The sequence below is a fragment of the Crinia signifera genome, chromosome 1 (assembly GCF_055691185.1).
Source record: "Crinia signifera chromosome 1, ASM5569118v1, whole genome shotgun sequence".
Classification (NCBI taxonomy): domain Eukaryota; kingdom Metazoa; phylum Chordata; class Amphibia; order Anura; family Myobatrachidae; genus Crinia; species Crinia signifera.
Genome location: NC_139217.1, coordinates 336,745,116 through 336,866,388, shown reverse-complemented (window position 1 = coordinate 336,866,388; position 121,273 = coordinate 336,745,116). Strand labels below are relative to the sequence as shown.

General features: G+C 44.3%; 2 protein-coding genes across 2 annotated transcripts; one reads left to right on the top strand and one right to left on the bottom strand.

Annotated features, from left to right (window-relative positions):
• Positions 1 to 22,330: 22,330 nt before the first annotated feature.
• TPCN1 (two pore segment channel 1) lies at positions 22,331 to 82,686 on the bottom strand. Its single transcript, XM_083145562.1, has 28 exons — positions 82,527 to 82,686; positions 67,696 to 67,982; positions 63,992 to 64,101; positions 51,632 to 51,808; positions 48,274 to 48,387; positions 47,705 to 47,835; positions 45,598 to 45,686; positions 44,829 to 44,863; positions 44,654 to 44,712; positions 44,471 to 44,570; positions 42,990 to 43,106; positions 42,038 to 42,162; positions 41,453 to 41,501; positions 41,299 to 41,362; positions 39,599 to 39,643; positions 37,162 to 37,218; positions 36,281 to 36,334; positions 35,543 to 35,615; positions 35,223 to 35,330; positions 34,726 to 34,797; positions 34,484 to 34,573; positions 32,657 to 32,772; positions 26,935 to 26,981; positions 26,629 to 26,697; positions 26,316 to 26,400; positions 24,423 to 24,550; positions 23,855 to 23,935; positions 22,331 to 23,717 (listed from the first exon to the last, which is right to left on the bottom strand). Exons 2-28 carry the CDS (start codon positions 67,799 to 67,801, stop codon positions 23,619 to 23,621), a joined length of 2,400 nt encoding a protein of 799 aa, XP_083001688.1. The 5' UTR covers positions 67,802 to 67,982; positions 82,527 to 82,686; the 3' UTR covers positions 22,331 to 23,618.
• Positions 82,687 to 82,759: 73 nt separating this feature from the next.
• Positions 82,760 to 99,345, top strand: DRC10 (dynein regulatory complex subunit 10). Its single transcript, XM_083145569.1, has 5 exons — positions 82,760 to 82,909; positions 84,727 to 85,562; positions 86,020 to 86,253; positions 97,585 to 97,656; positions 98,947 to 99,345. Exons 2-5 carry the CDS (start codon positions 84,822 to 84,824, stop codon positions 99,241 to 99,243), a joined length of 1,344 nt encoding a protein of 447 aa, XP_083001695.1. The 5' UTR covers positions 82,760 to 82,909; positions 84,727 to 84,821; the 3' UTR covers positions 99,244 to 99,345.
• Positions 99,346 to 121,273: the final 21,928 nt, after the last annotated feature.

Genomic DNA, 121,273 nt, shown 5'->3' with positions numbered 1-121,273 from the left:
GTCAATTACTATAAAATGGACATGTTACTTCTTAATTGTATATGCTTATCTGAAGTAGTCCCAAATAATCACTGTGCTGTTTGTCCTGCACACAGAAAATCTCTGGGTAATTAACGGCACATACAGAGGATTTCAGCTACACCTCCAATATCAGAACTGATACCAATATCAGCTCCAGAATCCAGACCTGTGGCCACAACACTAGTGTTGGAATTTCACCTCACTGGAGATCCTGACACCAGAATCTGGACAGCCGTCATCCCAATTCTAAGCATGCCTCGAGGGTTAGGCCAAGGGGAAAATGAAAGCCTACTAGTCTTAGGTACCGGGGGAGGAATTAGGGTTTGTCGGGAGGGGGGGGGGGGGATGGGTTTAGGGTTAGACTGCGGGTAGGGAGTGTTAGGTACTAAAAAGGGAGTGTTAAGCCCCGTACACACGGGGGGGATATATTGCTCAGCCATATATTGCTGAGCAGCGGATTTTAATGTTATAATTATAATATTTTATTTATGGCTCTGACATAGTGGCCCTTATTAGATTAGTTAGATTTGTGTATTTTGTTTCTGTGCAGGGTAAATACTGATACATACTGAACAATTGATACATAGGGTGAGATTTAATAGGATGAGAGATTCAGAAAGATTTGTTGAGAAATCTTCAGTTTTTTTAAAACGGCAATCATTTACACTGCAAAACCAGTTTGATTTTGAAGTGTAAATGATTGCCGCTTTAAAAAATTTGAGATTTCTTACAAAATGGGGGAAATTTACTAAAGGAAATTTGTAAAAAAAATAGGTGTATTTGTATCCAGAAATACACTTATTTTTGACATTTACTATCCCGAAAATACGGCAATTCGTATTCGTATTGATGTACTATCAATACGAATACGAATTGCCGTATTTTCGGGATAGTAAGGGGGAAATTTACTAATATGAATTCGTAAAAAATAGGTGTATTCGTAGGCAGAAATACACCTATTTTTTACACATTTGTATTTTCGGGATTTACTATCCCAAAAATACAGCAATTCGTATTCCTAAAGATGGGACATTCGTATTTATATTTACAAATACGAATGTCTACACCATCGATAGAATACGACAGAAATCACCATTCAAAAGAATGGTGGTTCCTGATTTACTAAGCAGCCGTATTGATAATACGGCTGCTAATTGGCGTGAAACAGCCACGAAAATACTGCAGGAAAATACACCTTGATTGTCCTGTCGTATTTGCTTTAAGCCTGCACGGATCAGTCAGATCCGTGCAGGCTTTAGTGTAAAAATAGAAAAATAAATATAAAAAGAAAACAGCGTGGGGTCCCCCCCACAGCTGTAACCAGCACCAGGCTGAAAGAGCCAGGGCCGGTAATTAAAAATTCAGGGAACCACCCAAAAAATAGGGGTTCCCTGATTTTTAACAACCAGCCCCAGGCTCCAGGTCCGGTTCCCAAAATACAGGGGACAAAATGACTAGGGGTCCCCCGTATTTTAAGAACCAGCCCCAGGCCAAACCAACCAGCAGGGTAATGTCACAGCCGGTGGACACTTATTATATAAGGTCCCGCGGCCAAAACATTAACACTACCGACCAGTCAGCCTGGCCAGGGGCCCTGGGGGAGTGGGGACCCCCCCAATAAAGGTGCCCCCCCTCCAGGACTTACCTGACCAGGCTGAAGCCTGGTGCTGTCCCCGTTGGCCCTGTGCGGTGGCCACCGGGCTGATTCTGTGTAAAAGAATAGATGAAAAACTATTGTTTAAAACTGTGGAACTATGAGTCCCAGCAAGCCTCCCCCGCAAGCTGGGACTTGGAGAACCACAAGTCCCAGCCTGCGGGGCATTAAAGGGCCCGCTGGCACTTGTAGTTCCACAGTAATAAAAATAGTACAATAAATACACACTGACACAATGAAAATAAAACTTTAATACATCCATTACACACATACTGATACTTACCTATCTTGAGCCCGTAGGTAGCCCTCTGTCCTGGTGTCTGGTGTTGTCCTCCAGGTCCATATCGGCGGTCCGTGTCATCCTCCAGGTCCATGGCGGTGTCCGGGTCCGAAGTAATCCATGGTGGAGCTGTGGAAGGAAATCCTACTCACCTGGTCCTGTGGTGAAGATGTCTTCTCTTGGTCCGCACTCTCCGCATCGGATTGAGGAGAGATGCAGAGATATTTCATACTCAGCGCCTCTTCTCAGAATGATTCTATTGGCCGCCTGGCGGCCAATCAGGAGCAAAGAAAGTCGGCTCCTGATTGGCCGCTAGGCGGCCAATAGAAATCATCCTGAGAAGAGGCGCAGAGTATGAAATATCTCTGCATCTCTCCTCAGTCCGAAGCGGAGAGTGCGGGGAGCGCCGGCAGCTTGAAGATTACCTGGATTATGGCGGACCAAGAGAAGACATCTTCACCACAGGACCAGGTGAGTAGGATTTCCTTCCACAGCTCCACCATGGACCCGGACACCGCCATGGACCTGGAGGACGACACGGACCGCCGACATGGACCTCGAGGATGACACAGGACACCGGACACCAGGACAGAGGGCAGTGGACAGGACAGTGTGTATTTATTGTACTATTTTTATTACTGTGGAACTGCAAGTGCCAGCGGGCCCTTTAATGCCCCGCAGGCAGGTTCTCCAAGTCCCAGCTTGCGGGGGAGGCTTGCTGGGACTCATAGTTCCACAGTTTGAAACAATAGTTTTTCATCTATTCTTTTACACAGAATCAGCCCGGTGGCCACCGCACAGGGCCACCGGGGACAGCACCAGGCTTCAGCCTGGTCAGGTAAGTCCTGGAGGGGGGGGACCCCTTTATTGGGGGGAGGGTCCCCACTCCCCCAGGGCCCCTGGCCAGGCTTACTGGTCGGTAGGGAGAATGTTTTGGCCGCGGGACCTTATATAATAAGTGTCCCTCGGCTGTGACATTACCCTGCTGGCTGGCTTGGCCTGGGGCTGGTTCTTAAAATATGGGGGACCCCTGGTCATTTTGTCCCCCATATTTTGGGAACCAGCCCCGGACCTGGAGCCTGGGGCTGGTTTTAAAAAATCAGCGAAGCCCTATTTGTCGGGTTTCCTGATTTTTTATTACCGGCCCGGCTCTTTCAGCCTGGTGCTGGTTACGGCTGTGGGGGGGACCTCACGCTGTTTTTTTATTTATTTATTTTTTCTATTTTTTTTTACACCTTGCAGCCTGCACGCATCTGACTGATCCGTGCAGGCTGCCTGAAAAATTTGTATTAGCGGCCGTATATATGGCCAGCTAATACGAATTAGTACGACATCGGAGGGTTACAAAGCAGTCGTATTTGACTGCTTTGTAAAGTCCCCTCCGGAACACGACTGTGCATACGGCTGAAACAGTCGTATGCAGTCGTAGGGAAAATACTAATACGAAAAACGAGGTTTTTCATATTAGTAAATTTCCCCCTAAATGTCAAAAATAAGTGTATTTCTGGATACAAATACACCTATTTTTTTACAAATTTCCTTTAGTAAATTTCCCCCAATATCTCACCTTCTGAATCTCTCATCCTATTAAATGTCACCCATAGTATATGGTGGTGGAACTTTTATAAAAACTCCACTTCCACATCCCCAGGGTCTTTATGTTACTAATAGCCATCCGCGAGGCAGTAGCGTTATTTGCTGCATGCACCAATGTTTTTTTGCATCTTGCCCAAAATCAGAACTGCACATCTTGAACACTGATGCTGACTCTCTGATCTTTACATTAGCAATCCTGCATACGTTGATGCTCTGGAATCTGGATGAAGCCACTAGCTCTCCCAGTCGAAAGGCCCTGTATTATAAGAAGGAACAAGACACCAGGAAAAGGGCCACATTGAGGGAGCTGCTAGCGATCCTGCTAATCATCCCATTTAAGAGCACAAACATTTTTGTTGGACCTTCTTACATCTTCCTTTGGTTTCTCCACCATTCCTTCAGTGCAGAGGGCTATGAACATAAGGGAGTTGAGTATAGCACTGTGGGGGTGATTCAGACCTGATTGAACAGCTCGAATTCACAGGCCAGGTGATTATCGATTGTGCATGTGTATGGATCGTAGCGTACATGCACAAGGCCATCCTGTGACAAAATCCTGCTAATTCTTTGATTGCTTGCCGTATGCAAGTTGATTGACAGGAAGCTGGCGTTTGTGGGTCTGTGATATTTTAATATGTGTCAGTGAGTAATGAGTGCACCTGTGTACTTGCCAGGAGACCTGGAAAATGTGCACTTTTGGGGGTCCTTGAGGACTGAGAAACACTGTTCTAGACGATAATAGATAGAATGTGATTGGTTGCTATGGACAACATCCCATCTTTAATAGAACTTCAACCCGGTACATGCGGTGAGATATTGGCTAATGGACAATTTTGACTAAGCAATTTTGGCTAGATGTACTGGATATTTTGACTAAGCAATTTAAATGATAGTCTAGGATCTAGTCAAAGTTGTCTATTCAGAATCTTCTGTCACAATCTAACCGTGTGTACACCCTTTTCGTTCATCTTAATAAACTAACCCCTAAAGCTGGATACACACCTACATATTTATTTGTCCAATCTATCTGGTGGAAACAAAAACCTTAAGAAATGTATGGGGGCAAATGACAATCAAAAATTTGCTCCCAACTGCAGGAAAACAAACAGACAAACTGCAGAACATGTTTTAAAAAATGTTTCAAATTCTGCCGCTGCCTCTGCCCCCCACTAGCACTCCTTCTCAGTGCTAAACTGCTCAGACGGACTCCGCCAGCGGTCCCTCCGGCCCCCTCTCCCTAAACCCAATGCCACGAAAGTGCTCCCACCATCGCGGATTGCATTCGAGGGATTGCATGTGGTTAAAAACCACATGCAATTGCTCCAGCAATTCGATAGATATTATGTGCAGCACATACTACCTATCGTCACGACATTCGATGGCGGGCACGCGCATCGCGTCACCTAGTCCCTAAAATGTGCATACAATCGTTCAATTTATCGAACAGATGTGGTCAAATTGAATGATTGTATGCAAAAACTCATATGAGTATGGGCTATATAAGAGTTTTAAATCTTATCGTCAATGCCGCCAATTATCAGCTTTAGTTTAGTTTGCAAAATACTGCTTAGAGGTGCTAACAAAGTCAAATTTAAATTGCAGTGTAAAAAAAAGATGTTTTCTAGCATTTTAGGCTACATGGAAAAGCAGCCAGTATTTACCCTACATGCAAACAGATTGATGCATTTTGCACACAATCTTCCAGGTGCAAACATATGCTGGGTGCACACCAGAATGATTTGGCCTCAATTCCCTGAATTTTGATGCAATCTCCAGTGATTGTAGATAAATTGAGCATTTTTAGATCCGATGCGCGTCTCCGGTGGTCATTTGGTCATTTTGGAGATCCGACCTGTTGCAGTCAGGATTTGTAAAAGATCCATTCAACTGGATACAGATCGTGATGAGATAGTATGCAGATCGCTTGCTCCAACAGATCGTGCGACCATCGTACAATCATGATCATTCTGGTGTGTACCTAGCATTACTCCTTCGTTTTGCTCTGAAATAGGTCAGAGGCTTTTGGATGAGGGATAGATCAACTAGTCAGGTGAAAGTATCTTACCATCAATGGGCATGCCCCTTAGTCTATCATACTACTGAGCTATCTGATGAATACAATGAAACGTAATGCTATATTTGCCATAATTATTTCTTATCTATGTGTTGCTCTTCCATTAATATGTTGATGAGTAAATGTACACCAGGAGGTGGGAAATACATGCTGTTGTCTGTGAGCACTGTATCATACGCACAGCTTCAGACTACACATTACGTTATGAACTTGTGCCATCTGGGAAGCTCTCCAGGAGATCTGTACTGATTCAGCAACTATATCTAATTATACGTACTGTATAATGCACTCGGTGTGCAGTGTATGGAGCTGATGCCTCTGTCTCGTATTCATATCCATGCAGGGTTGTTAGTGAAGCGCCTGCTCGGCGTGCAGTGCTTTCTATGTATATGTCTTTTACACATGTAAGTCCCACTGTACTGTCACCGAGGCCAGCCCTGCTTGCTTTGGCAGCCTGCTGTTCCCAAGCTGCTTCTGAACTTCTGACCCCTTTTGCAACTCTCATTACTAAAAGCAGCAGGATTGAAATCCCCCCCCCCCCCCTTCTTTCCTACCCGACCTACTTTCCATGTCCCGCCCTACAATGCCGACACCTCTCAGCTTCCAACAGTGGCGCTTCCCGAGAGTAAAACGCCTTGCTGCTGTAGGGTTTAGCAATGCTACTCACAGCCATTCACAGCCCTGAACAGATTAATCTCATCTGCAGGGGAGTTGAGCTGTTTCTTTGCAGCCACTGTCAGGTTTATGGAAGTCAGGCTACCTGACAGTTTAGCATTTATTATTAATGTTCCACCATAACAGATAGGGCCAGATGTACTAAGCCTTGAAAAGTGATAAAGTAGAGAGTGAACTGCCGACCAAACAGCTCCTAATTGTTATTTTTTTAAAACACAGCCTGTAGCATGGCAGTTAGGAGCCGATTGGCTTGTTGTTTATCACAGTCCTTAAAGTGACTGCCAGATGGCTGTGCCAATGTAACTTACTGATGGAACCATTACTGCACCAGCTGGGCAGCCTAAAGTCAAAGGGCTGTATTCAACACCCTAGTGGCTGTCGGGCCAGCCACTCGGGTGTGGTGGGAGAATAAAATAGTGTGCCAAACGTATCGAGGCACCGTGCCCAAAGCATGGCGAGCGTAGAGAGCCATGCGTGGGGACGCGGTGCACTTTAACCTGTGTCCATGTCGACTGTGTCAACATTCGGGTCAAAAAACTGTGAAAAACCCCATGTCCACCTTTTGACTGTCAACCTAGACCATGTCGCCCTAAGGACCTGTCGACCTTGTCCCATATTGACCTAGACCCCTTTCAAACGTATTTATTAGCAGTTTCTTATATAGCGCACACAGATTCTGCAGCGCTTTACAGATTTTGACCATTCACATCAGTTCCTGCCCCAGTGGAGCTTACATTCTATATTCCCTACCACATGTACACGCACACACAGACATTCTAGGGTTAATTTGTTGGGAGCCAATTAACCTACCAGTATATTTTTGTATTGTGGGAGGAAACCGGAGTACCCGGAGGAAACCCACGCAAGTACGGGGAGAATATACAAACTCCACAAGTTATGGCCATGGTGGGGATAGAACCCATGACCTCAGTGCTGTGAGGCAGTAATGCTAACCATTACACCATCCGTCCTGCCCTGCAGTATGTCACTCTAGTGGTCACGACCTAATGACTGTCAACCATCTTTAGGTCAACCAACCAATCCATACCCTAATGAATATAATACATTAGGGTATGGGATTAGGATTCATTAGTGTACTCTGCGTCAACATCCAGGGTCCTACCTTGGTCTGAATTCCATTAGATACAGGCAATGTGGACCCTCAAACCACCAAATCACAGTCACCCAGTACATACAGAAATGTTCTGCTGCACCATGTGGAGAAAGAGCATTTTCATTCACATAGTGCAGAATCTACAAAATCTGACCCTCTCAGCCCCTACTATGGACTCATGGCCTAAGCAGTAAAAGACAAGGTAGCCAAGACATTTATTTAGCAATTACGTTTTTTCCCTACCCAGACCAATTGTACAAACATAGAACATAAAATCAGTTCTAGCTTTGTCTGGCCAAAGAATTTGGCAGCAAGTGACCAAATAATAATACAATCAAATCAAATTATACGTATTAACTGCTATGTTGGTAAATGTGGTCTGTATATTTCTGCACAAACTGGCCTACCGGGAAGGTGGCAAGTCTCTCACACCCCCTGGAACAAATTTCGTTATTCGCGGCTCTTTGGGGAGGATGCAGGCGTCCCCATCCCATGGCCTGCAGCATTTGGTCTTCTCTCCGGACTAAAGGGAAACTCATACTTACCTATTTTGTATGTCCCATCTCCGGAAGCCCGGAGAGGAGACACTACAGTAATTGCTGTCCTTGCTGAGTTAATGTTTTGGCCTCTGGCTATGGCATTGCCCTGAGTATAGCGTTGGTTCATTAAATATGGGGAACCCCTACACATTTTGTTTCTTGTATTTTTTTTAACCCTGCACACTTATTATCTCTGATCTTTTATTTTTTCATGACTTTTGCACAGAGATCTGTGGAGGCTTCTACAAACACACTGCTCAGGAGAACGTCTATTGGCAAAGTGTATTGTGATCCGAGGTTCCACCCATGTTTATAAACATGTTTCTTAGTGAATTTCCATGTGGTGTTCTTTTCTATTGAAAGAAGTTGTGAGTTGGTATGATGGTGTATTGTTTTCTATTTGCATATTGGAACGTGGTTTCAGTTGAAATCTCAAAGTTTGAAAAACGCCCAAACATTCCCAAGAACACAAACACAGGCATACATGTTTGTTAGTAAATTTACCCCTAAATTGGCATAAAGTATGTACTAGTGTCCTAGTGATTTTAGTTGCTTTTAAATAATAGTGAATTAAGATATTATAATGTTGATATAATAGGCTGATATACCCCAGCATATACCATATAGGTGTGTGAATGGTGGTGGGAGTAACAAGCTGAAGTTTTGCCTAGGGTGCCCAAAAAAACATGCCCTGTTGTTAACACATTTTGAGTCACTTTCGATGCCCACCTTGTCTTTAAATATATCCTGAAAAGAAGACAAGCATGACCTACACTGCCATTTAAAAGTTTGGGGTCACCCAGACAATTTTGTGTTTTACATGAAAACTGACTTTTATTTATCGAATGAGTTGCAAAATGAATATAAAATATTGTCAAGACATTGGCAATAATTTTGTCCTTCAAACTTTCCTTTCGGCAAAGATTGCTCCTTTTGCGGCAATTACAGCACTGCAGACCTCTGGCATTCTAGCTGTTAATTTGTTAAGGTAATCTGAAGACATTTCACCCCACGCTTCCTGAAGCACCTCCCACAAGTTGGATTAACTTACCATACGATCAAGCTGCTCCCACAACAGCACAAAGGGGTTGAGATCAGGTGACTGCGCTGGCCACTCCATTATAGACAGAATACCAGCTGCCTGATTCTTTTCTAAATAGTTCTTGCATAATTTGGAGGTGTGCTTTGCGTCATCGCCCTGTAGAATGGGGAAATTAGCTTCAATCAAGCACTGTCCACAGGGTATGGCATGGTGTTGCAAAATGGAGTGATAGGCTTCCTTATTCGAAATCCCTTTTACCTTGTACAAATCTCCCTCTCTACCAGCACCAAAGCAGCCCCAGACCATCGCATTACCTCCACCATGCTTGACAGATGGGGTCAGGCACTCTTCCAGCATCTTTTCACTTGTTCTGGTTCTCGCAAATGTTCTTCTGTGTGATCCAAACACCTAAAACTTTAATTTGTCTTTTTTTTCCCAATATTCCTCTGTCCAATGTCTGTGTTCTTTTGCCCATATTAATCTTTTCCTTTTATTGGCCAGTCTCAGATATGGCTTTTTCTTTGACACTCTGCCTAGAAGGCCAGCATCCCAGAGTCACCTCTTCACTGTAGACATTGACTCTGGCATTTTGCAGGTACAATTTAATGAAGCTGCCAGTTGAGGCACCTGTGAGCTCTCAGCCAATCAGCTGCCACCCAGTCTTTTGAATATGATTGATTCTATTCTCACGCCACTACCCCGAACCCTGCTCTCTGGCCCCCCCGCTACCCCGGACTCTGCTCTTTGGTCCTCGCCTGCTGCACCAGGGCCCTGTCTTCCGGACCTCGCTCCCTGCCGCATTGATGGCTGCACATAAGATTTATCGGTACTTATGTAGTATCTGGGCGTCCGATTTAGAAATCGGATCGCATCGCATCGCATGCGACCAAATCGTATGCGATGCGATGGTCAAGATTTTTCCATAGGATTCAATGTTAAAATGGTCTGAGTCCATTTTAACATAGAATTCAATGGGAAAAAGGGGTCCTTTTCCTTTCCCCACTATCCAAGTGGGCATGGAGTTGGATATAAACCTGTGGCGAGCGCAGCGAGCCACCGAGCCCGAAGCGTGGCGAGCCCCGCGAGGGGACACAGAATACTTTTTAAGAAATATGCGTCCCCTCGCCACGCTTCGGGCTCGGTGGCTCGCTGCGCTCGCCACGCTATATAAAATCAACTCTATGCCCACTTGGATAGTGGGGAAATGAACAGGACCTTCTTAACATTGAATCCTATGCAAAATCGCATCGAATCGCATCGCATCGCATCTGATTGTATGCCTTAAGGTAAGGCATACAATCACAAAATCGGCAGCCCAGATACTACATAAGTACCGATTTATCTTATGTGCAGACCGTCCGACCTCCAGATCTAAGCCAATGCACACGGGAACCCGCATCGGATCAGAAGGGATGACATACATTACTCAATTTGGACCTATTTCACCCAATTTCTCAGCCCGATCCTCCAGAATTTGGCGAAATTGTGCCCAAATCGCCTAGCCCATGGGGGCCTTAAGGCACAGAGGGACAAACACAGGCTTTTCATGCGGTGGGTGTGTGTGTGTGTGTGTATATATATATATATATCCCCCCCCTATAGTTAGCCATTGACTATTGATCCTTTAACCTGAGCCCTTCATAGGCCCTTCCCTATTACAGCTGCCCAAGTTTTCAGATTATCAGCCTGTTGTGCATTCTAGATCCTGCAAGACATGTAATACCAGCAGGTTTGTAGGTACTTTTCCCATGTCATTGTTTTTGACTACCTCCAGTTGTACACCACATAAATTATGGGTGCAACTCTCGAATAATCCATGTACCCTGACTAGCACGCTTACCCATGGAGTTTACATGTATTCTCCCAGGAACTTTGGAGTTTACATGTACTCTCTTAGCACAATGTTCCTACATTTGAACTTGCCTCCTAGTTTATTTGAACTAGTCGGTGACATTATACATATGTATGATCGGTACTTATGTATTATCTGGGCTCCCATGTTAAATGCACCCCATTTTTTCATACCCCTACTATCCAACTACGCATGGAGTTGATTTTATATAGTGTGGCGAGCGCAGCGAGCCACCGTGCCCGAAGCGTGGCGAGCGCAGCGAGCCCCGCGAGGGGACGTGGTCTCATAAGAAAAACGGGAGCCCAGATATTACATAAGTACCGTATGATCTACATGCAAGGCTTTGCTGCTATTTATGTTACTTGCTTTTATCTACTATTTTAGCGACTCTATGGCCTTTACGTTTATACTACCGTTACTCTGTGTTTTGACAGTGTAATATTCTCCTGTGCAGTTTTCAGCCAGTAACGACAACAGGGAGAGAGCCCCCCTGTCTAAAGTGACCCGGGCCCCCCAAAGGCTTAATCTGGCCCTGGCTGGCATCCCGATTGCCAGAAGACTGGCGCCGGATCTTCGAAATGGTCAGGATGCCGACACTGGAATACGGACATCCCGATCAGTAAGTATGTGGGGATGTGGTCGAGGGTTAGGTTTAGGCACTAGTGGGGGGGGGGGGGGGGTCATAGGGTTAGGCTGCGGGGAGGTTACGGTTCCACTGCGGTGCGGGGGGGTAGGTTTAGGCACTTGCGGGGTAGGCTGCTAGAAGGGCATGGGAAAGGTAAGTATACTTACTGGATCCCTGTCAGGATCCAGCATCCGCCATCATCCTGACCACAAGTCATCTGTATGTATTCCATAGTTTTGTGCGCATGAACCGTGAAAACGTATGTCAACATTTTTCATGTTGACCGTTTGCACGTGCCAACATTTTTGACCATGTCAACCTTTTCCTGTGTTGACCATTAGTGGTTAACCTTTTGACTGTCAACCAGCACCCTTGAATTCCAATGTCCCATGTGTTCGGAAACTCACCACCTCTACTATGCTGCAAAACAGAAATGTGAAACTAGAGGTAATGTGAAACTAGAATAAAAGTGGTAATCCACCATCCTAACCCTATATTACAGCATTCACATTGTAATTTTATTTCTTCTATCATTTGTGTTGTTTAAATCTGACCTACAGTAGTAACTTGTGTTTCTAGTATGTGTCCATGAACACAAGCTAAAATGCAGTTGTCAGCATTAATCTGTCAGCCCTTAGATACTGCCATAATAATGATAAATAATTTAATAAGAGCTAGAACACACAAGACTGTCCTGCAAATAGACAAATCTTGCACGGACCGTCTCTACTCCTGTCATTATGTAATGCACAAATAACGGATGGCCAGAAGGTCACAGAATACCTCCGCAGCATTCTATGATTTCCATAGGGTCGAGCTTGCAAACATGCTTTTACACTGTATATTTCCCATGGGAATCCCATCTAGTAAAATGATTCCTGGTCTCGGTTAATGTACGTAGCAATAAGAAGCCTCAGTTTGCTTTTCTATCCAGTGTGAAAATGCTGCACACACACAGATGCATACATGGCATGTTCCTAATGGAAGAACAGTGGTAATACACTCAGATGTGAACAATAAGCATACGCTAAAATAATGGGCAGCATGCAGTTAACAAAAGGGAAAAGCAAGCAGCTAGATTGGTTCGCATACAGTACTGCCAGATCCTGTACACTGAAGGGTGCAGAACTGTGTCTATAAACAGGAAACAGCTGACTTGGTACATACTGTGTTTTCAGAACAGGCCAGACCCATATTTAATCCCTCTCTTATGTGAAGATGCCAATTAAAGAGACAGGGTCACTTTAAAATGAAAGGTGTTTAGAAAAATCCAATATACTCTCAGTCAATGTTACGTCATCATTCCCTTAATCTATATATAAAATAATTCTGTTTGCATCATATGTAAAGGAAAAAAAGGCAAGCAGAAGCAGGTTTGCTTGTGCAATGTTTTTAAATGACACCGTCAAAAACAAATAATTCCATCATTAGCCAACACCCACCTTTTTATTCTTCTTACTAAGACTCTTATTGCTTACAGAAGAACTTCTTATTAGATAATAATGTGTCTGTAAATGTGCAGGACTCCTTGTCATTTTTTCCCCATTAATGTATGGCATGTTTTGGTAGTTCTCAGAAACTAGTGGTAATAGGACTATTTCCAAGACTCTGTGGCTTTCTGCCCATAACACTAAATGCATGAATATTCCAGACAAGGCACAGAGAAAGCCCTCACACACGTTAGTGCTGCTATGCCACATTGCAAAGCACAAGTGCTCAGTGCCACCTACTGGCGTTAAGTGGGAATTTATACTTATTGGGGTATGTTGTAATAGGATTACCACAATAGAATATACTTTAGCAGTTAAATAAGGTACTTGTGTATTTCAAAAAAGGATTCTCAGTATCAAGGTACTTGTGTAGTTTCACGGCTTGTGTAGCGTAGGTTGTCAGCGTAGGCCAACAGCAGCCCAATGTAGTGTCCCCGCGGCAGCCCTGCATAGTCAGCTTAATGGCCCCGTCAGGCAGCGTAGTCACCATACTGTCCCCGCGAGCTACAGCTCTGTCCCCCGGCATCCCTGGCAAGCCTAGTGAGGGCCTCTCATACAGCGTCCTCCCAACCTGTTCATACCCCCACTATCCACGTCAGCATGGAGTTCATTTTATAAAGTGTGGAGAGCGCAGTCCCACGAGGGGACGCGGAATACATGTAATCTGCGTCCGTGCGCCACACTTTATAAAAACAACTCCACGCTGACCTCGATAGTGAGGGTATGAACCCTTCTTCTAACAGCAATATTAGCCTTGTATTGTCTTTGATTTAAGGTCAGTCACAGGGTATGCACTGTTTTATGAGTTTTAGTTAATTTTAAGGCAGCACAGTGCTTGAATTTTATAGCAGCAACTACTCACTGTCCATCTACAGCAGGGATGGGGAACCTTTGGCCCTCCCGCTGTTGTTGAATTACACATCCCAGCATGCACTAGCTACTGTACCCAGTATGCTAAAAGTATTGCAGGGAATGCTGGGAGGTCTAGTTCAACAGCTGGAGGGCCAAAGGTTCACCATCCCTGATCTACAGGATAGCCCTGCTTCCATTTATTTGTTTACTCTACTTGGTGTGTATGGATGGAAGACTGGTGCGGAGCAGACCCCGTGCTACACAATGATGCTGGAATGGACAAGGAGGACCAGAGGAAGCTGCATAATGAACAGGACACGCATACACCAGGTAAGTTACGGTACCTGCTGGTGGGAGGCATATTATATTCTATACTATAGGAAATCACATTATATTCTAAACCATGGGGAGGCCATTATATTCTATACAGCAGGCATGGCCAAACTGTGGCCCTCCAACTGTTGTGAAACTACACATCCCAGCATGCCTTGCCATAATATTAACATTCTCTAATAGCAAAACTGTGGCAAGGCATGATGGGACTTGTAGTTTCACAACAGCTGGAGGGCCATAGTTTGGCCATGCCTGCTATAGGAAATCACATTAAATTCGGTACTTGTTTCCTAGCACGGCGCCCATGATTTTAATCTTATTACATCGTTTTGATCGCATTGCATCACATGCGATGCGATCAAAACGATGATTTAATTGTACATGCACCCTGATGGGTGATTAGTATGTTATATGCACCCCCATTGTTAACGCCACGTCCCCTCGCCACGCTTCGGGCTCGCCACCACTATATAAAATCAACTCCACGCCGACGTGGATAGTGGGGGTATGAAAAGGTAGGGGGGCGTGTACCGCCGCCCCTTGTGGGCTCGCTGCGCTCACCACGCTTCGGGTTGCCGTTAATAGTGGCGGTGGCGTTAACAATGGGGGTGCATATAACATACTAATCACCCATCAGGGTGCATGTACATTTAAATCATTGTTTTGATCGCATCACGATTTTAAAATTGTACAGTGCGGCTCTTAGGACCCGAAAATCGGGTCCCATCGCATACCACTAATTAAGGCACCTTAAAATTCTATACAATATGGAGGCAAATTATATTCTATACTATAGGGAATCACATTATATTCTATACTACACTGAATCATATTATATTCTATACTATGGGGAATCACATTATATTTTATACCATATACCTTTTCATTACTATGGGGGCATGGCCAGTGCTGAGTTTTTGCCCTTGTACACTTGCTGCATGGACTACTAGTGATGTGACATCTCAACTGTATGTGGGCAAATTCAAATTATTGTCCAGTTGTCATGTCTGTGCAGGCACATCGAGCAGATGATTGGTATCTTATTTATTTGAATCTAATCATTTTTATAGTCAAAACTGTGGAGTATACTGGAAAATGACAGCTGAGACCTACCTTGTCCAGCACATCTCGATCAAAACTCAAATTTCCAGCAGTATATACTTCCCTAACCACCTGAAATGTCCGGGATGCTCCAAAAAATTGGGTGGCCCTGCAGGTCCCCCTAAAAATGTGGGCAAGTCTCCCACAAGATCCCCAGAGCTCCTGCATCCCCCTTGGTTGCTTAAAGAGAGGCTTAAAATTATATTAAGACAAAAAGGGAAAGAGGTGCTATTCACAAAATACAAAGAGTTAAATAAAATTAGCAAAAGGGAAATTAGGGCAGCTAAAATGGAAACTGAAAAGTGAATAGCCAAGGAAAGCAAAACACATTTCAGTTTTATAAATACATGAATAGCAAATGGTTAATAAGAGAGAATATAGGCCCCATAACCAATGCTAAAGGAAATAGCATTACGGAGGACAAGGATAAAGCAAAAACGTTAAATACATTTTTCTCATCTGTTTTCACTAGAGAGGAGCAGTCGGTAGAATCAACAGGCACCTCAAAAGGGAATTCACCACAAATAAGATCCACAACACGCTTTGCAAAATCAAAACAAAGAAATCACCAGGTCCAGATAAGATTCACCCGAGGGTCCTGATGGAGCTAAGGGAGGAGTTAGAAAATCCTCTACATTACATTTTTGATAAATCTTTTTCGTCCAGGAAATTCCCGAAAGAGTACCGATATTTAAAAAGAGGAAAACGAGATGACCCTGCAAATTTTTGACCTGTTAGCTTAACGCCGATCGTGGGGAAATTATTAGAGGGAATTTTAACAGATGGTATCCAGGAATACTTAGACAGGAATAATATAATTAGCGGTAATCAGCATGGTTTTGTAACAAATCAATCATTCCAAACTAAGCTAATAAGTTTTTATGAGGAAGTTGGCACAAACCCAGACATTGGTAAGGCTGTAGACGTGGTTTATCTGGATTTTGCAGACATTTGACACTGTGCCACATAAGAGGCTGATTAATAAAATGGAGGATTTGGGACTAGGGGTTAAAATTAGTAAATTTGGGTAAGAATAGAATTAAGAGGGAAATCCAGGAATAGAGCATTTTGTCCCTCCATCAATAGGGCATGTTAGGAGTTATGCGATTGCTGAGATTGCAGTTCCAGTCACAAGGCATCAGGCTGAAAAAGAAGGTTGCAAAAGTAGAGCGCATCAACCAACAACCTTTCCTGCTGTGAAATGTATGTCACGTGCTCTATTGTTATGTGATATTTTTTTTTTTTTTTTAAATTACGTATTTTTTATTGGTTTTACATTAGTAGTAACAAACATTTAACCCTACAGACATCGGGTTAGTGCTAGATCCAATGGTGTACGCATAAATTATACAATAGGTAGAATATCATACATTGATATGCATACAAGTGCGGCCATAGCCATTTACACTTACAACGTACATAGTGTGCACAGTCAGGAAATCAGCTACACAGGGTGTATCTGGGCATATATTAAATCGAGCACTCGGAGGCGCCATCCGAGCTCCCAGGATTGTAGAGATATACGAATAGTATATATGCATGGCCAAGTTTCAAAGCAAATCTCTAAGCACCAATGATCTAGCTCATATAGTGAACAGCTAACAATAATATCCTCGTCTAACTAAAATAGACTAACCTTATTGATAAGAAATGAACCCCAGTGACAAAAGAAAAAACCTCCCAAATGACCCAAAACAACCCACCAGATAACCCCCCACCCTGTACTACCCACCCCCAACTTAGGTGTACCTGGAGCCCTAGAACTATACTGCCCCTAAACCCCCACTACATTAAAGTAACTATCTACTAACACCCCCCCCCCACCCCCCCACCCCCCCACACACACACACATACACACACACATATATAGTCATAGGATATTAGCGGGATAACTGGCAGGGGCAAAAAAGATAAGAGAAGGATACACGCATAGTATGTACTGGACATATTAGTATAGGTACTAGTGTCTTATAGTTTGGAGTTATATAGATAATACTATTGCCAATTGTATATCTGTGAAAATTAAAGAATCATATCCACATATAGTCCCGGATAGAAGAGCACAAGTTCCAGTTTAGTAGTCTAGGCATCATAGCAAGCTAGGCATCGAAAGCAGGAGGAGAAACGATCATGGGAACAGGATTCACTCCATCTTCAAACGGGGTATTAGGATAAGTCCCACAGTGGTAGTATGACCATATCCAGCCCAATGCAGAATATAATATATAAAAGTGGGGCAGTCCTGAGCAAGTGGTGCCATGCAAGAAATAGCAAGTCAGGGCTTAAAAGGAATTCCCATCTATTAAAGCAGGACCCTGTAGACCTGCATCCCGAAACAGCAGAGGATCAGGAGCCATGGGGCATACGATGTCGCAGCCTGCAGTAAAGGTATCTTCAGAGGTGTTAACAGATGCATCGTCAAAACAGGAGCGAGAGGTAGTGTCGCACTGTAGAGGATCAAAATCCATGTGGCATACAGTGTCATAGCATGTAGTCAGGGTTTCTTCAATCAGGCCAGCAGGTACATCAGCAGTGTAGGTGCAAGTGATATTAACACGCTGTGGAGGATCAGAAGCCGTGGGGCATTCAGTATCACAGCATATAGACAGAGTGCGTTCATGTCTGGCATCAAAGTTAGCATCAATGTAGGAGCGAGAGGTGGTGTCAGAGTGTATCTCAGTCAGCCTGGCCAGAAGCCTATCGGCCGAGGATGCAATCGCCTGCAAAATACAGTGCAGGGAGGCTTCCATCTTAAGCTACTGGGTAACTGCAGGTGTATCTAGAGACGGCTAGCACGCCTCAATGTTGTAACTAAAAAAGCAGTAGCAAGATGTCTCACACTCCCACCCTCAACAGTAGCTTTATCGGAAAGTACTTTCTGGATATAGGTCTGGAGAGCGCTGATAAGTGGCCAGTGACACAGTAGGGAGTTACTGCCCAAGTCTGTCTTCCAATTAGATATGGGAGATCGTATTTAGCTGTGGGCACCAAGTTTCCGCAGCATTCCCCTGTCAATATGTCACAGAGTGCTCGGGGTTAAGCCCGGAGAGGCAGCTTCAGCTGGGTGCAGGAGAACTGTGCCGCAAATGCCACGACCCCGGAGTCACGCGGGCAAGATGGCGACGGCACTCCCTGCGCGGCTCGCAGCAGCACTACCCTGACGGGAGCGCTTCCCACTCTCTCCGCTCAGTGAACAGAGAGTGGCCGGCACCCGTCTCTCCCACCCGCCGCGACTCCAGGGGGGCAGCGGCAGCGTCGCAGCAATACCTCAGGGGCGCAGGGGATCAGTAGCAGCGCCCGGAGCTCGACGTGGATATAGGCCGCGGTCTCTCCAACCTTCAGTCTCGCAGGCACACAGCCCCGGAGAACGAGCAGCGCTGGTGCAGAACGATGAGCAGGGTGTCACACACAAATAGCTGGCGTCAGGATCCTTGATGGCAGGCAATACAGGATATTTTACAGGATTTTTTGAGGGAGCACAAAGGATCTGCTGCCTACTCCATCAGCGTCCAGGCCACGCCCCATTGTTATGTGATATTTATTTGTTTTATTAACAGTTTCTTATATAGCGCATACATATTCCGCAGTGCTTTACAGAGAATACTTGAACATTCACATTAGTCCCTGCCCCAGTGGAGCTTACAATCTATATTCCCTACCACATGTACACGCACACACAGACATTCTAGGGTTAATTTTGTTGGAAGCCAATTAACCTACCTGTATATTTTTGGATTGTGGGAGGAAACCGGAGTAGCCAGAGTAAACCCACGCAAGTACGGGGAGAATATACAAACTCCGCACAGTTAGGGCCATGGCGGGGATCGAACCCATGACCTCAGCGCTGTGAGGCAGTAATGCTAACTATTAGACTGTCCGTGCTGCCCATATATAATATAATCTATGTGGAAATGTATGACTCTTGGATAGAGAAAGTGAAGTTGCTCACAGAATCATATCCTAACTCAATTTTCTAGCACAGTCTGTAAAATGACAGTTAGGGGCTGATTAGTTTGTACTTCATCTCTCTCCAATATCTGATAAATCTCCAGGACACTTGCAGGGGTGCCTTGGGTTGGTGGTTCAAAACCAATTCAAATTTATAGTCAATATAACAGGCAAAACCAGTGCTAGTGGCTGTCAGTCATAACATATCTGGACAAATAGAAGCAAATCCTGTCCCACACCATAAGGATAACGTATAAATAAAATTGACTCAATTTAATATTCGTTTCGGAATTTTTCAATAAGAAACATTTGGTCTAGCGGTGCCTTGAAAAAAATGTTGATGCTCTAGGATGCTGTGATTTAAAAAAGTATGGGAACCCCTGACCTAGGTGTTGATTGATCTGGATAATTATTTGGGGAGTCTCATATTACCTAATGCCTCGTTATAAACTTACAAACTGACAGACAAATCAATGGGACAAATGCATCAAGCTTCAAATAATGGTAAAGGGGAGAGTGATAAACAACCAGCCAATAAGCTCCCAACTGATATATTTTTTAAACACCAACATGACAATTAGGAGCCGATTGACTAGTTGTTTTTCACACTCAACTTTAACACTTTTTGGAGCTTGATGCATGTGGTCCTATGTGTGGCCAGCTACATTTATGCTGAGTTGGGACATACACAAAGTCATGCAATCATCATCAAACAGACAATTTATGATTCATAGCTAACTAATTCTAGATTGGTGGAACAATAAATGCATCCATTTTTAGCTAAACTTGTCTAAAGCAGCCAAATTAGGCCCCACAGTAAGTCGGGTAAAAAAAATTGTTTCTAGTATGAAATTGCAATCTTTGCCTTCAGAAGTATAAATTGCTGAATATGATAAGATTACACTGCAAGTACACACTCACGTACCAGATGTATTCATCTACAGTATTGTAGGTTTATTCCTTAATAGAGAAATATCTACTCCTCAGCTCTGTGGTGAAGTACCGCCAGTGACCAAACTACTCCTTAACAGAAAGTGGAAGCAAAATGATCTGTTTCAAAGTTACTGGATATGGAGAGAGAGAGCTAAGACAGAGATTGGTGTAGGAGCAGCCATAATTTTTGACAGCCTTTGAGGGCAGTATTCAATGAGAATACTGACGACGTGCAGCGAATCCTGGTTTGCTGCACATTTGCCACTGCCCGCCGTGTTCCGGAGCCTCGCCGGCTCCAGTATTCAACGAGTCAGGGGCTCACTGCCCCTGACCGGCGAATTTTAACTCCTGCGGCGATGCCGCAGGGAGCCTGAGGACAGCGGCAGGCAGGGAGATGGAAGTCTCCCTGCCTGCCCCAGAACGTTTGTGGGGGGGAGGTTGGCTCCCCGGGTGCCAGGCAGCACAGGCTGCCCCCGTGGGTGCCAGCAGGGGACCGGGTATATTCACTACACCCGATCATGCATATGTAATGATCGGGTGCAGTGAATATATGAATATCTAATGAGCGGCTCGGCTCCCGGCCCCCTGCTGGCTGCTCGCGTAAAAAAAAAAATATATATATTTTTTTGTAATTAAATATATATTCATGTGCTTACAGCACATGAAAAAAAATAGCATTCCCCTCCTCAGAATAAAATTCCTGATTTTTTGACTTCAAATGTAAAAAACAAAACACTTTATTTTAAAAGTTCACATTCCACTTCACCATAAAAAGATAGCGATTGCTACTCGGTGAATCATGGCGAAAAAAACCTTGAAATGTATTCGCCATGTGGTCATTGAATAGGGTGATTCACCGTTTTAGTCAAAAATTCGCCAAACAGCACAAAATCGCCATAAAGACATGGCGAATCAGACTCATTGAATACTGCCCTTAGTCTTCAACTACACATTGCCTTTTGACAGATCCCTTTTAAAGGGACCTGTTTGGCAGGAAGGAGCCTGCACTTTAAATTATATGACTGCGTCTACACATTGTGTTTTAGAAGGATGCAGTTGAACAGGAGCCATTTAGCAGGATGCTTCCTCAAGAGGATACATACTGTACACAAGCCTGTTGCATTCTGCTAAAACGCAATGTGTAGACGCAGCCTTAACTAGTAACATGTATTGTATCAAACACTGCCTATTTTAAAACGGTGGTTCTGCGCTATATTTAGTTTATCTGTAAATATGATTGCAGAACAAATATATTTAATTACTAAATCTCCACCATACTCTATTCTCACGGATGCAGCAGGTAACATGCTAGGAGGTAGGTGCATCTAAACGCACAAACAGGGACTGAAAGGTAGGTAGACGAGCTTTGGAGAAATTGGTGTATTTATATACAGAGCAGTACTAGTTGGGCTAGATACACTCATGTCTAGTCTGTGGTTTTGTAGCCTGCATCAGAATCCACCAGGGCTTCTGGTCTCAGTGGTATAGTGGGATGTAATATGTTACTCTATAAGAGAACTACAGTGCGATGTTAGATTAACATACGATAATTGGCCTCATTCAGATGCAGACACAGCAGCAGGTTTGTTTTTCTTCAATGTATCTGCGAAGCAACCACCCATAATTGAACAGAGACACACACCAAAACAATCGCAACTGCAAACTGACGCAACTACAATGCAGATACAAGGAACATCAACTCCCTGAATGCTACCATGGCTGTGTGGGAACTGCAACACTGGTGCCATGTTTTATGCATATGAGATTGCAGTCGAGCACCAGGACATACCATATGACACACCTGCACTTTTGCAGACAAAAATAAATCCCAGCAAGAAAAAGGTGGGGTGTGGTGCGCCACCAACAGCAGCTTGTAGGAGGGTAGTCAGCCCTCTATATATAAGGAATGCTAACGATGGTGGTACAATTTAGTAGATGGTTTCTTAAAGATTAAACAATGCACTTCCCCAAATGGCCTCTTCCTTAATTACAGATTCCACACTGCGAGTGAAGTTGCAAAGGGTACCTTTGTGCGTGCACCCGGCAGCCATGAAGCATGTGCAGTCTGCTCATTTGGGACACCACCATCTGAATGAGGCCCAATGTATTGTTCCTACATCGTTAACGTTTGAACATTTTCAAGCAATAACATATATTTTTACATTATAATAAGTAACTAAAGTACAATAACAGAAATCAAATCACCTCCACTAGCAACATTTATTATAAAAGAAAAAATAATATGTTACAAATATAGGCTTTTGTATATAGATGTGCTTCTTATTTGCTGCTGTATAGAGCTACGTAGTGATTCAGTTCTTCTAAAGGAACAAGGTTGGGACCATCACAGGAGTGAGGTCTGATTGTCTGCAGGCAGGGGGTGTCCCTGACTGGGAAGGGAATCCGGGTGGGAGTGACTGGGAAGGGAACCCGCAAGGGAGTGACTGGGAAGGGAATCCGGGAGGGAGTGACTGGGTAGGGAATCCGGGTTGGGAGTGACTGGGTAGGGAATCCGGGTTGGGAGTGACTGGGTAGGGAATCCGGGAGGGAGTGACTGGGTAGGGAATCCGGGAGGTAGTGACTGGGAAGGGAATCAGGGAGGGAGTGACTGGGAAGGGAATTAAGGAAGGAGTGACTGGGAAGGGAATTAAGGAAGGAGTGACCATTTAATCTGTACTGTTATGTCTGCAGATAGGGGTGCCCCTAACTGGGAAGGGAATACTGGAGGGTGTCCATTTACACTGTACTATTATGGAAGCAATATAACAAACTTACCAAACAGAAATTATGAAACCTATATGTAAAAATAGGTTGTTCCCATATATAGGGGGTTATTCAGACCTGATCACACGGTTTTGAATTCACAGGCTGGCTGACAATGGATGGACTGTGCATGTGTACGGCTCGCAGTTTGATTGTGTGAGGCAATCCTACAATAAAATGCAGCAGCTTTTTCAATTGCTTGGCGAGCGCAAGTTGACTGACAGGAAGTTGTTGGTGTTACCCCCCAGTTTATTGCGAGTGTCAGAGTAAATGCAAGCGTGCCCAAGCATTTTAAGGGAGGGAGCGGGACGTCAGCTTGTTTCTATTGCACTGGCCGAGTAGGTTCGAGGCTACACGCAGACTGCCCACACTCTGGATGGGCAGCGATTAACAGGGCTCTGCAAATTAGCAGAGAAGCGATCAGGTCTGAATAATCCCCCTAGTTGGTGTATCACATTAGCTACACTGAAATTAAAATGTAACCTTATAAAAACAAACATTTAAATATACTATATAAAATAAAGTCTGTAAATGTGTCCTGGAAATGTTTAAGTTAGACTTCCTAACAGTCCTTCACTAGACTGTGGTCAGAAGAGATGCAAGTCTTCTACTTCTGATACAGCCCTGGCTTAGTATCCCAGTCACTAGCTCGCACAGCAGGGTCTATAAATTACAGTTAATACTGATGTGATTGCATAGTCATACAAGTAATAGGTGTGAAGATGTTTAGGTAACAGTACGGGACCGAGGTCGCAGGACACCCTGGGCAGGCTGCAGCTCCACCATCTTCTTCCTCTGTGCCTGAGCATGCTCCTTGTACCATTCCTGGTGAAGAATAAAGAAAAAACACAGACATGGATTGTTCAGCAAGTGGAATGTTTCACGTATACTGAAGATAGACGCAAGTGTTAGGTTGACGGGAACCTTATTGGAGTAGAACATAAAAGAGATTCCCATCTCACCTGTATCTCTTCCTCATACATCTTCATGCTCAAATCACTCTTCGTTTCTGATCTTCGACCAACAAACCGCACCGATGCAGCCTGAAACACAGGATTGAAAGGTGACTAAAACAATGGATAGAAAGAAAAAAAAAGAGAAACCAATGCAAAAGCATACCATGGGAAAAGACGAGATCAGATCGTCAACATGATTATGATCAACAAGATGAACAGACACTGGTTAAGGGGTGCACACACGGTGAGATTGTGACTAGTCAAAATCTCCTAGAAGGTTAGCCAAAATCTCCTAGATTTTCTCCTGCTTAGATACCGACGCTGTCAGTATCTCCTAGCATAGATAGTATGTGCAGGCAAGGCAATTCTGACTATATCATAGACTAACATTAGTTAGACAGAATCGCTTAGTCTAAACCTCCAGTGCATCTAGCCAAGATCTCTTGGGCATCTAGTCAAAACTGGTTAGTCAAAATTGCCCATTAGCCAATATCTCACCATGTGTACGGGGATTTAGGTTGCATCTATAAAATGGAAGATATATACTTTTTTTTACTTCAGATGAATGACTCACCTGGTTGGATTGTAAATGAGACAGCAATTTGCGTAGTTGATTTTTTTCATCGGTGCTTTGTGCATGCTTGAGAATCAGTGTCAGCTCTTCTCTGTCCACCTCTTCCTCAAAAGTGATTCCTTTTTCATCTGCACAACATGTAAAACGCCCTTACAAATATCTCACAACAAAAAAGATACACTAAAATAGATAGAATGTACAGTACAACCTCTACTTTATTCCAATAGCGATGGTAACATGGTATGACTTGCAGGATGGTATATCAAGTGATAAATATAGGGGTACATGGATACACCATTCACAACCTACAAAATTTGTCACTAAAGGAACAGACTCCCCTCCCGGAAGCACTCGGCTATATAGGTAGAACGGGTGGAGAGATTTGGGTACTTATGTAAAATCTGGGCTCCCGTTTTTCTTATGAGCCGCGTCCCCTCGCGGGGCATGGTGGCTCGCTGCGCTCGCCACACTATATAAAATCAACTCCATGCGTAGTTGGATAGTAGGGGTATGAAAAAATGGGGTGCATTTAACATGGGAGCCCAGATAATACATAAGTACCGAGATTTGTAACATAGGTGAATCCTCTAAATAAATAAGATAAATAAGTGAAGATACTGTAGTTAGAGAGCTAACGAGTGTTAAGCTAGAGGGATAAAAAAAAAGAAAGAAAGAATGTATTTATTTATTTATTTCTTCCAGATCCCTTCCCAGACCCAAACCATGGAAATAGGAAGTAGTACGAAATAACTGAGTAATATGTGCAAAAAGAATTGAGATGAGCTAAATGTCGATGTACTTCTGTGTTGTGGATGTAAATGTGTGTATTGTTAGTGTCTTTTTTGAAAAATTAAAATAAAGATATTGAAAAAAAAAAGGAACAGACTCCTACAGAATAACTACAACACAGCAATCATATGTGGAACCAGTGGGTGAATATACACTTGTAATACATGTGTTATTTTCAATACTTACAGACCTCAATTATTATTTTAATTATTATTATTATTTACCTTTAGTATGTACTGATTTAATATAATTTGATTCAAATATGCTATTATTTTTAAACTACCGGTGTTTAACGCTGTCACCTATTATTATTGTTTTATATGGTAGGACTTGCAGTCTGCTCCAAAACTGCTGGGAAGTCACACTCACTGGCTGCCATGCATTTTGCTTCTAGGTGGAATATCCAAACTTAAGGGCCTTATTCTGATTGACTCGCAAGGCTGCGAAATTCACAGCCTTGCGAGTCCATCCAACGACGCCCTCCACCCGCAGTGCCGGCGACCCCCCCCCCCCCCTCGGACACCATGCCCCCCCCCCCCACATGGCTGCGAATGGATTATTTACATAATCATCCATTTGCAGGCAGGGAGAAATCATTCGATGGTCGCCGACCATCGAATTATTTCTCCCGTGCACGCAGTTCAGAGTGACCTATGTAGTCACTCTAAAATGTGGGCGCCCTGTGCAAGGACAGCCGGTGATGTCAGCTGCCCGCCCCCCGCATGTCCGTCACAGCCTCATTAGCCCGGAAACGCCCATGGAACGCTGGGCATTCCCATATGCTAATGGAGCTGCCCGGCGATCCCCCGCCCTACTCCGCCCCCCCCCCCCCCTCGGCATGTAGGGTGCGTGCACCCGGCGAACCAAAAGTTTGCCGTGAATGCACGCACCCCGTGTCTGCACTTGCGCAGAAAAGCGCATGCGCAGACACAATACATCGCTCCGAATGAATCAAAATAAGGCCCTAAAAGTGAACAATCTCCCAATGGAACATAAACTGCTCATTCAGACTGTGCTTTCTACAGTGTATGTTCAGATGTTCACACACAATATGGAAGCGTCTGCCTGCCAGGATAAACCCCCTGAAGCAATTTTACCACTTACTTTCTGCATCTTTGTTCTTCCGGCTGTAATTCATTCTGAATACAAAGGCATCCAAGATGCAAGCAACAATGATGGTAAGTACAACCTGTGAATATAGCAAGGAATGAACTGGTGTAATTTTTCTATTTATTATTTAACATTTCTAAAGGGAATAAATAACCCATTTAAAGGATCAACATGCAAACCCCTGTATATCTTAGAATAAGATGATGTCAAGCATACAAGTATAGAGGACTGCAGGCAGTGGATGAGCAGCTGTACAGATAAGCAGAGATGGGGCAAAGGATCATATCATCTTTTTGAATGTACTCACCATGGTGACAATATAAAACACCATAAAGTATAGTCTTGCCCAGTGCGAGGTTTGGGACGTGACTCCTTCCTGTAAAAGTACAACTTTGATTTTATACCATTTAAGAATGATATGGCATAATCTGTTATTTCCTTACCACTGCAAAATACAGTATGAACACGAACCGTAAAGGCCATAAAAACAAATTAATTAAATTAAAAAAAAAACTAAAATAATTAGTATGACATTTCTAGCCTGCTGTGAATAAGCCTACTGAAAGGCTCAAATTCTGCTGCAGTGTAAACTAATAAAGGATGAGACACTTACCATAATGATGTACCAGTTATTCACCACTGTCAGCTCAAATAAAGTTACTACAAAAAGAGTGCAAAGGAACAATCACCATTTACTTAAAATAGCCAGTCTACACTGAAAAGTACAATAAAAGAGAGGGATATTACTATGACTATTTTCTTGTGGACAACAAATATCTGGGCATACAACTGTGCAGTCTATCTATCACCACTGGAATGTAAGCCAACCCAATACTACACTTTGTGTATACCGACATCAGAATCCCGACTGCCAATATTCCGACAGAGGGGTAAGCGTAACGAAGCCCCATGTGGGCTCGCTGCACATTCTATTGGGGGTCGTGGACCCCAAAGAGGGAGTATAGCCCCTGTAAGGCGGGATCCAGACTGTCGGACATTTTACAGGTGGGATTCCCAACTGTCGCTCCGTCATCGGGCTCTCATGGAGAAAAGGATTAGCATCCTCTTACTGAAGGTACACATTAATCCAATGGTAGTAATTGCTGATTTTTAAGGAGTAAGAGCAGTGGTTCCCAAATATTTTTAAACTAAGGCACCCTATCAGAATATTTTTCAAGATTTGTTCATAAATTTAGAAAAAATATTAGTAAATCGTATAAATATTAGACAATAGTAAATCGTTTGTCTGATAAGAATACTGCTATAAGGGTTTGCTACACTTCTTTGACATTGCTTCTATGTAGAGAATCTTACTATTGCCATGGCTGGTCATTATGGTTCATTGTACTAAAGGCGACATGGAAGATGTAATAAGACCACATCCCCTGTGAAGTGTTGGCTGCAGAAGGCTTGAACTTGCAGAAACTTAAGCTGGGTACACATATATACAATCGTCGGGCCGTTCTTTCGTTCTGGGTCGGACAGCCGTTCAATTGTATATGTGTGTACGCTGTCCCGTACGAGCGATAAACGGCAAAAAAACTGTCTTGACCGTCCATACTCGGTCGGTCGACGGTTCTTTGCTGTTTAATTTTCATCCGACAGGACGGCCTCATATCGGTACAAAAGTGCAGTGTGTACGCACGTCCGACTGATATGCTGCCGTCCTTGCGACTATACTGCCAAAGCTGGAATGTTCCAGCTTTGACTAAAAAAAACAAAACGGCGTGGGGTCCCCCCCACAGCCGTAACCAGCACCAGGCTGAAAGAGCCGGGGCTGGTATAAAAAAAAATCAGGAAACCCGACAAATAGGGCTTCGCTGATTTTTTAAAACCAGCCCCAGGCTCCAGGTCCGGGGCTGGTTCCCAAAATACGGGGGGACAAAATGATCAGGGGTCCCCCGTATTTTAAGAACCAGCCCCAGGCCAAACCAGCCAGCAGGGTAATGCCACAGCCGGGGGACACTTATTATATAAGGTCCCGCGGCCAAAGCATTCAGCCCTCTGACCGGTCAGCCTGGCCAGAGGTCCTGGGGGAGTGGGGACCCCCCCCCCCCCCCAATAAAGGCCCCCCCCCCCCCCCCCCTCCAGGACTTACCTGACCAGGCTGAATCCTGGTGCTGTCCCCGGTGGCCCTGTGCGGTGGCCACCGGGCTGATCCTTGTGTAAATAAAAATAGAATAAAAACTATTGTTTTTTCCTGTGGAACTATGAGTCCCAGCAAGCCTCCCCCACATGCTGGGACTTGGAGAACCACAAGTCCCAGCATGCGGGGCATTAAAGGGCCCGCTGGCACTTGTGGTTCCACAGAAAAAAAAAATAGTTAAATAAATACACACTGACACTTTAGAAAAATAAAAGTTTAATACATACATTACACAAACACACTGATACTTACCTATCTTGATCCCGTAGGTAGGTCCCAGGGTCCGGTCCGGTGGCTTGGTTCCGGGGCTCCAGGGCTGAAGAGTCCGGGGTCCTGGATCCGTAGTAATCCAAAGGGGTACCTGCGGAAACAAATCCTACTCACCTGTCCTCTGGCGTCCACCCCGGCATCTTCACTTCAAGACGCGCTGCTCCCGGCTGCTGTGGTACCTGCTCTGCCTCCGCTGTATACTAGAGACGCAGAGATCCTTCTTCCTCTGTGTCTCTGCTCAAAAGGTACCCCTTTGGATTACTACGGATCCAGGACCCCGGACTCTTCAGCCCTGGAGCCCCGGACCCGGACCAGCCCCGGAACCAAGCCACCGGACCGGACCCTGGGACTTACCACAGGATCAAGATAGGTAAGTATCAGTGTGTTTGTGTAATGTATGTATTAAACTTTTATTTTTCTAAAGTGTCAGTGTGTATTTATTTAACTATTTTTTTTTCTGTGGAACTACAAGTGCCAGCGGGCCCTTTAATGCCCCGCATGCTGGGACTTGTGGTTCTCCAAGTCCCAGCATGCGGGGGAGGCTTGCTGGGACTCATAGTTCCACAGGAAAAAAACAATAGTTTTTATTCTATATTTTTTACACAATGATCAGCCCGGTGGCCACCGCACAGGGCCACCGGGGACAGCAGCAGGCATCAGCCTGGTCAGGTAAGTCCTGGATCGGGGGACCCCACTCCCCCAGGTCCCCTGGCCAGGCTGACCGGTCAGAGGGCTGAATGCTTTGGCCGCGGGACCTTATATAATAAGTGTCCCCCTGCTGTAGCATTACCCTGCTGGCTGGTTTGGCCTGGGGCTGGTTCTTAAAATACGGGGGACCCCAGGTCATTTTGTCCCCCGTATTTTGGGAACCAGCCCTGGACCTGGAGCTGGTTTTGAAAAATCAGCGAAGCCCTATTTGTCGGGTTTCCTGATTTTTTACCAGCCCCGGCTCTTTCAGCCTGGTGCTGGTTACGGCTGTGGGGGGGACCCCACGCCGACTTTTTTTTTAATAGGTAAAAGGGTGACAGCTATAATTATGCCCTAACCCTGCTCATTATGATCATTTTGGTCACATGTGACGTGTCAATAGCCCAAATCGAGAGTGTGTGTACGGTGATACAATCTTTGGTACTCTTTACCTAGAAGGGCGCCCATCGCGGTGATCGCGGGCAGTACATTAACGGCCGCGACGCGATGCCCGCGATCACCGCGATTTCCCATAGGGTTTAATGTTAAATTTAGTGCTGGCCGCGATTTTACATTCAATGGCCGCGATTTGGCCATAGGAATCAATGTTAAATGGGCAAGAGAGCCCAAATAGGCACAATTAACACTTAAATGTCCCCCCAAATTTTTAACGCCACCCCACGATCCACGCCAACCCGAAGCGTGGCGAGCGCAGCGAGCCCGCGAGGGGTGGCGGTACGCGTCCTCCGACCTTTTCATGCCCTACTATCCACGTCGGCGTGGAGTTGAGAATAGAATAGTGTGGCGAGCGCAGCGAGCCACCGAGACCCGAAGCGTGGTCCGAAGCGAGGGGACGCGGATACCTTCACAGTCATACGCGTCCCCTCGCGGGCTTCACAGGTGTCCGTGGCGACGCGGACACCTGTGAAGCCCGCGAAGGGACGCGTTTACCTGTGAAGGTATCCGCGTCCCCTCGCGGGGCTCGCTGCGCTCGCCACACTATTCTATTCTCAACTCCACGCCGACGTGGATAGTAGGGCATGAAAAGGTCGGAGGACGCGTACCGCTGCGCTCGCCACGCTTCAGGTTGGCGTGGATCGTGGGGTGGCGTTAAAAATTTGGGGGGACATTTAAGTGTTAATTGTGCCTATTTGGGCTCTGTAGCCCATTTAACATTGATTCCTATGTCCAAATCGCGGCCATTGAAGCATTGAATGTAAAATCGCGGTCAATCATCCTTTTTAACATTGTTCCCTATGGGAAAATCGCGGTCATCGCGGGCACCCGTTTTTTATGTACCCGCGATTTACCCGCGATTTTTTACTCCCGACGCCCGCGATTCTAATCGCGGGCGCCCTTCTAGGTAAAGAGTACCCAATCTTTTTCTTTGGACGGGAGTACATCAGACGTCGCAAGTAAAATTGTACAGGTGTGTACGCGCGTGTCGGCTGTTGTTTGTGGATGGTCCGACAGGAGTACGGTCGGCCGAACGGTTGCCAGAAATAGGGATTGTATAGATGTGTACCCAGCTTAACTCTGGAAGATCTTATCTTGTGCTCCTGAAAAAATTGCCTTAAAACTATTATTACTTTACCCTGCCTCCAAGTGGTGAATAAACATAAACTACGGTTGTCTAAAATACCATAAGACAGTTCCAAAGGAATAGTAATAAAGAACTGGGTGAGATTGCGGTGAGAGATCCTCAAAATATCCACTAAAAATGAAAGCATCGCTCACAGCGACTGTTCTTTTAGTATGAATAAATACACATACAGCCAAGTCATTTAATTGAAGTTTAGTTGAATATTGCACCAAAAAAAAAGAGAGTCACTGTGAGCGGCGCTGGCATTTTTAGCGGCTATTTTGAGGATCTCTCAAAGCAACGTTGGAATTTAAATGTTTAATAAAAAAAAGCTGCAACTGTCTCTCTCTCCTCACAGCACAGCTTGTTATTTGGCAGGGTGAACACGGTTACAAAAAACCCCAAAACCCTAGAATCTGTTCAAACACTGCTTGATATTTAACCAGATCAGTTTTCAGTAAGTCACTTCTAAGGCCTGGTACACACCAGAACGATCCTGATTGTTAGTAGATTGTTAGCAGATTGTGTGATGCTCGCACGATCTGTTGGAGCCACACAATCTGCTAACGATCTGCATCCAATCTGATCCCAATCCGATCTGAGTCTGTATCCAGTTGAATGGATCTTTTACAGATCCTCACTGCAGCAGGTAGGATCTGTAAAACGACCAAACGACAGCGGGGACGCGCATTGGATTGGAATCGGATCGGAATTGGACCTAAACATGCCCAATCTACACACAATCTGCATCCAATCGGTCGGAATTGGATCCAGATTGATGGAATTGAGCCCTAATCGTTCTGGTGTGTACCCCCCCTTAGCCTTTCAGAATGGTAATAATATTGCTTTATATAACTGTCAAATCAGTCTACAGCTGAGCGACCAAATCTAATGCCCAACTGGTTACTATGGGTAATGGTTTTTACATGGGTGTGGATCGTTTGGTCTACAACTAGGTCGACAAGCATTGGGTCGACACCACTAGGTCCACATGCAGCAAGGTCGACATGGGTTAAGGTCGACATAGGTCAAGGTCACCATGACATTAGGTCGACAGTCAAAAGGTCGACATGGGGTTTTTCATTGTTTTGTTTTTTTTGACCCAAAAGTCAACACAGTCGACATGGACACAGTTTAAAGTGCATCGCATCCCCTTGAATCGCTCGCAATGCCTCACTACGCTCGGCACACTATTTTATTCTCCGGTCACGCCCTAGTGGATGGTAGGGCATGAAATACCGCCTGTCGGCACAGGTCGGCTCAAAAAACAGTGAAAAACCCTGTGTTGACCTTTTGACTGTCGACCTAAACCCATGTCGACCTAATGCTTGTCAATTTAGGTGTTGTAGACCTAATGACCGTATCCGTTTACATTTGGTTAGCTAAAGACCACTGGGGCAGATGTATTCAGCCTTAACAAGAGATAAATGCAAGTGTGATAAAGAGAGATAAACGTCCAGCCAATCAGCTCCTTACTGACTTTATTCAAACACAGCCTGTAACATGGCAGTTAGGATGCGATTGGCTGGATGTTTATCACCCTTGTATTTATCTCTTGTTAAGGCTTAATACATCTGCCCCATTGTTAGATAAAATTCTAGGTGAATGGACAAATAACAACTGATGTTTTATGCAGTTTACTATTCTTACCAAAGCTAATGAGGATGTTATCGAAGTTGTTTAGGTAGTAGTAACCCTGTTCAAATTGTGTTTGGTTGCCAACAGTATGGTTCAGCAAGCGGTAAGACTCAGCCACTGTGCTAGTGCTATGAGAAACAGACGGTTACTATTTGCATGGCCACAAAAACAATATCACAAAATCATCTCTGTCTAAACAAAACCAACACTGTCTGCTGAAGCTAATACTAGATCTGACTGTGGGATTACTTTTATTATGATGCATGTAAATTAGTGCACATCTGTGTGATTGAATAGAATGTTTAAGAAGGTATAGATTCTGGACAGGATAAGAGGATTTTTGTTTAGTGATCATTGAATCCTTTTCTCTTACTCAGAATGAGTACACTGGACAATGGAGGTTGCAACTGGGTTACAGGAGCTGGCACTTAACTACGGTCGCTTTAAAACATTACTACTCCACCTGCAACCCCGTGAAGGCCAGTACAACTTTAAAAGAGCCCTCCAAGTAGAAGCAGTAACTAAGTGAAACTGTTGGAACAGCAGGAAACCAGAACCTTAGGGAAAATACAAAAACAAAGCACCACACTACTTAAGGCCCCCATACACTATGCGATTTTGGGACGATTTCATCCGATTTCAGGTGAAATCGGCCCAAAATCGCAGGTGTGTGATATCTAATCCGATCCGATGCGAGGTCCCGTGCGCATCGGACCGGATCAGGGAGGTCGGACGGTCAGTACATACGATCACGTCCGACCTCCCTGTATGCATATGCCTGCCCACCTGACAGGCATATGCATATAGACACCGGGGGAGCAGTGGGGCGGGCAGCGGATCCCTGAGTGCGGAACTGGCGGCGCCGGGGAGTGCTGACCTGGCCGGGCGGTGATGATCATAGATATCAGCACAGCAGCGCTGCGGGACGGGACGCGCAGTGGCGGGTATTAGATTTTAAAATTCCTGTCAAATGACTAGCCGTTCTCTGATTGGCTGAGCTCTCGCAAGCGATTTATCACGTGAAATTTGGCTCATCAAGTGCCAAATTGTGTGTGAGCCTCCCGGGGAGCTCCCGGGCGGCTCACAGGAGAATTGGGTCCGACTTGTCCTAAGGACAAGTCGGCCTAATGTATGGGGGCCTTTAGCGTGAGGGAGGAATGCAGTGTCTCCCCTGCTGATTCAGAGAAACGGATTCAACGGTAGGTAACCAAAAAGACTAATTTATCTTGCAATTTCTTTCAGGGATAAAAGCAACAAAAGTTAAAACCATAAAACACCAGGGAGGGAATGCAGTGTATCCATGCTGGATTAAGAAAAGGGGATTTTACAGTGAGTACCAAAATCAAGTTTTCTCTTTAGTCCATGGTGTGCGACACTGCCACAACACTAAACTGAAGTTCAGGTGGAGTGGCAATGTATTATAGAGGGAAGGGGGAAGTGGGGGAGGCAGAGCCCAACATCTGCTGTTTTAGTGTCTGATCTCCTGAATTAACCAACCCTACCCAAAGTCATGGCAGTGTCTCCCAGCATGGACGAAAGAGGGAAGCTATCCTCAATTCTTTCAAAACCAATAAAAATAGCACTGTGACAACCAGATGTAGGGTGAGATTTAATGGGATGAGAGATTCAGAAAGTGAGAGATTTGGTAAGAAATCTCCAGCTTTTTTAAAGCGGCAATCATTTACACTGCAAAAAAAAAAAGTTTGATTTTGCAGTGTAAATGATTGCCGCTTTAAAAAAACCTGGAGATTTCTTACTAAATCTCTCACTTTCTGAATCTCTCATCCTATTAAATCTCACCCGTAGTGTCAAAACACTCTAGCGGTATGTTTTACTTACTTGCAGCAATTGGGGTACAGCACCCCTGAGAAAAACTCCATGCCCACAATGGAAAAGGAATAGTAGAAAATAAGCAGAGTTAGACCCAGGCTGTGGAGAGAGTAATTGGTAGAAATTAAGGAAAAAAAGGGTAAGGAATTATATGAACACAAGCAAATAAAATGGCAATAAAATGAACAACAAACAGATGGTCCCCTAGGAACTTCAGGTCCCTGGACTGAGTAAGGAAGTAGTCCTATTACCTGGCCATCCTTGGGAGCAACTCAAACATGGTGTCTAACACTGTTCTGTAACGCTTCTTCAGTTTGAAAAGCCTGGAAGGGATCATAGAGAGTGTATTGTGAGAATACATTAGAGACTACAGCTAGATACTAGCAATCAAGATTACTGTATCAATACAACCTGTAACCTCCCTCACAAGTTGCTTGTTTTTCAGTGGTCCAATAGTGAGGTGCGTAACAAACAGTCATTCTGACACAGATACAATTATATGTCAGGAAGGTAATAATAGAGTCTCAGAGCTGTTATTAGGACTCTCCCGAGATATCTATGGAACATATGACAGAACTAGTATGCCCACTCAAAGTGGATGCTTTGAAAGCCAGTAAGGTAGCTAATGTGTGAGAGAGAAAGAGATGTAGTTTCACTTGGTGCCAACAGATGGCAGTGTCTCGGTGACACACAGACACAAGACATATATATAGATGATAAACATACAGAATATTCATTACAATCTGACCTGAGCAGCTGCAGTGGTCTCAGCACTACAATAAAATAAAACGGCTTCACATTAAAGGCCAAGGCCAGGAGTCCCAGCAATGCCAGCATTGTCACAGAGAAATCAAACCTATGAGAGAAGAATGGTAAAAGCTGCTAGCTCAGCACACTGCGCAACACAGTACAAATACATAACAGGTGAATATTTACCCCAAAGAAAAACGGTATCCGGATGGCTGACACAAGCAAAAGGTCAACATATAAGCTACACAAGGCTGGCTGTCAGCAAGAACACTGCCAATAAAGTCTGGCTCTATCTGTACTGAACACTAGTCAACTCACAAGTTCCACCCTGATGTGAAGTATTTCAGTGGGCCCAGACCAGTCACCTTCACGAGCACTTCAGACACATAAACTAGAGCAGAAGACAAAAACATACTGGGGTTATTAATGGACAGGGGTCATAGTGGTGGGAAATAGGTGTGTGTGTCTGCTGAGGAGGTATGGCACATTGGGGCAGACTGTGTGAAGCAGTGATAAGGGAGGAGAAGGGGGCAGTGTAGGAGTTGCCCATGGCAACCAATCAGCACTGAAGTATCATCTATAATTTGCATAATATAAAATGATACAGAGCAGCCGATTGGTTGCCATGGGCAACTTCTCCACTGGCTCATTTCTTTTCCCTTACCTTGCATCTACCCTGTTGTGTGGAAGCTATAGGCTCTGCTTAGCCACTAAATATTCACCACAACTGGTATTCGAGCAATTGCCCGCAACATGGAGAAGTTGCCATGCATTCATTAGATAACATATCATTTCAGATTTGTTTACGTGCCTTATTGTGACAGGTCAAGCTCAATTAACATAAAGTAGCAATTTGGGGCTTAGTACGTCCCCAACGCAGACCCAATCCATCCGTGACAAACTATCATATACAGATTGCACCAGCAACACCCCTATGTAAATATACTTTGGCTCTTGTTAATAGGAGAAGGACAGTCTTGGATGTAAAGGGCCCTTTTTCAGCTAACCTTGTGGCCACCTGTGATGTAGAAGCAACTATGAAAGTGAGAGACTTACTTGTGAGGAAAACAATGTAGCTCCATGGAACGCCTTGTGGAAAGAAGTTACCACCTAGAGAGGAACCATACCGGGAAAGGTATTTAACAGTTACAGTGCATACACCACACGGGCAATTGTGATTTCTTGTAAGCTTTGTGTATAAAAGCCATGTGGTCAATAATCTCTTTCAGGAGAGTCTACTTTTTACCAAATGCTCCATATTTTCTGATTAAGTACCCACTTGTGTACAATTTTAAACCCACAGAGTCCTTATGTGTAAAGCTGAAAATGTTCAAGTAATAGCCACATTTATATATTGTTTACTTTTACTTCTAATTATTTACAGATACAGTAAATTTACTTTGACATTTGGGACTGGTGCTTCAAATAGGTGCCCCAAGTGTTGTGCCTCTCAATGGGGCAGATGTATTAAGCCTGGTGAAGAGATAGAGTGGAAATAAAGTGGAAGGAGATAACACATTAGCCAATCAACTCATAACTCTCATTTATCAAACACAGCTGATTGGCTGGTGCATTATCACCTTCCATTTTATCTCTTCACCAGGCTTAACACATCTGCCCTAACGTTCCTTATCATCTTATCCACTCTGAATTGCTATGATGCACATATTTATATTATTACATGTGTTACTCAGTTCTATGTTGTGGTCTGATGTGCCACTATTGCCACTAGTGTTCATACAGCACATCACCCGTAACTTAATTGCCTAAGACGCATTTAATGCCCAAATAACCTTGGGAGAATCATGTAAGTAAAACCCATTTAGGTGCTCATGTTCACTCAGACGCATCTTAAGATTTTACCAATTAAAAAAACACTTGCATTTGCTCCATGCACACTTCAGGCAAATAAACATAGAAGTACTGGCTGAACTCACTTTTCACCATAAATGTCTCAATCAAAATCCAGAATCCATTTATAGCGACTACAACATCTGGAGTAAGAAAAGATAGAACAGATATAAGAATGGTTGAACTCAGTACTCCGAACAGTAAAACAGGTTTTTACATTAGGAGTAACCTAAACCTTTTTGTGATATTAGGGATGAAACCTTGGTTTAGGTTGTGAGCTGGAGGCTGGGCACCACAACTTTTAACTTTCTTTTACTAGCAAGACAGGGTCCTTCTCCCCTATACCCCTCCCCAGCTTGGCAGCCAAGTTAAGCTCTTCGTGTTCTCCATGTACTCTGAGAAAAGTATTTAACAGGTAAAAACATAAATCTCATTTTCTCTATCATGCATGGTGGGACAAAGGGGTGATACTGGGACATCATAAAGTTATCTTCCTAAGGGAAGGAATGCTCCTGAGCTTCACAAAGAACTTATCCTTGGGGGAAGAATACTTGATCCTAGATGTAACATCTCCTGGGACAGAGTTAGACAGATTTTCCTAGTTAATGATCCACCTGTGAATCTGGAGTCAGCTCACTGTGATACGTATGTGATCCTTTTAGCATCTGGCCATTCATCCAAGTAAGACAGTATCTGCTCCCCTCTATGACTTTCGGGAAAACAGGAGATCCCAATAAGCCCAAAATTGGAAATTGTCCTACCATCCCAAAAACTTGAGGAAGCGATTATGTCTGCCTGGAAGGAATATGTAAATAGGCATCCTGGATATCCAGGGAAGCTATGACGTTTCCCCACAGTTGCAAAGCCAGGATGATGGGGCAAAGTGACTCACCCGGAACAAAGAAAGGTACCTGTTTAGCAAATTCAGTTTGAGGATCGGCCTGAACAAGCAATCCAACTTCTAAACCAAGAAGAAGCTTACCATATATACTCGAGTATAAGCCTACTTTTTCAGAACATTTTTTATGCTGAAAAAGCCCCCCCTCGGCTTATACTCGAGTGAGGGTCCCACTTGAGTCAATAAGTTTTCCCAGTTTTTTGTTGTAAAATTAGGCTAATATTCGGGTCGACTTATACTCAAGTATATACGGTATGTATTTTTTGCCTCTCTGAGACAAAGGAACTGGGATGATTACCTAGGAAGGCAGAAGGGAGCGGCCACATTCCCACAGTGAATCGTCCTTCCCTGGTTCTAGTGAAAGGCCTGTGAAAGCAAATCTCGCTGGACGCTTTACCAAAAATGAGGGCATAGCACTAGGAAACTACACATCCGTAGTGGACGCAATCAAAACATCTGAGAAAAGCAGAAGGCAGCCTCGCACACAGTGAGCTCCCAGATGGAGGACCACTGCGTCATACGGCAAGATTGTCAGTTGACTTGGTAACAGGCCTCCGGTAGACCAGGGCTGTTTACGCTTGGTGGAAATGCACTGAAACCCAGAGAAAGACTGACCCCTGGATTTGCCTTGAGGACTAAAGGAGTGAAAATTTGAAATTTACAACAAGGAATCCAAAACAGGAGGAAGGAAAGACTTCTTGGATGTTGTAATAATGACCATGATCTTGTCCAGCTCCAGACCAAAAAGCAATTTCCCTGAAAGAGAGAGGCAAGGAGCCACCTAACCTGTCCCCGATGCATCCAGCTGTGGATCCCCTTCTGTTTGCTGGAGCAAGCCAGTGGTCACTGAACTAGATGTCAGTACTCTAGCACCTGGAGCTGGGGGATCGCTGGAGCAGCAGCAGGGGAGTCTCAGACTCGATGCCTGCTCAACTGAAAGCAAAGTAAAATGTGACTGCCTAAGAGCAGCCCCTTAAAACTGTGCACATTCCTTGGGCACCAAACGGAAAAAAAATGTCTCTACGCTGAGGATAGTTTATAGGGGAAAAGAAATGTAACTGTTTGGTGCCCAGCTTCCAGGACTATTTTTATATAGTCTTTATATAGTCTGTATATATATATATTTTGCAGAGATCATTTGCAGAAGGGTCACCCCTAGTGATTATTTGATCATCAGTCCCCCCTGACACCTGTTCTTCTACGCTCTGCATATGGAGGAGTCGGTAGTATGTATATGCCCATGGGGGCGTAGGTAAACTCCAAGGGTGGAAATTTATAACCAGTGGTGTGTGTGTGTGTGTGTGAAATATAATAATGCTGGCAAGGGAAGGGGAGGTTAAAGAAATAAAATCAATGGCCACAGTGTAGGAGGAGCAAGGTACTAAAATGTGTTTTTTGCAACAGGGAGTGGGTGTTTTATAAAACATATATTTTTTTCTATTACTGCTAAGGGGGTACATTGTAAGAATATAGGACTACTCAGGTTCTACTTCCAATGGCGTGGGTCGGTCAATTTATATTGGTGACATATGGACACAGGGGAGGAGGAGGGTGCTAAACAACCTCTTGGTATACAGTATATATTTTTTAAATAAAATATAAAAAAAAAATGACATTGTACTCACAAACAGCATACTGAAATGCTCTGGAATTTGCCAAGACATTAAAACCTGAAACAGGCAAAAATCTTCAGCAAGTGGATCCAACAAAAAATACCCAACTTCGTATACAATAAGACATGAGCTGTGGCAGTGGTAGTGTACTATCTTTGCTCGAGTTACTTGGCTCATTAAGGTATTCTGTACATTGAGCCATGTCAACCAGGCAGGATAGTCTGCATTGTGTTCTGCAATGTTGCCTAATTGATTAACGCAGCTTCTATGTTGGGTTACGTTGTAAACTAAATGTAACGGCTGCAGTGCAAAAGCTAATGGGCCCTACACACAGATTCATAATGAGAGATTTCCAATTCAGGGGAATAAAAAATATAAACATAATTAAATATAAAAATATAAGCGTTGGTTATATAAACACAAGTAAACGGTGGCACAGTGGGGGAAAAAAAATATTTACCAAGTCCATAGACTTCAGCAGCATGTCCTTACACTCCCGCAGGCAGTGCAGAAAGAAGATGGTGGGAGATGCATGGCAGCTCCGGCGTCTTCCTCCAGCGGTGGAAGCAGTGATTGCTCAGAAGGCCACCACACAAGCAGAGATGTGCAGGGCCTTCTGAATGACCACTATGAATTTTATTAAGCAAGGCCATTCGTAATCGCAGATCCGCGGGCCAGGCATTTGCATCGCTGTGTGGACTACACACACAGCGATGTTTAATTATTTTCCGAGCAATGTTGTACAATTTTGTAAAATTGCTCAGAAAGTGGCTGAATATCACTTTGTGTGTAGGACCCATAACACTACAGAATCTTGTCCAGTTGCCACTTATCACAATGTGCAGATGGTACCTAAAATGCACACTAAGGGCTGTTTCACACAGTACGGTTCCTGCCGCACGGTGAAATCCCGTACGGCCAGGGAGCCGCGCCGCACTCAGCAGTTGTGAATGGACACTATTGTGTCCATTCACACGGGACGGCCACGGCCCGGCCGCACGGCTGCAGCCGGATCCCCCCACTGGAAGGGACGGCTGCCGGGCTGTGGCCATCCCTGCCATTATAAAATTCTGAGTGCGGCGCGGCTCCCTGACCGTACGGGATTTCACCGTGCGGCAGGAACCGTACTGTGTGAAACAGCCCTAACGGATACATTTACTAAAGGCCTCCATACATTGGGCTGACTTGGACCTAATAATCCTGACAGCTCCCCGGGGGTGGGGGTTGGGGAGTGCCAAGCTTTGTATGTGATAAATCGCAGAGAGCCGGGCAGGGGACACAGAGAGGCAGTGGGCGGTGAACACGGCGAGGGGACCAGAGAGCCGGGTAGGGGGAAAAAAACACAAATGAATGAGCAGCCAGTGGTTGGCTGAGCGCTCTCACATTCACTGCCCACTGACTCTCTGCATCTCCTGCCATGAATGTCTGCACATGCGATTTGGCCATCCGAATTGGGTGAAATCGGACCGAAAACACATAGTGGGGCCTTAAAGTGTGAGTGTTTACAAGTTTAAGATGTTGACCCTAGCAACCATTCAGATTCTACTTATCATGTAGTTAGAACATTCTAGAGGCTAATGGCTAGAATCTGATTGGTTGCTATGGGCAACATCTCACTTCTAAAACTCCTACCTTAGTACACTTTCCCCTAAATATTGCTGGGAGACTATCATAGAGCCTAGAGAAGGAAGCTGCTATTCCCACTACATTACCTTTAAATATAAGCAGGGCTGTAGGAGGCAAGTCATCAAACCAATGCTCATGGACACGCTGCACCTGCCACAGGGAAAGGAATCAAACAATCCATAAATGGAATGTATACACATTACATCATATTGTGCATGCACACACACTTATATACCTCACCTTCCACTTCAAATCCACCACTTCATAGAAATGGTAAAAGTCTTTTACTCTGTAAGAGAAAAATTGTGATCAGACTTAATGTCACCCGTTTAGTGCCTAATTCAGTCCGGCATGCTAAGGTGCGGAAATCTGTATTCAGGAAGGAGGGAGGATGGCAACATGGCGTTGGATGGGCGCAGTACAGACAATGCAGGCGCATCCAGAGCATGACGGGCCGGCACCTACCTTTGCAGGCTGCGCAGGCAGGGAGCTATACTAGTTATACAAGTGCTTCACTATTCAGCGAAGCATTTGCATTTCTGCATTGTGGGGAGTGACCTGGCATTTGGGGCGGTCTTGCCCTGTGCTGAGCAGCCCCCCATATGCAAGTGGAAGCAGTTGTAGTTTTGCAATTTCTGGCAACATTACAATTGATGCTGAATTAGGCCCATAATGCAGCACTTCTAAACCTACACATTTTTTGAAAATAGAATTACATAGTTATATATTATATATTAATTCCAGAGTCTAACTTACCCTTTAATGCCTGCAAGTAAAGCTTCTCCCTAACCAAACCAACCTCCATTCTTGAAAGAAAAATGTTACCGGAGATGGTCGGTCCTGCTCTGCTTTAAGGCCCTGAAGCATAGATATCGATCCCGGTTTGACATTCGTGGCTTGTAGAACTTCATCATCCCATCAAAGTGCTGGAAGGAGATTCCTGGGGGTCCCTGCAAAAATATATATTCCGGGTGATGGAGCCTTCATACACTGCAATTGAATCAGTCAAAAGTATAATTTTGGCAGCACACCTAACCATAACTGCACAAAATGATACAGTCATCAGCCAGCATGATTTCATTTCTTTGTAGATCTCAAGACTGTCCAATCTGATCATTTTAGGCACATACAGTTAGCGAATAATGTATTACAATTTTTACAAAGCTGCTTAAGGTTATATGCAGAGGTGGCGGAAGCACCGACCAAGTAGTGGGGTATCACACAACACATATGTTACATGCATGTAACATATGTGTTGGATTGATCCCAAGGGGATTGACAGCGCTGGCCAGAAATCAGCATGAGCTCTGACAGTGCTAAGCCCGCCTGCAGCCAATAGGAGTCCAGGGGACAGGCTTAACACTACACTGAATTATGCCAATTCCTGTGCGCCATCCGGGGGGGGGGGGGGGGGGGGGCGATGCAAACACAGCTGGCGGTCCACAGGGGATCGATCCAGCACATATATTACATGCATGTATATATGTGCTGTGTGGTCCCACCCTGCAGCCGCCTCTGGCCATATGACTCTCTTATAATGTATTCTTGACAGATAAACAGATTATAGGAGGAGCTTACACATAGATTATCCAATCACTGCCCAGTATCTCTCTATATACATCACACATCTCTACATGAGATTCAGTGTCTCCTATACTGACCTGCCAAAATACCACTATCGATATATAGCTATAAATTACACCTTTGCAGAAACACTTATTATACATTAATTAATCTATCTACATTTACAAGTAGAGCTCATTATAAGGTTCTTTACCTGTGGATTGACCAGCAGCTGATAGCTGTGCTGGGTAGCGGTGCGCTTGTGCAGAAGTAGGGACTTGAATTTCTTTTTCTCTATGTCATTGAAAGTGTCAAACACAACCGCTAGAAGCTGAGGAAGAGGAATCAGAACGTGAGCCATATGTGCTGAGATGAGCATAAGGGTTAATCACTCAGGTGTTTGGCTCACTTTATCTATAGACACAAGGGGGGGATTTAAATAGGATTAGGATTCAGAAAGTGAGAGATTTGGTAAGAAACCTCCACTTTTTTTTATTAAAGCGGCAATCATTTACACTGCAAAATAATTTTAAAAAGTTTGATTTTGCAGTGTAAATGATTGCCGCTTTAAAAAAACCTGGTGATTTCTTACCAAATCTCTCACTTTCTGATGCTCTCATCCTATTAAATGTCACCCAAGGTATTAGCCAGCACCATCCATTAAACAACGTTGTTTTACTGGATCAAAGACAAAACAAAAACTTTGTTTCTTGGTCTGTTCTGCTGTGTATCTCTTTAATCACAGCCGGTTTTACCTGTAAAGTTCTCCATATAATCAGAGACAATATCAGAGCAATTAAACTAAAAATGCAAGGGAAATACAGTAATGCGAAGATTCAGTGATCAAATGCAAAATTACTGTAGGTGGAGGATTTGTGCTGATGATGTGGAGGCCTGGAATGTGTACAATTCTACAATGGCTGCCAAGCACATTTCCACGCACAAAACATTCAGCAATGGTAATTGTACTTTTCGGGAGTACTTCAGTGGGAGGGAGGACTTCCTAAAGCACTTTGAAAAAGAACTAAATTCCAAATGTATAATTTCATCATAATGCTCTATATTCATTAGCACAACTGCACTGGACCCTTTGCCATTCTTTAAATGAATGAATTTATTAGCTGTGCATTTGTCTCTCCTTTTGCCATTTTACGTCTGGTCATCACAGATTTTCTCCGCAAGTACCAACTTCATTTTTGGGTCTGAAAAGTAGTCAACAAGTATTGTCCTCTTCTGTTACATTTGAAATGAAAGAACTAAAACATATGTCTCATGTAACCCTGAGTACACACTATGTGAGAGAGTGTGGCCATCTGATAAATGCACTGACAGAGCGATTATTAGAACCTTGTGCATCTGTACACAGTGAGTGTGTACTTTCTCTTTACCTCGGTAACGGAAATGGGAGCACTGGAACAATATACTGTGAGCGGCAAATGCTATATCATCCCTCTGATTCAACGGTTGCAGGACCGTTTAAATTTATTTGCAACAAATACTTTAAAGCCCCTGCATACACACTATCCAACTATCAGACAAATATGCCATTTGTCAGCTGATCAGCTTATTAATTAGTGTGTACCTAAATACACATTGGCCGGGGTGGATGACCGATCTTGCCTACTTGCAGCAAAGTCAAAGTGCTAAATTCATCAAGAAATTGAACAACAACATAGACTGCAGTCACAAGCTCACCAAATTCATGATTAAATATAGTTCAATAGACAAGTACACAATGAAGAAGACGCAGGACCACCGGTTTCGGGAGTATGCCGGCATCATGACATCGGGGAAGCTACAATGCAGAAAGTGGCACATTGTTAACAGGCAAGTTAATCCATATTCTAGATTGTTGTAAGGAAAAATAGAGGAACTTACTTGGCAGTTGTCAGGAGCACAAACAGACTGACCAGACTGTTCTCCAGAGTGTTGAAATACTGAGAAGTAAAGGGGACACTGCTTAGTTAAATACATGCAGCAGTGCAGAAAATGAACAGATAAAAGAGATTTATTCACTACATCAAGGTTGCCTACAAATGTCCCCATCACTCACCGGATCAGATGAATTAGTAGAAAACAAGTAAAATCCTGAAAGCAAGAGAAACAAGAGAAAATATATATATAAAAAAAACCATACATTTTTGATTACTACAATTTAAGACATATCACACTGGGCAAGATGTACTAAGCTTTGAAAAGTGATCAAATGGAGAGTGATAAACCACCAACCAATCAGCTCCTACCTTTCATTTTTCAAACACAGCCTGTGACACAGCAGTGAGGAGCTGATTGGCTGCTGGTATATCACGCTCTATTTTATCACTTTTCAAGCTTAGTACATATGGCCCACAGAGCGGCTGTTGGTCTACATACATTCACTACACTTTGTTAACTCTAGAGCAGGGATGGGGAACCTTTGGCCCTCCAGCTGTTGTTGAACTATACATCCCAGCATGCCCTGCTTCAGTTTTGCTATTTGACCATGTCAAAACTGTTGCAGGGCATGCTGGGATGTGTAGTTCAACAACAGCTGGAAAGCCAAAGGTTCCCCATCAATCTCTAGAGGGTAGTTTTACTAAAACTTTATCAAATGAAAAGTGGTGGTGTTGCCCGTTACTACCAATCAGATTTGGTCTATTATTTTCTAGGATGCAATATAAAAATAGCTAGAATCTGATTGGTTGCTGTGGGCAATCCACCTTATTTCATTTTAGAAGCTTTAGTAAGTACACCCCTAGGCTTCTTTATTGAATGCAAGGACTCTCTTGACCTTACTGAATGGATGTGAGCAATGTTTATTAACACATCTTTTGTTTACGTACCCAGTATAGCAAAAATGACCATGAAGAATAAGAGTAGAAGTAGAATGTCTATAAAAGGAGGCAGGGACTGGAAAATCTGACGCAGGTTCCTGTGAAGCAATATGTTAATATTTTATTTAGGATTTGGTACAGATTCAGTCAGGCAAATACTGCACTGATAAGGATAATACCACACATCTCTCTCTCTCACATACAACACAATCACCACAAAAATGTATGTAATAGGGTTCACATGGGGTTTTAGCGAAGTTTAGTAAAAATGATTGGTATATCTACATTAAACTCCATCTTTTTGACTCTACTGGGGCACATTAGACCGTGAGGCTACAGAGCCTCTATGAACAAAAATCAAACGGTTTTTGTTGTGCTCCTCTCTCCATATCTACCTCCTGTAGGTAACTCCGAACAAGACTAAGAATAAATACAAATGCAGCCAAGTCATTTAATTGAAGTTTAGTTGAATATTGCACCAAAAAAAAAAAGAACAGTCTCTGTGAGCGGCGCTGGCATTTTTAGCGGCTATTTTGAGGATCTCTCACAGCAACGTTGGCATTCACAGGTTTAATAAAAAAAAGCTGCAACTGGCTCTCTCTCCTCACAGCACAGCTTGTTATTTGGCAGGACGAACACGGTTACAAAAAAAAACAAAACCCTAGAATCTGTTCAAACACTGCTTGATATTTAACCAGATCGGTTTTCAGTAAGTCACTTATAAGCCTTTCAGAATGGTAATAATATTGCTTTATATAACAGTCAAATCAGTCTACAGCTGAGCGACCAAATCTAATGCCCAACTGGTTACTATGGGTAATGGTATGATTACATGGGTGTGCTTCGTTTGGTCTACAACAACTAGGTCGACAAGCATTGGGTCGACACCACTAGGTCGACATGGGTCAAGATCGACATGGAACTAGGTCGACATGACATTAGGTCGACAGCCAAAAGGTCAACACAGTCGACATGGACACAGTTTGAAGTGCACCGCATCCCCTCAAATCGCTCGCAATGCTTCGGACACGATGCCTCGCTACGCTCGGCACACTATTTTATTCTCCCACCACGCCCTAGTGGATGGTAGAGCATGAAATAACGCCTGACGGCATGTCAGCTCACAAAACTGTGAAAAAACCCATGTCGACCCAGCTTATGTCGACATAATGCGCGCGTCGACCTAGACCCATGTTGACCCAATGCTTGTCGACCTAGATGTTGTAGACCTAATGACCGTATCCCGTTTACATTTGGTTAGCTAAAGACCACTGGGGCAGATGTATTAAGCCTTAACAAGAGATAAATGCAAGGGGAGATAAATGTCCAGCCAATCACCTGCTAATTGCCATGTTACAGGCTGTGTTTGAAAAAAGTCAGTAAGGAGCTGATTGGCTGGACGTTTATCTCTCCTTATGACACTTGCATTTATCTCTTGTTAAGGCTGAATACATCTGCCCCAATGGAAGCTCTATATCCTCAAATGAATGAATTAGAAATAGTTATAATATATGAAACAAACAGTTGTAGCATTACCAATCTATAAAATGTTTCTAACTGAATATATACATTTAGACTATGCAGCATAGCAAACAAAGGTTTTATGCAGACTATTTTTTTTGTATTCTGCAGCATAAAAATGTAGTGGCTACCAATGAGCACAGCAGGACAATTACTTAATGAATTACTAAAGTTAGCAACATATATTCCACACAGTGCCATAGCAGATAACCAGGCTGTACAACATGTCAGTCACCAGAAAGATGCAAGCCATTTTGACTGTTCATTTAAACCTTAGATAAAATGTTTTCTGAAGTTCCCATAATAATAATAATAATAATAATAATAATAATAATAATAATAATAATAATAATAATAAAGATCTTCATTCCAGTATTTATGGGCCTTTACCCACCATATATAATGGAGCACAGAATCCTATTAACAAACAGTAGTTTTAGGCACTGGAATCCAATAAAACAATGTCACAAATGTCTGTGGTTACCAACTTTCCATAATTACATACTCTACACTGAAATGTACACGAAAAACACAAATACTGTACAACAACCTGTCACACATACAGTATACACGTCAAATAAAAAAATATTCTTACCTTCGCACTGCCCCACAGTACCTGCAGTCAACTAAAAAAATGGGGCGCAGGGCTCTTGTTACCCGCACATGGGAAGTCTGCCTCACCAGCACCACAATGGCTTCAACAAACTGTACCAGAAACACACAACTCTGCAGAGAAGCACAGATAACACAAGCATGATTGCGTGTTTCCTGTATGCGTGTTCATGTGACAGGGAACACGGGTAAAAACAGGGCAGCTACTGTCAAACATTGATAATGCTGGATATTCAGCTGACTCACTATAAGGGGGATATTCAATCCTCCCGCAGCTATTCCTGATGGGGGAGATGGCTGCGGGGCCCTAATCAATGCAGTGTTCCCCGACAGCAGTCGGGCTCATTCTGCCAAGAACAGCCGGGAATTGACAAGTTCCGACCGCTTCTCACACCCACGCCCCCTTCTCGACCAGCAGAACATTGAATCCCGCCTGCAAATTCTCGGTCGAGCAGACCGAGAACGGGACAGGGTCAACACTGAATACACCCCTAAATCTGAAATATAACAGAACACGGTATCTTCCGCCTGCCACACTGGTAGGATACTGACCTTCAACATAGTTCTACGATGCCTCATAAAGGTCCGGAACCCAAGCCATCTCATTTTCATGCCAAGCTCAAATACAACCAATGCCAGGGCAAACAACTCCAAGGTGGCATGGACCTGCAAAGTGCCCATGGGCACAACAGGAAGGTGAGTAAGGAAGGTCACTAATAAGAATATTACAACAATAGGCTCACTATTTGCTTTCAACCTGACAATGCTATGGCAGATATCAGATTTTCGGTCAAATAATATGCAACCCTAACATTAATTGGGAAAAATGGACAAAGGATTAAAGCAAGAACAGCAACAAATGTCCCATTTAAAAAAAATTATAACATTCATACCATTAAATATGAAGTTTTTTGTTTTTTTTCAGCATTTAATTCAAATGTTCCAATGCATTTACAGTTTACTAAATCATGGCCTAATTATTCCTGGAGCCGTTTTCTTAAGCATTAAGCCCAATAATAAAGGTGGAGCAGCCCAGTATCTAAAAAATATCCTGACATTCAAAGATGCTTTCTAGAAATGAAGGTTCAAATCCCATCACTAGCTCCCTGTGAAATGGGACAAATTGCCTTATTTCTGTGATGGATATCTAGGAGGGGGGGTTAAATTGACCCACAGTAATTTACTGCAGGCCATCTGATTCCCTGGGGCTATCCAATTAGCCCCAAAGACAAAACATAGATGCCACTGACCTTTGCAATACTTCACAACACACATCTTTAGGTTTAATCTGGGTACTTGTTTCCTAGCACGGCGCCCATCTCGTTGTTTGTATGCCTTAAGTTTAAGGCACTTAAGGCATACAATCAACGCGATGGAACCGATTTTCTGTCAATCACCAGCTAATTTGCCGGTGAAAGACAAAATCGCTTTGATCGCGTCCATTACGGCCCCTAATAAGGGGCCGCGATGCGACCGACACGATCAACGCGATTTTCCCATAGGGAACAATGTTAAATTATTTTTAAAGTGAAAATCGGGTTGATCGCGGCCATTATAATGGCCCGCGATACGATCAACCCGATTTTACATAGGTGACAATGTGAAATGGGCAAATGGGCCAATATGGCCCATTTCACATTGAATATGGTTAAAAAGTATGTTTAATGCCCCCCCCCCCCCCATTGTTAACGCCACCCCACTATTGACGCCAACCCGAAGCGTGGCGAGCGCAGCGAGCCCGCGAGGGGCGGCGGTATGCGTCCTCTGACCTTTTCATACCCCTACTATCCACGTCGGCGTGGAGTTGATTTTATAAAGTGTGGCGAGCGCAGCAAGCCACGAGCCCGAAGCGTGGCGAGCGCAGCGCACCCCGCGAGGGAACGCGGATACCTGTGAAGCCCGCGAGGGGACGAGGATACCTGTGAAGGTATCCGCGTCCCCTCGCCACGATTCGGGCTCGGTGGCTCGCCACACTTTCTAAAGTCAACTCCACGCCGACGGGGATAGTAGGGGTATGAAAAGGTCAGAGGACGCGTAACGCCTCCGCTCGCCACGCTTCGGGTTGGCATCAAAAGTGGGGTGGCGTTAACAATGGGGGGGGGGGGGGGGCATTTCAGGTAAAAGTACATAAGCGCAGGAATGCATTCCTGTGTCTAAAGGGGTGTACACACGGAGCAAATTTGTGCTACTTTATAAGCAATCTCACTAGATTGCTTAGAAAGTAAGCACAGATCTCTGTGTGTATGCTCCGAGAGAGTAAATATCTCTTGCTAAATCAGTGCATGCAGTCACAATCTAGTCAGATTGCTTAGCAAATTACTGCAAATCTCTCTGTGTGTACAGAATGAGAGATACTGATCGCAATCTCTCATTCTGAACCACTACCTGGCCTTTTTTTGCTTAAGCAAAATTGCTTAGCACAAATCTCTGCATGTGTATGTGAGATCTTGACACCAGCAAAATTGCTTAGCACAGATCTCTATGTGTGTATGCCCCTTAAGCTGTGACATATGGCACATAAAGGATAGGTGTGCACAGACACATCTGTATATAGGGTAGACTAGACATTGGTATATGTAAATACTACATCATGAAACATTATAATATCGGTGTATATATGAGGCGATTTAAGCCATAATCACTGGCTAAATGGTCGCTTAGTGACCATATCGCCATTGTGTTTTTTGTGTTGTGGGAAAAAAATCTCTAGGAGAGCGCTCCCACAGCCAGCCCTTAATGGTTGCTGGTCGCAGGAGCCTGCAAAAAAATTGCTGGTCGCTGGTGCACAATGCACTGTGAACCAGCGACCAGCGATTTCTAGCCAAAATGAGGTAGAGATAGAGGGCGAGATGTATCAAGTTTCAAAAGTGATAAAGTGGAGAGTGATAAAAAGCGAGCCAATCAGCTCCCACCTGTCATTTTTCAAACCCAGCCTGTAACATGGCAGGTAGGAGCTGATTGGCTGACTGTTTACCATTCTCCATTTTATCACTTTTTGAAGCTTGACACATCTGGCCCAGAAGGAGACAGAATAGCTTGCAATTTTCAGACAAAATCTCTGGTCGCTGATGAAAACGGAACACTATGCAATATATTGCTGAGAGAGATTAAGCCAAAATTGTTCAGCGACCATATTGCACTATGTGTACACACCTTAAAGCCATGTACACACGGTGCGATTTCAGTCATTATCGCCGGGGATATGGTCGCTGAGCGACCATATCACTGTGTATACGGGGCGACTGTCGCCGGGAGCATGCTCCCGCGACCAGCCCTGGGGTTGTCGCTGGTCGGAGGAGTATGCTCCTGCAGCCAGTGTCTTCCCCCGGCAAGGTCTTCTTTTTATTAGCGACCATCTCTGGTCACTGATGAAAAAGGGACACTGAGCAATAGATTGCGCAGCAATATATTGCTCAGTGTGTATGGAGCTTAATGCACAAACCTATAAAAATGGCATTTACTGTATGTGTAATCCACACCCGTAACTTTAACCCTTTGTGTGCCAAGGCTGCTGTGAGCGATCCTCAAAATATTCGCTAAAAATGCCAGCATCGCTCACAGCAACTGTTCATCTCTTATTTCTTTAGCCAGATCTGTCACTCATCCCCTGTGTATATAACGTTCCTGCCCAGCGGGATACACAAACCCGCCCCCCAAGGGAAAAGACCAGTGTTCTATGTGTATAACATCCCGCCCAGCGGGATACATAAACACCCCCCCCCCCCCTAAGGAAAAGACCAGTGTTCTACACACCCCACCCCCTTGACATCACCCCCCCTACCCAGCCAGGGCTACAGTACACGCCCACCATCCACCATTACTCCACAGCCACCATTACTCCCGCACCCCCCCTCCCGCGATTCACGGGACCCCCGCGCGCCCGGACAACAAAAAAAATAATAATGCATACATAGATGTCAAGTCGGAGAAAGGGGACAGCCGGAGCCTCACACAGGGAAAGCAGCAGCAGCATAAGCCCAGTACTCAGTTCCAGCAGGTAAAACATATGATTGTGAGCAAACAGGTAAGCAGACAGTGCCTCAGGATCCCGGGGGTGCGTGTAAAATTTGTCATTATTCTTGCCTTCCTGTAAAGCAACAGAAAAAAATTGGCACATTAGGTTATCAATTTAGTCGTTTTAACTGGAAAATGGAGGTTAAAACAGGCTGTTCATACTGTAAATCACATTCTGGTAAATAATTCCTGGTACTAAATGAGTGGATCTGTAGCCAACTGGAACACATAGGAACGTCACAACTGGACAGATATAAATATTAGCTGAATAACTAGAAAGTACGGACTCCATTCTCCATAGCTGGACAATGACTACATACACATATACAGGAACCGGCTGAGGGCTGATGTCAAATTTCAGGCCAATTTAATCCAAACACAACAACTATAAATTGTCATTTTTTAGTGGTGTTTCGGTACTTCTTTACTTTCATGGCGCCACTAGATTAGGACAGATAGGATATCGCGGTCATCGCGGGCATTGAATGCACTAAAAAATCGGGTGCGACGCGATGCCCGCGATTTCCCATAGGGAACAATGTTAAATTTCTCAATTGACACGATTTTTCTGTTCAATGCCTCAATTGACACGATTTTTCCATAGGAATCAATGTTAAATGGCCCACAGAGGCCAAATAGACACCCTGAAGTGTGAAATGGCCCCCACAATTGTTAACGCCACCCCACGATCAACGTGAACCCGAAGCGTGGCGAGCGCAGCGAGCCCGCGAGGGGCGGCGGTACGCGTCCTACGACCTTTTCATACCCCCACTATCCACGTCGGCGTGGAGTTGAGAATAGAATAGTGTGGCGAGCGCAGCGAGCCACCGAGCCCGAAGCGTGGCGAGCGCAGCGAGCCCCGCGAGGGGACGACGATACCTGTGAAGCCCGCGAAGGGACGCGTTTACCTGTGAAGGTATCCGCGTCCGCTCGCCACGCTTCGGGCTCGGTGGCTCGCCACACTATTCTATTCTCAACTCCACGCCGACGTGGATAGTGGGGGTATGAAAAGGTCGGAGGACGCGTACTCTTCGGGTTCACGTTGATCGTGGGGTGGCGTTAACAATTGTGGGGGCCATTTCACACTTCAGGGTGGCTATTTGGCCTCTGTGGGCCATTTAACCCCTTCCTGACAGAGCCAGTTTTTGCGTTCCTGACAGAGCCCTTTTTTTCAAATCTGACATGTATCACTTAAGTGGGGATAACTTTTTTTTGCTTTTACTTATCCCAGTGATTTTGAGATTGTTTTTTCGTGACACATTTTACTTCAAATTAGTGGTAAATTTGGGTCGATACAGTCTGTGTTTTTTTGTGAAAAATACCAAAATGTCGTGAAAAAATGGAAAATTTAGCAATTTGCAAAATGTTAAATTTTCTGCTTGTGAGACAAATAATCATACCACTCAAAATAGTTAATAACTAACATAGACCATATGTCTACTTTATGTTGACATCATTATTTCAACTTCCTTTTCATTTTTTTGGACACTAGGAGGCTTACAATATGAATAGCAAATTCTCAAATTTTCAAGAAAATTTCAAACACTGATTTTTTTAGGGACCAGTTCAGTTCTGATGTGACTTTGAGGGACTTGTATGTGAGACACCCCCATAAATGATACCATTTCAAAAACTGCACCCCTCACAGTATTCAAAACAGCATTTTGGAAGTTTGTTAACCCTTTAGGTGTTTCACAGGAATTAAAACAAAGTGTAGGTGAAATTTCAAAATTTCATTTTTTTTGCAGATTTGCAATTTTAATACATTTTTCTAAGGAACACAGTACATTTTACTAGAGAAATGTGACTAAAAATTGATTCCCCCAATTCTTTTGTTTTCATAAATATCCTATATGTGGCCCTAGTGTGCACGTTGACCAAACCACAGGCTTCATAATAGAAGGAGCACCTACTTGATTTTGGAGCCTCCTTTTTATGAGATTATTTTTTAGGCACCATGTAGGTTTCTAGGCACCATAAGATGCTAAAAGTTAGGAACCCCCCCACAAGTGACCCCATTTTGCAAACTACACCCCTCAGGGAATTCATCTAGGGGTATAGTGTACATTTCAAACCCCCAGGGGTTTCACCAATTTTGATACAACTGGGCAGTGAAAATGAAAAATTAAATTTTTTACACAAAAATGCAGTTCTGGCTCAAAATTTTTCATTTTCAGAAGGTATGAAGGAGAAAAAGCACCCCAAAATCTGTGCCCCAATTTCTCCCGAGTACGGCAATGCCTCACATGTGACCAAAAAATACCATTTGGGTGCATGGCAGGACTCAGAAAGGAAGGAGTGATTTTTGGATTTTGCAGCTCAGATTCTGGTGGAATGTTGGTGGGTGCTATGTTGCATTAGCAAGACCCCCCAAGCACCAATACAGTGGAACCCCCCCACAAGTGACCCCATTTTGCAAACTACACCCCTCAGGGAATTCATCTAGGGGTATAGTGTACATTTCAAACCCCCAGGGGTTTCACCAATTTTGATACAACTGGGCAGTGAAAATGAAAAATTACATTTTTTTACACAAAAATGCAGTTCTGGCTCAAAATTTTTCATTTTCACAAGGAATGAAGGAGACAAAGCACCCCAAAATCTGTGCCCCAATTTCTCCCGAGTATGGCAATGCCTCATATGTGACCAAAAAATACCAGTTGGGTGCATGGCAGGACTCAGAAGGGAAGGAGTGATTTTTGGTGGTGGAATGTTGGTGGGTGCTATGTCGCATTAGCAAGACCCCCAAAGCACCAATACAGTGGAACCCCCCCACAAGTGACCCCATTTTGCAAACTAAACCCCTCAGGGAATTCATCTAGGGGTATAGTGTACATTTCAAACCCCCAGGGGTTTCACCAATTTTGATACAACTGGGCAGTGAAAATGAAAAATTACATTTTTTTACACAAAAATGCAGTTCTGGCTCAAAATTTTTCATTTTCAGAAGGTATGAAGGAGAAAAAGCACCCCAAAATCTGTGCCCCAATTTCTCCCGAGTACGGCAATGCCTCACATGTGACCAAAAAATACCATTTGGGCGCATGGCAGGACTCAGAAGGGAAGGAGTGATTTTTGGATTTTGCAGCTCAGATTCTGGTGGAATTTTGGTGGGTGCTATGTCGCATTAGCAAGACCCCCCAAGCACCAATACAGTGGAACCCCCCCACAAGTGACCCCATTTTGCAAACTACACCCCTCAGGGAATTCATCTAGGGGTATAGTGTACATTTCAAACCCCCAGGGGTTTCACCAATTTTGATACAACTGGGCTGTGCAAATGCAAAATTACATTTTTTACACAAAAATGCAGTTCTGGCTCAAAATTTTTCATTTTCACAAGGAATGAAGGAGACAAAGCACCCCAAAATCTGTGCCCCAATTTCTCCCGAGTACGGCAATGCCTCACATGTGACCAAAAAATACCATTTGGGTGCATGGCAGGACTCAGAAAGGAAGGAGTGATTTTTGGATTTTGCAGCTCAGATTCTGGTGGAATGTTGGTGGGTGCTATGTTGCATTAGCAAGACCCCCCAAGCACCAATACAGTGGAACCCCCCCACAAGTGACCCCATTTTGCAAACTACACCCCTCAGGGAATTCATCTAGGGGTATAGTGTACATTTCAAACCCCCAGGGGTTTCACCAATTTTGATACAACTGGGCAGTGAAAATGAAAAATTACATTTTTTTACACAAAAATGCAGTTCTGGCTCAAAATTTTTCATTTTCAGAAGGTATGAAGGAGAAAAAGCACCCCAAAATCTGTGCCCCAATTTCTCCCGAGTACGGCAATGCCTCACATGTGACCAAAAAATACCATTTGGGCGCATGGCAGGACTCAGAAGGGAAGGAGTGATTTTTGGATTTTGCAGCTCAGATTCTGGTGGAATTTTGGTGGGTGCTATGTCGCATTAGCAAGACCCCCCAAGCACCAATACAGTGGAACCCCCCCACAAGTGACCCCATTTTGCAAACTACACCCCTCAGGGAATTCATCTAGGGGTATAGTGTACATTTCAAACCCCCAGGGGTTTCACCAATTTTGATACAACTGGGCTGTGCAAATGCAAAATTACATTTTTTACACAAAAATGCAGTTCTGGCTCAAAATTTTTCATTTTCACAAGGAATGAAGGAGACAAAGCACCCCAAAATCTGTGCCCCAATTTCTCCCGAGTATGGCAATGCCTCATATGTGACCAAAAAATACCAGTTGGGTGCATGGCAGGACTCAGAAGGGAAGGAGTGATTTTTGGTGGTGGAATGTTGGTGGGTGCTATGTCGCATTAGCAAGACCCCCAAAGCACCAATACAGTGGAACCCCCCCACAAGTGACCCCATTTTGCAAACTACACCCCTCAGGGAATTCATCTAGGGGTATAGTGTACATTTCAAACCCCCAGGGGTTTCACCAATTTTGATACAACTGGGCAGTGAAAATGAAAAATTACATTTTTTTACACAAAAATGCAGTTCTGGCTCAAAATTTTTCATTTTCAGAAGGTATGAAGGAGAAAAAGCACCCCAAAATCTGTGCCCCAATTTCTCCCGAGTACGGCAATGCCTCATGTGTGACCAAAAAGTGGCAGGACTCAGAAGGGAAGGAGTGATATTTGGATTTTGCAGCACAAATTCTGGTGGAATGTTGGTGGGTGCTATGTCGCATTAGCAAGACCCCCAAAGCACCAATACAGTGGAACCCCCCCACAAGTGACCCCATTTTGCAAACTACACCCCTCAGGGAATTCATCTAGGGGTATAGTGTACATTTCAAACCCCCAGGGGTTTCACCAATTTTGATACAACTGGGCAGTGAAAATGAAAAATTACATTTTTTTACACAAAAATGCAGTTCTGGCTCAAAATTTTTCATTTTCAGAAGGTATGAAGGAGAAAAAGCACCCCAAAATCTGTGCCCCAATTTCTCCCGAGTACGGCAATGCCTCACATGTGACCAGAAAATACCAGTTGGGTGCATGGCAGGACTCAGAAGGGAAGGAGTGATTTTTGGATTTTGCGGCTCAGATTCTGGTGGAATGAATGGTGGGTGCTATGTGGCATTAGCAAGACCCCCGAAGCACGGTGAAATGATGAACCTAAAAATCCATAGATGTGTGGTATATTTTAAAACACTCCTTTATACATAGGCCGGGTTTGTCTGGGCAAGTGTCACACTGGAAAATAGTTTGCTTTCTTATTCCCTTTTTATAGCAAACTTTGCACCTTTTGTGTGTCCTGCCCTTTTTTCCAGTGGAGGGGATTTCATCAGGAAAATGCTGCCCTGGTACAATACGGGGGCCAGTACTAGAAGTACTGGGGCCCTCTGCCTGCTGGTTCCCAAATACTAGGCCCTTTATGACTTCCTCTTGAAAGTGCATAAATGTCCCCCTCTGGCCGGTAGAACGGAATAGCACGTAAGCGTTATACAGTGCCATCTGGATGATATACACGGCCAGCTTCTTGTACCAGATTTTTGTTTTCCGCAGGGCACTGTACGGCTTCAGTACCTGATCTGAAAGATCCACTCCGCCCATGTACCTATTGTAATCCAGGATACAATTAGGTTTGGAGGTGTGGGTACTGGTACCTCGTACAGGGACGGAGGTGGTACTGTCTCCGTGAATTGTTGTCAGTATAAGGACATCCCTCTTGTCCTTATATTTGACCAACAACATATTTTCGGTGCATATTCCCCTGCTTTCACCCCTTCTCATTACTTGGGCAATGTGCGTTTTTGGGAGGCCTCTTTGGTTCTTGCGCACAGTACCGCAAGCTGCTGTACCTCTTGAACCAAGGGCCTTAAACAGGGGGATGCTGGTGTAAAAGTTATCCACATAGAGGTGATAACCTTTATCCAGGAAGGGGTGCACTAAATCCCAGACAATTTTTCCACTAACACCTACGAGGGAGGGGGGGCATTCTGGCGGTTCAATTCTTGAATCCTTCCCTTCATATACCCTAAACCTGTGGGTGTACCCTGAGGTGCTTTCACACAGCTTATACATTTTTATGCCATACCTTGCCCTCTTACTGGGAAGGTACTGGCGGAATTTAACCCTTCCTTTAAAATGTATAAGGGACTCGTCTATGCAAATGAATTTATCTGGGATGTACATCTCTTCAAATTTGGCACTGAAATGATCAATGACCGGCCTGACTTTGAATAGCCGGTCAAAGGTGGGATCATCTCTGGGTGGGCACTGTGCATTATCGTTGTAATGCAAAAATTTAAGGATCGTCTCAAATCGAGCCCGGGGCATGGCCATACGGTAAAATGGGGTGCTGTACAGAACATCTGTACTCCAATATTGCCTAATTTCTGGCTTTTTTACTATGCCCATATGAAACACCAGACCCCAAAACGTCATCATCTCTACTGCATCTACAGGGGTCCACCTAGCAAATGATGACGTGGGGTTTTGAGCAATAAACTGCTGGGCATATAAATTAGTTTGGTCCACAATTAAATTTATAAAATCATCAGAGAAAAATAATTTGAAAAAGTCAATTTCTCTGAGACCTGTGGAATCAAATTGGATTCCTGGCATGGCCAAAAACTCAGGAACCTGGGGCTCAAAATTGTCTGGTGGTGGGGTCCATACGAGATCAATTATTGGGGGGGGGGGTCTCAGCTGCTCTACGGGGGCGTCTTTGAGGGGGTCCCTCATCACTAGAGGAGGAAGATGAGGTTAAGATGAATCCTTCAAATTCCCCGCTTGCCTCACTGGCTGTGTCAGAATCAGAGGCAAGCATGGCATATGCCTCCTCCGCTGAATACATTCTTCTGGATGACTGGGATGACATTTGGGATGACATTTGGGATGCCATTTTTATTTTTGTGTTACTGGTAGTGAAATGTTTCAACACGTGTATAGTGTAGGGGGGGTACAAACTTTATTTCAACCCGGGGGGTATGTAGTGTGTAGTGTGTATGTAGTGCAGAAAAAAAAAAAATACTTTATACAGGAATTTGAACCCAATTAAAAAAAAAAAAATTGAAGGGGTTAAAAAAAAAAAAAAAAGGTCCTGCGCCAAAAATTGAGCACAGATGTTGGTCAGTAACGTCCGTCACTGAACAGCGCTCAAAGGCAACAGGAATTTGATCAAAAAAAAAAAAAATAGATCAACCCTGTGCCGAAAAAGCTGATCAGTGATGTACGTCACTGATCAGCGCACAGTGGCCACAGGACACCCACAAAATCACAGTGTGTGTAAAAAAAAAATTAAAAAAAGACCCACAGCAGCCTCAAAAAAAAAAAAAAGTGATCAGTGATGCAACACTGATTACCAGTGAGGGGCAGCAGGTGCACAACCTTTGGTGCAACTGACAGTGCAACTGGCAGCAACTGACAGGTATATATAAAAAAAAAAAAACCTCTGCGCCCCCAAAAAGTTGCTGATCACCTCAGATATAGTGATCAGCACAAAAGGCGGGGGTAGCAGACACAAAATATACACTCTCTATCACTCTCTGTCACTATCTCTCTCTATCTCTCTCTATCTCTCTCTATCTCTCTCTATCTCTCACTATCTCTCACTATCTCTCACTATCTATCACTATCTATCACTATCTATCACTATCTATCACTATCTATCACTATCTATCACTATCTATCACTATCTATCACTCTAGGACACTGCAGCAGCAGCACTGACAGTTATATGTATAAAAAAAAACCTGCACCCCCAAAAAGGGGGGGTAGCAGACACAAAATATACACTCTCTATCACTCTCTGTCACTATCTCTCTCTATCTCTCACTATCTATCACTATCTATCACTATCTATCACTCTATGACACTGCAGCAGCAGCACTGACAGTTATATATATATATAAAAAAAACCTGCACCCCCAAAAAGGGGGGGTAGCAGACACAAATCTCTCTATCTCTCACTATCTATCACTATCTATCACTATCTATCACTATCTATCACTATCTATCACTATCTATCACTATCTATCACTATCTATCACTATCTATCACTATCTATCACTATCTATCACTCTATGACACTGCAGCAGCAGCACTGACAGTTATTTATATATAAAAAAAACCTGCACCCCCAAAAAGGGGGGGTAGCAGACACAAAATATAGCTCTCTCTGTCACTATCTCTCTATCTCTCTCTCTATCTCTCTATCACACTGCAGCAGCAGCAGGAAGTCCCAAGAAGTCAGATCCAGGAAGCGTCCAGCACGCTACAAGCAGTGATCAGGTAATCAGGTAAGGTATTTGCAAGGATCAGGTAAGTATTAGCAAGGATCAGGTCAGTATCACGGCAGATAGGCACGGTGACCGCTCTGCACGCTATTCCAGACCGGAATGGCGTCTGCAGCGCAGTCACCGTTAGTTTAAATGTCGCGCCTTGGCTGTGATTGGTCCGTGGGTCCCACGGACCAATCACAGCCTTGGGGGCAGGTGGGGTGAGGGTGGGGTGAGGTGTCATCGTCACCGATGACCCCCTCATGCCCCCTGACGCCCGGCGGTGATTGACACCTGTGTTACCGAGCGTCTGATTCGCTGGTAACACAGGAAAACGCTGTGAATGGCTGTTCACACTGAACAGCCAATCACAGCGATCGCCGACGGGGGGGGCGACATCGCAGCCCCCCCTGGGCATGCAGGGACATGTCTGCTGTCAGGGACAGCAGACATCGTCCCTCTGTCACTGCGTCTCGAGACGCAGTGACAGTTTAAAGTCATGACGTACATTTATGCCATGTGTCGGGAAGTACATCCCGGCCATGACGTAAATGTACGTCAAATGTCGGGAAGGGGTTAACATTGTTTCCTATGGAAAAATCGTGTCAATTGAGGCATTGAACAGTAAAATCGGGTCAATTGAGAAATTTAACATTGGTCCCTATGGGAAATCGCGGGCATCGCGTCGCACCCGATTTTTAGTGCATTCAATGGCCGTGATGCCCGCGATTTCTAGTGGCGCCGTCAAAGTAAAGAAGTACCGGTGTTTCTAATAAAAGTGCATATTCTTTGGATATTGTCATCTGTGGTGGACATGCTTGTTCGGCCGCATCGCTGCTCATCTCGAACGTCTGTCCTGCTGTGCACCTAACCCGTGACAACATTCTCCTCATATACCATGAAAAGCAGGTAATGAATTTCAGCTGCTGATGTGCCTTTTAGACTCAAAAATATCATCTCACTAAACACTTCCAACAACCCTGCCATCTTACAACTGATTTTGGACAGTATGACTGGTATGAGGTGCAGTCTAAGGGCCATGGAGGGAAGGAGTGGTCTACCCGGTCTGGCCTGGCTGTAAATGAAAGTGAAATAGAGAACACTACACACAGGAGAGGTCTTGTTGTTATCTTACTTATTGAGCGACCATTGAATATAACTATATATAGATTGTTTATCTTTAAAATTTATTAGTATTTTAGGTACTTATGTATTATCTGGGGGCCCGGTTTTTTTATTGCATGCCACTACTTAAGGCATGCGATGCGATGCTTCATTGTAAAGACCCGATTTTTAATTGTATAGTCACCCATGGGTGATTTCATACCCCCACTATCCAACTACGCATGAAGTTGATTTTATATAGTGTGGCGAGCGCAGTGAGCCCCGCGAGGGGACGCGGATTATTTTACATGTATTCTGCGTGCACTCGCCGAGCTTAGGGCTCGGTGGCTTGCTGCGCTCGCCACACTATATAAAATCAACTCCATGCGTAGTTGGATAGTGGGGGTATGAAATCACCCGTGGGTGACTATACAATTAAAAATCGGGTCTTTACAATGAAAAAATCGCATCGCATGAATTGTATGCCACTATATTGCATGCAATGCGATGCAATGAAAAAAATCGGGAACCCAGATATTACATAAGTACCGTATTTTATTATAAGAAGTACAGTCAGATTAATTATTATTTAGCATTTAGGTTTCCTGTTTCATCTTGCAACTGAATGACAGCTGCTATTCTCACCCCACATCCACTAGAGACTATTATGCAGCGCACCTGTCGGTATCCCCTGTGCGTAGAAGTACTTTTATCTAAAACAGACACATCACAAATATAATTGAAAGAAGTTTCCAGCTGAAAGTTACACACAAATAATAGTACATACTAGGTATTGCAGCAGACAGAGTAGAGCATTGTGATACAGACAATGTCTGGAAACCATATGCTCTACTGTATATTTTGTGATGTGCTTTATGAGCGCCAGGAGAATACTTAGGCCTAGCTGTAATGGGTAACATGTAGAAAACATCACCTACAATGAAATCCTGATATAAGTAGATGAATGTAATGGATACCTCGACGTTAATCATTTGTTGAGTGTTATTTATTGCACTTTGCTCACAAATGTAATTTCTGCAAGAATGAACGCAGCATTCCAGCTTGTGGACTAAGATATATTGTGTAGGGCAGACATGTCCAAACTGTGGCCCTCCAGCTGTTGTGAAACTACACATCCCAGCATGCCTTGCCATAGTTTTAGCATTCCCTAATAGCAAAACTCTGGCAGGGCATGATGGGACTTGTAGTTTCACAAGAGCTGCAGATATCTCTTTAAAAAAAAAAATCAATTGGATGTATATTTGTTTCAATTCAATATTGTTAATTCATTTGGTCTTCATTATTGAGTTTCGAAAAAAAAAATTGCGTTTCATCCAATTACCCGTGACTTCATTGCAGCATGAATAGTTATCACTTATGGTACATACTGACATACCAATTTCTGTTTGCAGCCCATAGGGCCACGAGGGGGGCGAGCTGCTGTGCCACTGCTGGCCTTTACATGCTGCTGTAATGGCAACTCGCCCCCTTATTAGGTAATTAGATTGAGCTCACTCTAATTTTTTTTATTTTATTTAAAATGTGTCTTTAGTTGTTTAGTTTTTTCCCCTAATCTAAAACTAATTTTAGATCACTAAACCTCAGTATGGATTATGGGAAATACTGGGCATTTGGCAGGCAGCGTCTGGTGGACTCGCACCGCTGCCAGAATAAGGAGTCAACCAGAATAAGGTCCAATAAAAAAACAAAATCATTTTGCTGATCATTCTTTAGAAGCGGTCACATCTGCTATATTGGTCATTCTGACACATTTGTTTTTGTTGTGATATTGTTGTTCCTTGGGTTACGGAACTAACAGGAAATGTAAGGACAAAGGAGAAGCGATTTTGTTTTCATTGTTTTGTGAGCACTCATGGGATTTATATTATTCATAGAGCATTACAAAGAGCATTTACTCATTCATCCAAGTCCCTGCAAAACTGGAGCGTATGTTCTAAATTCTCCATCACACAAAACACACACACACACACACTTATGTTCATTGTGTAAACTGTGAGGCTACATATGGGTATTAATCCACTAGAAATAGTGCACACCTCCTAGCTGGCTGACTCTAGACAATATAAAAAAAGTGTTGCTTCTTGATTATAAGTGGCCCCACTATAACAATTACTGTGCCACTAAGCCGCCCATTTGGGGTGGTCTTTTAGAACCCCATCATGCATCATTTTGTGCTCTTGCAGAGTATAAAGTAACCGTAAGTTAACATTATGGTTATGCCCTTCTGATAAATACAGAAGTACATTTACTAATGGGGCCTACAAGAAGCGATTTCAATGCATTTTCTAAGCTATAGCCCAGCTATTAATATCCAGCATGAATAAATCTACTCAATCGCTGGTCAGGGCCAATGTTCTCACCAGAGAACACTGGCCCTGACAGACAGCTTAGCACACAGTGCTGACACATCACTGTGCTGTGCTGAGCAATCTCGCTGAGCATTCTGACCGATCTAGCATTGCTCAGAATGCTCAGCAAATCTCTCTGTGTGTAGGCCCCTTAAGTCTTCTAAAACATGGCAGTCAGGAGCTGACTGACTTATACTTTATCTCTTGCGGCAGATTTAATAAGCCTTGAAAAAGTGATAAAGTGGAGACTGATAATGTACAAGGCCGGTCAGATCCTAACTGCCATGTTACAGACAATGTTTAAATGACAGTTAGGGGCTGGTTGGTTGGCACTTTATCTCTCTCCAAGGCTTAGTACATTTCTCTCTACATACCTAGGAATATTTATGAAATAATTTAGTAAAAGAACAATATTCTGTCCACATTATATTAATGGGATTAATACTGGTATGGGATAATAATCTTGTGAATATGGATTAGTAACATACTTGTGACCCTCCTAATAAAAGAACAACTCTTTTCTACTTAAGTTTCTTCCTTAACTGTAAGCTCCTCCCAGGACTGGTCTTGTACTAACCTGGAGGTAAATGGAAGCCTCCTGATATCGTGTCTCCCAGGTCTGGTCTAATTCGTCTGGCACATGCACTTGTTCCATGGTGTGAGTTTCGCATTCATATCCATCTGTGGCTGCAAGTGAAGTTTCAGAGACTATTACACATCAAAAAAGGAGAAATGAGGCATGCAGTCCAGTAATACATTCAGCTTTGTTACACATTAATAGAACATGCTTTTTACATAGAAATACGCCTCATGAGAAATCATTTAGCAGTATGCTTTAAAAAATCTGAATGTATGGAATAAAAAAAGGAATCTACTAGGAAAACATTTGCTCTCTATAGTCCAGCAAAAACTAATTATAGGTTATCTTGGAACTGCAGACACAGGAGCAGATCTGGGTAAGGGAAAAAAAAAAAAAAAACAGCCCTTGTGTTTAGACTACAATTTAATGTCAAGGCTATCCGGGCAGAGAACCAAATTAACTCTATTTAAACACAAAAGGCCATTAACAGTTGTCAGTACTTGCACACAGGATCCTAGGAAGCTTGTGGTCATGCTTTCGCTTGCTTCTAAAGGCCCCCAAACACTGCGGTGACTTCTCCCCTTGGAGAAGTCACATGCAGTGCTCCCTTGAGCCATCCTGGACCTTCCCAGACGGCAGGATCGCATGCAATCCCAGCCTTGCCAACCCGGCTCAGAAGCAATCCAGGAGATTGCTTCTGCAGCAGGGGCGACTCGGAGGGTCACTGAACATTGCATCGTGCCAGTCACCTGCAATTTGGGCTCTTATCCTGTGTGTGATTGATTGCAGCAATCACAAAAAAAAAAAATAATAATAATTGGGGTCCACAGCATCCTATTCCAGAGGAAATAAACAACTAAGCAAACATGAAACAGTGACACAGTTGAATACAATAGAGGACAAGTACAGAGTACATGGAATGGGATCATTGGGTCGACAGTCATTAGGTCGACAGGTATCTAGGTCGACATGGGATAAGGTTGACAGGTGTCTAGGTCGACACATGCGTTAGGTCAACAGACAGAAGGTCCACATGGTGTTCTTCACTGTTTCTTTTTACCCGAATGTCGACACAGTCACAGTTTTAAGTGCACCGTGTCTGCTCGCCATGCTTTGGGCACACTATTTTATTCTCCCACCACACCCTAGTGGATGGCAGGGCATGAAATGGTACTCTTTACCTAGCACGGCGCCCAACGCGGCCATCGCATGCACTACAATAACGGGTGCGATGCGACCGACGCGATTTCCCATAGGGAACAATGTTAAATCTCTCAATGGACGCGATTTTGCTGTTCAATACCTCAATGGACGCGATTTTGCCATAGGAAACAATGTTAAATGGGCCACAGAGCCCAAATAGGCACCCTGAAGTGTGAAATGGCCCCCACAATTGTTAACGCCACCCCACGATCAACGTGAACCCGAAGCGTGGCGAGGGGCGGCGGTACGCGTCCTCCGACCTTTTCATACCCCCACTATCCACGTCGGCGTGGAGATGAGAATAGAATAGTGTGGCGAGCGCAGCGAGCCACCGAGCCCGAAGCGTGGCGAGCCCCGCGGATACCTGTGAAGCCCGCGAAGGGACGCGTTTACCTGTGAAGGTATCCGCGTCCGCTCGCCACGCTTCGGTGGCTCGCTGCGCTCGCCACACTATTCTATTCTCAACTCCACGCCGACGTGGATAGTGGGGGTATGAAAAGGTCGGAGGACGCGTACCGCCGCGCTCGCCACGCTTCGGGTTCACGTTGATCGTGGGGTGGCATTAACAATTGTGGGGGCCATTTCACACTTCAGGGTGCCTATTTGGGCTCTGTGGCCCATTTAACATTGTTTCCTATGGCAAAATCGCGTCCATTGAGGCATTGAACAGCAAAATCGCGTCCATTGAGACATTTAACATTGTTCCCTATGGAAAATCGCGGGCATCGCGTCGGTCGCATCGCACCCGACTTTTTAGTGCATGCGATGGCCGTGATTTTTTACCCCCGATGACCGCGATCAAAATCGCGGGCGCCGTGCTAGGTAAAGAGTACCCATGAAATACCACATGTCGGCTCAAAAACCACATGTCAACCTTTTGACTGTCGACCTAACCCATGTCGACCTAACACCCTGTCGACCTTCCAGTATGTCAACCTAATGACTGTATCGCAAGTACATTAACATAGCTATATATGCAGACAACACTTAAATAAGTATCAGAGTGACAGAAACCCGCAGGCCTCTTGTCCGCAGGCACCTCCCGACACCTGCCAGATCCATTGCACGGGACTTGGCTGGCCAGAGCTGGCTCTCTCCTCTCTGGGCATAGCAAGGGTAGAGGCAGCTCTACAAGAAGGTAGAAGCCGTTGCTGATAACTACTATTCAGGGATAATTGGTATCCCCATTGTGAGGGTTAAGTTTTAACTGTGGAACCACCCATTCTATATCTACTAAATGTAAGAAAATTTAAACAAAAGGTCTGGATGGATACTATGGTTACAGCATATAGTGACCTACAGTAAATAAGCGGTACTTGTTTAGTTTCACGGCGGCCGATATATCGGATACGGTATCGGCCGATCCGATGCATTTTTTTACATTGTTCATAACCCCACTATCCACTACGCATGGAGTTGATTTTATATAGTGTGGCGAGCGCAGCGAGCCAGAAGCATGGCAAGCGTAGCGAGCCCCGCGAGGGGAGCGGATTACTGCGCTCGCCACACTATATAAACTCAACTCCATGCGTAGTGGATAGTGGGGTTATGAACAGGTAAAAAAAATCGCATCGGATCAGCTGATATATCGTCCGATATCGCATCCGATATATCGTCCGCCATGAAACTAAACAAGTACCAAATAAGCTTCTGGGAGTGTAATGGTATGATATATTACAATATATGCAGGATGCAATGCTGTATAACCATAGGAAATGACCAGTAATATGATATGGCTGTCATTAAGGAGTCATACACACCAGGTGATTATACTCCTATTTCTAAGCCATCTGTCTAGATTTCTTGAAAATGAAGCACGGCTTGCTCCATGTGTACAGCAATAGCGATGTGCGGTCCCGCACTTCAACATCGCCTGACTAGATCTTGACTCCATGTCAAGATCCAGTCAGGTTGCCAGTGTTCTAACCAGAGAACACTGTTAGCACAGATCGCCCATATACATATTCCTATGTGTGTATGGGCAGTGGTCGAAGTGGAAATTTTGAAGTGGGGGTATGGAAAAGTAAAGAGTGAATATAGTGTGCACCTTCAGACACCCCCCTGTCCATCAACGTCCCCTGCCAGACTGCCCCGTTGTACAGGGGTATTACAAAAGCACAATATGTGCTGCTGAGTGATCAGAGAGCATCCTGAGGGGGAAAAAAAACTTTTTTTTTTTATCTTCAGATTAAAGTGGGGGTATGCCATACCCCCGTATACCGCCCCACTTCGACCACTGTGTATGGGCGATCTAGCTGCTGGGAGCACAAAGATAATTTCTCTAGCCTGCATCACTCAGCATGCAGGCTATCAGAAATCGATTGGTGTAGGTTTGGAATAAGGATAAATATAAAGGCTTGGAATAACACTGATTAGTGCAATGAATTGAGAAATCTGCAGCCTGCATATGAATGAAAATCAAACTAGATGGAAGAACAACATTGATTTGTTCTGAGCACTCTGAAATACAGAGTAGATTAGGAACTTAGACACCTCACCCAATGGCACATCACTGTTATTATCCTCAGCAGGAAGATCAGCGCAACCTCCATTTTCCTCCAATGTGAGCAAAAGTGGCTCATCATCTTCTGGCTTTCCAGCCATTCCAGAGCACCTCTAACAGTCCTTTCTCCGGGGTCCGGCTAACTGGTGACTATGTAACTTTCATCTGTAAGCGATGCCATTCATCCAACAGTGGAATAATAGGAGAAGTCGCACGTGCAGGAAAGCACCTATCAATGAGTTAGCCTGCAGACTAGCACCTTCATCATCTCAAGGGATCAATCTGCAAATAACAAAATGAATGTCATATTATACCACAAAAACATTATATATAACAAATGACAGATACAAGTAGCTCAATAAACATGAATAGTAAAAAAAAAAATCATTTAATCACATCCAACATAACATGTGAGTTTTACCCACCACTGGATTAACCCATTCCTAACCCTTTAAATGCCAACGTTGCTGTGAGAGATCCTCAAAATATCCGCTAAAAAAACCCAGCTTCGCTCACAGCGACGGTTCTTTTTTTGGGTGCTGGGAGCAATATTTAACTAAGCTTCAATTAACTGACTTGGCTGTATTTGTACAGGTTGAGTATCACTTATCCAAAATATCCGTTATCCATAGTTTCCAGAATGCATTTTTTTTTGGGTACTCTTTACCTAGAACGGCGCCCACGATTAGAATCGCGGGCGTCGGGGGTAAAAATCGCGGTCGGGGGTAAAAATCGCGGTCATCGCGGGTAAATCGCGGGTACATCAAAATCGGGTACCCGCGATTACCGCGATTTTCCCATAGGGAACAATGTTAAAAAGGCAGATTGACCGCGATTTTAGCGTTAAATGCCTCAATGCCCGCGATTTTTACATAGGAAACAATGTTAAATGGGCCACAGAGCCCTAATAGTCCCCCTGAAGTCTTAAATGGCCCCCACAATTTTTAACGCCACCCCACGATCAACGTGAACCCGAAGCGTGGCGAGCGCAGCGAGCCCGCGAGGGGCGGCGGTACGCGTCCTCCGACCTTTTCATACCCCCACTATCCACGTCGGCGTGGAGTTGAGAATAGAATAGTGTGGCGAGCGCAGCGAGCCACCGAGCCCGAAGCGTGGCGAGCCCCGCGAGGGGACGCGGATACCTTCACAGGTAAACGCGTCCCCTCGCGGACTTCACAGGTGTCCGCGTGGCCACGGACACCTGTGAAGCCCGCGAGGGGACGCGTTTACCTGTGAAGGTATCCGCGTGCGCTCGCCACGCTTCGGGCTCGGTGGCTCGCTGCGCTCGCCACACTATTCTATTCTCAACTCCACGCCGACGTGGATAGTAGGGCATGAAAAGGTCGGAGGACGCGTACCGCCGCCCCTCGCGGGCTCGCTGCGCTCGCCACGCTTCGGGTTGGCGTGGATGGTGGGGTGGCGTAAAAAATTTGGGGGGACATTTAAGGGTTAATGGGCTCGTTGGCCCATTTAACATTGATTTCTATGGCCAAATCGGGTCCATTGAGCCATTTAACAGTAAAATCGGGTCCATCGCGCCTTTTAACATTGATTCCTATGGGAAATCGGGAGCATCGCGTCGCGGGCATCGCGGGTACATTTATGGCCGGCCGCGACGCGACCGACGCGATTTTCATGTTTAACATGGGTTTCAATGGGAAATCGCGGGCATCGCGTCGCGGGCAGACATAAATGTACCCGCGATGCCCGCGACGGGCGCCCTTCTAGGTAAAGAGTACCTTTTTTTCTTGTGGTAAAAACCTACTGGGGACATAAACATAAAAAAGGGATTTTTGTAAGAACTTACCGTTCGAATCCCTTTCTCTGATATGGTCCTGGTGACACAGCGATCCCTCCCTTACGCTCAGTAAGTATGCCAGGTTCATGATGTTTCATGTTATATATGGTTGAAAAGTTATTTTTTGAAATTGTACATATAATATGTGCAGGCGTTTGTACTGAGTTAATGTATTCCAGTGGCTTTGAAAGATTGAACTGAAGAGTCCGGGATGCAGTAGGGGAGGAGCCTACCCTCCAAAAGCTTTAGGATAGGTGCCTGGCTCCTTCGGACCCTCCTACATCCCAATGTTGAGCTGTGTCACCAGGACCATTGAAAGAGAAATATATTTGTTTGTATTTCATGTGTTGGATGTGTTACAACATTAATGCCTCAAAATACCTCATTGAAATATAAAAATATTCCGAAATTCGGAATAATCCGTTATCCAACATTCTTCTGGTTCCAAGCATTTTGGATAAGGGATACACAACCTGTATTTATTTAAACTAAGAGAACAGTCGACGCTGGCATTTTTAGCAGATATTTGGAGGATCTCTCACAGCAATGTTGGCACGCAAAAGTTTAATCTTTCCCAAGGCTACAAAATCCATTGGGACAATTTCACAAGCTCTCCACAGGTCAATTATAACAACAAGACACTTTGGACCTTATTCTGATCCGTTCGCAGCCAGTATTCGTTTGCACGGGGACCGGTGCTTTGTGTATGCGCAGCTGCATTTCTGCACATGTGCATACACTGAGTGCGTGCGGCCACGGCGAACAGAATGTTTGCTGGATGCACGCACCCAAGGCTCTGGACGAGGGGCGTGGGCAGAGAGTCACGCCCATGGGAAGGACCAGCGTGTCATGGGCGTTCCCATGGTAATCAGGCTGTGACATAGTGCTGGGGGCGGGTAGCTGACATCACTGGATGTCAGCTGCCCGCCCACTTCCTCCTGATTGTGCACGGAATTCTAAGTGACTTGAGAGTCACTTAGATATGCGTGCACATTCCACAGCATATGATGGTCAGCGACCATCGAATGATGTGGGCGTTTACCCACAGGCTGCAAATGGATGTTTATGTTAAACATCCATTTGCAGGCCCTGTGTATGAACACACTCTGTGAGGGGTGAGGGCGTTACCACCATTCACAGGGTGGGTTCTGGTTGACTCGCAAAGGGTGCAAATTCGCATCTGAGCGAAACAACCAGAATAACCACATTTGTCCATTAAGATAAATGTTGGTAAGGAAAATCTCATAAAACCTTAGATGCCCATGTTGTCAGCTTCTGACCTTCTCCACTCCTATATAACAAAAGATTGATGCTGGGTATACAATAGACAATTCGTTCCTTTAACGATATCAGCAGTCAGTGAACGATCTAGTGCATACAAACTGAAAGATACAGTATCGTTAACAGTAACGTTCAGTGATGTCACCCAGCTCTCCGCTGAACATTCATTGAACGGTCATTGAAGATATAGTCAACATTGAGCTGCATGTTCACATTAAATATCATTAATGACCCACAGTAGTGATCATTGTTAACAATATTAAGCATACACACTGGACGATATGAACGCTATATCGTTATTGTTCATATCATTAACGATATCATGTTTAGCGCGTACTCAGCATAACACTGCTCCTCATCTCATTACATGGGGGCCACTACATGGAGCCATACAGAGAGATTCAAGTGTTCATAGCCGCTTGCATTGACAGTACGGTAACAATTCTCCATCATTTTGACGGGCTGGTAAGCAGTCTACTATAAATGTCCTCACTATAATTTAATGTACACATTAATAATTTGGTGTAAATTTCAAATCTATTATCCCTTTCACATTAAACATGGGTCGCCCATTATACACATGGCGACCCAGGCTTAACCCTAATTATAACCCTGGTTAAATTGCAGGGTTGGTTGACCCGGATTATAAGGTTTACATAGTTACATAGTAGGTGAGGCTGAATAAAGACTTGCATCCATCTAGTTCAACCTAGGTTTAGAATAGCTTATCCCTTGTTATATAGTATGTTCTGATATTATAAAGATAGGATATGGGGTAGATTTATTAAACGTCGATCAGGGGAATATGCGCTATCCCCGTGCGTTATGGCAGGGGATAGCAATTTCCCTGATCTATGACCCCCGAGATGCCGGTGTTTAGCGTACAGCGATGTGGGGAAGGCAGCATAACGCACAAATGTTAGGGGCCGCCTGCCTTATACCTTATTTATTATGCTCCCTGGTGGCCGCGTGCTCCTCTTTTCATCTCATGTAGCTAGCGCCAGATATCTGGCACTGCAGGTCTCCTGCTGTGTTCGGCGTCTTCAAATTAAAACTGCGCATGTGCCGGGTATACAGCATCCCCGGCTAACATTACCCGGCACATACGCAGTTTGAATTTGAAAACGCCCTGGCGACCAGCAAGCGCCGCTGACCATGAAAAACTGCGCATGCGCCGGTGACAGCGAAACCGGCGCATGTGCAGAACAAATAGCCAGGGAGGAGCGCACACATGTTATGGGAGGATGCGTATCCCCGTCAGCAGGGGATAACGCACTCCCATAATGAAGATAAAATGATTGATACATCAGGGCGAACTGCGGGGCCGCTTCACCAAGAAAACATGGTGAAGCGAAAGTAACTTCATTAAGAACGTTATGTAAAGGTTAGTAAATGTACCCCTATGTTTCTTATTGGTACCATGGATGTTTTTAACAAATAAATGTTTATCCAACCTTATTTTAAACGTATTTATTGTGTCTGCCGACGCCACTTCTCCAGGAAGAGAGTTCCAAAGTTTGACTGCTCTGACTGTAAAGAAATTTTTTGAACAAAATCTTTTTTCTTCTAATCTAAACTCGTGCCCTCGCGTCCTAGATTCCTTTCTAGCAGAAAAAAGGTTGTTTGATAGTTCCTTATATTGGCCCCTGATATATTTGTACATGTTGAGCATGTCACCCCTTAAAACGTCTCTTCTCTGGTGTAAATATTCCCAAATTGCTTAATCTCTCCTCGTAGCTTACATTCTCCATTCCCCTAATAAGCTTTGTTGCTCTTCTTTGTTTTTTCTAATTCTATTATGTCCTTTTGATAGTGTGGGGCCCAGAAGTGTACTCCATATTCAAGGTGAGGTCTAACCAATGCCTTGTACAGTGGCATAATCGCTTTTGAGTCCCTAGTTTCCATGCCCCTTTTGATACATGCTAGAATTTTGTTGGCCTTTTTTGCTGCTAGGTTACATTGAGCACTACACCCCAGTTTGTTGTCTATTTGGACTCCTAGATCCTTTTCAAGTACTGAATTACCCAATTCCTCTCCGATTAGGTTTTAACTAGTACACGGGTTATGTCTCCCAAGATGCATGACCTTGCATTTGTCCACATTGAACCTCATCTTCCATTTTTTTGCCCACTCATCTAGCTTGTCAAGATCATTTTGAAGCGTGGTGACATCTTCTGATGATTTAATAACTCTGCTCAGTTTTGTGTCGTCTGCACAGATGGATACATTGCTGAGTAACCCTATCCCAATATTGTTAATAAAGTCCACTTAGTACTGGTATCATATTTGATACAGCAATGTTCACAGTTACTCTTTGTTCTCTATTACACAGCCAATTCCCTACCCATCTACAGATATTATCCCCTAACCCCATGTCCTCCATTTTATTTATCAACCTCTTGTGCGGTACTGTATTAAAATCTTTAGCAAAATCTAGGATATCACATCTACAGCATTTCCATTATCAAGGTTTTTGCTTAATTCCTCATAGAAACCTAGTAGATTAGTTTGGCATGAACGATTTTTCACAAACCCATGCTGGTTAATACTGAGTAAACTATGACGGTCTCAATATTCCTGGATACCATCCCTTAGAAATCCTTCAAATAGTTTATCCACTATTGATGTTAAACTCACAGGTCTGTAATTAGCTGGATCCTCCCTTTTTCCTTTTTTGAATAATGGCACTACCTCTGCTATTCTCCAATCTTTAGGTATTTTACCTGATGATTGTGAATTATCAAAGATGTAATGTAGAGGTGTCGCTAGTTCCTACCTTAATTCCATTAGTACCCTAGGATGAATCCCATCAGGCCCTGGTGATTTATTTGTTTTGCTGAGCTTCAATATTATTTCCTCGGTCGTGAAATCAATATTGCGATCCTGCTTGTTCATCCCATTTGTGGTACTTGTGCGTTCCACTGTCTGCTCTCTATTAGTAAACACTGATAAGAACTCATTTAACAGTTCTGCTTTTCCCTTGTCCCCTGTAAAAAAAATTCCATTGACATCGGTTAATGGGCCTATGTTCTCCTTAATTATTCGCTTACTATTTATGTATTTGAAAAACTTCTTGGGGTTGGTTTTGCTTTCAGTGGCTATGCGCTTTTCATAATCCCTTTTAGCTACTTTGATTACCCTTTCACAAGTTTTGTTTAATTCTTTGTATTTGTTAAAAGCCTCCTCATTTAAGTTATTTTTATAGAATTTAAACGCTCTTGTTTTATTGTTGATTGCTGCCCTCACTTTTTTTGTCCAACCATGGTGGCTTTTATTTATTGAATTTACCCTTATTTACTTTAGGAATGTATTTAATAGTTAATGATTTCAAGCACATTTTTTAGTGTATCCCACATTTCCACTGCATTTTTCCCCTCAAAAACAGTTTCCCACACAATTCCTTTTTTTTTTTCCTGAAAAATTTGAAGTTAGCTTTTCTGAAGTTTAGTATTTTTGGCGATCCCTTATGATGTAATTTACTGAATTTGATTTCCAGTGAAACCATGTTGTGGTCACTGTTCCCTAGATGTTCAATTACTTGTGGTGTTTGAGACTAAATCTATGTTATTTGTTAATACGAAGTCCAATAGTGCCTTATTACGAGTTGGAGCTTCTACAATTTGTGTGATAAGCTTAAGAACCCCTGCTTCTTTCAGTTTTACAGGTTTAGTTTTTCCAATTTATGTCTGGTAAATTAAAATCCCCCATAATTAATATCTGCCCCTAATCTGATGATTGTTTGATTTGGGTTAAAAGAAGAGACTCTTGGGACGCATGGCTGCCTTTAAAATGTCTCTCCTACCTAAACTTATGTATTTCTTCAGAACGATCCCCTACATTTTCCCCAAAAAAAGAGCTTGCCACTTGTAATGCAATTATGCTCAAATATATCTGGTCCTCAGGACCCCCCAAACTGGCTCGCTCTAGAATGACTCTCCCTAGAGCCAAAGGTGGATTGAACCTCCCAGACCTAGGTTTATACCATGATGCCTGTAAACTAGCCCAGATAAAATCTTTCTTTGAATCGCAATCAGAATCACGGTGGGTGGACCCTGAGATAGCGCATGCCCCGACCCTGATAGATGATCTGCTTAGATTACCTAAACAATTCCGTCCTGATCTCTCCTCGATTCTCCCTACTACTAGGGCCTCCATTACAAACTAATACCCAATCTACATCTTGCTAGATGGATCACTTTGGGTATTTATAAATTAGGCGATATTTTAGAAGGCCAGTATATTCTCCCCTTCTCTGCCCTCCAGCAGAGATTCTCTCTCCCCAAATCTGAACTGTTGCATTACTTTCAAATTTGCCATTGGTGGAATACTGCTTCTAATCCTACTAATACACCCAGTAACTTTGACTCACATATCTACTCTCGCCTTAACCTTCCAAACTCCAAAGGGGATATCACATTTTGGTACAAACTACTGCAAGACATTTCAAATTCCCCTAAATCAAATGCACAGACTAAGTGGGAAGTTGACCTGGGTATAACCTTGTCAGATGCTCAATGGGGCAAAATCTTTCTCTCCTCTTATGCCACGAGATGCACATTAAACTAATACACAGATTATATTTAACCCCAGCCAGACTACACTCCTTCTGGCCCTTATGTTCCAAATATTGCTGGAGACAATGTGGTAGCATCGGCCATATATACCACATATTCTGGTCTTGCCCCCTCCTTACCGTGTTTTGGAAGGATGTATTTGACTTAGCAAATCAGGTCCTAGATATAGCAATAATGCCTACTCCCTTAATAGCCTTATTCAATACCTTCCCTGACACGGTCTTGCCCAATAAACGCTATGTTCTAGGACACATATTAATTGCGGCCCGCGCAGCCCTGGCCCAGTGTTGGAAACAACCCACCCCTCCCTTACTTTCAAAAGTGATTCAGAAAATCAACTTTAACTACACTATGGAAAAGCAATATCCTTCCGATTCAAGATCTACAACTTCTCCCTTAGCTCGCTGGTTGCTCTGGCATGAATATATTACTGTCGGAGTAGGTACATCACATGCTCCCAAATCACCCCAATGTGACCCCCTTCAATTTAGCCTTAACGAGACGCAGGAAGACCCTACAAATTCTCTGTGATCCCTTATTCCCTACTCTAGGATCGACTTGTGTTTACTGCACTAGTGATATTTGCTTAGTTCGTTAGATGTGTTTGGCCTAGATAGATGTAACCTACATCACTATTATGGTTGATATTTTACCTGTTGTACCTGTTTAGGCTTACTAAAACCTCATTAAGTTCCGTATGAAGATATTTCTTGTTTATGTATGTACAGAGTCTGTGTATTTCCCCTCTCCCCATGCCCCCCCCCCTTGTACCCCCATCCCTTTCTTCCCTTCCCTTTTTCCTTATACTGTAACCCTCCACCTAAACTTTAAATATTTCTCAATAAAATATTGATGTTAAAAAAAAAAGAAGAAGAAGAAGAAGAAGAAGAAGAAGAAGAAGAAGAAGAAGAAGAAGAAGAAGAAGAAGAAGAAGAAGAAGAAGAAGAAGAAGAAGAAGAAGAAGAAGAAGAAGAAGAAGAAAAGACTCTTCCCTTTCGTTTATGTTCGGCGGTCTATAGCATACCCCTATTAGAATTTTGTTATTAGGTTTTTTGTTTTTGTCGTTTATCTCTGCCCACACGCCTCCATGTTATCTTCCTCTGTACTTCTTTCTCTGTACTTATGCTCATTTCTTTCTCACATGATAAGTTATTTTTTACATATAGGCACCCCCACCCCCGCCCCTTCTATTTTCCCTGTCTTTTCTGTAGAGTGTATATCCCTCCATGCTTAATGCCCAGTTGTGCGATTCATTACTCCATGTTTCTGTAATACCAATAATGTCATAATCGTCTCTAGTGACCGCAGTTTCTAGTTCCCCGATTTAACCTGCTAAGCTTCTTGCATTAGCCAGTAAGCATTTTAATTTATGTTTATATTTAGTTACGTCCCTAACATTGTGTTTAATTTCTCCCCTAGACTTATTTGTATTCCTTACTAACTTCCTTGTTCCCTCCTCCCCCCCTCAATAGACTCTCTACAGCCCTCCCCATACTCCACGCCTTCCCATACTCTAAGATCATCTGTACCTAAGAATTGTAATGAGGTAACATAACTGTTATTACATGAAATTCCTGGTAATTACCCTCGATATTACCCTTATTAGTACCCCGAACATTGCCTGTAATACTGCCCTCCCCCCTTCTCCTCCCCCCAAATGGATTCTTAACCCCAATCCTACTATTCTCACAACAGGTCCCATAGTATCTAGGATCTAGGCTACCCCCCCCCCCCCCCCATCGCCTAGTTTAAAATCTCCTCCAACCCTCTAACCATCCTTCCCCCCCCCAGCACCGCAGCCCCCTCTGTATTCAGGTGCAATCCATCACGGCAAAAAAGATGGCTCCTGAACGAGTAGTTCGCCCAGTGTTCCATGGACACAAATCCCTCCTTCCTACACCAGTTCTTAAGCCACACGTTTACCTCCCTGATCTCCCACTGCCTCCCTGGGCTAGCGCGTGGCACTGGTAATAATTCCGAGAATATTAACCTAGATGTCCTCGCCTTTAGTTTCTTACCTAATTCCCTATACTCTTTGAGGACATCCCACCTACCACTAACATTGTCATTGTGCCGATGTGTATCAAGACCACTGGGTTGCTCCCAGCCCCTCCCAACAATCTGTGTACTCGGTCTCCGGGAGACAACAGACTGTACGGTGATCACGGAGTCGATAGCAGATTGCCCTGTTTGTTCTCCTGATGATAGAGTCCCCTACCACCACTATCTGACTTTGCGCCTCACTATCTGTCATCCTGTTTTAGCTAGAGGGACCGCTCCTCTGGTTGCTAGTGGGAACAGTCTCCTCCAGCTCTGTCTTTTCGTCGCTATCCTCCATCGAAACTTCGTCCAACCGAGCAAATTTATTCGGGTGTGATAGATCTGAGATGTCGTGCCTGTCCCTCCTGAACCTCTTTTTCCTCCTTCTGATCATGACCCAACTGGCTACCTGTTCGACCTCATCTACCGATGACCCCATCTGCAACTCCTCCACCGTTCTATCTAAGCTTTGCTCGAGATTGGAAATATCCCTCAGACGCTGAACGGTCCACTCTAGATTAGTGACCTGGGCTTCCACACCGCACCTTGTCCCGGTTGACCATGCAGCAACTCAGCTTACCTTGGTCTGTGGTGCAGTGTGAAAGGGCTACATGTGTACATACAATTCCAACTGAATAACCCTTATTTTTCTTTCCTCCCATGTCCAATATTTAGCAACTGCTACACAATATTTTTAAATCTATGACCTACCGCCTGAGAAAAGGATTATGGATTTAAAACCATACATGTGCCGTTTTAGGACCAGAAAAGTGTCCCACATCCTCATTGACGGATTATCATGCTGCTGTGAATGTTTCATTTAAAAATACGCTGAATTGAGACACTTTATTTCATGTAAACAAAGGTTATTTTTTAGAAACGTTCACATCCATCAGTAGTACACCATTTCCGTATCGAAACATCCATCATGTCAAAACAACACTACTTCACAATCTGTATGTTCATCAAGTAATTCCATCACATAACGTTCAATTTCCTAATTTTTTCCTTCAAGGCACCCTAAAGGGGCCTACACATGGAGCAATTTGCGCCAGTGATCTGAGCAATGCTAGATTGCTCAGTAAGATCGCTCGGCCCAGAGAGATGCACCAGCGATGTGTGCGGAGCCATCTGGCAGGGCCAGTGTACTCTGGTGAGAACACTGGCGATCTGACTAAATTTAAACTGCATGCCGTATAAATGTACATGGGCAATTGCGACGTGCGGGGCTCCTGCACACCTGAACAATTTTATTTTATTTTCGCTCTGTGTGTAGGCCCCATACCAGTCCAGGTTTTAAGGTGATCCATGCTAGAGTACAGATGGAAAAATTCAAATTGACTGAAGTACTAATTAAGTCACCTGTGCTTACATGTAGATATAACTAAAAACCTGGGCTTATACACTATGCGATTTGGGCACGATTTCACCCGATTCGGATGAATCGGGCCGTGAAATCGGCCTAAATCGCACTTGCAGACACCCCGTCCGATCCGATGCGCGGTAACGTGCGCAGCGGATTGGGGTCGGGAGGTCGGACGGGCTGCACATAAGATTTGCTAAATCTTATGTGCAGCACCGGAGCCGTGCAGGGGATGACAGCGGGCGGTGGATGCCGGCTATAGAGAGCCGAGCAGGGGGAGGCTGCATAGGGAGCCGGGCAGGAGGAGGGTGACAGTGGGAGCAGCGCGCTGGGCAGGGACGATGATGCTGGCTGCCGGGCAGCGGTGGGAGCCGGGAGGAACACACTAACTTGAAAAAAAAAAAGCCCATACAGATGACTAGCAAGCCATTGATTGGCTGAGACCTCTCTCAGCCAATCGCTGATTGGCTGAGAGAGGTCTCAGCCAATCAATGGCTTGCTAGTCATTCTGTATGGGCTTTTTTTTTTTTCCAAGTTATCTGTGTTCCTCCCGGCTCCCGCCACTGCCCGGCAGCCAGCGTCATCCTCCCTGCCCAGCGCGCTGCTCCCACTGTCACCCTCCTCCTGCCCGGCTCCCTATGCAGCCTCCCCCTGCTCGGCTCTCTATTAGCCGGCATCCCCCGCCCGCTGATGACCCCCCCGCACGGCTCCCTCCTCCTGCAGCTCCCCAGGGACCGCATATGATAAATCCATGCGATTTATCATATGCAAACCTTGGCACATCAAGTGCCTAATCGTGTGTCCCCCTCCCGGGGAGCTGCAGGGTGAAATCAGGTCCGACTTGTCCTGAAATCAGGTCCTGACAAGTCGGACTAATGTATGGGGGCCTTTAGAATGCCTCAAGGGCGGAGTTTCAGAACCTCAGCTTTACACTTTTCCCACTTGCACGTCATTCATGTAAACATCACACCTTCTCCCAATGCTTATACTGTAGTGGTACACAGGGCAGGCAGTAGCAGAACCATTCTATAGATTAAATCATTTAAAAAAGGAATAAATAATAATTATTATTATTATTTATATGGCGCCACAAGGGTTCTGCAGCGCCTATCAATACATAGATGAGATACATAATACCTGCACACTAATTAAATTTAATCTTGTAGCAAGTAATAAGATTAGGGGCCTGATTCAGACCAGAAAGCACGGCTGCAAATTCGCACAGCGGGCATTTATCGATCGTATTGCACAGGTGTATGGGCCACAATGCACGTGCGCGATGCCCAGCTACAATCAAGTCCTGCAAATTTTTCTATTCTCTGGCGTATGCATGGTGATTGACAGGAGTGGGTTGTGGGGGTGCGAGCCGACCGTTTCATGGGAGTGCTAGAAGAAGAAAAACTCTGGGAGAGTCATGGAAAACGCTGGCCTGCCAAAGCCTGTTAGGGGGGGGGGGGGGTGTGTGTGTGACAACAGTAGCAGCCCGGATGTGCCGGTAATCATCACAGCCGCCGAGTAAGTCCTGTGTAACGAGAGACGGCTGCAATGACTTGTGCCCGGGGTATAAAATCATTAGATGGTGAATTTGAACATAATCACTCAGGTGTTAATGGATGTACAGCCCTATACAGCAAGCACATTCATTTGCAAGGCTGGATTTCACTGGAGCGTGATTGCTGGCAATCCAAATGTGCACCAAAGCGATCAGGTCTGAATCAGAACCTAGGTGACAGCTCATACAGAGAATAAGCCCCATGCAGGACTTTCTTCGGGCTGCACCCACTCTGTGGAATGCCCTCCCAAGCACAATAAGACTCTCCTCCAGTCTCAAAACCTATAAGCGTTCCCTAAAAACTCATCTCTTCAGGCAAGCTTATCAAATTCCAGAACCAGTCATACAACCTTGCGTTCTGGTGGAATCGATGCAATAAAGATTACAGTATCTATACTTATGTATGAAAAAGTAATTTGAGCCTCAGCCTATTCAGAAATCACAGGACCATAAAGATTGGGATTCTAGTAAAACCAAGGACAAGCTGACTATACATAAAGATTAACTATTTCAGCTTCTTGAAGATGAACATACATTTGCTATAATTCTAATAACACATAATACATCTTACTAAAAGGAATATTCAGCTTATATAGACAATATAGTGTTTAGTAAGATTCACTCTATCATGTATCAATGACTACTTCCCTATAGATTGTAAGCTTGCGAGAAGGGGCCTCCTACATTTTGACTGTCTGTAAATACCTTGTTTTATTGTATCACTGTCCCCTTTGTAAAGCGCAACGGAATATGCTGCGCTGTATAAGAAACTGTTAATAAATAAATAGAATAAATAATCTTTCTCTAGCTTTGCATGCTAATTGGATTATTTCCATCATTTCGTTATTTCATGTAAACCTCCATCTCTCTATAGCAAATAAATGTCTATGACACCACCACATCTGCCCCATATTATTTTATGTCACTTTATATATATGTCCACACAATGCAACAGGCAAACTTGGTACAGGTTGAGTATCCCGTATCCGAGTATCCGAATTATTCCGAAAACCATACATTCCAGAAAGTGAAAAAAAAAATATTTTTTTGCTAAAAACTCACTGGGGACATTTGTAACAGCAGTACTGGTGACATATGTAACTGGCACTATATATGTGCAAGAAAATGATTGCTTGGCATTCAAATTCAATATCTGAGATAGTACACAAATTTTGTTTCATGTTTTGAAACCTTGTTTTTTGAACAAATAAAATATATTTGTGTGTATTTTATGTGGTAATAAAATATATTTGTGTGTATTTTATGTGTTTATACAGCATACATGCAAGATACTTCAAAATACATAATTGAAATATTAAAATATTCCGAAATACGGAACCTTGTTTTTTGAACAAATAAAATATATTTGTGTGTATTTTATGTGGTAATAAAATATATTTGTGTGTATTTTATGTGTTTATACAGCATACATGCAAGATACTTCAAAATACATAATTGAAATATTAAAATATTCCGAAATACGGAATAATCCGTTATCCAAAATTCTCCTGGTCCCGAGCATTTTGGATACGGGATACTCAACCTGTATATCTAATTTCTGTTTGTTATGTGACTGACACCATCGCCTTCCCCACTTCCACATGCCCAATAAACTTTATATGGTTTTCTCATCTGCAGATCTAATGGTACATTTAATTTCATGGGGGAGATGTATCAAACTTTCTAAAGTCAGCCTCTAGCTATACTTTATAAATTACATTCTATCAAAATTATAGGGAGGAGCTGATTTTAGCTTTTGGAAATATATCCACATATCTCCTCCTTCAGTCTGAGATATTTCCTGTCACATTTAAATGCCCCTGATTTAAATTTCATATAATCTACAGGTAACAGTACAGTGCATCAGGCAAATGTCACAGCATGTGTGTTACATCTGGTAATGCTCACACAATCATCCTCACACCTAAATCACTCCTCCAGTTCTGCATATCTGTCAGTCATCTGCTTCCCACATGTACATTCCCAGCAGTCGTCACTCACCATCAGATCACTATCCTGGCTCACGTGTGATCAATAAAAGGGCAGCAGGAAAGATGCTCTTATTTTCCCCAGCTAAGGAAAGTTGTACTTTCTTTATGTCACATATCGCTGCATTCCTCTGTTGGCACAAGATGAGCATGCACACCACACACACACACACCTCCCTGTGGTCACACTGTAACAAAACAACCACAGCTAATAATGAGCAATGTTTTACCTGGACAGTCACACAGACTCTGGCATCGTCCTACATGGCCACTTTCCTATCACGTGACGGGAGAGTCGGGGAGCAGCTCACACAGCATCACATTAGCGGCAGCACCAGAACTTCACGGAACCCTTCCGCACATGCGCACAGGAAGCGGGACCTCACTACGCGCATGCGCATACTTTCTTCGATGCCAAAACAATAGTTTAACGATTTTGCGTGACTGACTGCTGCGCATGCGTAGTAGAGGCGGGTGGTGACGAGGCGTGCGGTCATCGAGTCACATGATCAGTTACCATAGTATTTGTAAACGGAACATTTAAACAGGCCACAGCGTGTATTATAGAGACGCAAAGGGCAACCTGAGGAAGGAGGACAGCGGCTTGGTGCAGGTGCGGTGTCCTGTCTATATGTAATACAGCGGATACTCAGTACATACCTCTCAACACTACCCATCTATTTCATTTCTGTGCTAATTTCCCTGTCTTTGCTATGATAGTAACCCCAACCCCAGGGTAGACAGGAACTCTGCAAGTTTGTCAAACCTGCGAACGGCTGTCTATAAAATGATAGATTTCAGTTCAAGTAAAGTGCATGGAAAGGATGTAAAAATAAATAACTTTGTACCAAATGAGAAAATCCAAATGTGTTAAACTTTGGATGTTTATTTTTACAAATTTACTATGGGAGACATAGCTATCTAATTACCTAAAATAAAGTTTGTTATTTTTGTTTGTGCATTCGTTTCTGTATAATGCAAAAACAATCTGATGAATTCATATATATATATATATATATATATATATATATATATATATATATATATATATATATATATATATATTGTAGGGGCTCTGCATTAACTAAATTAACTGATAATAATAAATAGTGGAGATTTTGTTCTTGAATTGATCAAAGCATTTAAGCCTGCAGCCCCCTTCACATTAATCAATTCGTGTACTAAATCTCCACTATTTATTATTATCAGTTAATTGGTGCTTGTTTCCTAGCATGGCGCCCATCGCATCGTATACCATAAACCTTACAATGGTATGCGATGCGACGCGATGGCACCCGATGTTATACAATTTAAAATCATATACCATTGTATATGGCATACAATGGCATAAGATGCGATGGTATACGATTCTAAATTGTATAAGCAATATAATGGGTGCTTTCAATGTTAAATGCCCCCTATAATATTATTAATTGTATAAGCACCGTAATGGGTGCTTACAATGTTAAAAGCACCCCCACGCCACCCCCACTATCAACGCCAACCCGAAGCATGGCGTGCGCAGCGCGCCCGCGAGGGGCGGCGGTACGCGTCCTCCGACCTTTTCATACCCCCACTATCCACGTCACTGTGGAGTTGATTTTAGATAGTGTTGCGAGCGTCATTGATGTACCTGTGCACCTGCAGAGTGACCTGGAAAACCTGAACTGTGTGGGGTCCTGAGGGCTGAGTGTGAGAACCCCTGTTTTAGCTGAATTTACTAACTCTATGGGTGGTATTCAAGTGTTATATATCACACTGATTTCCTTTCTAAAATGACAGGAGATCGTAGGGCGATATTCAATTTATCTATTTTCTTGCGCATACATACCTCCCAACTGTCCCGCTTATTGAGGGAACCTCCCATTTTTGGGGGAATTTCCCACGTCTCTTCCGTACCAGGCAGTGTCCCACGGCGAAGGGGGGGGGTCAGTTGGAAGTCGTCCCCCCCTGTCACCCTGAATAGACGCTGTGCGCATATCATGCATATCATGGTTAGGTTTTAGCCACGCATTCACGTATTTAAGCTCACCACCCCCGGGGATAGCAATTTGAAAAACAATTGAATACTGCCATGTATGTGGCAAATTTACTGAAGCTCCTAAAAATGTAAATAATTGATGTTGCCCATAGCAACTAATCAGAATATTTCTGTCATTTCTCTGTTGCATCCTAGAAAATGGTAGACAGAATGTGATTGGTTGCTATGGGCAACATAACCTCTCTCCATTTTTACAAGCACCCCTATATGTGTATTGAGAGTGAGAAGAGTGGGTAAGCTGCATTAGGGGCTAGTGAATAGCTGAATGTAAACCTGTCACCTTTTTGAGGATTGCACATTGTGTGATTTCACATTAAACATTCTTGCACCACCCCTGTATTTTGCTCATTGGCATTACTAATGCATTCTTATTTATTTGCTATTTATAGCCACCCATATTAATCTGATGTATGCACAGAACAAATCTGTCTGCCAAGAAATCAGCAAATTTCATTCACCTTAGAAATTCCAGAGTTCTTCAGACATGGCATCAGAGGTTCTCCCTGCAGCACAGTCACCAATGCTATCCTCACCATCACAATCTCCTGTTGGGAGCATTGGAAGACTTATCAAGCCAAGCCACAGTAAGAAGATGCTCAACAATGACAGCCTGAGCCTGAAGATGCTGGAGCCAGGACGTAAAAAACTCAGTTCAGTAGAGACACAGAGGGTAGTGGCAGTGCTTGATGAGACAATAAAAAAGCTGCAACTTGTCAGCCTGTTTCAGCATGCGTTTGAAAACCTGGAGAGATATAGCATAGTGTTTGGTACGGAGCTGATGGGTGCTTTACGGGAGCACCAGAGGCTACAGAACAACATGAAGGGACAACTACTGACTAAAGAACCCAATGAATTTGAGGAAGAGGCTGAATCCAAATGGACAAGAAAAAACTTGGATGAAACATTGGATGGGAAACTTGCAGCATTCGGTGAGGGAGTTAGAAGTTCAGTAAGGAATACTTTGAGGCTATTTCTGACCAACCCAACTGCATGCGAAGCATTGACATCTGAAAGTCACGTAAGAGATGAGGCTTCGCAGAAACTGATCCAGTTCCTTTCAGAGTTGAGAGGATTTCTGTTTGAAATGCTCCTGACCAGTCCTCTAGAGCAGAATGAGAAAATGAGTTACCTCCAGGAGATCAGTCTCCGTGACAACAAGAACAGAGAATATTTGACAACTTTGGAAGAAGAGCTTAATGGAGCCATTCTGGATCGTGACACCGAGGTATACAATATATAATATAACATATCAGATGTATCAATGGCTTTTTTTTTTTTTAGCAAGTTCTGATATATTTACAGAATTTGAGAATGATTCCCTTTTAAGAGACCATTATAAATATGCAACTACTAAAATAGTAAGTGAATGAGATCTTTAAGCTACTGATATATTGTATGTAATTAATCCAGAAGGATAACCAGCAGAGCTTTGATAATGTCCTTTATTTATAACCCGGGTCAGATTGCCGGGTTGCTGCTGGACCCGTTTTTTCACATGGACGTTCACACAGTGCAGAGACCCGGGTTGACACGGCAACAACCCGGGTCGGACCTGGGTTATTTGTGTGGTAGCATTATCAATTCATTCAATTTGGATTTAAAAAAAAGTACATTTCCAGAAGTCTATTCTAGTTATATTGAATTAATAAATCTAGATTTATAATTCTTGACTTTATTTGTAGATTGCAAAGAAAAATGAAACTATTCGCCAGCTAAAGATCAGCCTGCATCAGGTAGAAAAGCTTTCCGAGAGCCAGGTGAAACGCGTAATGCAAGAGGCAGAGAATCAGCAGAAAGCAGACCAGCGGGCCTTAGAGGGGAAATCTGCAAAGCTTAAACATGAACTGCAGCAACTCCGATCCCAGCTCAATGCTACCATTTCTGAACACCGTGAGGTAGAGCTAATTCTCAGAAAGGTATATGATTGCCATCAGTCACGTGGCAGACTCTTTTTAATCATCTATGTCAAGTCGTTTGTCTAAATAAAAAATAAATTGTAAATGTTTTTGCACACTAAGAAAAAGAAAGCTGATTTACGACGAATGTAGGATAGAATGTCAGAATAACTGTAACCTACAAATATATCACATTTTGAATAAGATCAGTATTTAATGGAAGTTAAATGGGGCTTTATTTGTTTACAAGATCACCTTTTTCTCTAAAACTAAATCCATTGTACTTTCACCTATTTAATAATGAGAGAGACCCTACTGTAGTGCTGCCAATATGGTATATACAGTAGTGCATACACTATTGTCCCCTTCCTTTGTCATCTCTTCTGGAAAAGTAAGTAGGAATGAGGTAGTCTGAGACTGAAGGTGCCCATACATGGTACAATTGTTGGGTGCGATGAGATGCGCGCTCCCGTCACACATCTCATTGCACAGCTCAAAAAGTATGTGCTGCACATACTTTTTGTACTAGATCTCATTGCATTGCAAAACCTATGCCATGCGATGCGATCTAGCCCAAATTGTATACAATTATTGTACCATGTATGGGCACCTTCACATCTGTTCAGCAGCTTAGTATAAAGCTTCATTGTCAAGAGCCGATAGAGAGGCGGATGGTGGCAAATGGTTGACAATATGGGCCTCGTTCTAGCAAATTGGAGGGTGGTAAACTGATTAAAAGCCTCATTGTGTTGACAAAAGAACTGGAAAGGGTTTGTAACTAAATACATGTTTAAGTTTTATTTACTTTTAAGGTCCACCGGGTTGGGATCATTTGGTCTATTGCATTATGGTCGAAAGTCATTAGGTCGAATCCATTAGGTCGACATGCTAAAAGGTCGACATGACTCTAGGTCGACATGGGAAAAGGTCGACATGATTCTAGGTCGAAAGGTCATTAGTTCGACAGGTCATTAGTTCGACAAGGTCATTAGTTCGACATTGTCTATGTCGACATTCACAAGGTCGACATGGGGTTTTTCACTGTTTTTTTACCTGAATGTCAACACAGTCGACATGGACACAGTTTAAAGTGCACTGCATCCCCTCGCATCGCTCGCTGCGCTCGCGATGCGTCGGGCACGGTGCCTCGCTACGCTCGGCACACTATTTTATTCTCCCACCACGCCCTAGTGGATGGTAGGGCATGAAATACCGCCTGTCGGCACATGTTGGCTCAAAAAACAGTGAAAAACTCCATGTCGACCTTGTGAATGTCGACATAGACAATGTCGAACTAATGACCTTGTCGAACTAATGACCTGTCGAACTAATGACCTTTAGAACTAGAATCATGTCGACCTTTTCCCATGTCGACCTAGAGTCATGTCGACCTTTTAGCATGTCGACCTAATGGATTCGACCTAATGACTGTCGACCATAATGCAGTAGACCAAATGACCGCATCCCATCCTTAAAGGTTACACTGTTCAGTGCTAGCTGTACATGTCACTGCATGTGCTTTTAAATGTATAAGCTCTCTAGTGCAGGTCACGTTACCCCTTTCCCACTGCAGCTCTTAAATGGCAATTAGCAATTTTTGTAGCCTTTTTAAATGGGTAGAGCTGCAGTGGGAATGCTCCAGGTTGCTGTACCCGTTTAAAAATACAATTTTTGTTAAAATGGGTAAAAAGCAGAGTTTACATTTAAGAGCCATTTTTTTGCCAGTGGGAAAGGGTCTTAAATGGTATTTAGTAATAATAATAAAGGTTAAGAACATGATTGGCTTCCTGCTTGTGATGACTGTACAGTTACCACATCCAGGAAGTAATCACAGCAGACAGTAGACAGAGAAGAGCTAAAACGTTTTTGTGCTGTACTGCTGTTTACATTCTGCTACCATGCCCAGTTGGACAGAGGAGGAGATCAGGGAAGAAGAAATCATGTGTCAGATGACCGGTACGGTAAAGGATGCTGCAAAATACCGTAATATCAGCATTATGATTACAGCATCAGGATTTATAAGAACCACTACGCAAATTATAAATAAGCTGAAGGCATTGAAATGCTTATTCCACAATGTACTAGACCTGAACCGGAACCGAAGCGGTTCTGCACGTAGGGAGTGGTTGTACTTCGACCAATGCATGGTGGTTTTCGGGCGCTCTGCACTTGCTAATCCAGTAGCATTATCATCTAGCCTGGCAGCAGCCGAAAGTCGTCATGAAGCTGCACAGTCGTGTGCAGAACAAACATTAACCCCACCTGTGGAACTAGCCCAGTCCACAACATCCACACCCCTGTTTAACCCCTTCCTGACAGAGCCAGTTTTTGCGTTCCTGACAGAGCCCTTTTTTTCAAATCTGACATGTATCACTTAAGTGGGGATAACTTTTTTTTGCTTTTACTTATCCCAGTGATTTTGAGATTGTTTTCTCGTGACACATTGTACTTCAAGTTAGTGGTAAATTTTCGTCGATACAGTCTGTGTTTTTTTGTGAAAAATACCAAAATGTCGTAAAAAAATGGAAAATTTTGCGATTTGCAAAATGTTAAATTTTCTGCTTGTGAGACAAATAATCTTACCACTCAAAATAGTTAATAACTAACATAGACCATATGTATACTTTATGTTGCCATCATTATTTCAACCTCATTTTCATTTTTTTGGACACTAGGAGGCTTAAAATATGAATAGCAAATTCTCAAATTTTCAAGAAAATTTCAAACACTGATTTTTTTAGGGACCAGTTCAGTTCTGATGTGACTTTGAGGGACTTGTATGTGAGACACCCCCATAAATGATGCCATTTCAAAAACTGCACCCCTCACAGTATTCAAAACAGCATTTTGGAAGTTTGTGTAGGTGAAATTTCAAAATTTCATTTTTTTTGCAGATTTTCAATTTGAATACATTTTTCTAAGGAACACAGTAGATTTTACTAGAGAAATGTGACTAAAAATTGATTCCCCCAATTCTTTTGTTTTCATAAATATCCTATATGTGGCCCTAGTGTGCACGGTGACCAAACCACAGGCTTCATAATAGAAGGAGCACCTACTTGATTTTGGAGCCTCCTTTTTATGAGATTGTTTTTTAGGCACCATGTAGGTTTCTAGGCACCATAAGATGCTAAAAGTTAGGAACCCCCCCACAAGTGACCCCATTTTGCAAACTACACCCTTCAGGGAATTCATCTAGGGGTATAGTGTACATTTCAAACCCCCAGGGGTTTCACCAATTGTGGTACAACTGGGCAGTGAAAATGAAAAAAATTAATTTTTCATTTTCACAGCTCAGTTGTATCAAAATTGGTGAAACCCCTGGGGGTTTGAAATGTACACTATACCCCTTGATGAATTCCCTGAAGGGTGTAGTTTGCAAAATGGGGTCACTTGTGGGGGGGTTCCACTGTATGGGTGCTTCAGGGGTCATTCAACCAGAATCTGTGCTGCAAAATCCCAAAATCACTCCTTCCCTTCTGAGTCCTGCCATGCACCCAAATGGTATTTTTTGGTCACATGTGAGGCATTGCCGTACTCGGGAGAAATTGGGGCACAGATTTTGGGGTGCTTTGTCTCCTTTATTCCTTGTGAAAATGAAAAATTTTGAGCCAGAACTGCATTTTTGTGTAAAAAAATGTAATTTTTTACAGAAAAATGCAGTTCTGGCTCAAAATTTTTCATTTTCACAAGGAATGAAGGAGACAAAGCACCACAAAATCTGTGCCCCAATTTCTCCTGAGTACGGCAATGCCTCACATGTGACCAAAAAATACCAGTTGGGTGCATGGCAGGACTCAGAAGGGAAGGAGTGATATTTGGTGGTGGAATGAATGGTGGGTGCTATGTCGCATTAGCAAGACCCCCGAAGCACCAATACAGTGGAACTCCCCCACAAGTGACCCCATTTTGGTCATCAGCTTTGGGAGGGGGGCTGGCGCTGCGGCTGGCGGGGGGGTGGGAGGGGTGCTGGCGCTGCGGCAGCCGGGTGGGTGGGAGGGAGGGGGGCTGCCGGGTGGGAGGGGGGGGGGCTGGCGATCGGTGGTGATCGGTGCTGTACTTAACAGCACCGATCACCACCGATCACTGTGTTACCGAGTGGCTTAGCCGCCGGTAACACAGAAAACGCTGCAATTGGCTGTTCACATTTGAACAGCCAATCGCAGCGATCGCCGCGAGGGGGGATGTCTGCTGTCAGGGACAGCAGACATCTCCAAACTGTCACCGCGTCTATAGACGCGGTGACAGTTTAAAACCATGACGTATATATACGTCTTCGGTCGGGAAGTACCTCCCGACCATGACGTATATATACGTCATATGTCGGGAATATCTTTCTATATATATATATATATATATATATGTGTGTGTGTGTGTGTGTATATATATATACACATATATATACACATATATATACACATATATATGTGTATATATATATATATATACATATATATATGTGTATATATATATATATATATATATACATATATACACATACATATATGTGTGTATATATATATACACATACACACACATATATATATATATATATATATATTTCAGTACTTTTTTTTTTTTTAACCCATTTCATGCTGCTGCTGCTGCGGCTTGCGGGGAGGGGGGAGGGGGGAAGCGCTGCGTGCGCTGAGGCTGCCTACTGCTGCTGCTGCTGCCGGGGGAGCTGGGGGACCTGCCGGGTGAGTGCCGGGTGGGTGGGAGGGGGGTGCTGCTCATCGGTGGTGATCGTGCTGTACTTAACAGCACCGATCACCACCGATCCCTGTGTTACCGAGCGGCTTAGCCGCCGGTAACACAGGAAACGCTGTGAATGGCTGTTCAGATTTGAACAGCCAATCACAGCGATCGCCGACCGGGGGGGGCACCCCTGCCCCCCCTGGGCGGCGAGGGGGGATGTCTGCTGTCAGGGACAGCAGACATCTCCTAACTGTCACCGCGTCTATAGACACAGTGACAGTTAGAAGCCATGACGTACATGTACGTCAAATGTCGGGAAGTACTTCCCGACCATGACGTACATGTACGTCAAATGTCGGGAAGGGGTTAATGAGGACATACTGCGACTGCAGACCCCTGAAGTGATCCCTGAAACTCAGAATGAGGACGTGGAAGAAAATCAGGCATGAAATCAGCAGAGACATGTGCTCTGTCTGCCATTATTGCAACACTGATCAGACCACTCCCCACCCCCTCCTTTTGTTCTCTCAAAACATCATCAGTGTGGGCCTGTGGGGGCAGAAAAGTCCATTCTATATGACAGCCCATGTTTACTATGGGTTTAAATGGGTTGCTTAAAAAGGGATTTTTGTAAGAACTTACCGTTCGAATCCCTTTCTCTGATATGGTCCTGGTGACACAGCTCAACACTGGGATGTAGGAGGGTCCGAAGGAGCCAGGCACCTATCCTAAAGTTTTAGAGGGTAGGCTCCTCCCCTACTGCATCCCTGGACTCTTCAGTTCAATCTTTCAAAGCCACTGGAATACATTAACTCAGTACAAACACCTGCACATATTATATGCACATTTTATAACAGAAACTGTTAACTTTTAACCATTTTAACATGAACATCATGAAACTTCTGGCATACTTACTGAGCGTAAGGGAGGGATCGCTGTGTCACCAGGACCATATCAGAGAAAGGGATTCGAACGGTAAGTTCTTACAAAAATCCCTTTTTCTCTTTCAATGGTCCTGGTGACACAGCTCAACACTGGGACGTTCCAGAGCCGGTCCTTTGGGAGGGTACGCTCAGGTCTGCAGCTCTCAGCACTGCTCGCCCGAATGATGCGTCCTCCGACGCGAACTCATGGAATCTATAGAACTTGGCAAATGTGTGAACAGATGACCAAGTGGCAGCTCTGCAAACCTGCTCAGCTGTGGCCCCATGTCGAACCGCCCAAGAGGTGGCAACTGACCTGGTGGTATGCGCATTTATTTCGGCCGGTACTGGTCTACCCACTTTGGTGTATGCAAAGGCTATCACAGACCGCAACCACCTAGCAATAGTCTGCTTAGATGCAGGCCAACCAATTTTGTGTACGTCATACAATACCAACAATGTGTCAGTCTTCCTGACACTCTTCACTCTGTCCACATATATGCGTAAGGCACGCACAACATCCAAAGTTCTCAACTTGTCCCTTTTCTTAGAACCCTCTGGGGGTTGAAACACACACAGGTAGAACTATCTCCTGATTTAAATGGAAGGTAGATACCACCTTCGGTAAAAACTGAGGCACTGTTCTTAAAACAGCCCTGTCATCATGAAAAATTAAGAAGGGAGATTTACATGACAAAGCTCCCAATTCTGAAACTCTTTTAGCAGATGCTACTGCTAACAAAAACACTAGCTTCCACGTGAGAAACTTAAAGTCAGCCGACCTTAAAGGTTCAAATGGTGCCTTTTGAAGGCATTCCAAAACCAGTGATAGATCCCAAGGTGCTACTGGTTGCTTGTATGGAGGTTTCAACCTGGATACTCCTTGTAAAAAGGTTTGAATTTCCGGCAAAATGGCTATCTTTTTCTGGAAATAGATGGACAAGGCCGAAATCTGCACCTTCAGTGACTGAAGGCTTAGCCCCGATGAAAAACCATCTTGTAAGAATTCCATCATTCTTGATAGCTTAAAATGAGATGTATGAGCCTTTCTTCTCTCACACCATCGAATGTAAGTCTTCCAGACTCTATAATAATTTGCCGAAGATACAGCTTTTCTGGCTTTTATCATCGTCTGTACTACTGCCTCAGAAAACCCTTTTCTTTTCAAAATGGTGGTTTCAATAGCCAGGCCGTCAAAATCAATCGATCTGAATCCAGGTGATTGAATGGGCCTTGTCTTAGAAGGTCTGGTCTCAGAGGTAGACGCCATGAGTCCACAGACAACCTCTGAAGCCTCGAGTACCAGGACCTCCTTGGCCAATCTGGGGCCACTAAGATCACTGGAACCTTCTGCCCCTGTATTTTCTTCAAAAGTCTCGGTAACATTGGTACTGGTGGGAATGCATAAAGGAGATCTCCCTGCCAGTGAATAGTCATGGCATCCACTGCCTCCGCTAGTGGATCCCTTGTTCTGGCATAGAACCTGGGCACTTGACGGTTGACCCTGGATGCCATCAGGTCCACATCCGGAGTTCCCCACATCGAAGTGATTTGGTGAAACACCTGAGGGTGTAAGCTCCATTCCCCTTCCTTGAGCTCCTCCCTGCTCAGGAAGTCGGCTTCTATATTCTCTATTCCTGGAATGAATATAGCCGATACAGCTGGAATATTCTGTTCCGCCCATAGGAAGATTCTGGACACCTCCCACATGGCCAATCTGCTGCGTGTACCTCCCTGGTGATTCAGATACGCCACAGCTGTGGCATTGTCGGTCTGAATCCTCAAAGGGAGGTTCTGTAACCTGTCTCCCGCCAAGGAAATCACTTTCCAGACAGCTCTCAGCTCCAAGATGTTGATTGGTAACGCTGATTCCTCTGCCGTCCACAGGCCCTGAAGCCTGAGATCCAGGACTATTGCCCCCCAGCCCCTGAGACTGGCGTCGGTAGTTACTATCAACCAGTCCCAGGTCTGTAATGACCGACCCCACTGAAGGGAATCTACTTCTGTCCACCATTTCAAGGATTCTCGAGTGTCCGAAGACAGCACTATCATCTCGGATTTCATGGTCAAAGTGTTTCCTGACCAGGCTGACAAAATGTTCCATTGGAACCTCCGAGAGTGGAACCTGGCAAATTGAAGCGTCTCGAATGACGCCACCATCTTCCCCAGGAGCTTGAGGCACCTCCATACTGAAATGCTCTGAGCCCTGAGAATCTCCTGGACTAGGGTGACCAGATCCCTGGCCTTTACCTCCGGGAGGAATACCCGATGAAGATGTGTGTCCAGTATGACTCCCAAGAATTGGAGCCTTTGTGACGGTACCAACTGAGATTTTTGCAAATTTAAAATCCAGCCGTGAGCCTGCAAAAAACTGATGGCCTCTGCCAAGTGACTCTGCAGCATGGCTGCTGACTCTGCTTTGAACAGGAGATCGTCCAAATAGGGTATTACTGTGATTCCCCTGAGCCTCAGCTCCGCCGCCATCACTGACATTATCTTTGTGAATACCCTTGGCGCGGTTGCTAGCCCAAAGGGTAACGCCCGGAATTGTAAATGCAGGTCTCCTATGGCAAACCTCAACAAGGTCTGATGCTCCGGGTGTATAGGGACGTGCAAATATGCGTCCTGGACATCCATGGACGCCAAAAATTCTCCCTGGTCCAGACTCAGGAGTACTGACCGTAGGGACTCCATTTTGAAATGGTCTACCCATAAATGAACATTTAGGGATTTCAAATTTAGTATTGGTCTGAAAGACCCGTCTGGTTTGGGCACCAGGAACAGCGTGGAGTAAAAGCCTTTCTTCCACTCTGCCCTGGGGACTGGTGTAACCACCCCTTTTTCCAAAAGGGAGTGAGCTGCTCTCACAAGAGCTGTACGAAGCCGTGCCTCCTTTGGTAAGGATGTGGGGATGAACCTCTTCGGAGGCGGCCCTCTGCAAGGGATTTTGTAACCCTGTGTTATAATATCTAACACCCAGGCATCCTGGCCTAGAGAAGCCCAAGCGTCCCTGAAGAGTGTGAGACGCCCCCCCACTTTTGTCACTGTCGGGCGAAGCCCCTGACAGTCATGCCGAGGGTTTATCCTCTCCTTTTGTGGCAGGCTTCTTGTGAAAAGAGCCAAATTTTGACTTTTGTGTCTTGCCTCTAGAGGACTGAAACCTTCCCCTGAAAGACTGTCCTCGAAAGGACGCACCACCTCTAGGGGAGGGCCGAAAGGACGGCTTAAAAGCAGAAAATCTGGACGTCTGCTTTGCTGAGGAGGCCGGCAGGAATGTACTTTTGCCGCCCGTGGCCTGCTTTATAATCTCCTCTAATTCGGTACCAAAAAGTACCTTTCCTTTGAAGGCTAATGTTTCCAGAGCCTTCTTGGACTCATTGTCTGCTTCCCAGGCTTTAAGCCAAAGCACTCTCCTGGCATTAATGGAGACTGTGGACACTCTGGTTGCCATTTTAATAGCTTCCTCCTCTGCTTCCACTGCATATTCTGCAGCTGCCTTAATCTTTTCTGCAAGCAGTAACGCACCAGGGTCAGCTTGCAGCATGGTGCATAATTCACCAGCCCACTCTATCATGGCCTTAGAGACCCAGGCTGAAGCAATAAGGGGCCGTAAGGTAAACCCCACCCCTTCAAAGATAGCCTTGAGGTTACCCTCCAGCTTTTTATCCACAGAATCTTTGAAAGCTGCACCGCCCTGTACTGGTAATACAGTAGCCTTGGACAAACGTGCCACTGAAGCGTCCACAACTGCGACCTTTTCCCAGAGCTCCGCATGAGACTCTGGCATGGGGTACAGACTAAGGAATCGCTTAGGCATCTGTAGCCTCTTATCAGGAGTTTTCCAAGCCCCTTCTAACAATTCCTGTAACCCCTCATCTGAAGGAAAAGTAACAGCCTCCTTCCGCTGTCGCTTAAAAACACCTTTAACAGGAGTCTTATCCCCACAGTAGTCAAAGCATAAGACCTTCTAGGGGTCCCTGCCACATCATCCATTTTGTCCAGCATTTCACTGAACCTGTTGATCCCTTTTGCAGTATCCTGCATCACCTGAATCAGCGCAGGATCTGCCTGGGTAAGAGGCAAGGAGCCAGACGACTGCTGAGATGATGGCATAGGTCTCTGTGATTCTACCAGCCCATCACTCTGCCTGTCCAAAAGCTGCACCAAAGCGTTAACTGACCTGCCTAGGGCCCTGGCCCACGCAGGTTCCATCTGCTCTGCCCTATGGGGTTCACTGCCCATGGGTCTCACATCAGCGCAAGTAATACATAAGCCCCCCTTGGCCATCTGCTCAGGGACAAACTTTTGTGTGCAAACATTGCACGCGCTCAGTGCACTAAGGGCTCCCTCCCCCAAAACCACAGCCTGATGCTCAGACATGATGCAAGTGATAAATGTATATCTATCAGTATACACAGTGCAAACAATGTACAAGCGTTTATACAGAGGCAATGCACCCAATCACTTATCTGTCTGTTGGTTTCAACTGCGGGGAAGCGATGCCCAGGAAATCCAAGTCACTCTGCCAGGATCAGTAAGCCAGCTCAGCTCCGCTGCAAGCGTTCTGAAAGGCGCCAAAGTCAGAGTGAAGGAAGAGACCACAGGTCCCTGCTGCTGCGGGGTCCGTGACCTTTTGGCGCCAACCACCCCCAGCCAGCCGCTCCTCAGGTAGGATTTCCTAGTTCCAGTGTCTCCCCCTCAACTGGGGATCACTTGGAACATGCCTGTCACAACGCTGCTGTCCTCTCATCTAGGAGCTCAGCGTGTAAGCTCCGCATAAAATGGCCGCCGCCATCACGGAGCGCCTGTCCCCCATGATCCCCACCTAAATGTGGAGCCGGTTTCAGGGTACTCCGGAGCCCAGGCAGCCTTTTGGAAAAGGCTATAAGCGCTGCACAGGGAGACCAGACAGTGTCTCCCCTGTGCACAGTGAGCTGACAGGACGCGCTTCTGTCAGCTCCTGCTGCGCTAGCAGTGTGAGGATTCACTATGAGAATCCTCACACTGTGCCTACCTAGCTAGGGTGAAAGTTAATAAAACAATAAAAATCCCCTAACTACTCTAATTCTTCGGCTGCTCCTGCAGCCCTTTAGAATAGCACCCACTCCAGTGGGCACCTAACACGAACTGAAGAGTCCAGGGATGCAGTAGGGGAGGAGCCTACCCTCTAAAACTTTAGGATAGGTGCCTGGCTCCTTCGGACCCTCCTACATCCCAGTGTTGAGCTGTGTCACCAGGACCATTGAAAGAGAAATGGGTATATGTGAATGTGACAAAAACGGCATTTAAATGGCAAATTACTGTTTAAGAGCTGCAGTGTGAAAGGGTCTTTATAGCTCTTACCCATTTAAAGCCCCGTTTACAAATATCTGGTCTTTACCCATTTAGGCAGTGGGAAAGCAGCATTAATCTACACCAACACCTTTAGAAAAGCATCTTTATGGGATGTGGCACAAATTAGAAAGGCAGAGAGTGCGATCATTAGAGTTCGTCCAACCAATCCACACAGTTCCCTTTTGTAAAGCAAGTCTGCCCAGATGTCAGTAACTTATCCTTTCTGTCATGGCAGAGTTAATTCAGCATTGCCATACTTAAGGAGCTCATAATATAAATACAGTGGCCCTGGATACGCTATCATTTCTTTTGTACATCCTTTTTTTTTTTTTTTTACGCAAAGCTGCAGAATAAGTACATTTCCCTTAATGAATTGTATATATATTTAATCCTACAGAAGAAATATAAAGTTGAGACTGAAATTGAGAACTGGATACAGAAATATGATGCAGATATGGGTGAGAAACAGGTAAGAAAAAGGAAATAAATCTGAGGCATTGGACCTGATTTTGCATCATATGTAAAGTTCACACTACAGGTGATTCGGGTTCATGCTTATCTCAGTTCCTTCTCAGTTATGCCGCCCATACATTGTGCGACGGACAGGTGTGATGCAGTGCGCACTCCGTCGCACAGCACATAAAGTATGTGCTGTCCCTACTTTTTGAACTAGATCCCATCTACAGTAGTACAAAATGCATGATGCTTTAGCCCTTCATGTGCTTGCTTTTATTCTGAGCTGTGTATATGGAGCGCGCAGCAGTTGCATTTTCTGCACCAAGGATGGTGTAGGTGTAAGAGCTATTACTATTAATGACAGCTACATTCACATCCAAATTGATAGGGGTGCTGCAATCACATAGGTATCAAAATTGAAACTGTAATGATCTACTTCTGTATAGAAGATTTGGGAAAACATTGTCACGGTATCATTTTACAGGAATGCATTTCTCTGTACGCAAAGAATCATTTTTTCCACACAGTGAAGCATATGCTTTAATATTTCAAGAGAGATAAAGTAACAATCACCTCCATAATAGTAATTTTTTGAACGCAGCCTGTTAGGGCCGGGCCAAACAAAAGCAGCCAATCGGCTTGGTCGCAAGGAATAGGGTGGGGGGGGGGGGGTTGTGTCACCCACAGCGGTGTGGCTGGATCTTGCAGAACAGGATCCGACCACTGCTGACCAGATATCTAGTGTTACACGCCGCACTGTGTATGTATTCGAATGTATGTGTTCACCTACAAATCCGGCAGTACCGCTGTCCAGTCCTACCACAGCATACTGTGGTAGGACCTGGCAGCTGTGACCCTGACGCTAATGTATGGGCGGCCACATTGGATCCTCTGCGCCACTATGTGTAACTGACTGGTTAGTACTTTACCTCTCTCCAAGCATTGAGGTATATGCTCACTTTGTCACATTATGCAATTTGGTACTTGTGTAGTTTCACGGCGCCACTCGCCCACGCTGCGGGCTTCACTCGCCCATGCTGCGGGCTCGGTGGCTCGCTACGCTCGCCACACTATCTAACATCAACTCCATGCCAACGTGGATAGTGGGGGTATGAACTATTCACGTTGGCATGGAGTTACTTTCTTTTAGATAGTTTGCCGTGCTGGCGCCGTGAAACTACACAAGTACCTGCAATTTTGTGCACCATGGCATTTCAAGTACTAGGAGGCCTAAAAAGTTAAAGTTGGCAAATATGTTTAATGGAACACTGAAGTATTAAAAATCTATATTTTTAACCACCAGGGGGAGCTGGAGGAACTGGAGGCGTTGTATGAAGAGGAAAAGGCTCATCTGGCCGAACTCAAAGAGAAGCTGGCAACAGTGGAGGTAGAGTATTTCCAGATTGAGGAGGAGAGACGCCAGGCCCAGCTGAGGAAGGATGCCGCAGAGAAGGAGCATGCTAACATGGTCCAGGCTGCCACAGTTATCCAAGCACATTGGAGAGGGTACCAAGTTCGCAGGACGATGAAATCTAAAAAGAAGAAAAAAAAAGGCAAAAAACCCAGTGGGAAAGGGAAGGGCACAAAAGGAAAAAAATAATGGGCTGTATTACACAATGTAACCCGCTAACATTTTCTCTACACCAAAGTTCTGACATAAAGGGGGACATTTACTAAAGGAAATTTGTAAAAAAGTAGGTGTATTTGTATCCAAAAATACACTTATTTTTGACATTTACCATCCCGAAAATACGGCAATTCGTATTCGTATTGATAGCACATCAATACAACTACGAATTGCCGTATTTTCGGGATAGTAAATGTCAAAAATAAGTGTATTTCTAAATACAAATACACCTATTTTTTTACAAATTTCCTTTAGTAAATTTCCCCCACAATCTCAACTTTATAGAGTCTTTCAGTTATACCTGTTTTCCTTGTACCATTCTTTACAGCTGTTTACAGTTTTATTTGTAAATTCATCTATACTGAAGCAAAAATTAAAGTTATGATGCACCACAAATGATGTTGCACCTTTTACAGACTTGTGTATCTCTAGGAAACAAAAGCTACATGCATCTATAAACCGTTCTGCTGCAATGGCTTACATGTAGGGCCGGGAAAGCTAAACCATTGGTATAGGCAAGGTAGGCTGAAGCCTGGGGGAGACCCAGTGGCGTAACTACCTATTTTGCGCGCCCCCACTCCCCCTCCCCTCAGCGCCCCCCCGCTGCTGTCTCTGCCGGAACCTGCCTGCCGTGCACGGTGACGTCACGGTCCCGTCTCTCCCAGCGCTGGCTAGTGGCTCCTGCTGCTATAATGAAAAGTATCTTAGAAAATGGCTGCCCCCCATACTGCAGACAGAAAACAGCCATTTTCTAAGTGTCCGTTTACATTATAGCAGCAGCAGGAGCCACTAGCCAGCGCTGGGAGAGATGGGACCGTGACGGGACCGGACACGGGAGGCAGGTACCGGCAGAGACAGCAGCGGGTAACTATAGACCCGCAGATGCCTGGCGCCCAAACTTTCTCTGCGCCTCCCCGCCACTGCGAGGGCTGCGGAGCTATAGTTACGCCACTGCGGAGACCCCTTAATTAGGGGGGGAGGGTGTTGTCCCAACTCTCCCAGGAACCCTGACCAGCATAACCAGGGTGTTATGTTTTGGCCAGGGGAGCTTATATTAAAAGTCTCCCCCGGTTGTGGCATTACCCTGCTGGCTGTTGGAGCCCGGTGCTGGTTCTAAAATAAAGGGGACCTCTACTCTTTTTGTTCCTCATATTTTTGTATCCAGGAACGGGTTGTGAAATACGGGGAGGACCCCATCACTTTCTTCCCCCGTATTTGTGAAACCAAGACCAGCTCGAAGAGCCCGAGGGTGGTTATGGTTTTGGGGAAAAAATATCACCCTATTACACTTAGCCCCAGGTCTGAATTAGGCCCGAAGTATGTACATGGCAAAAAAGCCTTTATTGCATAAGTAGAAATGTGTCCCCCCATAGAAAAAGATCTATTCATTGTGTGTATGTAATATCTAGTTCTTTACAAGCTGACAAATATTTATTCAGAGTTCTAAAATAATCTGGGGTGAGTGTAAAATGATGAGTGCATCACTGGGGAAGTGATTGTGTCCGTCTAACGTGCAATGATCTCTTTATGCTTACACCACATACGGCGTTACCGTTATGTTCCAATGCAGATAGGAATACATTTGGATGGCTCCAAAAGCCTCATTTTTCTTGATTCTGTTTCCTTCAAATTTCAACAAATCTTACCTTCCAGAAGGTGGGGAACAAGGCCGGCAAACTATTGGCCACCATGTCAAAACCTTGACATAAAAAAACCTACATAACGGCAATACGCAGTCCACTCTTTGTAAATTGTTAAACATCACAACAGAAATTCTTTCTGGATTCAAAACTTATTTTAAAACTTTATACAAGGATCATTTGATAGACCCAATAAAACAGGCTGAATTTACACCTTCCAAAACTGTCACAAGCACAGAGTGATACACTGACAGAACCTATTAGCATTGATGAAGTTTTGAAGGTAATTTCATCTTCCCATCTATGAAAATTCCCTGGCTCGGATGGTCCGTCCAATGAGTATGATAAGCTTGTGGACCTATTTAATGATCTTTTTTTTAAGAATTGTACCCTTTTTCCACATTTAACAAATACAACCACGATTCTGATACCCAAACCATAAAAGGACCTTCAATCATTAGAATCCTACAGGCCCATTAGTCTGATCAATACTGATATTAAGCTCCTAGCTAAAATAATAGCGGATTGGATGCAAAACATTTTACCCAATCTCCTCACACCTACTCAACTGGGTTTCATCCGGTTATGGGTTGTTAGGCCGACTCAAGAAAGGTTGACACTCTTTAGGTCTACACCGAAAGGTCAACAAGCAGAAGGTCAACAGGGTCCTTAGGTCGACCCGCAGAAGGTTGACACATATTTTTTTAGGCGTCTAGATCTAGACGTCTAGTTCTGGACACTGTGTAAGTGTACAGCAGCCCGGCACACTATTCTATTCTCCTTCCATGCCCTAGTGGATGGTAGGGCATGAACTACCACCTGTTCTGGTACCACAGTGGGGAAAAAATAAAAAAAACCCTATGTCGACCTTCTGCATTATCGACCTTCAGCCCCTGTTGACCTTCCGGTGTCAATCTAAGGAGTGTCGAACTTTCTTGTGCCAACCTAGCGACCGCATCCCTTTTCATCCATGGTAGACACTCGGTAAGGGGCAGTAGGACAGCTATAGCAGTGGCAACAGCATCTTACCTGACAAAAACACATAATATCTTATTACGTCTTGACACTGTTAAGGCTTTTGATACAGTCCTATGGCCCATCTTTTCTTAATGCTAGAAATGAGGATTTAACACAAATGTAATTGACTTTTATTAAATATTTATACACTTCTCCCTTAACGAGAATTATGGTAAACGGTACATTTAGTGCTCCAGTCGAAATGCACAGGGGAACCCGACAGGGATGTCCCCTATCGCCTTTTCTATTTAATTTGGCGCTGGACTCATTTCTGCGACTATTGGAGACTGATCCGATCTTCAAAGGAATCTCAGTATGCTCTTAAACAGTCAAATTAACTGCATTTGCGGATGACATACTATTGTACTGTACATCTCTAATCTGTTGGATTCCCTCAATCATATGTTCACATTATTCATATGTTCACATTATTTAAACACTTTGAAGATGTATCGGGCTTTGCAATTAACATGCAGAAGTCCACTGCCCTTTCCTTGACCCCGAGACCATTGCCGCACAAATTCGTCGGAAGCACCCCCTTTAAATGGGCTTCCAACTCGTTTAAATATTTGGGTACTCAAATCCCATGACATCTATCTAACCTCTAAAAATTGAATTACACCCCTGTATTCCACCAATTTTATGAAGAATTAACCAGCTGGAAAAACTTACCCATTTCATATATGGGGCACATAACAAGCCTAGTTAAAATGATAACTTTTCCCAGGCTAATGTACCTTTTACAAGCCCTACCCTTTTATATATATATATATATATATATATATATATATATATATATATCCCCCAAAAGATATTTAATCTTTTAACAAATCAGAGAATTTATATGGGGAGGAGGCAGGCCTAAGATAGGGTTGATAAAACTGCAGCAACCTGTTTTAGAGGGGGGGGTGTCTTCCTGATATTAGACAATATAATACGGCCACTATGTTTCGTTACCTATGATATACATGCACTTCTCTAGAAAGCGAGTTGGTGAATGAGGGGTGTTTATTATCGTTTCTTCACCTTCACGATCAAGAAGTTCTCACAGACATAAAAGAGAATCCCTTACTGTATAACGCAAAAAAATAGGATTTTGGGTACCTACCGGTAAATCCTTTTCTCGTAGTCCATATGGGATACTGGGCTTCACTACTATGGGGATTGAGACCTCCGCAGGAGAGACAGGCACATAAAAGAACTTTCAGTGTGGGTGCACTTGCTCCTCCCCTCAATCTCCCTCCACTAGTCAGTTAATGCAAAAACTGTGCCGAAGGAGAGCATGTGAGGAGTATGTGATAATGTATTGTGGTGAGATTCATCCAGCACACCCAACCGAACAACAACATATAAAAGAGGTGAATCCTAACAACTTAAGAGGACACCTGTAACTAGAAAACAAGTCTATAGACATATCTATCCTATAGAAAACAAGGCAATAAGCCTAACAATGAAATAGTATCTGACAGCAGAAAAACCGCACCGAGGTGGGCTCCCAGTATCCCATATGGACTACGAGAAAAGGATTTACCGGTAGGTACCCCAAATCCTATTTTCTCTACCGTCCAATGGGATACTGGGCTTCACTACTATGGGGAGGTCCCAAAGCTACCAGAACGGGTGGGAACGTGCGGATTCTGCTGTAGAACCGCATTCCCGAACTGGGAATCCTCCCTGGCCAGGGTGTCAAACTTGTAGAACTTCACAAATGTGTGTTGCCCTGACCAAGTTGCGGCCCTGCAGAGCTGCATTGCCGACACCCCCCGAGCAGCCGCCCAAGAGGTACCTACAGACCTGGTTTAATGAGCCTTTACTGAAAAAGGAAGCGATAAACCAGCTGATGCATAGGCCTGTTGGATAGTACATCTTATCCACCTGGCAATGGTACGCGTTGAAGCAGGTAACCCCTTCTTCTGCGCATCATAGAGCACAAAAAGGCTGTCCGTCTTCCGGATCCTCGCTGTGCGCTTGACATACCCTTTAAGGGTTAGGACCACATCTAAGGACTCAGGTATATCCGGATGTGCCGCGCTAGAAGGGACCACAATAGGTTGGTTTAGGTGGTACCCTGACACCACCTTTGGAAGGAATTGTGGTCTGGTCCTGAGCTCCGCCCTATCGTTGTGGAACACAAGGTAAGGGCTCCGACATGATAAAGCCCCAAGCTCGGATACCCTCCTGGCCGAAGCCAGAGCCAGCAGAACAACAGTCTTCCAAGTGAGGTGTCGCAGTTCAGACTCCTCCAGTGGAACAAACCGGGCAGATTTTAAGAAAGTGAGAACCACTTCCAAATCCCATGGTGCAGTGGGAGGCACAAAGGGGGGCTGAATCCTCAGAACCCCCTGTAAGAAGGTTTGCACTTCCGGCAAGGCCGCAATCCTTCTCTGGAAAAACACCGACAGCGTGGAAATTTGGACCTTTAAGGAACCCAATCTGAGCCCCTTATCCAAACCAGCCTGCAGGAAGCGTAGCAGGTTGTTTAGACGAAAGCTGGCCGGAGGCAAGTCATTCTTCTCACACCAGGCAATATATCTTCGCCATATGACGTGATAGTGTGAAGCCGTCACCGGTTTCCTGGCCTTGATCATTGTATTGACGACAGAGGGATGTAGACCCTTGTGGACTAGGATCTGCCGCTCAACCTCCAGGCCGTTAAACGTAGCCGCTGTAAGTCCTGAAAGACGAACGGGCCCTGGAGGAGCAGATCTTTTCTTATGGGCAGACGCCACGGGTCTTCCACTAGCATGGCCTGAATGTCCCCGTACCAGGCCCTTCTTGGCCAATCTGGTGCCACCAGAATGGCCTCCGTCCCCTGATGCCGGAGCCGCTTTAGCACCCGAGCCAACAATGGGAGAGGTGGGAACAGGTACACCAATTGGAAATCCCAGGTCCAGGTGAGAGCGTCCACCACTATCGCCCCTGGGTCTCTGGTCCGTGCACAGTACATCGCTACCTTGTGGTTCAGTCGTGAAGCCATCAGGTCGATCTGAGGGAGCCCCCACAGATCCACTATGGCATCGAACACTTGAGTGTGAAGGCCCCACTCTCCCGGGTGAAGGTCGTGACGACTCAGGAAGTCCGCCTCCCAATTGTCGATCCCCGGGATGAAAATGGCAGACAGGGCCTGGACATTCCGTTCCGCCCAAGACAGAATCTTTGATGCTTCTCTCATGCAGGGCATGCTCTTGGTACCACCCTGCCGGTTTATATAGGCCACAGTGGTAGCATTGTCCGACTGGACCTGGATCGCCTTGCCCTGTAACAATGGAGCTGCCTGTAACAGGGCATAGTAGACCGCCCGCAACTCCAGCTTGTTGATGTGCAGGCCTGACTCCAGTGGAGTCCATCGACCCTGGAGGCGGACTCCATGTGTCACCGCCCCCCAGCCCCTCAGGCTGGCGTCCGTGGTTACCAGAGTCCAGTCCTGGATCTGGAACCGTCTGCCTGCTAACAGATTGGATGAATCTAGCCACCACTGTAGCGAGATCCTGGTTTTTGGTGCAAGTCCAATCCTTCTGCGCATCTGCAGGGGGGAGCCGGACCATTTTGTCAGAATGTCCAATTGAAAAATCCTGGAATGGAAACGGCCAAATTGTATTGCTTCGAAAGAAGCCACCATCTTGCCTAGAAGTCGGAGGCAAAGATGGATCTGTACCAGAGGAGACTCTAGAACCTCCCTGACCAGCTGCTGAAGTGCACTGACCTTTTCCATCGGCAGAAAGACTCTTTGTTCCGATGTATCCAGTATCATGCCCAAGAAAACCATCCTCTGGGTCGGAACCAGCGATGATTTGGACATGTTCAGAATCCACCCGTGGTCTCTTAGGACTCGTATGGACAGATTGAGAGCACTCCTCAAAGCCTCTGCCGACCCTGCCTTTATTAGCAGGTCGTCCAGGTATGGCACGACATTCACCCTTTGGTGTCTGAGTAGTGACATCATTTCCGCCATTATCTTTGTAAAAACCCTCGGGGCAGTCGACAGGCCGAAAGGCAAGGCCCGGAATTGGTAATGGTCGTTCCCCAAGGCAAATCTGAGATAGATTTGGTGTGGGGGCCAGATAGGGATGTGTAAATAGGCGTCCTTGACGTCTATGGAGGCCAAGAACTCCCCTCTCTCTAGGCTGGCGATCACTGAGCGCAAGGACTCCATCCTGAACTTGAACACACGCAGGAAGGGGTTCAGTGATTTTAAATTTAGGATGGGCCTTACTGAGCCGTCTGGCTTCGGTACCAGGAATAGGTTGGAATAATATCCCTGGCCTGGAACTGGTACAATTACCTGAGACTGAAGCAGCCTGGTAATGGCCCCCTGGAGGCGAACCTGGTCCTCCTGTGACGCTGGAAGAGCCGACCTGAAGTATCTTCTGGGAGGGGGCTTGTCGAATTCCAGCTTGTAACCTAGTGAAATGAGACCCCTGGCCCAGGAATCCAGACCCGAGGCGTCCCACACATGACTGAAATGCAACAATCGCGCTCCCACCGCGAGAGAGTCTCGTGGCGGGAAAACCCCGTCATGCTGCAGGCTTAGAGGACACTGCGGCATTTGGACGGTCCTGGGTGTTGGAGGAGTTGGGCTTCCTAAACTTGCCTCTTGTGCCTCTGTTGGCATTAGAGGCGCCCCTGGCCTTGGGGCGAAGCCTGTTCCCACGAAAGGACTGCTGGGAAGTACCTGTGAAGGTACGCTTTGCCACCGTGGGAGCTGATGGGAGGAAGGTAGATTTCCCTGCCGTGGCCTTGGAAATCCAACCGTCTAATTCACTCCCAAAAAGCCATTCTCCTGTAAAGGGAATACCCTCCACACTCTTCTTTGAATCTACGTCAGCAGACCACTGACGTAGCCACAAAGCCCGTCTGGCTGAAACCGCCATGGCTGAATTTCGCGCGTTTATTGCGCCCAATTCCTTTTGCGCCTCACACAGGATCTTAGCGGTATCCTGAATGTGCCTCAGGCTGTCGCCTATCTGGGCCACAGTCATGTCACCCAACAACCCTTCTTGAATCTGGGTTGACCAGGTATGAATGGCCTTAGCCATCCAGCAGCTGGCTAAAACTGGGCGTTGGGATGCCCCACTAGCCGTATATATGGACTTGAGGGTAGCTTCCAGCCTCCTGTCCGCCCCGTCTTTAAGGGTGGATTCTTCCTGCCCAAAGGTTCAAAAGGATAGGCATTTGTGAACCTTTTTGAAATAGTAAACCTTTTATCAGGGTTTTGCCAAGCAGCCCTGAACACAGTTTCTAACTCCGCCTGCTCAGGGAAGTACACTGGCTGCTTCCTCTGAGTCATGAAGAAAGGATCTCCTTCTGCGGATGCCTCCACTGGGAGATCTAAAACATCCCTGATGGCCCTGATAAGCGGTTCAGGCCCATGCACTGCTGCCTCAGGGACTGGTTCCTGCAGAACCTGCTCCTCACCCTCCTCTAGTATGTCCTCATCATCATCGTCTGAATCAGGGGCCATCGCAGTAGCCGGCCTCTTTTGAGGCTGTGCGGGAGGAGGTACACTAAGAGTATGAAGAATATCCACCCTGGCAGCTAACATGGACAATTCTCTCTGAACCCTCTGCGTTTGCTGAGTGTTATTGGAAAGCTGTGAAGCCACAGAATCCAACAGGGTCTTTATGTTGGAGGCCCAAACAGGCTCCTGCTCGTCAGCCTGAGATGGCCCCACAAGCTGTGGGGGCACCCCACTGATCTGAGTGTCAGCACTACTGGGCTGTGGTGACATACAAGCCTCACAAGTAACCTGGGACTGTGATTTTGGCACAAACTTGGTGCTACACACCATACAAGTGAACTTTTTCACCATGATGAGAGAGTACTACAATGTCTGCAGTACAACACAACCCCCACGCAGTCACACACGTGCACACCCCACACAGCTGAATGTGAAAAACAGACTATGTGCTTGTTTTATGCTGTGATAAGTAACTAATCAGTGGGGAAAAAACAGAGCAATTGGGGAGCCAAGTGCACCCTTAACCTGAACTCACAGATCTGGGTGAGCTGGTAACGCTAACACAGTGATATGAACAAACACAGTGTCTGAGTAAGCCAGATAGCGCAGCAGCGCTAAATCGCTATAAAAAACCTGCTGTCTCTGCCGTGCTGCAAGTACCCGGATCCACCACGCCAGTGAGGAGCCCTCTGTAATGGAGTCTGGCAGCGTGTGAAGAAGCAGGAAGTGACAGCGCGCGCCCAGCAGAGCTTGGTCCCGCTCTAAGTGAAGCCCCGCCCCCTGTACACGGAGCTGGCGCTTCTATATATATTTATACTGACATATAATAAAGGTGTAAAATATATATATAATACATTATAACCTGAGGGGTGTCCCTGGTGGTCCAGCGGCAGCACCCCTATGCCAGTTACCAGACGCGGTGTTCACGCAGTCCCTGCTGGAGAGCCGCCATTACTAGCCGTCGTCTTGCCGCACCAGAAATGGCTGCGGGGACCCCTTGTGGGACCCCCAGCCTGTACTCACCACTGAAGTCTTCTGACCTGTCAGGGGTGTGCGGCGGCTAGGGGACTTGCTCGCCACAGCGCAATGCTGTGCGGTGACAAGTCCCACGCAGGACCGAATTGTCCTGTAGCAGGGTCAGCTCTGCACCTGAAGAGGTCGGGGACTGACCCTTCCCCTGACACCCACGAAGCAGGACAGCTGTGTGGTCACCACAGCGCCCCAAAATAACAAACTTTGAAAATAAATGTAGAAAAACTCTGGAGCATCCAGAAGCACTGCCTCTCCTGAGGCACATTTTTCAAAACTGACTAGTGGAGGGAGATTGAGGGGAGGAGCCAGTGCACCCACACTGAAAGTTCTTTTATGTGCCTGTCTCTCCTGTGGAGGTCTCAATCCCCATAGTAGTGAAGCCCAGTATCCCATTGGACGGTAGAGAAAAAGTGGCAATTCTTATAAATCCATACACCTTCCTTTTAGGAATAATCCTAATTTTAAAGATGGTCAGGCTACATATCCATTCAGTATATGGCGCAGCGCGTGGGAGGTCTAGCTACTAATGGATCTTTGGTTTACAGAACTTTAACATTCTCCAAGGCTATTGAAAAATATCATTGCTTGACCCTCTCTGGCCTTCCTACAAGCCAAACACTATCTATCTCATATCAGTCACTCGTCAGTTCTCTGATCAAGATTGGGACAACCCCATAGACACCCTTTTATTACAACCTTTAAAGCGGCTCCTGACAATTCTATGGCCATTCGATATCTCCCACCAGCCACCGAAGTCTGACAGAATGGGGCGCACGTCAACGAGATGCGGAGACGGGCAGGGAATACCTTTGTCCCCGCTGCCTTACTGACATGGATGCGTGAACGAGTGAGCCGCTCGCGCGTCCCCATCTGCCGACGGCTCTATCTGTATACCATAATTTATATAAAATTAGACAGTCAAGACAAATAAACTGTACATTTTCTTTATTTAAAAATCAAATTGTACACTGAAAATGACGTTTGTTTTAGCCTGATGATTATTCAAATTGTATGTAAAAAAAAAGATTCCAAATCAGTCTTCCATATCCATAAAGCTAAATATCATGTGTGTTATTTAATTATAGTTTGGAATGTTGGAGCGAATCACTACGTGCTGTGCGTCATTGTAGCATGTGTCCTGTATAACACTGGCTTACCGACACACTGGGGGAAATTTACTAAGATGTGTATTCTACTTCACGTGATGTTGCTATTGGCAACCAATCAAAAGACTGGGCGGCCGCTCATTGGCTGAGAGCTCATCGGCCGCCCTGCCCACCCAGTCTTTTGAATAGGATGTTTCCTATTCTCCCGCTCGCCGCTACCCGGACTCTGTTATGCGCTCCCCGCTCCCCACCTACCGTTACCTCTCCAGTCCACCAGCTAGCCCACTACCCCTCCTGCAGCTGGACTGGACCCTGCTCCCCGCCACCTCTCCTGCCGCTAGCACACTACCCCTTTCTGCAGTTTCCACGGACCGGACCATGCTCTCCGGTCTCTGCTCCCTGTCGGCTGCACATAAGATTTATCTTATGTACAGACCGTCCGACATCCAGATCTGATCCGTTGCGATGCACACGGGACCGTGCATCGGATCAGATCGGATGTCATACCCTATGCGATTTGGGCAATTTCACCCGATTTCTCGGCCCGATCCTCCAGAATCGGATGAAACCGGGGCCAAATCGTGTAGTGTATGGGGACCTTTACCCTAATACCATGACGCCTAACTTTCAGACTGGATGGCCATATAGTTGTAATCTGCCATCAAATTCTATTTGGTAAATTTACTAAAGCTTCTGAAAATGAAAAGAGGTGATGTTGCCTGTAGCAATTGATCAGATTATGTCTTTCATGTTCTAGGATGAAATAAAGAAATGATAGACAGAATCGGATTAGTTGCTATGGGCAACATCACCTCTTTTCATTTTTAGAAGCATAAGTAAATTTAGAATGATCTTTCTTAATACACTGTGGAAGTCTAGTTGCACACACGCCATTTTAGGATAGTATGGCCGCCATTTTGGTTCGCAGAGTTGCGCAAATAAAGTTTCCATACCCGAGTATGTGTGACAAAGTGGACCAGAAGAGTAGCCATACTATCACACATAAATTCATAATAACATACTTACACTAAATAAAATATAGTTAAAGGTTTAGAACGCCACACATAGCTTAGTTAGCCCTGCATACATCTGTCTGTATCATGTTTAGTACCGTTCCGTTCAGTTTCTTATGCGTAGTATTCCGGTCATTACGAATATTTCGCAATAGACACGGCCCGATAGTTATGGACATAATCCATATTCCAGAGACAGTTTCTGTTAAAAGTATGTAACAAAGGAATCTGGATGAAACTGGTTCTTATCACTGCTGACGCCGAAACCATCAAACAAAGGACTCTTAAAGTTCACTCCCCTGCACCTAGTCAAACCAGTTGTATCATCTTACCCCCAATCACAGTGGACCTGACATACGATCTCTGACCAATGGAAATGGCCTTTGACCTCCCCCTTCTGACCCTATAAGATAGGCAACCCAGAGCAGTCACAGTCACTTCGGCACTTCTTTCTTTTCCCTGACCTTCAACCGGGCTATAGTTCATTCCTGAACGATAGCGAGCTCTGACCGGACTGCGCTTCGCATATTTGATGATACGGTAACGGTTGCATTAACGGTATTTATCCTTATTGTATTGTTGGCTGATTGTGTCTTGTATCTGTATTCTTTCCCCCTAGCAGAGCCTGTTTAGTATTCATTGTTAGTATATTGTATCACTTGTTATACCTGTTTATTCTTATTTCTGTAACCCCCTTTTGTCCATTAGGGACTTAAATACAACCTTTTTACGGAGTTCTTAGCTCCTTATTTCTATACAGTGGTCGTGTCTGTTTATTCGCATAATAGCGATAAGGTATATTACGGACACTGTCCTGTAAGGTATATTCGCAGATTAGAGACAAAGTACTGCGAAGGAATCTCTGATTAAGGTATTGGTTCTTGGTGTACATAATACAATAAAAGGTACGCTACGCTGCGCTACGTTTTGTTCGCACGTAGTTAGGTATAAAGGGTACGTTGGTTGCGGACTTATTACGTAACCTGCGCTTTTCACTTATTATCTCTCTGGTCATATTTAATCGCCATTAACAATTGGGGGCATCGTCCGTCCGCTCCACATTCCAGAACTCAGTACCAGGTGTGCGACCCGACCTATACCAGCAAAAGGGTGGAAGTATTATCCATTGCTGGATAGGCCAGGTCCGCGGCGGTGCGGGGTTTGGGAAGTGCTAGCGTTGAACCCGGAGCACAATAAGTGAAAACCACGTGTTTAAAGTATATATTAAGTGTTTAGTAAACTGTACTTCTGCCTGCCACAAGTAGTTTAACGGGGTATAGTGTCTTGAGTTGCTTGTTCATTACAGTATATGTACCACGCGCGATAAGGTTCGCACACGTGGAGTCTGTGTTTATTATAGTACATAGAGGATCCCCTCTGTGCAAAACTATAACTTTCATTGTTAGTTACTGCAAAACCAGGGACTCCGCCACGTGGCGACAAGTCCTGGGCCTTTTACAGTAACGTAAAGCGTCTATTGTGTATTACGCAAGGTGCGCGCGCACGTGCCCACATCGGGAAAGTTTCGCATCTTTGTACGTGATTTACGGATTAAGTGCGGGATTTATTTCGCATCTTGATACGTAACTTTCGGACGGAGTTAAGGGATTTATTCCACATTTAGGCGCAATTACTGCGTATAGCGAAACCCGAGCGCAACCTTGCAAATACACTATAGAACACGTGGGTGGCCGATTCATCGGCGGCCTGTGAACAACGCACGTACACACGTGGCTGTTCATTGGTACTGCACATGCAGCACACATAGGAACTCAAAGGTGAACAGTATTAAACCATCAGCTTTATTTAAAACAGTATAGTAATATACTGTGGATAAGGCGGTGATTAAATAAAGAGAAAATAAGTTTTTTTTCTTTTTGTTCATTTTCTCATTAAGCAAGCAACTCAAGCATTGTTTTAATAGATTCCTATAGCTTATTATAAGGGATTTATACCTGCATAAGTATCTAGTGAAAAGCTACCAGCCTGGGAAGATTTTCTGTACAGAAATATAAGCATAAGACCAAGGTGTAACTAGCGCCCAGTGTGAAAAATAACTGAGGCGAACGGGTGTGTGACGGCACGACTCAAGCGCAGTGTAGTCCAGAGTAGGACAGTCCAGTTAGGACAGGGTGTACGTGGCGACGTGCACATAGGAACTGCCCCTTCAGTGGAATTGATCCGCTAGGAGGGTACAAGAAGACATCGGAACCCAGTGATCCGATTAGCTACTTTAGAAAATCCAGTTTCTGGGGGCACAGGAAAACAAGTTTGTTGTGCCCTGGAGAAATTAGGCCGCATCTTGTAGGTCAACTAGACGTGCGCGGCTAGTTGAGAGCATTGGTGATTGAGTAACATTACCTCGCATATTGGGCTTCACGCTTGATTGCGGAATAGTGCCAGTGTGTGGAGAAGTGAGTGGTTGGGGAGCTCTCAGACAAGTAATAACCCACCGGTATCTATTAAGCTGTGAACGTTTATTCCTGTAATTATGGGTAATAACGGGTCACGCTGTGATAACGTGCATGTTAGGGAGGAAGCAAGCCGACCAAAAGGATCGGCTGCTTTTATTATGTGCAGGAAGCACGGTGAACTCGCAGTTGTTTACCAAAATAAATGGAGAAAAATGACACAAGGCAGCAAGTTAGAATTTCCCAGTGTTGGTAGCTTCGATCCAGAAATCTTATCGGCAGTAAAAGATGAAATATGTCTACTCTCCAATCGTAAGGAGAGAGTGAAGCATATAGATATTCTTAAATTGTGGCAGAAGGAAGGACAGGAACAATGGGGAATCAGAGGTATGGCAATACCAGACGCAATCAGCCACAATAAAAATGCAACCGCTGCCACAATAGAATCAGCTCCCCCACCCCCATATGTGCCGAAGGGGTTAATGACTCATAAGAAAGACATGAGTAATAATGTATCCATTGCTAACTTGTACGCTGTTTTTACCCCCTATAAGCAAGATACAGATCCACAAGGGAGATTCCTGACATCAGCCATCCCTTGCGAAGCTAGCGGAAAGGAGAGAGAGGCTGAGACAGCCCAAGCTGCTGCTGCCATTCTGGTCGAGGAGATGGCTGATGCCAGGAACACGATTGGAGACACAGGTAAGTACACACAACACAACACAGAGATAGTTGCTCCTGGGATGTTGTCCAATGGTGCAGGGGGGATACAGATCCACCCTCTGCACACAGTGGAACCTCCTTGTGGACGGGGAGACGGGGATGAGGTAATGCCTGTAAAGGATAGTGACATGCACAATACATGGACACGATTGGAACGTCATTCAATCATCAAAAATTTCCCTGATCCCAGCAAAGATCTGGCAAAGTGTCAGAAATTTGTAAGGGAGCGAGGAAATTCAGATGAGCCCACCAATAAGGATTGGCGATACATGTTGAGAGCTTGCCTCCCTTCACACATAGATGTCCAGAAGTTCATTCGAGACAGTGGTGTGGAGGGCGATAAGATTTTAACTGAACAGGGCAACCAGGAAAATATACGCCTAATAAATATACAATTGGGTGTATATTTCCCAGCGACAGTTGAAAATACCCTAGGGTTCACCATCACACAGAAAGATGGTGAGTCCACCAGCGGATATTTCAACCGTGCTTTACAGGCGTTGCCAAAACACTCTGGTATCCCCAGCCCCAGGGACAGCATACATCTTAAGGGAGGGATTGTCTCTGTGCTGATACAAGGTCTTAGGGAAAATCTGAGAACCAACACAGAAACCATTCACCCCAACTGCAGACAGATGTCAATACACACTTTAAAGAAAACTGCTGTTGATCTGGACAAACGATTTATGACAGAAAAACAAAACCAAATGGTATGTTTCAAATGTGGAAACAAAGGACACATAGCCAGACATTGCAGGGTAAGTAACCATAGGAAACATAACACATATGTAAGTAACTGGGAGACACAATGGGAGAAGACAGGTAGGTCTCAACACATAGCCATAGCCCCACCTAGTAGCCAACGCCGCCCTAAGCATGACACATATATGCAAACAGGGAGTAGGACACACATACACCCCACATCCAGGTAACATAAGACAATATCTGAGGGAGGAGCCTCAGATATGGGTAAGTGGAATAGTTTAAATATAAAGGTTTTTTTTGCATCAAACCCGTTAACAACATTCCCTCCTGGTCTAGGTTGTGCCAAGCAATTAGTAGCAGCAATTGGGGTAACAGGAAAAATACAGCATTACCCACTGACGAAACCAGCAGATGTTACAAGCGGGCCTCTGCATACCAAACAATCTTTTCTGTTGGCTGCAGCGGCCCCGACTAACCTCCTGGGTAGAGATTTACTATGTAAAATGGGATGTGTCATCTACTGCACCCCTGATGGGGTATTTCTGGACACTCCTAGAAATCTTACACAAGAAGTGCAAGATATGCTGGACCGTCATCAGAGGCTAATGTTGTATTCCACTGTTATAGAGTCAAATCCATCTAAGGTAGCTAAAAACTACAGCACAAATACCGAGTTCCCTTTGAACTAAAGATGGGAAGGACACAGGATCAATGGCAACCATAGCTTCAATAGAAACCCTGTTAAAAACAGAAAGTATAGCGCCCCAAAGTACAGCTTCACCATTTGAAATCTGAGGTTGAGCTGGAAAAATACCCAGTGAAATAACAAGGTTCCCAAAAGAGAACTTTTAACTAAATACCCCTAGACACAGCCCATAGTCACAACCACACTGGGAAACAGAAAGAAAGGGAGGGCTTACAAATCAGAACAGGAGTTGAACAGGGTAAGAACCAAATAGTTGAGAGCCAATTCCCCCATAGTGCTAAATCCTGGTGTCATAAAAAAAAAAAAAAAGGTAAAAGAAAAATTTCCAGTTGAAAAAAAATGTACACATTACTGTCATAAATATTTTCTAGTTTTTGAGTTTTTCTTTCTCTCTTTTTCCAATTTTTTTCCTTCCCCTACTCTTCTGTTCCAGAAACCCACAAATCATAGAAAAATAGTTTGAAGAATCTGTCGCACTCCCAGCAGAGAAATACAATTGTGAATATGCGGTACCCCGTAAAGCAAGTAGTCACAATATAGATATTTTTCAGTAAATCTTGAACAAAGTCCCAGTAACTTTAAGCATTGCTCCTAATGTTACCCAGGGCAACCACAGCCACCATCTTGTGAAAAGCAGTCCAAGTAATGCACAAAGCATTCCCCTTCTACAAAGAATGAAAAAGGGTTGTAAAACGCATTTACATATAAATAGGTACAATCGCAAAACCCATGTCTTCACAGACAAATGTGGATAGTAAAGAAGAAGAAACAGGCCTGATTACAGCCTTTTGCCATGGGTAAAACTGACACAAGAGACCATGTGATTTAGAATATTAGACCTGCTGAGGGGGCGACAGATATAGTGACGTAAGAAACCTGGTGATGCCAGCCTGACCAATGTCGTACTGCAGTGTGCAATTAAACCCTATTACTTGAGCACTTCATACTTGTCTACACAGTGTAGTTGCCATAGCACTACTGGTAAACAAAACTGAGAATGTGGTGTTGGGGTGTGTTTTAACTGTTTATGCTCCTCATATAGTCTGGACACTCCTAAAATTCTGCCTAAACATGTGAAAAATATTCATCAGCCAAGTTCACTAAATGGGAACTTGCATTGATGTTACCAGTAAAATGGGTAATATTGTAAACCCAGCAACACTCTTACTAGGTGTGCCCGCCAAGGCACAAAGGGTGGATTGAGGCTGAGGTTGCTGGAATGGTGGAATTTAGTGGGAGCCGAGACGAATATGATTGCATGACATGTTTGAATCAGACCTTTGCAGCATGCCCCCAAAGGGTGGTAACAACCCATTGGAAGAGGTAATTCATTTTTTTTTTTTCCTCTCTCTCCCTCGTTCTTTCCACAACACCGAGAGGGGAAAATTGTACACTGGCTATACCATAATAGATGGAAAAGGCATAGTAGAGGCTGAACCCATTGGACGTCTCACTCAGCAACAGCAGTCTCATTAGTAGTACTGCGGGCTGAGAGAAAAAACAGCCAATATTCATGCCGACTCCAAGTACGTTTGTTGGGGTAATACAGAAGATCTTAGGCCCTATGGCGCCTCAGATGTTTTGTTTCAGTAGCTGGCACTCCAGTGGCGCAAGCGTGGTAAGTTTAAAAGATTCCTGACAGTCACACAGCTGCCGGACAGAGTGGCTGTTATCAAGTGTAAAGCCCACATCTTCGATGAGGATTCAGTGTCACTTGATAATGAACATGCTGGCAAGGCAGCTGGGTGAGCCATGCGCTCTGCGGATAATGTTTGTGTTCCCCCTGTAAATGTCAGTATATTCACATAGAAATACAAGATTTGTGTCCCCTGCAGGAGAAGCAGTCTGGAAGCCGAAGGGATGTGGACAGGAATAGAAAGATGGACAAGGAAAACCAGTGACTCTGAGAACATGCCAAACTGTCAGGACAGAGATAGCCCATGGCCTGACTTGTCTTGACAGGGAAGGTATGTGGAAAATTAGTCCGAAATTACTAGTGTGCCCACAGACAGGTAAGACGACAGGATCATGCCTTACTTGTCTGGGGGAAAGAAACTGCAACGGCTGTTCCCACAGAGCCATCTCCACATCCCTCCTCCAACAGGATCCTCTGCAGGTAATACAAAATTGGCTTTGTACAGTCCACTCTAGAAGCATTCTAGTTATTTATTTATTTTTATATATATATATATATATATATATATATATATATATATATATGTTGACGTTTGTGTGTATAGATATGGCAGCCCAGAAGCACCCTTGAGTATGCAAATATATATATGAAAGGTTTAAGTCATGTGTGAACCTTTAGGGACTGATGGTACACCCCATAATCTCTTTTTGTAGTAGTAGAATCACTCTCAGAACTCCACCTCATTGGTCCCCATCGAAACATTGCTTGGCGGGCAGCCACAGGTTATGGTAATCCCACAAGGAGATCCTAGACCACAAATGCAATTGATGTATCCACACCTGGAAAACTGCAGCAAAAGGACTTTGTTGACACCTGTTGTGAACTGTCATAACCATGAACCAGGAGATGTTGTTGTTGTTTCCCCTGCTTTGCCATATACAGGTTGCTTGATAGACCTTTGGAAAGGACCACCCCAGATCTTGTTGACCAGCACTACCTCAATAACAAAGTCGCAGAGAGAGAGATTCGGGTACGTTCGTCCTACTGCCAAAGGAACAGAAAACCAAAAGGTCCTTACACTCGAGGGCGAAAGAAAGAAATCGCTAAGAAGCACCATTTCGGGAGGACTGGAGAGCAGCTAAGGTCAAGCAACCTGTACAAGCTACAAAAGGGACTGTGACACACCCCACTGGTAACAGGTTGGAAGGATCACTAACAAAATTTTTCCTTTCTCAGTTTTCTCTATTGTTGTGGGTCCTATTCTTGTCTCCCCCCCCCCCCCCACTATCCGTTACCGCCGCCGCACTGCTGCCAGGCATTGGACGGACGATACAGAGTTCTGAGAGTGTGTTACCCGTCCCAGTTTAGGTCAAGGTAGAATCTATAAACTTGACACATTACCCAGGACCGGATGTTTGATAGTGATAATACCATCATACTTAAAAGCATACCAAAGAGAGACAACAAAGAGTTCAAGGGTCTGTTGTCACAAACAATACCTACCAAAGGATGCCATATCTGAAAAACGTGTATATGTTGTAACCACCCCTGTTTTTATTTTTATCCCAAAACTGTACATTATCCTTCGTGACCCTGAGTAGATTGTTCGATAAATGCGGCCCATCGTTTATCCGTGATCCTGGATCGGCCAAGAGCAGATGGTTAACTCCCCTTATATGTTTATTTCATGGATCCCAATTTCTTTGTTAGGATTATGAATTTATGTATTGGTGTGTAAAATGTTTTGTATTATAACAGTTTAATATTTACTGTTAAAGGGTGGACTGTGGAAGTCTAGTTGCACACACGCCATTTTAGGATAGTATGGCCGCCATTTTGGTTCGCAGAGTTGCGCAAATAAAGTTTCCATACCCGAGTATGTGTGACAAAGTGGACCAGAAGAGTAGCCATACTATCACACATAAATTCATAATAACATACTTACACTAAATAAAATATAGTTAAAGGTTTAGAACGCCACACATAGCTTAGTTAGCCCTGCATACATCTGTCTGTATCATGTTTAGTACCGTTCCGTTTCTTATGCGTAGTATTCCGGTCATTACGAATATTTCGCAATAGACACGGCCCGATAGTTATGGACATAATCCATATTCCAGAGACAGTTTCTGTTAAAAGTATGTAACAAAGGAATCTGGATGAAACTGGTTCTTATCACTGCTGACGCCGAAACCATCAAACAAAGGACTCTTAAAGTTCACTCCCCTGCACCTAGTCAAACCAGTTGTATCATCTTACCCCCAATCACAGTGGACCTGACATACGATCTCTGACCAATGGAAATGGCCTTTGACCTCCCCCTTCTGACCCTATAAGATAGGCAACCCAGAGCAGTCACAGTCACTTCGGCACTTCTTTCTTTTCCCTGACCTTCAACCGGGCTATAGTTCATTCCTGAACGATAGCGAGCTCTGACCGGACTGCGCTTCGCATATTTGATGATACGGTAACAGTTGCATTAACGGTATTTATCCTTATTGTATTGTTGGCTGATTGTGTCTTGTATCTGTATTCTTTCCCCCTAGCAGAGCCTGTTTAGTATTCATTGTTAGTATATTGTATCACTTGTTATACCTGTTTATTCTTATTTCTGTAACCCCCTTTTGTCCATTAGGGACTTAAATACAACCTTTTTACGGAGTTCTTATCTCCTTATTTCTATACAGTGGTCGTGTCTGTTTATTCGCATAATAGCGATAAGGTATATTACGGACACTGTCCTGTAAGGTATATTCGCAGATTAGAGACAAAGTACTGCGAAGGAATCTCTGATTAAGGTATTGGTTCTTGGTGTACATAATACAATAAAAGGTACGCTACGCTGCGCTACGTTTTGTTCGCACGTAGTTAGGTATAAAGGGTACGTTGGTTGCGGACTTATTACGTAACCTGCGCTTTTCACTTATTATCTCTCTGGTCATATTTAATCGCCATTAACAACACATACCCGCCAACATCTGAAGGGCAGAAACCGGTACAAACTCGGTGAGGATGTGTGATAACAGGAAAAGGGGGCGTGGTCATGCCCCCTTTCAATGGACAGTTGGAGACCCAGAAAACCAGTACTAGGCCATTTTTGCCCAGTACAGGCCATAAACGTCAGTACTGTACCGGCAAAGAAGGTGCAATTGGAGGGTATAGATACAGGGCAGGTACAAATACACTGGATGGATGATAATGAGCTGGCCTAATCCAGGAACATCTGATGCGGATCTGTACACATCTCTTTGGTGTAGCATACTCCCATTTTGGAACCAAAATGTCTCACAGTGACCTGAAATTGGATTATTTAACAAGTTAGGGTAATTTCTCCTATTGTTGTAGAATGAACATCAGAGCCATTGTTTCCTCCCTAAATGGAATCTCTCTTTTTTTGGTGTTGCAAGCATTATTATATATACAGAATGTATTTTTGTATTCAGCCAATATTGTACACAAAAAAGGACAGTATGAACAAGGTTCAGTTTATGTGACTTTAGATACACCCAGCTAAAGCTCCTCATTGTGCTCTGTAACAACTGGACAATGTTAGCCATTATGCAGACCTAGGAAAGGTCTCCCATAAGCATGGCAGATTTTGGACAGAATCACAACGGGCTACACATTCAGACATTGGGTAATAAAATAATTTTAATTTTGTTGACAGCATTATCTTAAATAATTAGCATTGATCAAATAACTTTATTATGTACTGTATCTTGATGAAACACTGTTAATACTCCCAGAGTTGTTGTGGCAATTACTTAATTTATCATAAACAATCAGACAGTGCAGATTACACACATCACACAGACATTGACTGGGTAACTTAAAAGTTGCATTGAGAGGAAATCACAGATATTAGAACACAACAATATTAAGACTACAAATCAGATTATATACACAATCCCGTATGCACATTGCTGTGCAGGGCACTGTAACAACCATCACAAGAGCACTTTGTTAAAAGGCACTTCTAGAGGCTATGTGTAAATGGCCCCTCACACTTCTGAGATTTTTTCAGATTTGACCCAATTCCGGTGTATCGTGTCAATTTATCTGACAAAATCTGATGTGCCTGTCTGACAAAATCTTATGTGCCTGATGTGCAGGACCCAATGCACAATCACATGCCATTGGGTATAACCAAGAGATTGATCCTCCTGCACATAGAATAAATCTTGTGTCAATCAGGTCCAACTTGTTGGACAATAAGTTGGACAAGTGTAAGGGGGCCTCTCACATGAGATCACTTGCAGCTTTCTAAATTGCACTTTCACTATGATTTTGGCATTTCCCTTTGAATATGCACATACAATAGTCAAGTTAGGGTTAACACCCACTATTTATTACATGCATTTTACAAGTGGGTTTCATTGGACTAAAATAAAATGAACATAAACAGGTCCGACATTGGTTACTAGTGCCCACTGCCATTTCTACCAGCACTGTGGCTGCATTCTGCTTAGTTTACATTCTTTTTTGGAATGCAACACAGTTTATGTATTTATTTTTTTGGTTGTGGATGTTTTCCACAAATAAACAGCAAGCTAGTG

Coding starts and splice junctions, on each gene's coding strand:
- TPCN1 (XM_083145562.1), bottom strand. CDS start 67,801: ATGGCTGGAAAGCCAGAAGATGATGAGCCACTTTTGCTCACATTGGAG. Junction 42,163..42,989: donor AGCTGCTGGTCAATCCACAG/GTAAAGAACCTT, acceptor ATATTTTTGCAG/GGACCCCCAGGAATCTCCTT. Junction 26,401..26,628: donor TGTTTTATATTGTCACCATG/GTGAGTACATTC, acceptor CTATATTCACAG/GTTGTACTTACCATCATTGT.
- DRC10 (XM_083145569.1), top strand. CDS start 84,822: ATGGCATCAGAGGTTCTCCCTGCAGCACAGTCACCAATGCTATCCTCA. Junction 85,563..86,019: donor TTCTGGATCGTGACACCGAG/GTATACAATATA, acceptor CTTTATTTGTAG/ATTGCAAAGAAAAATGAAAC. Junction 97,657..98,946: donor CAGATATGGGTGAGAAACAG/GTAAGAAAAAGG, acceptor TTTAACCACCAG/GGGGAGCTGGAGGAACTGGA.